General features: G+C 41.8%; 4 protein-coding genes across 5 annotated transcripts; 3 read left to right on the forward strand and 1 right to left on the reverse strand.

The window, feature by feature from the left end:
* The first annotated feature begins 16,218 nt into the window (after positions 1-16,218).
* On the forward strand, positions 16,219-19,647 carry LOC311489925 (cAMP-dependent protein kinase inhibitor alpha-like). Its single transcript, XM_084547235.1, has 2 exons — positions 16,219-16,529; positions 18,737-19,647. Exons 1-2 carry the CDS (start codon positions 16,367-16,369, stop codon positions 18,805-18,807), a joined length of 234 nt encoding a protein of 77 aa, XP_084403361.1. The 5' UTR covers positions 16,219-16,366; the 3' UTR covers positions 18,808-19,647.
* Positions 19,648-21,870: 2,223 nt separating this feature from the next.
* Positions 21,871-40,116, forward strand: lyn (LYN proto-oncogene, Src family tyrosine kinase). 2 transcript variants are annotated; one of them, XM_084546855.1, is made up of 13 exons: positions 21,871-22,767; positions 29,321-29,463; positions 29,819-29,861; positions 30,619-30,724; positions 31,093-31,191; positions 31,367-31,470; positions 31,560-31,709; positions 31,886-32,038; positions 35,215-35,397; positions 35,497-35,573; positions 36,151-36,304; positions 37,963-38,094; positions 38,910-40,116. In XM_084546855.1, exons 2-13 carry the CDS (start codon positions 29,326-29,328, stop codon positions 39,110-39,112), a joined length of 1,542 nt encoding a protein of 513 aa, XP_084402981.1. In that variant the 5' UTR covers positions 21,871-22,767; positions 29,321-29,325; the 3' UTR covers positions 39,113-40,116. The 2 variants fall into 2 exon arrangements, with proteins under 2 accessions (XP_084402981.1, XP_084402982.1); XM_084546856.1 differs by lacking the exon at positions 21,871-22,767 and having other exon boundaries at positions 29,084-29,463.
* Positions 40,117-40,612: 496 nt separating this feature from the next.
* urod (uroporphyrinogen decarboxylase) lies at positions 40,613-49,641 on the forward strand. The gene is made up of 10 exons (XM_084546342.1): positions 40,613-40,881; positions 42,325-42,437; positions 42,664-42,743; positions 42,935-42,997; positions 44,241-44,438; positions 44,541-44,702; positions 46,086-46,220; positions 46,605-46,705; positions 47,210-47,276; positions 48,986-49,641. The coding sequence occupies exons 1-10, from the start codon at positions 40,859-40,861 to the stop codon at positions 49,148-49,150; spliced, it is 1,107 nt and encodes a 368-aa protein (XP_084402468.1). The 5' UTR covers positions 40,613-40,858; the 3' UTR covers positions 49,151-49,641.
* A 10,119-nt stretch (positions 49,642-59,760) lies between these two features.
* zswim5 (zinc finger, SWIM-type containing 5) lies at positions 59,761-119,448 on the reverse strand. The gene is made up of 16 exons (XM_084546343.1): positions 118,834-119,448; positions 76,548-76,735; positions 75,790-75,958; positions 74,252-74,400; positions 73,221-73,371; positions 72,060-72,236; positions 71,735-71,911; positions 71,040-71,186; positions 70,815-70,952; positions 68,694-68,845; positions 67,618-67,720; positions 67,136-67,271; positions 66,651-66,808; positions 66,374-66,537; positions 65,644-65,725; positions 59,761-64,930 (listed from the first exon to the last, which is right to left on the reverse strand). Exons 1-16 carry the CDS (start codon positions 119,360-119,362, stop codon positions 64,068-64,070), a joined length of 3,483 nt encoding a protein of 1,160 aa, XP_084402469.1. The 5' UTR covers positions 119,363-119,448; the 3' UTR covers positions 59,761-64,067.
* Positions 119,449-144,179: the final 24,731 nt, after the last annotated feature.

The following is a 144,179-nucleotide window of genomic DNA, read 5'->3' on the forward strand; positions in this document are numbered from 1 at the left end:
TCCAGAGGAGCTGTATGGAATAATTTATTTGCGAAAATCAGTTGGAATTAATCTTTTCAGTGTTCATTTGCCAGCATAGCATAGAACGTTTGTATTGGACCTCAACAATAAAAGAAACCTCACCATAAGGGGGCAGAAAATGCCCTATGTTAAAACACAGATTTCACACCCAGATGAAAACTCTCTCCCTGCCTATAGCTGTGAAAAGTCTGCATAATTTTTTTTCTTTTGCCAGTTCCAAAGAACACAGGTGGTGAAATAAAGCAGAGTGAGAATTGTTCTCATCAAGGTGATAAGTGATGGCCACAGAGTATCTTTTTATTTTATTTTTTTACTTCTACTGCTCCAAGGGCTCCACGGGATATAATGGCTTTCTCTCTGCAGCATTATGGACAGGAAGCTCATTTGTAATTATGTAAGGCCCACTTCCACGTAAGAGTGAGAACAAAGAGTGGCTGTCACGCTGCGGACGACAGTCCTCCAACACCCACCAAGTCAAAAAATCACCCATGCAAAGAAACAAGGACACACAGATCTAAAACTAAATCACACGTGGGCATACACAATACAAGAAGTATTTCTTTTGTCAGGACAACAGAGTGAGCAGGTAGTTATGTTTAAAAAACTCTGGCATTGCCTGTGTTCGACTATGCAGTCCTCTGAAATCACGAAGCATAAACAAAGGACAGAAAATTAGAACGCAAGAATTTATAAACCCCAAAATGACCAAATATTGAGTGAGCAGGTGTGTTCATTTCTCTTGTTTTGGGTTTAAAACCTTAATGCCGGATACTTAAGAAATACAATAAGGCTAAACAAAGTGGGGAAATTGCATTTCTTTTAAAATGAGGTATTCATGGTTAATTAAACAATTGCACATTCTGTAATACTTACAGTCAGTCAGTTTAAATAGTTAATCGCAAATTAATTGCATTCTTTTATGTCTTCAAGCATATCTTAAAGATATATTGTTTTTAACACTATATATGCTACTTATGCTTGTTTTATCAACAGAATTAAAATATAATTTAATTTATACTGCATTGATCCCACATGGGGAAATTATTTTCTGCATTGAGACAGCCATAAGTACACACAGAACAGTGGGCTGCCAGCTGTGCAGTGCAGCGCCTGGAGGGAACAGTTTGGGGATTAGATGCTTGCTCAAGACACCTCAGCTATGGATATGCTGGGGTCCAAAGGTGGTATAGGTGCCTCTCTAACCACAACTATACAGCTCTATGTCAAATACTGTTCATAGTAATCTCCCAAAAAAAAAAAACATCAAAGATAACAGCTAGTACACCAGATTAACTTCCCAGCCCACAGTTGTTTTTTATGGTGGAAAGTTGATCTGGAGTAGCTCCGTTGGGAACTGATTATGCTCCGACAAAGACCTGCCAGACCAATCAAAATGCTTGGGTAGTGTTATGTAGATGGACTAACAGCAGCGTAGTCGTACGTCATCTGAGCACCAGAGATATTTTTTTTTCTGTTAAACTAACAATTTTTATTATTATTCTATTGTTGAATTATTTATGAACAATGAGCAGTAACCAGTTTTTATCTGTCTCCTCTTTAAAAATAACCGTTTCAGTTGTTTCCTGATAGGTCAAATCTGCTACACAAGTTTTGCAGAAAAGCAAAATAGTCTACACGCAAACACACGTAAACACACCTGAAGACGAAAACTCTCCTTTTCCTCTACCACCCACCCACCCACTCACTGTCTCCCTCACACACTCCAAGCTAATTGAGAGTCGCCCCTCGCTGACCTCCCCTCATACACAAAAAGAGTCATCGCCATGACAGCAGAGTCTTGCTCATTATCCCCAACAAGGGTCGGCCTTGTTAGAGTCCAAACTGCCAGACCGCACCTGGCTGACATCACAGAATACCCAAGTCTGTGTTGCCACAGCAACCACAATTTGGCGACCGCAACTTGGCAACGTTCCACTCTATGGGGGATTGATTGGGTGAGCAATGCAGTGAGAGGTGGATTAGGAGGAGTATTATTGTCTCCCTCGGTGCAGAGGGACAAGCAAAGTCTGAGCTTTGCCAGACACTGGGAGGATGGCGAACTCACTGAAACAATGATGACAGCCGTGGCCCGAACTTGGCTTAACAGTGAGATGAAAGATGTCTCTCATTTATCCATTACTCATTAATTTGCTAATGTGCTGCAGTGATTAAAAATGGTGTGCTGGTGTGCTGGCCTTCTGGCTGAGCAGGCTGAGGCTTGTTCCATGTGGTTACTATATTGAACTAAGTGCCACTGTTTAAGTGGGCACAGTGCGACAGATATTGTTGCATTTTCACTCAACTGTCTGTTTAATTCACAACCAGATGGGAGACACAGTAAATATAGGTGCAAAGCAATTTTGCAAAGAGGGTTTTTCCAGGTGGAAAGCGCACACTCAACCATCAAGTGAAATGAACAAAACTCAAGTGACAAAACGATGTGTCCGACAAACAACCATTACCCTCTCCATACAGCTGGCACTGAGCTCCTCTCTCCTCTTAAGGCAAAGCAGAAGAGGGGAAACCACTCAGTGCCTGAGACAGGGAAGCAAAGTGCAGCTGTTATTTGCTGTCATCCATTAGTGAACCAGCCCGGCAGTGAAAGCTGCCGAGAGAGGATATGGTCACCTGAATTCGTGCCTGGCCATTGGAGGTGTTCATATAGTGTGCAAACAGCAAAGGTCAACAGCAGCACAGTGAGATTTCCATCAGTGGCTCCATTTACATGCAGCCAGAATTTAGTACTTCAGCTGGTTGCTCAGGTATCCTGGCTTCTCTCCATTGTCAGAAAAGAAATTGCAGTGCTCTTTATGTAGCCAGAAAGGAACTAAGTGAGTGGAGGGTTGAGTTTGATTTGGGAGGTTGAAGTTTGCATCTTGTTACACAACTCTACTGCACATTTACCTTGACCGAACCTCACTTCTGCTTCTCCTACTATTAAACTGTTGGATTATTAGACTACTTGAAAAAAAATGTTTGCAAAACATGAAATGAAGACATCACTTCGAGACATGAAGAAGCACAAAAAATACCATTCAATAACCCTTTGAATGATAATAAGTTTTGTGTTGTTTGCACACTGCATGCCTACTGGTGCTGCAGTGTTGCATTGCCACTTATTCATTGCTTTATGTTGCGTTATTGTTCCTGGATAGTCTCCTGAATTATTGCCACTTACTAGACAGGACTGGAGCAGTTTATTGTAGTTGTGCACAGATATGAAGCATATAGAAAAGACCTACTGTTTTTTCACTCGTCAGGAGACTCATTTGTGTTTCTCTCTCTATCTTTGTCTTGGTCTTAAGGAAGCAGTTGGAACACAGGCAAAGAAAATGATTTGAAAGAGGCTTTCTGCTCATTAAAAAAAGAGGTTTCTTAACGTTCAAGGTTCTTGAGTTTGAAAAGCAGCCCGCTCAAGTGCAGCTAATTTCTCCTTTTTAAATTCTGTTTGATTTTGCCACTTAATTTGCTAGCATTTCAACTTTCATTTGATCAACTTTTACTGGTATATGATCCATGTCAGCACCTTGTCCTGCTTTTTTTTTTTTTTTTTTTAACATCTCCTACTGTGTTTCTGCTCTCCTCTCAATGGTTCACAAAAAGGCTGTTGACCAGGACACCTATCTCCCCATCTACTCACTGATAGAGGGAGGGGGTGCCCGCTGCGATGTGAATCAGACGCTGCCATGATTGGAATACAACAACGACCTGGCAACACGCAGTGTCTCTCTCTTTCTTTCTCTCTCTCTGCCTCTCTTTCTCTGCGTCTTTCTTTCTGAACAAGGTTATCAACGGAGATTATCAGGTTAGGACAAAGGACGGCTGGTTCACATACGTAGGTATGAATGGTTTCACTACAAAAAGTATCTCAGTTGTCCTTGATCGCCTTTTAATGTCAAATTAGACCATGGCCACTTTGAAAAAATAAGAACGTTATTATTATTATTATTATGACTTGTTACAGAAATAGTAAAAGGAAGAGAAAGATTTTGCATGATGGAAAAGAAATACTGTACAATAATATTACATCGTTAGCTATCTTAAGCATTACAGCTGTTTCATATATAGCATCCTACATGAAGTCTATAGGGAAAGACTAAATAGCATAGGCACATTAACTTTGAAGTTCTCAAAACATGCTAATGCTGCTACCAAAGTAGGCCAAAGGATGTTTTTATTTGATGATTCTCTATATGCTGTATATAGGCTACCTGTAATGTCCCTGATGGGTTTCTCTCAACCAGAGGGGGCCGGAATTCTGCGCTCAGAGGTTTGCTCTTGAATTTTTGCTCTTATCTAACTAAAGTTTTAGTTAAAAAAAAAAAAAAAAAAAAAAAAGAGTATTAGAAATATTGATTAGTTTGACAGAAAATTTAGGCATTTTAATGGCATCTGCTCTTAAAATGCTGATTGTCACCTTAATAATCACTGACATTTTAAATGATTACTATAATTAGGTTACAACGATGTTAAATTATTCTTTATTTCAAGTTGTATTTCTTTGCGGTTTTACTCAGCCTTTCTACGGCTGATGAATATACTGTAAACACCACTTTCATTGGCTGAGATGTGGAAATATGGTGATATAGTGTTTTAAATAAGTTTTAACTCTGAATAAGTTTGAAAATACTTTTCTGATTAAGCTGTATATTAATCTGTTAAAAGAATACCCAAGCCTATAAAAATGAGACCGAAGTCGTTATAACTTCTCATTATCCTTTAAGTCTTTTTGATTTAACCGTTAAGTGCTTTGCATGTGTCTGAATGCGCCCTCCTTATAGTATATTCATTTGTCTAGATCTTGAGATCAATAAGGGAAACAATATTTTCAATCAGGGTCTTGTGCAAGAAGCTGTAACGCTGGATGTGCTGGATCAGTCACTGAGGGGTCATTAAAAGTTTGTCCACATCACATGTATCACCGTCTGAATATAAAAACATAATGAAGTCAGTAGAGGATGCAGCAGCCGAGATGAAGCTTTGGAGAAGAATGATAACACTCTCTTTACACTTCTGTGAACCGTAACAGAGTGCATCTCTTCAGACTTTTCACCAGGGATGTAGCTATGGGGGTCACTCCACCATCCACTATGAATCTTTGACAATTAAGCAGACAAATGGGGGGTGGGGGGTTGAAAGAAATTGGTGGTGGGGTGCTATTATATCCCAGATAAGTAGGTGAATGTACTGTGTTGCTGCACAGCGCATTACAGGAACGTAACATTTGGGAAAAGGAGCACTTTGATCCGTTAAATGTTGTGCGACGGGAACATCGGCTGGCAGTGTCACCTGTATGTGTTTTAGATCTCCGCTTTGAGATGCCGCAAATTTAACTTGTAGCAGTCGGTAAACACAAGCTGTTTGTGTGTACACCCTGGCAGACCAAATGAATACCGGAGACAAGGAGCTGAAACGGTGATCATGTTCATGCCAGACATAAAAAAAAAAGTGCTTACATTAAAAGGCTGTAAATGATTTCTATGTCGCATTGTGCCATTAATCAGTGGTGAGTCAGTGCTTCCAGATCTCTGGGTCGCAAGATCAGTGTCAGGGGTTGTAAGGCGTTTGTAAATGAACCTCTTATTCTCATGTCTGTCGGCTAAATATGAAGTGGTCATCAGCTTGAGGTTGCTAGGCAACGGACACCAGGAGGACAGCCTTCAGTCTTCCAGGATACTATCTGACCGTAATGCAAATTGTTTCCCTCCACCTTCACTTTTTATGCTAAGCTATGCTAACACACATACAACACCCCCATTAAACCCACAACTTTTTGCACTTTGGTTTTTCTATTCTGTGTAGTTGGAGAACTTCAGAGGCGGATGAAGGCAAGTTGTGTCACCTTCAGATAACGCATCTAGCTGTTTCCTCCTTCCTTTAGTCTTTTTGCTACGCTAAATTAAGCTAATCTACTGCCGGCTGTGGATTCCTGTTTCGTAGGCTATACAATCACAAGGGTGGTGTCAATCTTTTCATGTCACTGTCTGCAATAAACCAAATCGAACTGTCATTAAACTGTTAAACTAGTCCTAGACCTCACATGGGATCCACAAGCTAAAAAGATTGGGAACTACATAGTAAATCCACCACTTTGATAAAGAGTAAGTCAGAACTGTTTGACTCATGCCTTGCCTAGTATTGATTGTTTTCTTGCGTTATGCAGGGGCTGAGAGACCCTCCAGTTCTTTGGCAGGCTGCATATTTGACCAGCAGGAAACATAATTGTCCCTAATGGATGATTAACTAATATGAACTAAGCAGCATGTAGAAAACCAACTTAGTCAGACATTTCACTGTTCAACATAATCTCCTCAGTTGATCATTAACCCCACCAGAGCCCATTGCATTAAACTTCTTATTTGGGCTGGGTGGCTCCTCCATTTCAGGAGTGATGTGCGATCTACGGAGCTGCGGTGCACAAGCTAAGACACAGGGATGAACTTTAAATGAGGCATCATAAACTGCCACTGCATCCACAGGGGCTGGAGATGTACGGTGAGGCTATGAGAAGGCCAATTCAGTGGGCAGGAGGAAGAGGAGGAGGCTCCGATTTCTGCCAGGTCACAGAGCAGAAATGCACAGACAATTAACAGGAGCAAGCATCATGATGCTCTGTGTTGAAACGCGGCAATCTTGGCAACGTGATGAATGAGATTAATTACTCCACAGTGGAGAGGAGAAACAGCCCGGAGGTGATCAGAAACACACACACAGTGGTGGTGAGTGGTGGTGGTGGTGTTTTCAGTGATCAACATGGAGCAGGCAGGCCAGAGCTGGAGCACACAGGCAGCAAGGTGCTCTTCATCCCTTCACATGTCTGGCGATGGCGAGGGAAACTAATACTGAGAACGTCCAAGCGTCTCTCCGCAAAGGCAGCACAAAGACGGTGCAGCCGGTGCACGACGAGCCACTGTCACCCGTGACTGTTTTACGAATATCGCTCCAATTTAGGTCAGTCTGAAAGTAATACCGTTTTCGCATCAGCCATCTCCCCCCCCCCCCCCCCCCTCCTTCACGCTCTCCCTCCTCCTCCTCCTCCGACCCCCACACACCCCGGCCTCGGATGGATGGATGGACGGCGAGTTAAGCTGAAATGGGGAGGGGGGGGGGGCAAGCGCACCACAGCCCTTTAGCGCATCATCATCATCATCATCATCATAATAATAATAATAATAATAAACACAATCCACACCACGCCTCGGACTGAACTGACATAGAACAGCAAAAACATCTGGAACACACTTCGACCAAAACACCACAACATCCATCCATATTGCTCGCAGGTTGTCATATTCTAGCTTTTATCTCCCCCCCCCCCTATCAAGCATTTGCACAGATGGGAGGTGTGAGACGAGAGGAATGAGGAAACTGGGAATGACATTGCGCCTGCTTACTGTAAAATAAATTCCCTCGGGGGATGGAGAGCCTCCGTTTTTTCCCTCTTGACTCCCCTCCTTTCCGACGTGCGAATTTCCCGAAATTCAGACCATGCAGAGCAGGTAGTCAGTCATTCCACCCCTGCGAAGTATTTGGTCCAGAGCGGCCGTGTGAAGGGAGAAGAATGCAAGCCAGCATCCGAGAGAGGAGAGAGCCAGCTGTGGGGAGGAAATGAGGAAGGAAGGAAGGAGCGGCCGGGCCGGAGCACTGCGCACAAGAGAGGAGGCAAGGAGAGCGGCAGAGGTGCACTCTCGCTCTCTCTCTCTCCCTCTCTCTCTCCCTCTCCCCCTCTCTCTCTCCTACTTCACAATACAACATCCCCCCATCCTTGCCAGATAGACTGACAGACGGCCTGCGTACCAGTGTCGGCAGCGACACCCACCGGTGATGAGAGGAACTGCCGTATAAAGGGTGATGAATGCCACAGAGCCGGCAGCAGCAGCTGGAGGGTATGGGGAGGGGAGAGGGGGGAAGGAGGGGCCATGTGGCTGATATTTCACTGCAGGTTCTCCAGGACAACATTTAGCTTCAAAACGCATTAGTCACAGTTAGGTGGATCTGAGAAATTATCCTTGTTACAGATGCTCAACACAGAAAGGTTGATTGCAAAACAAATTTCCATAATCAAGCTCTTCTATCAACAAGACTAACAGAACAGACGCTACAGTGGGTGACGTAAAGTAACATTGCATGGCTTAAAACCCCAGTGGCTGCAAATACACCTGGCAGCAGCAACCTGTAAGAAAATTTTGAACAAATCTGATTGATTCAGTCATTGATTCAGTCATTCATTCATTCATTCATCTTCTATACCCGCTTAGTCCTGTTAATGCTCACGGGGGTCTGCTGGAGCCTATCCCAGCTGTCATTGGGCGAGAGGCGGGGGTACACCCTGGACAGGTCGCCAGTCTATCACAGGGCCAACACAGAGAGACAGACAACCATTCACACTCACATGTACACCTACGGCCAATTTAGAATCACCAATTAACCTAATGAGCATGTCTTTGGACGGTGGGAGGAAGCCGGAGTACCCGGAAAGAACCCACGCAGACACAGGGAGAACATGCAAACTCCACACAGAAAGGCCCAGCCGGCCCATGGATTCGAACCTTCTCGCTGTGAGGCATCAGTGCTAACCACCTCGCCACTGTGCCGCCCCCAAATCTGATTGATACCTTCTTTAACACATCTCAGGCCACTCTGCATCCCTACCAGCTAAAATCGACCCCGGGCCCTTTGTTAAATTAGCTGGAATGAGTATAGTACACACACACAGACATAATGCCAAATCAGGACAAAGCCTTTACTAGAGGGAGTTACAGCACAGAAACAGACTGGAAAAAGTTTGTAACCCAGATGAACTGAGCCCACTACATCCTCTTGACTCTTTTCTAACTCTGGCTCCGTCTATATTTGTCTCCCCCTCGTTCAGTCTTTCTCCCCTCTCTCTGTTCCTCTTTGTCTAACATTTCTTTGTTCAGTCAACTGTAAGCTATTTCCAAATGCCACAGTCAGTGGCATCCGTGGCAAACTAAATCTCGCACACATTGTTCTCGTATGCGCCGTTCGCTTGATTGAACAAGAAATGGCTCTGGATGTTCAGATTATCTGCACGTCACGGGCAAAATGTCATACCGTGACGCTTGAGGAGGCATCTAGTTTAATTTAGACCAAATCATAAAATATCTCTAAATATAATCCTTCATGTGGCAAGATATGCACATTAGCTTATAAATCTCTTAACCTCTTGTTTGTTCATTTGCTCCTTGCGGTATTTCTTGCAGTATACTCCATTTGAGCTATTCTTATCTATAGCCTATCCTCTGCTGCTCTAATGACCTGACATCTCCACGGGCATCATTAAACTTTCATCTGACCTAATCTAAAAATTGAAGTCCCCTTAAGCAAGGCACTTGTCTGCTCCAGTGAAGCTGCTCAGTGTCCATCAGCAGAAGAATGAGGTTGCACGAAGAAGCTGCACGCAGGTGTCAGGACAAGTGCGTATGTGTGGCTGAAGCATGACCCTACAGTATTATCTCTGGCTTTTGAGTCCAGCACTCAAAGCACAACAATGCAATGTGAGTGAGAGCGCTTGACACAGATCCACTTGTCCTTCATCTATTAATTAAATATAAATAATAGCTAGCAATATGACTAATCCTGACTTTAAGTTTTTATTTAAGGATCCAACCTGTAATTTTGTACGATATAAATTGCAAAAGCGCACACATACGCGATTTTGCCATTTGAGTCTGGTTTTGATGAGTCATTCACATTGCTGTTAGATGCCAGTACGCACATGAGGTAAGCAGTGGACTGGTGAGCTGGTGGACAGGTCAAGGTGGAGATTCTGATGCGTGGTGCAGCATGCATCTGTCAGCAGCTTTGATCCAAACTAAAATCTCTCAGTAACTACTAGATCAGGCCCAATGTAACGTTCATCAACGTCTCCAGATGATGAATCTCACTCTCCTTTCCCCTAGTGCCGTCATGAGGTTAACATATGTGTTTCTGAATGAAATATCTTAACAGCTATTGGTTTGATTCCAATGAACACTGACTCAGTATGATATGTGTTTGTCATTCCCACCGACCTCTACCTCATTTATGGTAACATGCGAAAAGATGTCATTATGACTATGATGCACATTGTGCTTTTCTCACAGTATGCTGGAACAGATGTGCATGCACGTAGTTAAAAGTTTGGGAGTCCAAAGTCCAAAAGATATGGCATACTCTTTGTCTAATAGTTATTTGTTCCATCAACTTAATATGCTATCCCATCTGCAATGTTTATTACAAGGAAATATGTAAACTGCCTCAAGTCATTTTCATCAATATAAATTTATAGATTTTCAATGAAATGTTATGTGATACTTGTCTGTATGTTCACTATAAGGCCCCAAATGCCACGGATCCGGTGGTACTGTATGACTTCAACTGTCAACATTAACGTTAACCTTTACCTTCAGACAAACTAACACAGCAGCGGCAAACACTAGATCACATTTAATATTTCCAGCTTGTTGGCACAAAATACATTGTGGGAGCAGGTAGCACCAACGCTTACAGTCATTTAGATTATACTTGGCAGGATGTGGTACACAAAGGTGTCAAAGATTCACAAGTCCATAAAAAGCTTATTATAATGTCTTACATTGTTAGAACAGTAACAGCTGATCATATTGTCTGTAAAGTTGAAGATTATTTAATCACCTGTCAGTCAGTTTGAAAGTGACTCAATTCTCAGATGAACTGCTGCATTGTATTTGATACTGATACTGTTTTGAAGGATGTCTTTCACCAGCTTAATGCACAGTCACTGATCTTTAGAAGGTGTGCTGCTATATTCTTTTCTGCAGAAGACATGAAATAATTAGTTTTTATATTATATTTTCCCATAATGTTAATCTGTTATTGAAGTGCAGCTCATAACTTGCTGCCTATATCAAAACTTCGCAGGTGTTTTATAACCTTTGTCAGGCTGCTTTGCATCAGACACACTTAATCTCCACCCTTCCTGCTGAACAGCAGCAGCCCTATAACTCCGCAGTATCTCCCACAATAAAGAAGACAAATAGTGTCAGCAATACGAGCTGACAGAAGAATGTACAGCATTCTTTACAACAGAGTGCATAAATATACAAACATATATAAATACAGGGGTTTAGAAGTATCAATAACTCAACTGTAGCTTTACAATGAAGTGATATATTTCATTTGGACCTGTGATTATATTAAACCTGCTCCAACTGGATCATTCAAAATTCAGAGAAAACTAACATGCTATAAAAAAAAAAAAAAAGTACAGGTCTTGGTCTTAATTAAAACTTAATAGACAAAGACGGGGAGATTAATAGTTAGATTTATTTTTATCTCCCAAGCAGCTCCTCCTCTGATAAATTCCTGTGCAGACTCAGGTCTGCTCAGATTACAGCTAACCATGTCTCCTGTAGTGAATAAAACATGGCACTGCTGTCACTGAGGTCTGAATCGTGTCCTTTCCTGTGGAAGCAGCTTGTAAAAAAATTCTCCTTCTGAAGGTTAACCTTCATGTAAAAATCGAAGTGACAGGACTGGGCTCTAGGCAGAGAGACACTTTGTCAGCTGGAGAGTGAGAAGTGCAATGTTTATTCAAGATACAATAGAAGACACTGCCGTTGCTTCATTGATCCACTCCAAGCTGCCACAAACCATACACACATTAAATGAGACATACAAGCATAGGAATTAGAGACCCTTTATGCCAGAATGTTAAACCACCTCATACAAAGACAGCCCTTTTTTTTGTTACTGTAAGATGGACAGTATACTTCAGTATCAGTATTTGCATCTCTAAAAGTTGTGCTTTTCAGAAATACTTGATTTCTCAAGATTATATAAGCATTATACAGGATTTCACCACATAATTTTATTTATCAAATTTTCATTTATTTCTTTTTTAATATATAGTCCGTCCTTTTTTGCTATATAAGCCTGATTTGGGCCTTTTACATTTGTTTTTGTAGCAGCTTGATTTGTTTCATGAATTGTTAGCCTGTTTGGTGCCTTGCTGTATGTGGAGGTTTACATGATAAATAAATGTTTTTGAGATGATCACGTTGCACCATTTATTTGACAAGGTTTTAGCTTGTTAAGTGGATTTGGAGTGAGATCAATCAAACTAATACTGCATTAATATTTGAATGGGCCCTAGGCCACATTGTACTCTAAAAGTTTGGCAAAAAGATTAAGAATCCCTGATATAGAATACTTAACCAGAAGTACAGACTTTAAGCTTGTACAAACTGCACATTAAATGATTTTAGAAGAAAAACAGTGTTTTTTTAGTAGCAGCGCTCTTTGTAGGTAAGGTTGGTAAAGGTATCCCGCACGGCACTATTCCAGGTCCACATTTAGTCACTGTTCGCTAAAATAATCTCAACTATTAGACATTGTAATTTACACTCCTAGCTACTGTTGAATTTGCACTACCTAGTGCATGTCACCTCTTCACTGTATTTCATAATTGCAAATTAAGCTGTGCTTTTTATACATTTGAGGTTACGTACTGATACAAAAACCACGTGAATGTGTTAAGAAGAGAATTCTGCCTAGTGTTTTATTCACGTTACTGTTCTTAAATTAATACAACTGGATACAAACTAAGGTTTCTGGTTAAAAATATATTCAGTTTTTATCATCAGCAAATTGTAGAATTGTGTATTTCTTCTACTAATTGAGAGACCATGGTTGAAGTTGTCGGGTTTTCTGTGCTCGTCGATCTGGCAAGAAGACTGTGACCAAGCAACCTTCTATAAAGGGTTTACAAGATGGAATAAATTGATTCACTTATGGTTAATAATGCTCTAGAAAGTCATAAGTCCATAATAAAAATAACATTTGGGTGGCCAGATCATGCAAAGCTTTCTCCAGCATTGCTTGTCTTTCAGGTTAGCTTTTTATTTATTTAGAGAGATTTCTCTGATGGACTATATGAACACTTATTTTTTTGGGAAAGTGTTACGGATACAAGCTGCTTGTTAACTCATATAATTGGTGACTTATGATATAACCATTCTTAAATGAAACATTATTAAATAAAGGAATTATAGCTTTACATAAAGAGGTTGTTATCAGATATGCAATGACAGTGTACATCTCCACACATCTCCACCCTAAAAGGTTTTGGGGAGTTATATAAAGGGAGATTACATAATACAGCTACACAAAATACTATTTATCACTGAAACGCTGCTGGAAAAAACAAAAACAAAAAAAACAGCAGTACAATGCATACATAAGTTATCACAGGAACAAGCTTGAAATGTCTCTTTTCTTGTGAGGATTTTAAAACATACTTTGATTTTTTTTGCAATAGCCTCTGCTCTGTGTATGTTAACTGTGTCTCTGTGTCCTCCAGTTAAAACATGAAAGTGACCATAAAAAACTTATAACCGAGGTAATATGATTTCAGCTCTGAGCTGTACATTAACAAAGATTAGTTTAGAATATGCTCTTCTGACAATTGGTTCTCAAGCTGGAAACACCTGATGTAAGACTGAGTGAAGTGAAGTGAAGTGAAGTGAGGCACAGCAGTACAGTGCAGTGAGTGAATAAGCGAGCTGAGCCTCTGTGGATCCTGTCACCAGCACACATCTACAAGAAAAAAGGAACTGCACAGCTTGTGAAGCTGGTGGGAGTGATCTGATCTCGGCTCTTTGCCACTGATCAGATTCCTTTTCAAAACTTCCTAAATGTGTCCCGCTGAAAGCTTCTGCCGCAAGTACAAAGAGCAGGAGGTGTTTCCACAGCAACACCGTCTAAGATGCCGGTCAGAGCTGGACTCATGGGTGTTTAAATGCCAGCACATAACATTTTGAGCTGTATTGATTCATGGGAAGCACCCTGAAATGATCCATCTTTTGTTAGATTGAACTATTGCAAATAAAAGATGACTGGTTATACAAGGTATGACTGTATGGTGACAGCATATGAAAACCATCAACGGAGGAGCTGTCTCGTAGTTTAAAATATAATAGCGTTTAAATCATTACGGTGTTTAAATAGTTCACTACCTAAGTTATATGGTAATGATCTTTCATTCCCGAGATCCACTGTCACAATATTAATAACAATATAATAGAGCTGTATTTGTTGATTCCTGGGCACAGGTGCTGTAGATGTAGTATTTTGCTGACACTAGAGCCACCCTGTGGTTTGTATCAGTATTGCTCACTATAAATTCCCGTCATTCAGTTGTTAAAAAGAGAATTTCTGTCTATCATTGTAAAATTGGTAGTGTATCTCTGTAGCATCCATCCAACCATGGTGCTTATACTGAAATCTCCCTGTTCTTGTTTTTCTTCTTCCCACTTCCACAGACTCCAGGATAAAGCCTGTCTGGCAGCAGAAGTCTAACAAACTGCTGCTTGTTATACACCCACAAAATTCAACAATAATTGCAGCTTACTGGCATATTTCAACTGGTACAGAGAACAAGCAACTTCTTCAGATGCATTTTGTAGTAAACAAATTCAACTCCACGGCTCTCAAGTGACATGTACATTGCTTTTACTTGTCCATCACCACAAAAAGCCAGCACAAGTTCTGTAGGTGAGGAAGTTGGTCTGGCTTCCAGGTCAGATAACTCACACTTCAATGGTAAAACTCCCCTTTAAATCTAAATTCACATTCCGAAGGAAGATATCTCCAGTATCCCCCATACTAATGCATGAAATGACGCTATGATTTTTTAGCATCTCTTCTTATCTAAACATTCATTTCACAGTTATTAATAGATATATTAAGGGCTTTTTCACAGCATATCTCTAAATGTATTTCCCACCCTAAGTGAGTGCAACAAAGCTGTAGAAAGACAGTTTAAAAAGGACTGTACATAAAGTTGCATTTTGCAAAGTGAACTGTGTTTGTGATGGTAAACTCTCCACGGCAACACATGTAAACACTGACACTGACTGATATACTGTAAGTGCTGCCTTCGGGGGCTGTAGGGCAAATAATTTAAACCGTTTGGAGCGCATGGACAATGTCATGTCATTCGTGTTATTATATCCATTTCTGCTCATTTTATCATTTCAGTCTCTCATTTTACCTGTATGTTTATTTATATTTTTACTTTATTTGTAACCTCTATGGAAAAGGAAATCACGTTGCATGTCCTATGTTAGGCCCATTTATTAAACGCTTCTCTTGTTTGTCAGCTAACCCATGATTAGGGCTGTAGTTAATTATTATTATTCTTATCCTTTATTCATACGCTAGTTCTCTTATTTAATACATTGTTTGCACTTCCTAGTGCACTTCCTATTTATTGTCTGCAAAACAATAACTAAATGAATGTCGTGTTTTGTTTAACCAATAGGCTGAAGGATATTTAGGTCTTTGAAAATGAAGCAGTTAATGGCGGGCATTTTTGTATGAAAACTGTTTATTATCAAAGTGGCTGCCAACTAGTTGGCTGTAACAGACATTTCAGTCGTTCTGCTTCCATCTTTACGATGTGACTGTGAACGCCTCACATGCCTCGGTGCTGCTCTGAGCTCTCTCCTCTCATCCTTTTGTGTCTCCCGTCCAATCAGGACTCAGATGTAGGTTGCGGGTTGCTCATTGGTCGCAAAGGAGGAAGATGCGACGGCCATGGAGAATAGATTGAGTTTTCTTACAGATGTGACTGATATTCCAAAATTTCATGCATTGACAGGTCGCGGTATGTAGTGTAGTGTTATAAGATAGATAGCTACAAGACTCGGCTGCTCTTGTTGATTTTTTATTATTATTATTTTCCTTCTTTCTTTGGTTTTGTATTGTTTGTTCTCTGGGATCGTTTTATGTGATGTCGGGCCCGTTCCCTGCTTTAGATGAAGTCACTCCCTACAAAATGTAGCTAGCTTCGGGTCGTTACGCCAGAAGAGTCGTCACTGAAGGTAAGGACGTAAACCCAATGAAAAAAAAAAATCACGCAGTGAGTTACTGTGATATTCGGATTTGACTTGTGGTCCCGGTTTTATTCCCGGTCTCTGACTTCTAGGCCTAATTGTGGCCGGGCTGCCCCGTTACTTTAGCTAGTAAAATAAAGGAGGCACAGCGGTTCAGGCTTCAGCTATGAGAGTAGAGGGAAACATTTAACTGTGTGCAGGTTTAAATTAATAATTCAAATAAAAAATATGCCATTGCTGCGTTTTCGTGATGTTTAACATTAAATGTGTTATCTGTAGAGTTACATGTATCATAATAAATATGTAAAAGTCATGTGAGCACAGTGCTTCTCAAGTAACTCAACCTTAATGTTAGGCCTGTGCCATCCATCCAGCAGTATAGACTGTGATAAGTGCAGATCATCCTCTGAAGCTGCAGATCCCACTCATCTTCTTGTAGGTGTTGCTGTGTGAACGATGCTCGAGCGATGGCTGATGTTGAGGCCACATACGCAGACTTCATCGCCTCTGGCAGGACGGGACGCAGGAACGCCCTGCATGACATCCTGCAGAGCCCCACTGACCCCGAGGGACGAGAGATGTCCCTCACCCTGTCACTTTCCCAGCTGCACATCAATGCAGGAGGAGGAGGTAGGCTATTGGGTTTGCCAGAGCTAACAGTAAACAGTTGTTTTAGATTGTGTACATCTCGTATCCAAAAATAGCTGACACGGGGTCAACTGGGCTTTTAGAGTTTCTCGAAGATGTTTCACCATTCATCAGTTCTGAACCTGTCTCATTCTTTCATTGAACAGCTGTGTTTGGACTTTCTGGAAGATTTCTTCCAATCTGTAGCTCTTCACTATGGAGCCTAGGCGTAGGCTGGTAGGAATTACAGTATCTTGTGTTGCCTGCATCAAACCAGAGTTTCCTGTAATCTGAAATCTTCCTTGATGTCCTCTCATACTCCTGCACTAGTCAAAAGGTGCATGTCCCAATATGTCTGTGAAGGTTCTCAGTCATCCAGGTCATGGTATATACAAAAGAGAAAAAGCTGAGACACAGGCAACTGGACTTGTAGAGTTTCTTGAATAAGTTTCACTACTCATCCAAGTAGCTTATTGCAGTAGTATGAGAGGACATCAAGGAAACTCGCAGATTACAGGAACCACCTGCGTATCAACAGAAGATACAGGCAATACAAGATTATTCCCACCAGCCTACGCCAAGGCTCCACAGTAATGGGCCACAGAGCTGAAGAATTCCTCCAAAAAGCCCAAACACAGCTGCTCAATGAGAGAATGAGACACATTCACTTTACCATCCATGCTCTTAAATCAAAAGCCAGAAGCCAAACTGCTGAACCAAAATTCTGTACAAACTGACATCACATCACTTCCATTTTGGAAGTTTCCAAATTTGTGGAAAAGGTGCAAATCTCACTATATACAGTATCTTGTAGGTAGTGTACGATGGACTGGCAACCTGTCCGGGGTGTACCCCCTTTCTCACCCAATGACAGCTGGGATAGGCTGCAGCCTCCCTGTGGCCCTCCAGAGGACAAGCGGCTACAGAAAACGAATGAATGATTACTTATGTTAGACCCGATTGACCTGGGAGGAGTTTGAGGTGATCATAAACGCTTACTCTGATGTTCACATCGGGGTTCTTCAAAAGATTAGAGTGTTTTCGGGCGTTATACTGCACATACGTATGTGATAGTTATTGTGAAAGCACCCTTCACCCTTTAATTCTGAGAGGTAAAAGGGGAAGTTGTGTGATGTCATTTTCGATGCACAAAGTCTGCCCTGTGAGAAGGTCAACTTAGATCGATGGGTTTACAAAACTTTGGACTTTAGCATGGGAGACCACCATGCAAATAATCCTGATCCAGAGACTACATTTGACTGGTGAGCCTCTGTAACGAATCCCACGGTGCATTTCTTTCACACTAGTATAAATGAGCATTGAACAAAAAATTTGTTAAAAAACTGTTGTCAGGAACTGTTGTCAGGAAATTAGACCGTGTGGTTTGTGGTTGTTTACCCTGAGCCTGACAACAGCAAATTCTAACCACAAATGAGGACACCAGGGCAGTCGCTTGTTTTGTTGTCTGACTATCGTAGGGTTTTGATATTTCACATGTGTTGTGACTTTCTAGCTAATGTTTATACTAGATTTTAAAGTAAACTCAACAGATCCTAATAATTCATCACGCTGGACCCGTAGCTTTTTCAAAAGGAGGGTTACCAGATTCAGGTCCCAAGGGATGAGAGGAAGGCACACAATTAACACAAAATGGTTGGCCAAAAAAGCTGCTTTAGACGGTGAAGTCACTTTTCGTTCATGTGAGAATAGCTCCATCTTCTCTGATAATGCGCGCGGAGTGATTCCAAAGTAACCTTGAATTTATGAGCAGCAAACATAGGAAAAGAAAGAACAAAAAAAAGTTCCTTTTCCCAACACTTGAATATTTGACCAGTGGCTCTTTTATGACTTTTAAATCTCTGCCCGTAGGGCTCTGGCACAAGCTCATATCTCAAAATGAACCCCTTAAGCACATCATATTGTAAGCTTTCCTTTAGAGAAAGAAACAACACAACCTCCTGTGCTTCTATGGTTTACCTACTGGCTTTCACCCTAGTGCAAATGCATGCCTTGAAACTTAGTGTGTAGATATATGCTGGGAATCGGGGTGTAGTTTTTCAGGAACAGTTACAAAGCTGATGGATGTAACAATTCTGCATTCTGAAAAACAGAAACCAGTGGCTTCAGGGCTGATCATGTATTCCGTTGCATAAAATGTGAGCTGTTGTTTGGCAGTGCAAAATATTTTACTGTTCCTCTTTCTTCTACAGATGGAGATGACACAGAGGACAGCCAGAGTTCCTCCTCGGCCCAGAGGGAGGCAGAGCAGAGGAATAGTTAACCTGCCACTCTCTCATGTCAGCCGACAGAGAGCTGCAGGGTGGATTCCAGCTGCCATCATGATGAGTCTGTTTGTCCAAAGTGGGCTGGTAGTTGGAGGGTAGTGCCATCGATGCTGATTTGCCCCTAAGCGGGGCACTGAACCCCAAAATCCACTGGAGAGGTGCTGCTATGTGATCACTCAGAGCACTGCTGTGCACTAGAATAACAGATTGATTGCAGGGTGCTTTTCGGAGTTGCAGAGAGACACATTCGTAGCTGTTATAAAATCCGATTTTATTTTCAGTCTTAGTTACTAAAAACCTGGATGACTGAAATAAAAAGACAGAGCTCCAATGTGAGTTTTATAGTAGTTGAAGCAATTTGTAAGACCACTGAGACGTGCTGATGTAATGGGTCACAGTGGGAGTAGCATGTTAGTAAAGGTAGTGATGCTGATAGAGATTGTATTGCCAGTTAATGGCTTGTGCTTCCTTTAAATTGACAATGCTGCAGAAGGAAATGGACTCAGTTTTAGTGAAGCTGGAACAAACTGGGGCTTGACTACTTGTGTATATGCTGAGGAGTTTGTTCACTGATTCTATACCTTAGAAAGCAGCAGGCTGTAGCAGAGCAGTAGTGGTGTACAATTCACAGTCAGTGTGGAGGACATATTCCAGTGTCTCAGTGGATACAAAAATAAGTGATGATGGTGTACTATATTTTAAAATGTTTATAATTTTTTTTAAACTTTTCTAACAATCTCATTGTAACCACCACATTATAGGTATAGTTTGACATTTTCAGTGAACACGTTTATTCACTTTCTGCTGAGAGTTAGTTGAGAGGGTATGCTACTGCTAAACTCTATGCAGCTAGAGTTAGCCTAGCATAAACTGTGCAGAACCTAGCTATGGTGTGTCCAGAGGTAACAAAACAATGTTTTATTGGCTTCAAAAACATTGTGTTCAGAGTTCACTAGTTGTGACACATTTGCTGACCTTGTAATGTATTTAATAATAGGTCTGAAGTGGATGTCAGCTAATCAGTTCCCAATTTCAATATTAATTTGCATCTGCAAGTTATCCACCTGTGGTGAAGTGTTACCTGCAGCGCCTTTTAGACGGCAACAGTTGTGTAGCAGTATGTGTTCCAATTACGTATAACTAATGTTACCACTTGAATGCCAAGCATTTTGTGTACATGACTTCCCATGTCCATAAAACAACAATTAATGGTATTGCAGAGAGTTATTGTTGCCTTCAAATGGACCTTCAAATATTTACAACATGGTAGCCTGGCATAGCCGGACTCAGTTCTTATCAGTATATCATAATATAACGTGCATGATTTTTTATGGGGTATGTTTCAACTGACACGGGGGAAAAAATGCTTAAGCATGCAACTGGATAGTCCTCCAACCAATCAGAACCCTTTTGTTGTAAACAAATCCAACTCTACAGCACTTAGATGATGTGTTTGACTATGTTTCTGTGACTCTTCTGTCCATGATCACATAAAGTCCATCCAGATGATTTGATTGGCCTGGCAGATCTTTGCTGGACCATAATCCGTTCTCAATGGAGTGACTCCTGACCAGCATTCCACCGCAAAAAAATTGTGTACAGGGATCTGGCTTCCTTGCTGTATGTCGTGTAGACAAAATGCTTGGCGTCGTTCATAAGTTGTGAGAACACCGCTGCTAGGCAACTGTTGGCAACTAGAAGCCTATGCGGTTAACAGCAAGCTGATCAGGACGATCGGATAGCCTAATGAAGGAAATGTAAATGTTCCAAGCCATTGGGAATATAAGTAGTTTGAAACAAAACTGCAAAACAAACGTCCAACACATAAATTGCAATAAAAGAACTTGTTCATTTTCTTCACTTCTTAAAACATCATCAAACATGTCATAACTCGCGAGTTCCGCCGTTATCATAAACTTCCCTTTGTCAGGCTGTGAATATGACAAGGCAGGGTCTTTCATATGGACCCTTCTCATGAACACGGAAAATACAACCCAACCCAACTTCAACCCAGTTGAACCAATGCAAACAATGGCTTGGTTGGAAGCATTTTCCTGGCTACTTGTTATGACTGCAGAAATGAATTGTTTCTGCAATTCACGCAGTCGGCATAGAGCATATTAATTAGAAACCTTTAGATGTGCTAATAGATGGACACGTTTGCCTCTGGACAGCAAGCCAGGCTAGCCTATCTCCTTCCGTCCAGTCTTAATGCTAAGCTACAAAAGCTAAAATCTAGAGGAACTTAAGCACCCGTCTCCAGTTTTGTCTTCATAATTGCTACCACTTGTGTCAAAAGTTTTTATTCTGATTGGTTCACAGTTTACCAGTAATTTATCAAAGCTGCAAATCAATCAAATTTACAAAAATTACGTCTGCAGTGTTACCTACAATGCTAACTAGCTTTCAGCTCGCTGGCTCTGTTGTAGTAAAGCCAAGGACCACTGATGTTTAATTTATCAGTACAATGACGCAGGTTTTATGTTATTGCCCATAGATTAGCATCAATGATAGACAGTAAATCCATGTCATAGTAAAATATGACAAGAAATAAAACACAATGAGCAACACATTCTGACCAGTCAACACAGAGATCTAGTGGTTGTAGGTGTAGATCTCTCACCCAAGTTAACACAGTAGTAATAACTTTGAGCACTTTCCTGTTGCTATAAAGCACAAGGCCAATAAAAGTGTGTTTGTTTTTCCTGACCTTTGTCCTGGAACCTATAACCTCTTCTGTTTTGAGCATTGGCCTAACTGTAATTAAGTTTACTGTCCATTTATGACTTTATTATTTTTTGTTTATTGATCCCCGCATTACAGGCACATGAAAGAGAGCGGCATCAAAACCCTCGTCTAACTCTCACCAGTGAACTCAATAAGTGTGTACCCCAAAATGTCAAACTTTTCCTTAAATGTAGATATGCAATACTCAGTGGAGCTTCCAGTAACTGTAACATTTGTTTTTAAGTGTGAAAGTTTCTATATGTGAGGCTGAACTAAATTCCTGTTACTTTGTGAAATAGATCTGGAAATAGAAATAGATCTGATCATCTGTACAGACCATCATGCATGCACATGTGTATTCTTTCCCGTTTCTCCTAAGTTTTACTGACTACAGTATAACCTTCCTGTAACCCTGCAGCTTCACTGTGACACATTCATGCCGGTAATAATATAGGGCAATCAGGTGTCCCGAGTTGTAAACTGCCATGTGACTGTTTAGTGATTCACTCCAGCTCCCAGAAGTATGTATAAACTCAGCTGTGCATTATTCGGCATGGAAAAGTATGGCAGGTGCATGATTCTGCTAAACGTGTATCTGTTTGTCTGAATGTCTATAACCATATTTTCTACTCTTGGTGTCAAACAAAGTGAAATAAATAACGGATAAGAGTGAAGTGTCCTCTGCAGCTTGGCCAACAGGTAGCACCGTGGGAAAATGTATGGAAATTGGCTCTAAAATACCAAGCACATGACACTCACATGTAAGTGTATAGATAATGTTTAACACTTGAGAGGGGGTATTTACCTTACATTCACTGTGATAGGTCACTACAGTGTCAGCACATAATGTCATAATTCTCCGAAGGGATTCTATGACATATAGTGAAACTCTGCTCTACAAATACAACGTTTCCGTATGTGTAGGGCTGAAAGACCATCTGTCTGCTGTGCGCTTCGCGTGTGTGTGTGCACGAGTGTGTTGCTGATTATGCAAATAATCATTAGACAATTGTACCAGGAAGTTTTAGCAAGAAAAAAAAAATCCCCCAGCCAGTTCCTCATTCTGGTATAACAGTCCTTGTCGACTGGCTGACCCGCTTGTCAAGTCAAACACAGTCAGAGCGTGCGTGTGTTTCAGGATCTTTGATGAAAAACGCAAAGAAGATATCTGAAAGACTTCTGCGCACTGGATTAGCTGTTTCTTTAACCAGAGATACACACTAAGAGAGGTAAGCACTAAAGAATGAATCCTGTGCATTACTGATACAGGCAAACACATTCTCAGAGTTGAAAACATTGGATTTTATTTGTGGGGAAAAGGGTCTGTGTTACAGAGAAAAGTTAATTTAATGAGACTGTACGGTTTGGTTTGTAACATGGCTCTAGATTTAATGACGTAAAATAAGTCATTTATTAGTATTTGAAATTAGTATATGTTTGTTCTGCATAGGTTTAAACAACACTTTGACTTCCATCAGACTGCCATTGAATATTTGTTTCAGTTTATAAATGCCATCAGATTTGTCATTTGTTTGCATTTAAATTCCACTGTGCGCTATCTCCGCTCTACCTCCTTTCATTTCACCTCTACAGTCTCTGGCTCAATCCATTGCCAAAGGAGGAAGTGTGCGTTTTTTTGTCACAGAGTGGCAGACATCTAAGTGCGTGCGCTCCTGATCTGTTTAGACCCTCGGTTTCCAGCTGTTTGCTCACTGTCAAGTTAAAAATATAGCAGGCACTGCAGGCACTGAACCACAAAGCGCAAAACAAGCCTGTGCAAAACTGACAAAACAGCTGCGTATCACACTTTGATTCTTGAACTTTTTCGTACTGTTTAGTCTCATTCCTTGACTCACCCACTGTCATTTAGACACACAAACCTTAGAAAATGTATGCTGGCTTTCAAGTGTGGCCCTTTTTGGTTAATTGTGCCTGACCACAACCCCCCACCAACTCTTGTCCTAGCAACCCACTCCACGTCAGCCAGGTCCACTTGTGCAACCTTCCTCCTGAATCTTCTTAAGGGTCATTAAATTGCTGGTTTTATTTCTTTAGGGGCACTGTGGTAAACAAAGACAAGAGTACATCCTGCTGTTGGAGACCTAAAAACAACAGAAATGACTTTTACTTAGACTAGGCTTTATTGATCCACAAGAGAAACTGTTTGGTCACAGTAGCTCAGTTGGCCATAAAAAAACACTCTTGAGAACCACTAGTGAAAAGAAAAACAGGTGTAAGATAGTTTAAAAAAATACTATAAAATAATGTACCAGATACAAGAAATAGAGACAGAAGTAAATATACGCTATATACATAGGAATAAGGAGCAACAATACAGATGAAAGAGCACTGACATGAATAACATGGAATTATCTGTTACAGAAAGGTGAGTTGTTGTACAGCTGGATTGAGTAGGGTTTGAATGATGTCCTGAAGTGTTCACTGTGGGAGTGGACCTGGATAAGTCCACAAGTTTACCTTGCTTTTATGTGGCTAGTGATTGCTACTGGTCTGCCAGACCAACACTGTGGCTCGGGCAGCACTGTCTCAGCAGACAACCGTGCTCCCCTCAAGATGGGACCGCTGATATCTTGTGTAGTGTCAACAGCAGTTCAGAGATGTCAGCCTACTCATCCAGTGAAATAACCTCCAGACGGACTGGTGTGAAATTTCATTTGGACATTTTCCATTTTTGAGTCCAGCTACGGGACGCACTGTCACTGTCATGTGGTACATGTATTCATGTTCCTCTTGGGATGAACTGTAGTGATGGTGAGATGAAGCCTCATGAGGCATCGAACCACTTGAGCCAATTGGTTCGAGAAAGGGTTCATCTCTCGAAGCTTCATGTGCACACGAAACCACCTTCTGGCCAGGTGTATAATCACAGGCAGCTGTAGCTCTTAACCACATAATGTGTGATGCATTGAATTGTTGTGTCTGTAATGGCTCTTGGGAATGACTATGAATTACAAAAAAAAATAAAAAATGTATGGCCAAATAATTTCTCTACTTAAATTATCACATGTGTATGATAAAATATTTTTTTAAATGTATTCTGTGTGTAACTTTTCCCGAAATGGTAGTATCATATGATATGGCAGGTTGTGTAATGTTTTTCTGTCACTTTAGGCAAATGGCATGGGCTTAAGCAGGAAGAGGAAAGTGAAAGTGCTTGTGGAACTAGGAAGAGGACACTGAATATGTCTCTTCCTAGCTGGCTCCATCCTCTTACCTATCTGTCTCTCCTAAATCTTCAAACCATATGTCTCTCTCTAAACTCTCCAAACTATCTCCAAATTATATAAACGCTATCCAAACACTGAACTGACCGCAACTCTCTATCAAAAACCCCGAGGGGTTTATAGTGCCGTCAAACCTCGCGGCAAAATCCGAACCGCGTTCTGAAGCAGTCACGTGGTACATCCGGGCAGCGAGGCGCCGCTTCGGACGTCATTATTTTCGGCCCCTCCCCTAAATGAAGCAAGCCTCGATACGCGCTTCGCGGAAACGCCCCCTCCATTAGGCCTACTCGACACCTGCTCGACACACGCTTCGAAGCGTCAGCACGTCTCGTAACCTAACATCACTAATGAATTGTAATCCCCCTGACCCCCTGATACCATCTTCAGCTCTACATTGACTTTTATCCAGAGCTTTGGTTTCTGAACAAAAAACAGGCAATGTAATGACATTCCCATCGGCCTCAGCTGTACTTTGTGTTTGATGCTAACTAGCGCTGATAGCATGTTGAGATAGTGATAGTGAATTTCCCTTTGAAAACATGTTAGCGTGTTTACACTCATCTAACATGAGGCACACGGTAAATATTAAATCTGCTAGCATTTTATCATTGCCACTGTGCTGCCGTGCTAGCCTATCTGGAGTTTTACTTCTCCTTTGTTTTTAGCATTTCAAGTCACCTTAAAGGGGAACTCCGTCCGCTAGAGGTGTGAGATACCGCTAGATTTGGTATCGATCCGATACCAAGTAAATACTGGGCCAGTATCGCCCAGTAAAAATTAAGGTGGACGCACCATCAGTCTGAATCAATCTAAATCTGAATTAATTCTCATGACATTTTAAGTGTTTTCGTGATTTGCCTTTTGGATTATTAATCAATTAAAGTTCAGTACAGAATTTGGTTTATAAGTAAATAGAAAATACTTTATCACAATAAAAGTTTTTGTTCAGAAACAACACAAAATGATCACTTGAGGACAAATAAAAACAAATTATTTTTCAGGCAGTGTTCAGAAACTACAATAAAAACTAAATCTCTCCCTTCATTTAACTTCTTTCTGGATTTTTTTTTCTTAAATAAACAAAGTGTAGAAAATTATAACTCCACAACAAATATTATAAATAATGTAAGGAAGTGTTTAGGAAGTACAATACAATACAAAAATAAGACAACATTTCTCCCCTTTCGTGCACTTTTTTTCGTCGTAGCCTATCAGCGATCTGTAGGGGCCAAGTGGGCGGCAATTTTAAAAATTTCTATATGCTTTTACAAGTTTGTTGTGTTACCACTGTATCTTACCACCTTTTTACATATAACACAACTTGCTATCGTTTCATTTTCGGCCCGAAAATATAACCAAACAGCTCCATTCTTTCTCTCGTTGTGTGTAATGCCTTGCTGCTGGCCGAGCCTGGCTGGTAGCGGTGGGCGGTGTTCGGTCACCTGGCGCTGCAGAGTCACATGACAGTACAACAAACACACGCGAGGGGGAAGGGGAGCAAAATGAGCCTGATCTGCTCTGACAGCAGCGGCATCTAGACAAACAGAGTCAGGTCGCTTCTTTAATGAAACGAGAGAAACTGAAACTTAAGTATCGATATCATTACATTGGTATCGATCAATCTCGATACCAACGTTGGTATCGATATTATCGATATTTGGATCGATCCGCCCACCTCTACCGTCCGCGTCCGGCTCGCATATCCAGACGGGCGCCATCTTGGGGAAACTGAACTGTCTGTTGCCGGAAGAAAGCACTGAGAGCATAGGAAAAGCGTCCCCAAGATGGCGCCCGCCTGGATATGCGAGCCGGACGCGGACGGTACTGTATTCCTTTTTTAATAAATTGCCTGTATACTTGCAAAGTTCTCAATGCTTCGGTTTACATGTAGAGACCCTAGTTATGCTACCGTGTAAGTGTGGTGATATTGTGAGCCTTGTTAGTGGTATAGAAATAGCGATTTCTTTTTATGTGTCGGTGTGCCCCGAAGGCTATCGTTATACGCTAAATAGCGGTTTGCAAGAAAACTGGTCACATTTGACTAACAAAACAAATACATGAAAACAAATACCAGAGAACGGTCGAACTCGGTACACATGTGTTATTAACCCCAGGTTCATTTTGCGCCGGAGTTCCCCTTTAAGGTGACAGACCAGTTTTTTTAGTCCTCATTAATGCAATCTGAGTCTTTTTAATGACTTAAAACTATTGGAAAAATGTACAGACAGTTTTGGAAGCAAACAAACACACAAAAAACATTTATATTAATTACATTTGTATGTAGTTGGTTGTTTTTATGGGGGATTCCTTTTAGCTGTTGACTTGTGGCCTACTTTATGTACTGCTTGGTCAGACATCAATGAATATTGTATATATTGTCTGTTTTAGGTGTCAGCGATATTAAAAGAGTCCTCACTGACGTACAGAAATAGTTCAGTGTGTTCCTTTTTTCTCTTTCGTTCAGCTGTCTACTTTTGTTTCCTGGAGAATGGCGGAAGTGTTTTTCCTGTTTTAGAGAGCGTGTATGATGAACTTGCACATCTGCTGCTGCAACGCTTAATTTTTCCCTTTATGGATTAATAAATCTTCTATATTTAAATGGGGACATCACTGAAGTTAAAGTATTTGGCCCTGAAGACCTCAGAAACATTGTCTAACCATACGATTACTCTGGATGGCATTGCTTTGGCTCTCTGTGCTTGTAGTTTATGGAGTTTCCAAAAGCAGAATGGGAGGCTCCTCTTAGGAATAACTACTGCACTTACAGTTTGGATTTGTGAGGTGGACACACTCTCTGCCTTTACTATTAGGCCCAGGACTTTCTTTTTTAATAAAGTTTACAGTTAAGACTGGCTGGGGTGACCCTAGACCAGGGGTGTCAAACATATGGCCCGCAGCCCAAAACCGCCCCCATCTGGCCTGCAGCATGAAAAGAAAAGACTTTAATTGCAATTTTTCCAATAAAAAGTAACCTTCCTAATTTTTCCAGTTTTAGTAGGAGTAGCGGACAGAATGCAACATCCAGAACTAAACAACATACAGTGATGTGCCAGAATTTCAGGTTGTTCATAAAATTAGGAGTTGTCATTATTTTTAGGTTAGTAGGCTAATATGTTACTGGTCTGGACCCCTTGAGATCAAACTGGTATGAACTAAAAATAGTTTGACACCCCTGCCTTAGACTATTTGTTTGTCATGGACTATGGTCATAATCTCTGTGTAAACTGTATTTTATACTGTTAACAATAAATGCTGCTGTTCTACTAGATGTGAACTTTGAATAAGAGGATCAGTATCACATTTCTTTATGACATACACAGAAGATATTCGCTGTTATGAAAGTCACGTGGCATGTAGGAAATTACACGTTTTTCCTCGAACACAGCTGCTCACATTAGGATGTGTAATAGCATTGCACTATTATAGCAACATCTATTTTCATCTTGTATGCCTACTGAAAGGTTCTGCATACTGCTAAGAAAGAAATCACAGTGAGCACGTAGACACAAAACTGATACATGTGAGTGTGAGAGTTTACAACAAAGCTTTCACATTTTACTCATCGTCATCTCTGGTCTTTGCTCCTTTTTTTTTTTAGTTTAAAAAGGCTTTGTGGTTTTAACACGTGTAAATATCAGGATGTAATGGCATGGCTTGACAGTGGCATTTTGTGGGCTTCAGGCTGAAATACAGCCCAGCCAAAGCCACAGTAGCAGGCCACAAAACAGATAACTGCAGCAGTAACTCTTCTTTTATTGTACTGCATGGACAGAGTATGACATGGCCAGACAGAGCCAATGCTTTCTTTATGTTGAGTGCAACCAAATCAGTGTATAGAGCTTTATTTTCTTTACCAATTTGCTGGTATAGTCGTTCATTATTCAGCGTTCTAGTCATGATGGTGTCATGAACATGAACATTGGCCAATGCGAGAGAGGCCTTTATTTGCTTAGACGTTAGCCTTGTGACCTCTCTGGCGTTACTATGCATCTTGTTTTTGGAGTCAGTAAAGATCTTTGTTGGTAGACCACTCCCCTGGAGGGTAGGTCACAATCTGTCTGACTGTGGTTATGGAACCTTTTTCCACCGCAGCAACTTTCCATGTCAGCATAAACTTCCACAAATGTGCAAATATGAAACTGTGGCTCACGTTACATTGATTAGAAACACTTCTGAACAGATGGAGCCCTGAAGCTAACTTTGCACCTCGCAGATATGTAATGTTCATTTTCCTGAAAAGTCTAACATTTTTGTTTAATTTGATTGGATTCTTCCTTCAAGGACTTAAGCAAAACTTTTAAGCCGCACTGCATGTATCCGTTTCCGCCTTTCCACTCTTGTGACGCACTTAGTAACTAATATAGAAAAAAGTACATGTCATTGGTTTGGTTTACTGTTATTTTTACATGCAAGAACTGAAACGTTGCAGGTGTTTGGTACAAATTGTTTTTTTTTTAGTGGTGTTTGTTTCAGCAGCTGTAAATGTAAGTGGGTAACAATCCACTTCACTCTTCCTTTTTCTCACTTCCTTCTGCAGGCAGAATGGGCTGCGCGAAGTCCACAGTGAGTGAGGGTCTGAGTGGTGGAGGTGTGGAGGGAGGGAAAATCGACCAGCAGGCTGCACGTCCCGACCAAATGCACTATGTCAGAGACCCCACCTTCAAAGCAAAAAACGACATAGTAAGTAGTCCGCTGGGCTGAGCAAAAGTGGAATTTTGGTGGCCTGGTGTCAAAAATGTAATGACCATGAAAAAAAAGGAAGATGAAACTGCCTATAATCATCACTGGATTTCTTGGACACATGTTTTGACTAAAGCAAACAGAAAATTGACATTATTCAGTCTTCAAAAAAGACATCATTTCCTGTTGATATGGAAAAAAAAGGTGACTCAAATATTTCCTAAAAACAGAACCCCCCTGTTTCAACATGAAATGAGCAGATTGTGTCTAGAAGTCTAGAAGTGACATAGATATTAAAATAACGGAAATAACTGAGATAAAAATTATTTAACATTTATATTGTTTGTCTTTGCAGGGTAACTCCCTCCTACCTGGTCAGGTGTTCCAAAAAATGGAAGGTATTCTTTCTTTCTTTCTTTCTTTCTTTCTTTCTTTCTTTCTTTCTTTTTTTCTTTACTGGATTAGTGAAGACTGTTTCCATTGCATTAGAAGCCTGTGTATTGGTATCAATCCTTTTCAGGCGTTAGTCACCAGAAAAAAAAATTAGCTTAGGCTAGTAAAAAGTATTTTGCTTGCAATATGCACAAACATATAAATAAAGGGTCTTATCATTATTATTATTATTTTCCTCTGGAAAGTCACTATTGTATAAGTTGGCGGCCTCTCATTACCAAAGTCTTGTCCCCTGCGTGCAAATGTGACACATTCATGCAGATGTCTATTTTTACTGTAGATGATTCAGCAGTTTAAGTCATCCAAACTAGGTGACATTCTAGCAAAGTTCCAGTCATTTTAGATTCTTGTTTTGTGTTGCTGTTACACAGTCGGAAAACAAAGAGTGACCTTGCTCTTAACAGACAGTAAGTGTAGGTGCAAGTTTAATATTAAACCCAATAAATCCTTTAAGATACATCTAGGCATGTGTAGGCAAGGTTTAGGAGAATGCTAGACTCTGGGTTAGCACCGGCTTCATTATATTAACATTAACGCTTATTAATACTTATATTAATATTAACACTTCTAAACTGATACTCACACTCGTACTTACCAATATGACACATTGCGGTGTTAATGAATAAATAAGCTTTGGTCTTTATAATGTGGTTGATTCATTTCCTCATCTGGTGTTTTACATTTTTCTGTTTCTTCTCTTAGAGGAACAAGGGGCTGATAAAATAGTGATCAGCCTTTACCCCTATGAAGCTGTGCACCGAGACGACTTAGGATTCAAGAAGGGAGAAAAACTGAAAATCTTAGAGGAGTGAGTGTCGGACTGATCCCAATTCAGGAAATGTTATTCATCAGTTATTGTGTGTTGAATCATGTAGGGCAAGAAGCAATGATGAACGCTAACAACCTCTCAGAGCATGTTTTTGGGATCTAAGTGAGATCCACTATATTTCATATTATTGCCTAACTTTGAAGAAATGCAGAAATAAGATCTCTATTAAGTGCATCTTAGAAAGAATATTTCTATCACTGTACGCATCAAAGTGCTGAGGTAAAATAAAATTCCAATATGTTGTGTGTTTTTTTTTAGCAGGAAACATTACTTTTTTTTTACACTAACAAAACATGATTTTTTTAAAAATGTTACCTAAAAATAGTTACCTGTATGTTCATTTGCAGACGTGGTGAATGGTGGAAAGCAAAGTCTCTGGTAACCAACAGAGAGGGATTCGTACCATCCAACTATGTTGCCCAAGTTGACACCATGGAAACAGAGGAGTACATACATTTTTAATAATTTACCTTCTTCTGTTCTTCTAAACGGCTCAGTTATACGCTGATGATCTCAGTTTTAAGAAGAAAGAAAAACCCCTTTACCCCTTTCTTAATGCAAAATGCACTGTTTGCTTGTGTATTAAGATATAGTATTGTATCTATTTCTTGTCGGTTGCAGGTGGTATTTCAAAGACATCACAAGGAAGGATGCAGAGAGGCAGCTGTTGGCTCCAGCAAATAAACCAGGCTCTTATCTGATCAGGGAAAGTGAAACATCAAAAGGTATGGACGCTATGGAAATCACAACAGCTCAGAGACAAAGATGCATTCATAATCCCCCATCCTGTCTGTTTTACATTATTTTTGCACAGGGAGTTATTCACTGTCCATCAGAGACGTCGACCACCAGGGGATAGAATCAGTCAAACATTATAAGATCAGGATGCTGGATAACGGTGGCTGTTACATCTCTCCTAAAATCTCTTTCAACGACATCGGCAGCATGATCAAACACTACCGCAGTGAGTATGGCTTTCGAAGTGAAGAGAAAATCCTGTAGTCACATGCAGCAAGGATGCCATGGTATAAGTGACACCTGTGAGTAGACTTGTAGGTGTAGTAGGCCCAGCAACTTTACCAATTAATATTATGTCCCCTTTGATTGTGTATACTAAGTGTATACGTGTGCCCCTTGCAGACAAAGCTGATGGCCTGTGTCGTAAACTGGACCGTCCATGTGTTAAACCCAAAGCTCAAAAGCCGTGGGATAAAGACGCCTGGGAGATTTCAAAAGACTCCATTAAGATGGTGAAGAAGCTGGGAGCGGGGCAGTTTGGAGAAGTCTGGATGGGTGAGTAAAAGGAAAAACAAATCTCTGCATTTATTCGGTAGCATTCAATGGGAACAGCTTTCATGCCCAAGAGTTGACAGAGGGAGTTGTTGCAAAAGGGAGAGCATATATTCATCTCCTTCCACCCACTATGCCTCATGGCTGATTCATGGTCCAGCATTAGTGTCTGGTAGCCTAACGTAATACTGAAACTGAGCTAGTGCAGAGCATACACAGATGCACATGACTGCAGTTGTTCATCAAGCCGACGGGTCAGCTGCTGATTAGTTGAAAGTTCAGTTTGAATCAGAAAGTCCACAGTTCAAAGGCAATATATTATATACCTGTTTCAGTCCACTATGAGAAGTTCTCTGTGCAATATGTTTCTCAGCAAGCGCAAGGCTAAAGACCCAAAAACAGCACAAACATGAACAAGAGTTGCATACATTTGTGGTTTTTGACAGCTATTCGCATGCAAAAGTGCAAAGGTCTGTCAACCAGTACCGTGCTAGAGCAACAGCCACACACCACAACTATTCAAGTGTATCAACTATGAAGCCATTTGATGACGTTACGTGGTCCACTAATTGGCAGATAGGGGGCCTCCACTCTTTAGAAAGAAGCACAATGTTTGTGCTCATACAATCATAGTCTATACTGTCTTGAGAAGACTACATGCACCTTGGTTTTGTTTCAAATCAGCATTAAAAAGTAATTAGAAAAATTGCCCAAATGATCCCAAACTCCAAACCAACTGAAGGTGAAACCGCCTGATCCAGTAATACTGGAATACTGTGGTCTATATTTCATTATTAATCTAATTATTACTGCTGCAAATTTCTTGGACTTTTACATTATATCTGATTTCAGAACTGTCTTAACTTAAACATGGAAAAGACAGAAGCTTTTAAATGTTCTCACGCTGCAGATGGCAAAAGTTCATCAACACAATACATAACATTTAGCCAAAAAGGCATATATCCTGTATGGGTTTGTTAAGAAGAACAGAAACATCTTTGATGTGATGCAGAGACTTGTCAACAATTTCACCAACCCTGCCTCAGTTCATTTGTTTATGCCTTTAAATACTACACAAATGGCCCCATGTCGCTGGTGGTTGAGTAGCGAAGTGTATCTTGTTGAGGCAATAGAGTCTGTAAACATTTTTAGTCCATTCAATGTAAATTCAGAGCTGCAGAAGTCAACTCCACGGGGAAGTTCCATTTCCCCGTAAGTAAAATAAAATTTACTTCCTGCTCCTTTAACTTATGAGATGAACAACCGACTGTATGTTTGGATTGCTTTCTCTGAAAATATGCTCAAATGCATCCATGCCTGCCTCTGGGCCTGAAAATATCATGTGTAGATCAGTGTTATCATCTAGGGAGGAAATGTTTTAGTTAGTTCGACTGGTGATTTGCATGGGAGGTTTGTTAGTTGCCATGACACACACTTACGAGGGAGACCTACACAATATTAGGAAGGTGGTCATAATGTTATGCCTGATCAGTGTACATATATATTGTATATTTTCATGACTTTAGGACTTACACAAATTCCATTGCAGTTCCTTGAAACATAAGGGAAGTATGTGGCAACACAACTGAGAACTGGTTTGAGGGTTGTGCTGTGCGTGTGAGTGGGTAGTACTGGGGAAGTTCCAGGATTGTTCTAAACTTTTGACAATGAAAAGAACATAATGATATGAGGCAATGCAGAGAGGAACTGCTGAATAAGTTCAAAACACTGTACATAATAGCAGCAATTCATTCAGGATACTTTTAATCTTAAAAAGCTACGACATGTTAATATCGCAAGGGTGTTTTCATAATAGTGTAGTAATACATTTGGATGCTTTGCATTTAGAACCAGGATATAAAACAAATGATGTCAAAGCAGCACATTTTAATTCAACTGTTAAGTCCGGCTCAAACACATTAAAGCACTGTATATTTATAGGTCAGTTTCCTCTTTGACAAGGGTGTGATGTGTCACTCTCCTGTTGCTGCTGCTGGTCTAGTTAGCTGACTTGCAGCCGCATGTTGGCCGCTGACCTCTGCCTTTCCTGCATCTCTCTCTCTCATGCTGCAGCAGCAGGCTTAATGTGCTCGAAAGTAAAGTTTTCCAGTTGGATGGGTCTAATAAAAGATTGTGGCTGACAATACATTTGATTAAATGCAGCGCTGCACAACGCTGATCCAACATCATGCTTACTGAGTTATAGGTTAGAAAAATTAAAGTTTGGCCTGCACTGCACAACATCAGCACTGTGCTGCATGACTTGAAAAAAGAATTGGAGCAACTTTCACTGAAGTGTGGCAATTGCTGTGGTTGGCCCATGGGTTAACACCAATAAGGGTGGGTAGCTGTGTTTGGTTAGCCTGTGTTTTGCCAATATATTTTGTAGTAAGTAAAAAGTGTGTTAATGCTTTTCTGAAAACTTTCTGAAATGTAGTACTGAATGTAAGACTAGGGTTTAAAGAACCTGCTGCAGAGAGACAAAGGTGTTGCCATATCGCTTCATCCTATATTTGTGAAAAACTAATTTGTTTTTATAAAAACTATTCTAGTCTGAGCATTGGTCAGAACTGGGAACAATTCTAAAAGCATAAACAGGGCAATAACATTATGTGAATAACATCATACTACCCATTTACGCTTCATTTAAGCAATTTAAGTTAATAATCTGCATGCAAAAAAGAAAAACTACTACTAATTTTTTATTATTATTAATGGTCTTTATTACTGGTATGACACTTTGGTTGATTTAAACTTGCATTTAAAAAAAAAAAAAAAGCATATTTGTCCTTCACATCGTGTAATGTTTCAGCTTCAGGTTTACAACATGCATTTATTTAACTGTTGCACTCAAACACCCTTTAGCGTCATGCACAGCCGAACAGGTTGTGCTGTGTGATATTTTTCTCAGCGACCACTGAACCTGAAACAGTTTTACTTCCTGTTATGGGCATTTTTTTTTTACTTGTCACAACAGTTTTCACAACAATGGACAACTGTTGAGACCGATTAAAGAATCAAAAATCAAGAATCCAGATACACAGGGGAATGAAAACTGTGTGTCTGATTCACATTTTCCAGTAGTCATGATATGACACAAGACCATGAAGCCATGACAAAGCTTTCATTGAAATGTACTGATGTTCCCCATGACTTCCTTTTACGTTCTGTGCACTCAGCGTACTACAACAACTCAACCAAAGTAGCAGTGAAGACGCTGAAGCCAGGCACCATGACGGTTGAAGCCTTCTTGGATGAAGCCAATGTCATGAAGACGCTGCAGCACGACAGGCTGGTGCGGCTCTACGCTGTTGTCACCAAGACACAACCCATCTACATCATCACTGAATTCATGGCAAATGGTAGCTAAGCTCTGTATTCAACACATGGCTCATGAGACTTTTAATACCGTGCAAGACCCTGACCCTAACCTCGATTTGCACACTCTGTCTTGTCTTTAGGGAGCCTTTTAGACTTCTTAAAGAGTGACGCAGGATGCAGACTGCAGCTGCCCAAGCTCATTGATTTCTCAGCGCAGGTCAGTTTCACAATTTGTTCCTTCGTGACCTCACCGCTCAGTCACCACACTGTTGTGAAACAGTCACTTCTTCCAATGAGCGGAAAAAGAGGAACAAAAACCAAAAGCACAAAAATCACAGACACGTTCAAAATTAGAGAGAAAGGGCATAAGAACACGGTTCAGTGCTGCTTATGTGTCAAAGCAGCTATTTACATAGAATAGATTCACGTTGAAGTCGAATTATGGACACAGTTTTCTGCTCACAATACTTACACAGTACTAAGATTTATTGTAATGATGATCTCCATATGTGATTTCTTTAATTAAGATTGTTAGTATTATGAAAATAGAGTATATAGAATCACAAATGTGGTATTTTTCAGTATTTAGTAGCACTAGATTTAGTATATGCACTATAATTATTACCATTATTACTATGTTCCTCATAATAACATACTGTAGATTAGCGTTTACAGAGTTAGAACAAGTGATAAATTGTTTAGTTTTCCTTGTGCCTCATGTTGCCTTTTCCTTTCCTGCAAATGCTTTTAGCTCTCACTATACACTACACACTCCTCTTCTCTTTCTGTTGCAGATAGCGGAGGGCATGGCGTACATAGAGAAGAAGAATTATATTCACAGAGACCTGAGGGCTGCTAACGTCCTGGTGTCCGAGAGCCTGCTCTGTAAAATAGCTGATTTTGGCCTGGCGAGAGTCATAGAGGACGACGAGTACTCCGCCAGAGAGGGTAAACGTTACGAGTGGATGAGATTATGAGTGTGTCTCTCCATTACTGTCTTAAGGAGGAGTTTTTTTTTCCCCCACCAACACAAATGAGCCACTCCCCTGACACACCGAAATAAAATCCCCTTTTTGAGATCGTACAGAAAGGTTATTGCGCTGGGTGACAAGCCGGACACTTTTTGTTTGGTTTGATTTTCTCTGACACAAATCATGCAGACCAGTACCGCTATGACCAATAACTCTCATGGTTTTAAGATGCTCGAAATATGAATATCCTATAAGATGGACTAGGACAGTTAGTATTTTATGGTATATTAAGGATAAAAAAAAATGTGATTCTCTCATCAGTCTTCACCAAATAACCCATAATGAGAAAGTCTTTGAAAATGTATTAAAGGTCAAAAACTTCTGTGCGGCCAGGTGTAGCCAGGTAGAGCTAGGTTTTCTTAGATTACTTGAAATGTTTCCATAAGAAGAAATGCCTGACCATCATGCAGGAGGCCCCGTGTCATTGTTACAGTAGTGATGTACTGGAATGTCCTGATGAAATTAAGCATAAAAATGAGAAGAACCTTGAGGGTGTGCCCTTTTGACTTGGTTAGTGGTTTTTAGTGGTTTTGATCATTACCATTTCCCTTCAGAGCGCAAGGACTGTGAAATAAAAACAAAAACTCGAGAACTAGAACTGGCCACCTGGTCGAAGGCAGCAGGAACCACAAACAAGTAACAGAGCTTTAAAATGGCTATCACCTCAGAAGCATTTCAGCAGTCACGGCTCTGTCATAAGAAGAAAAGAAAATAATCATGTGACGTGAGAATAAGTGGTGATCTGGATAATAACACTGGTGAAGCATGCTAATGGTAGCATTATGCTATAGGGGTGCTTCTCACAGTAGGAAAAACCTGCTCCAGAGTACAGCATCTAATTGTCCTTGAATGGCCCAGCCAGAGTCCAGCAGACTTAAACTTTACAGAAGATTCAGTTCAATTCAGTTTTATTTATATAGGGTCAATAAGAATACAAATTGTCTCAAGCCACGCTTTACAGAATGAAACCCCAGAGCAAGCACTAAGGTTACAGGGGTATGAAAAAGTCCCTTTTAAACAGGTAGAAACCTTAAGCAGAACCCAGCTCATATGGAGGGGCCCATCTGCTTGAGGCTGGCCAGGTGGAGAGAAGAAGAGAGGGGAAAGAGCAGCAGGGGAACGAGATAAACATACATCTGACAAAAGCGTACATGTAGAATCTAATCAGATACAAGCAAAAGTACAAGATATACCTGATGTAAAGACTTACCAAAGAAGACCTGGAGCTGTAACGGGTAACAGGTTCTTTAGGGTTAGGGTTAGGTTGATGGGGAGAATACATCTTTTTCTGATTTAGATAAGAATACAAAACACAAGCAAACAAAAAAAAATGTCTTATGTATATTACTGTTTCAAGAGGTGAAACCTGAGAGATCAGTGATCTGGAACCAGTGGGCAGTAGGCACAGCAATAGGCAATTTATTTTAAGTAAATGAAAGTACATAAATAGAATGTAAACCTTTCGTTAGATATCACACAAGGAGACAGATGAGACATGTTGGAGGATGGGTTATTTTTACAGGTTATTTACACATTTTACTAATTAAATATTCAATATGTGTGTGTCCTCCTTAGGAGCCAAATTCCCCATCAAGTGGACCGCCCCCGAGGCCATTAACTACGGCACCTTCACCATCAAATCAGACATGTGGTCCTTCGGAGTCCTGCTCTACGAAATTACAACCTTTGGGAAAATCCCCTACCCAGGTGAAGACCACGTTATGAGTTATCCCAGTGTGTCATCATTACAAACAATACTGCTGATCACATTCGTTTTACTGTGTGTGACTGATCCAGATGTGTAAATGGTGGCATTTCAGTTGGTACAAAGAGTGTATTAGTGTTCTCTTTAGTGTATTTACATGTAAACATTGTACATGCTGTTCTGAGGCTCTTTACTTAACGTGACGATATCCACTGGATTCTTATTATACGCTTACTCCCATTCTGCTTCTTTTCATTCAAGTGAGATACATTAGTTACAGATTCAGCTTTCCATACAGTAAACGTGTTTAAAATGTGGTGCATTGTTATGGATTAAACCATTTTGACGGACTATATTAAAATAATTATAATAATAATAATCTAATATGCTCAAAACAGCCAATCTTCTTTAAGCAAAATCTACCTTCAGACACAAGGTTGATCGGACCTTTCTTTGCTTACGTAAAGGGATCACTTCTGCAAACATTAGGTTTTAGCAGCGATTTAGTTGTTTGATCAAAGTTCATATGATTTACAGCAGATTTTGTTATTATATTATTATTATTGTTATTATTATGACCTAAATGAAATTACATTCCTGAGCTCTTATGGTGTTGTAATGCATTATATTAATATTCACTGCCCCCTACTGGTGAATTCTATTTCCTGCTTGAAAAAAGTTATTTTCGTCCACTGGCACTTTTACTGTACCACTGCCCTTTGTTTCAACTTCTATCACCCCTGCCCATCTGCTACTTATTCATTTATTTATTTATTTTGCTTGTTGCATTCACTCTGCGCGTCTGGGTTGTCTCTAGGCATGACTAAAGGAGAGGTGATGTCCTCGGTGCAGCGCGGCTACAGGATGCCCCGGCCTGACAACTGTCCCACCGAGCTGTACGATATCATGATGTCCTGCTGGAAACACAGACCAGAGGACAGGCCCACCTTTGACTACTTGCAGAGTGTCCTGGATGACTTCTACACTGCCACAGAGGGACAGTACCAGCAACAACCATAGGTGGACAAAGCCAGAAAGACATTTCACATTCTCATCTTTTATATCTCATGCTTTAGATTATTTCATTTTTTCCCCCTCTTTGTACTTTTTTGTATATATGACATATTCTACAGTATGCTGTATTTTTATTCATATATTTTGCTTTTAAGAAAATACAGTTTGAAGTCTTTAATAATTTGTTGTGACCACCTAAACACACCTAAACAAAGTCAAGTTGGAGGCATATAGGAGATTCATTATGTACAACTATAGACGAGCTATGTATAAGGGTTATTATAGTTTGACTTCTGAGTCTTGTGAAAAGGGATTTAAATATCTGAGTCAAAAAGACTGCACATTTCAATATTTTTGTGTGAGTGAATGAACAAAAAGACATTATTCCGGGAGTTTACAGAGGTAGGTGAGGATATACTGTAATATCAGAGCAAATATTTAACAATGGTATATTGGATTCCAAATAATAATCAAGGTCTTGTTATTTTAATGACTGTGTTGTTATTAGTCAGATTTAAGCCCTTTTCAAGCAGAAGTTTCCTCTCCTTGCATATTGTTTCATTACCACGTGGAAAGTACAGACACAAATCACTGTTTGCAAGATTACTAATAATGTATAATGTATTTCATATTTCAGACAGTTTTATAATCCTCCCTCACAACAAGAGCCTTTACTTGTGTTGGTCGTCTCCTTTTTCTTTTTTTTTTTAAGCCAGACAATGGTGGATTCCTGTACACCTGTAAATTCCGCTTCATATTGAAGTGCTGCTCTTGCTTGCTTTATTGTTTCATGGGTTGAACTCTGTATGGGGAGCATTTTATTTCATCATAACATCATTTCAGATATGGTCCCTTGAAATAATATCTGGGGCAAGCTGCACTGGCTTTGTGTTTGTATTGCTTCAATTTCATATAATATTATTCAGGCTACTTCACTGTCTGTGAAGGGTACCATATGGACTGTTTTATTTGATTAAAACCATGCATTGTCTGTCATTAAATTCTGATTATGTTAAATGAACTAAGGTTATATGCCGTAAGTTTCACTGTACTGTGCTTAAGAGTTAATGCAATTATATAAGGTGTGTATTCATTTAATCAATTTATAATAATAATAATAATAATTCAACATGGTACCAAACAAACATTTGCTTGGCAAAGGTAAGCAGCTCATTACTTGTTTATTTTTTTATATATAATAACTCTCAGGCAAAAGTATTTAAATTTACGTGTTTATTTAGTAGAACCTTGAGACACCAGCCCTATAATATAGGAACAAATACATTTTATATATATATATATACATATATACATACACACACACACACACACACACACACACACACACGCACACACTGCAATAAGTGTGCAATAAGACACTGAATTGAATAATTTTCAGTAAAAAGCTGGAAAAAGTGTGTGTGTGTATATATATATATATATATATATATATATATATATATATAATGAAAAAATATATATATACTTGGCTTATTTAGCATTTCTAAGTAAAGATAAGGAGGAAAAGGAGGAAAACAAAAGAAAGACCATTATTTTGAAGATCCCATTCGTTTCCTGGTCTGGTCACGTGGTCTTCCAAGATGGCCGCGCCCTGGTGCGTAACGGCCGTCAGAGTTGGTCCAGGCGAGCAGGTTTAAATGACTGTTGAGGAGCCGCGGGTCGTAAGTGACATCTCCAGAGAGAGGCAGTGGAGTTTCTGAGTAAGCCTGTTACCTGCTTACCCCTGCAGACATGAGCAATAACGATTTAATCCTGTAAGTACCTCCGTATTAGTCCTCCTAAACGTTCAGTCTGTACATTTGGGTTAACTTTAGCATTGTGAATGCTAGCTGTCAAAACAGAGTCATCTTATGAAACCCGCCTGTGTCATTCTTACGAAATTTTTTTTTTAACATAACTTGATTGAGTCAAGCGTCATGTTCGGCGTTTATAATTATGTCTTCACAAGAGAAATGTACTTCAAACTATTGCTACGCATTAACCTGCTTAAGCTCTTCTGTGTCGAACACTCACTCACAAAGTCATTAGTTTAATGTTTTCTTTCCCACATGTAAAATAAAGCTATTCTGGTGAATTCAGTCATTAACCCTAGGGCAATTTTGTAGAACTGATGAATTCGGCTTATTCATATTCAAGACCAGTTCATTTTTTAATCATTTATTTGGTTTTGTTGACAGGGTCTTAAGCTTTTTTTTTTTAGTGCGAAAACTGCTGAATGCGCACTTCTAAGTCGTGTTCCCTATTTTCCATCTTTTGAAGTTAAAAGAAGGTTAACATTTTTTTTCCTGTGGAGTTTTTGATGGAGGAAGAGTAAGATTTATGTCAAAGTTTGAATTTCACCCAGACATCCCAGGTCCATCCAGAGCCTTTCATTCAACCGTTTCTCTGCTGGTGTGTGAAGATAAGAGAGCAGAGGAGCTATCTCTAGTAATCACTCTGTCATTGACACCTCTGCAGCTGGATGTCTCACACGATTGCAGAGGAAAGGGAGGGGTGCACATATTCTGTTGATAACATAAGCAAGCTACTGTATTGTATAATAGTATATTGTATTACCACACTGCCAGCAAACCCCCATTATCAATATCTGAATTTTAAATTTTAAATTTGGTCTGTTAAAAGGGGCCCTTTGCAAACATTTAAAAGCCCAAATCTGTATGCACTCACTCGTCAGTTCATCAGTTGCACGAGTGAAAAACAAATGAACATCCTGCGCTAAATCTTAGCTTCATGAAAGTTGGTGGTGTTTGCTTTTGTTTCAAATGCTAACTACAAGCTGTGGTTTGTGGTACGGCTGTGTTGTACCGGCACATGTTTCTATTATTTTGACAGCCCCATTTTAGCCAATGAGCTAGGCTAATAGAAACACTTCAGATTTAAATTCAGTATAGTTTAACATCATCATAAACTACATCCACCAACAGGATCATCCAGTTGAATCACCATCTTTCTGATGCTGTTTCAATATAAATTGAACGTTATTACTAACAGCCGTGAAAGAGGATTCAGAGCTGGACTAGTGTCCCTAATGAACTGGCAAGTGAGTGTATGTTTGCATCAGTTGTGCAGTAAAGCTTAACATAATTAGTATGATTAATAAAATACTATGAGTTCAGTGGGGGCAATGAACATTACTTCGCTGTAGCAGCAGTATCTTCTTTGTGTTTGATTGGCTGCTTTTTTTCCCCTCTACTCAGCCCCAAAGACTTTCCTCAACTGAAGAATGATACATTCCTGCGAGCGGCGCGAGGAGAAGAAACTGAGCATGTCCCAGTTTGGTGTATGAGACAGGCTGGAAGATACCTCCCAGGTGGACCTCTGATCCCTCTCTCTGTCTTTCTGTTAGACATTAATACAAATGCCTTTCTGGAAACCTTCAATATGTGGGATCACATCTTTTCATATTGTATGTAGTGTTACATTTTCTGCAAGACAATATGTTCTTGCTTTCCCGGCTTGCCCCTGGTTGTTATTTATTCCCCATTAAACAGAATCCCCACAGTGACCGCTCGTCATTTGTTGATTCTTATGTGCAGAGTTCCGCGAGTCCAGAGCAGGGAAGGACTTCTTTGAGACATGCCGGTCACCGGAGGCCTGCTGTGAGCTCACTCTGCAGGTATAGCCTGGATTCATGGAGAAAAAGTTCACACTGTTAACAAGCATGCCAGCAACCCAGTGTTTCATAATTATGGCTATTTTGTGTTCATATATCTTCAGGACATGACCACAAGCCAACAAAAAGCCAGAGCCAGTTATCCTGTTTTCTTTTCCTGTTTATAAAATGTTCTCTTTTTGTTCTGTTTACAGCCTCTGAGACGTTTCCCCTTCGATGCTGCCATCATCTTCTCTGACATCTTGGTTGTCCCGCAGGTACGGCCATCAAGACCAGACTCAGGCATTAACACGTTAACATGGCAGCCACATGCATTTACTGTGATATTTTTGGGCAAAGTGTACATAAATTTGCATACCTTTAATCTGCATTAATCAGTATTTTTGCAGGAATAAACACTTGTTTTTATGTACGACAGTTTACACAGTTTGTGTGTGTTCGTGGCTGTTTAATGGGTATTCTGAATGTTTGGCAGTCCCTGTGTTTGGGATTTGGTGACAGCTGATAGCTAAACGGACTGATTACTTTGGATGGAAAATCCATCATATTGTTTGCTTATAATTTTTCAGAGAAAAGAAATTAAACTGGTGTGCAGAATGTCTTTCTGATCCTGTGTGACTGATCAACAATAATAATAATTCATTCATGTATTGACACAGTATGTTAGGAGTGAAGCTCTGTCTGTTAACACTGCAGTCATGTCTGATATGAGTTTTTCCTCCTTATTAATAATTAATGAACATCTGGTCTATATCTAATTGCTGTCATATTTTGGGGCACGTTAATGTTTCATGTCAGTATCACTAATATATAACCAAATATGTTGTTCTTGTATTGGGCAGCAGGTTAATTGTCTGGGAGGGCTTTTAACCCATGCTGTCAGTTAATGTTTTTGGTGGTCTAAACTGAGACACCCGTCTGTTAGCTGATGATACAGACATATAGCTGTCGTCTTGATTTGATGGAGTTCTGCCACCTGGTTACCAGAAGTGTATTAATGCACCTTTAAAGAGCGTTTTCCTGCCTATTCTGAGCATGTAAGCAGCCACAAATGAGATCTCGACTTCATGCCATAAGTGTTCGTTTCTGTGTTTCCATCCGTACTGTGACTGTGAGTCATTTGGTTGGGAGTATCTTGATGATGAAATCTCTAGATGACTCATCTCGTATTCAGAGGAGGTTAAATACATTTTCATTCGAACTAATATGATTTGGTGTAGATCCCACACCACAGAACCTTGAGACCTCGTAACCTTTCTGTGTAAACGACTAATGTCAAAATCATCCATATGAAAACTTGTGCAATCCTAAAATGTTTCTGTAATTTCTAGTAATAACCAAAAAAAATCACAGTTATTAGTGGCTGGTGAATTCCCATAAATAAATCAGCTATAGAGAGTCGCATATTTCTTAGAATCATTGACAAAACCCCAGCCCCACTGTCTGATTGGTCATTATCATGATGCCATTTCTTTCTTGCTTTCTTCACCTTCCCTCCAGGCCTTGGGTATGGATGTCCAGATGGTGCCAGGTAAAGGTCCTACATTCCCAGATCCTCTGAAGGAGCCAGAGGACTTGCAGCGGCTGCGCGTCAAAGTGGACGTAGACAAGGAGCTGGGTTACGTCTTCAGAGCCATCACCCTGACCAGACACAAGATCGAGGGCAAAGTGCCTCTCATAGGATTCACCGGCGCTCCGGTTAGAGAAGGACACAGACACCTTCAGAGACGTGTAGAAAAGCACGCACAGCTGTTCTGAACGCTTTCATGGGATTTCAGATTTTTCTTCTTCTCCCCACAGTGGACGCTCATGTCCTACATGATAGAAGGCGGCGGCTCCAACACCCACTCTAAGGCGAAGCGTTGGCTGTATCGGCACCCTGAGGCCAGCCACATGCTGCTGAGGATGCTGACAGATGTGATCGTGGAGTATCTGCTGGGGCAGGTGGCTGCTGGAGCTCAGGTCAGACTCCCAGCCTTCCAGTTCTGATGTCACTTGTTTCAGTTTCATGAACTGGCACCATCATCATGACGCATGCAATTTCTGCAAGTCATGATCGTACATCGTTGATATAAACTAACTTATTGTGCAGGAAGTATATCAGGTTTCCTTCCTCTGTGGACAGCTGATGAAACCAACGTCAATAGGATTCAATAAGGTTTCAAATCTGATCAGACTGAGATGTTCAGCAATACCAATAAGTGTAGGTTATGGATATAAATAGTGATACTGATTGTGGCAGCTACTGCACACCTTCTGTGTCTGTGCATTTTTTTTAATCTCACAGCTGAGAGCTCTAACCTGAAGTCTAGACAATGTGCTACCAGCTGTGTGGTTTTATTGCTGTTTTTAGTATTTGGAGCAGCAGGGTGGCTCAGTGGTACCGAACATCCATTGTGCTTCACCTTTGAAATTACATACTTCTCTGCTGTGATTTTCTCAGACAATTAGACACTTTCCTAGGCATGCAACACACCTTGCATGCCTAGGAAAGTTTTACCACATTGTAAAGCAAAAGCAAACAAAATTGGATCAGAAGAACCTGCAGTATAAACCGATCATGCATAACATTATGACCACCTTCCTAATGTAATATTGTGATAGGGAAGATAGTGGACTAGCCCCACCCCTCTGCAGCTTTCCACCCTTACAGGGTTCCCCACAGTGACCTGGATCCATTCAGTATACACTATCATGGAAATAGCAGACATAATATACACTGATCATGCATACCATTATGGCCACCTTTCTAATATTGTGTAACAGTTGTGACTCATCAGAGGATGGACATGGGCGTTCTGAGGGTGTCCTGTGGTGTCTGGAAACAGGATGTTGTTAGTGGGGACCTTTGGGTGCTATGGGTTGAGGGGAGGGGCCACACAACAAATGTCAAACAGGTTTAATGAGAAATTAAAGTCACATATCTACACACATGCTGTAGGTCTCATTGTACATATCATGTAACCACACCACAAATATACAGTGCATGCACATCACATTTAGTGAGATGTACATCACAAATGCAACAACTGATTTCTGGAGTTTAAGAATCATGGTTGGATCATTCAAAGAATTATGTGATTAATTATATATATTTTTTACACATGCATGCCAAATATTTCCTAGAAATCAATTTAAAAATTACTAAATTATTACACAGAAATACAATCATTAAGACGGGGCTTGGACTACTTTGGACTACTACTACAAATTTTTAAGGATTTATCAGATGTTCAGTATAGAATTAAAAAAAAAACAGCTTAAGCAACTCAATCCAGTACATTGGAAAGCTTGAGTGTTTTGATAAATACTGAGCTCTCTTTTCTCTCATTATGTTCAAATCAGGCTCTGCAGGTGTTTGAGTCCCACGCTGGCATTCTGGGACCCGTAGAGTTTAAAGAGTTCTCCCTGCCTTACCTCCGAGACATCGCCCGCCGCGTCAAAGATAAACTGAAGGAGGCCGGACAGGATGTTCCCATGGTGAGAAAGGCAGAAGTATCAATCTCAACAAATCAGTATTTGTATAGATTTATACACTAACACATTTAAGCATTCACTTGTACCTGGCATGCCCGTCAGTGTTGGCATGGTGACAGTAACACCTGCATCTGTTTATTTAGCTGTTTCATCATTCAGGTTTTTTTTTTAGTTATCAGTAGCTGCTATATTTGTCTCAGTACTTACCATCCTTGTGTTGCCTCCCTGGAGAGATCATTAGTTCTCTTTTAACAAGTCACTGTTTTACTTTAACCTGCAGGTGGCAGCATTTCCCCAAAAATGATTCACTATGAGGTTGCTTTTGGAATCGGTTCATTTTCTTTCCTGTTTTTTGTGTGTGTGTATGTGTTTGTGTGTGTATTTCAGATTGCATTTGCAAAAGATGCTCACTACGGTCTAGAAGATCTATCGCAGTCTCATTATGAGGTGGTTGGGCTGGACTGGACCATTGACCCTCGATCAGCACGGTAACACACACATTCCGTTTCGCCTGTACATCTTTCTACTCCAGTGTTGTGTAGTTCATCTCAGCTGTGCTCCAAATTCTGTAGAAAAAAAAAAATTCAAATACTTGAAATTGGTGTAAATTTCCACCGTTACGGACTCATTCTGTTGTAGACTGTGGGATCTGAATCACTGAATCTAGGATGTAAGCATGAAAAGAAAAGAATCAGTACAGTCAAAACCAGAAACAGTTACAGCCTCAAAACCCATGATCACACCGCAAAAAAACAATACAAAAAATGAGCTTGAGCTTGAAGCTAATGAAGCAGTTGAACCATACTGTGGCATTTCCTGAGCAGCAGGTTAACCATTTCTGACCTCTCCCTCATCCCCTGTTTGTCACTGGGTGCAGGATTTATGTCAACAAGCGTCTGTGTTTCCTGCTCCACTCATCAAATACTTAACCTGCTGGTTAAAGGATTAACGTGTGTGTGCGCTGTGATTTGTGTGCGTCTGTGTGTACTCAGGGAGCGCACAGGAGGGAAGGTCAGCCTGCAGGGAAACATGGACCCTTGTGCTCTGTACGCTCCAAAGGTAACCTCCACTCCTACTTTTGTTTAGCCTTGCACAAAGACAGGAGTGTAACACTGATATATGAAACACTTTTTTACCACAAAGCTGGTTTTTCACTTCACCATCAACCCGTCCTCAGGAAGCCTTTGTAAAAGTATGTCATGTAATAAAAATATATATCAAGAGATTAAAAGAAAGCCTGTTTAGCATTACTATGTAAGAATACAGACATTGTTGGTATCATTCCAATTATAAAATAAAAAATATACATTTATATTATAGTTGAAACTGACTAAAGATATTGCCATCCACTGCTTTTTGTTCCAAATTAAACAGAATGGACAGTAGACAGTAGAGATAACGCAACAAATGAAAATGACACAGGTTAAACATTAGGGAATTTAAACCTAATGTTTTTGAGACAATCATTGCCATCAAGATCTTTTTTTTTTTTTTTTGTCTTGGTTCTTCCATGGAGCCTTGGTTCTTTTTCTATCACTCGTGACCTATCCTTTTGTTGAGTGTGGTTTCCAGAGAGGTTGGCTATGGTCCCATGCTCTTTAAACTCCTGTGTCCACGGGAACATTAACTCGCTTGGAGATATTCTAATGGCTTTTAACTCAAATTCTGTTCCTCATCTCCTCAGGCGATCCTTCCCATTCTACTCAGTGTGCACACGATGATATCAAACAGCACAACGAGCACTTCTCTCATTGAAATAGGCTGAATGGCTGATTGTGATAGAGAAGACTGCTGTGTTAGTAATTGAAGACAATAATTTGCATGAAATTTCACAACAATCCACTTGTTGATCACCACTTCTAATAATCTGTGGTGATTTCAGGAGATCTTTGTAGAATTAGGCAGGAATTTAACTGTATTCAAATCTGCTCTGTTTCGTTCCAAACCAAAGGCACGCAGGTCTGCATGACAAAGAATCTTTAATTATAATATAATAAAACACTTACGTAGAGTGTTGCTTCAGTCATGCAATCAGGAACCTTGATCATAAAAACTAAACATTTATTTTGAGCTCATTTAAGTATCAGGTTTATACTCCAGATGTGCTTAAATTATTACAGTTTTTCTTAATTGTTGTGTTTGTGTCTCATAATAGGATTGTTAGAAACCTGAGAAAAAAAATGTTGTACCTTTTCCCTCTTGGTACAATTCATTTCTGCCTTGTCTGATAACAGGAATCTAGTCAGACGAGACATGAAATGTTAGAAATATGTTTAGGTATAATTATAAAAAACACAGCTTTACCTTTTTGCCACCTACTCAAAGGAAAGAGTAGAATTAATCTTTGACTGTCCTTCCTTTTTTAACACAATTACACAATTGTTCTGTAACTAGGGTTGGGGTTTTTCATTGCATTCGGTGTTTTCAGGAATATTAGAATTAAAAGGCTGTCATTTAACTTGTGTTATGAATGAGAATTCATTTGTACTGTGACACCTGTGATCAGTATGAATGTTCTGGGTTTGGGCCAGAAGGTTTTTCCGGGTCTCTTCATAGAGGTCCATCTGAAGAGAATTCATCCATGCAGACAGGTCATAAAATATTTACCAGTGACCTCTGTCAGCTAAATGTTTAGCATGAGTTATTTAGTGTTATATTCAGCAGACTCCATGGTGTCCATCCTATTTTCATTCTACTTTAATTAAGTTTCTACATTTCTACTTAGAACCATGAAGAGATGTTAATTGTTACCTTTTCCTCTCATTCAGGAACGCATTTCGGATATCGTGAAGAAGATGCTGGAGGGTTTTGGTGTCAGGGGTTACATCGCCAACCTCGGCCACGGCCTTTACCCCGACATGGACCCGGAGAACGTGGGCGCCTTCGTCGAAGCTGTGCACAAACACTCTAAACAGATGATCAAGCAAATGTGAAGAAAAATGTGTCTTATGAGCAAGTGTATGTCAAGCAAAAAAGCCTGTGATGGAAAAAAAAAAGTACAATAATGCATTATTTTATTAAAAATAGTTCAACATAATAAGTATTGGTGGTGTTTGTTTTAATACAGTATTGTTACATCTTTGTCTTCAGAAGCTGAATAATGAATTCCCTGAAATTAATGAATTAATTAATTTTCATTATGAGCTTCTGCAAGAGGCTGATGATGAATGCTAGCCAGAGAGACAACACGATTAAAAAATAAATAAATAAAAATCCTCAAAATCCTCATGTGCTCCACAGAGATTCAGCACATACTCATCCGCTGCAGCTTTTTAGGAAAAACAAGATTTTCTCTTCATCTATAATGTTTATCTGACCAGGAGTGGATTATGTGTTCGGATTGAAAAGGGATGACATTTTTCCAAATACATGTACATTACACACATTAGGCAGTATGGGATCACATCTGTATTAATATTTGATCTATTTGAAAAAGAGCTAAACAGCTTTGACTTGTAGTATGTATTAAGTATTTAGATATTTTTTAACCAATCAGCGCATAAATGATTACTCTAGCACTTACAGTACTAATGCAAGCAAGACACGTAAACATCTTCAAACTATGCTCTTCACAAGTATGAGGGTTTTTTTCCCCTTAAAGGCTGTCAAAGTAAGATATCACGTGAAGGATCGAAAGAGTCCTGGTAGCAAAAGATGATGATTTGGAAAAAGGGTTTCAGTGAGGGACACTGCTGCAGTTGCAAAATCAATTTTTTAAGGAAAAATGTCAGAGCACAGCGGTTGATCATTCCACCATCTAACGTCTTAACTGAGGACAAATCCCCTGCTGGATCTCAGCATGAAGAGTTTTATTTTTACTCCCGCTGATGGAAAATCTTTTAAGAAATGCACATTGTACAAGAAGATGCCTTATGCCGTTTTTGTCTGCTTTCATCCTCGATTTGATGCTCTTTTTCATTTCATAAACTCAAACTAGTAGAAAAAAGTGGCTTATAAATATTCATCCTGACTCAGAGGTTTCATGTGATTTATGTTTTCCATGATGCCTAACCAACATAATTCTATATGTTTGCTTTTTCTCTGTCCTTTTACATAAAGTTGGACTTTTTCAGTAATTTTATTTTTTTTTTGTTTTTTGTGAAGTTATTATTTTTACTTTACTTAGCAGAAAATCTGGCTCATGCTTTGGTCAGGCATCTGTTACAGGCTTTTTGCAGGCTGTTAAATCTTTAACAGCATAGATCAGGTTCTACAAAATCATCACTTATTCTGTCTCTACTCTGGTCTTTTGTATTTTTGTCTATTTTAGAAGTTTGGCAGTGTCCAACAATTGCGTGAACTGCCATGAAATGTGAGTTTAATGGTTGTTTGCCTCTCTGTGTTTGCACAAGTGATAAACTGGTGACCTTTCCAGGTGTACCCCATCTCTTGCACAATGCCAGATGGGTTAGGCCACAGCCCCCTCTAACCCTCTACAAGGGGTTATAGATAATGGATAAATGCATGGGAAATTGCAACTTGTGCTATAGGCCAGTGTTACTTCTCTTTTTGACCCACCATATAACTAAATACATTTCTAATAAACCTCAGAACCTCTATTTTTTTAGTGCTAATTAACACATGTTAGCATGCTAACACACCAAAGTGAAATGGGAAATGAAAACAATCACAATTTATTGAGTTTTCTGCCAATTTTTCAGCTGTTTGGTTTGTTACAAATACCAGATACTGTATTTATTAGTGACACTTGAGCGATGGATTGTCTCTACCCGGGCCAGGCTCAAGCAGATGGGTCCTCCCACATGACTGGACTTTCCTCCTGTTAAATGTTTTTCTTGCTATGGTCTCCTCAGTTCGCCTCAGTCCCTGGGTTCTCTAAAGACCCGGTTTAGACTGTTATTTTACCTATATGAATAAAACTGAACTGAAATTGAATTTATCCATTCATTATTCATTGTCTGTTGTCATTCATTATTCATAATCTGTTGTCCTCCAGAGGGTCACGGGGGAGCTGGAGCTTACCCCAGTTACTGTTGGGCAAGAGGAGGGGTATACCTTGGACAGGTCAATTCTCAAAAAAAAAAAAAAAAAAAGAATTTAAAAAAAGTAAATAAATAATGGCTAGGCTTTCAAGCCAAAATACTTTCTTTCTGTTGTAATATTTATATAATGATCATTACCACCTGCATTGTGTAAACGGCCATTGAGTATAACATTTTGGTTGTATTTTTTGAAGGCATCGCCGCTTTGATTTTAAACTACATTAATATTAAATTATTTCACTCATTTCCATGTTAAGTCACACAAAGAAAATGTACAAAGAAATGTGTAAGTGAAACTCCAAGAATATGACTTATTAGTGACTCTTTTTGCTTCAGCTGATAGTTAGCCTGTTTTTCCTGTTAGCTTAGCCAGTCGCTTTATGCTAGTTTAGCAGGATTATGCACTGGGATATTGAATTTTTAATTTCTCCCCTGTTTCTTGGTTTTGACTTTCCTAACAACAAAAAAGTTTTAATTTTCTACTTTTAATATTAAGATGGTGGCTATGGCTACACTTGCTGTACATGAACTTGCTGGCACTGTCATTGTTAGTATGTTAGCATACATATATTAGCATTTAGCTCAAGAGACTACTGTGGCTAACTGGAGCCTTACAGAGCTGCTAGCAAGGCTATGGTAAACTTTTCTGACAGGTTCGGACTATAAAGCAACTTTATAAGTCACTTTCAATGGAAGCTGGCAAAGTAACGGCCCTTAAAAAGGACCAGACCTTTGAGACTGTGTGATGTACTACAAATAAAAGCCAAGCTGGCTTCAACTGAAGGCCAGTGAGTTGAAATGCCAATCTATCAAATGTGTTTGATAGTTAATTTTTAAATGGATGACAACATAACAAGTCAAGGAGATCCTGAGCAATGGCAACTCTGCAACATTGTAGTTGTAAGAACTAAAAGAAGAATGTTTCCAGCACTTTTCGCACAGTTGGACTCTTTATTCTTATTAATGCACCACAAATCATTTTAGAATTTTAGCTTTTACTGCCGTAAAAAGTATTAACCCTCCACTTTTATGCCTTAATACTGTGGTGAATATTGAAAACCTGTAGGCCTACCTCTTCTATACTTTCTGTTGGTTTTTCTGGAGACTGTGCAGACTGTGAATAGAGGCTGAGGCCTGGCCCAGAAAATGGGACAGAGACGTGACAGTGACTGTGGCTGTAAGTGGGACAGAAGTGAGACAGTGTCCTGCCTGAAGGTGTGGGAGCGTGTTTTTTAGGAGCCAGCCTGAAGTCCTTTGAGGAATGAGATGTAATGAAGGTCTATATAAATAAACAGCTCAGACTGTACAGCACAGCGTGGCCTCTTAAACAATGTAAACTGAAGAGTTTTTCCTGAATCATGAATGAATCACTTTGTCTTTTTTTCTTTTTTTTTTCAAGAGGGCGGCAAAGAGAAGCTTATGATGCACATTACAGACACTGATTTACACCTGCTCAGAGAAGTTTGCAGTGTCTGGCAACATCTTATATGGTTTGTCTGTACTTCAGACTCAGCTACGTCCTTCAGAGTTAAAAAACAACAACAGCACTTAAAGTGCTGCCGCCGCTTGTAAAATTAAATCCTACTGATAACCACTGAGTGTCAGAGTAGTTTCTGTAATGACCCCAGACAAGTCAAGCTGAAGTCAGTAGCAAAAGGCCTTGGAGGGTCGCCACAGCAGTATTCATGTGATTCATGTTTCTTCGTTCATCATATCAGACTGAAGCAAATAAATAGAAGTCCCAAATGTATTGTTGTATAGTGACAATGCTTCTTCCTGTATGGCATCTTGTTTTCAAAGTTCTTGTTTCATTATGAATATACCACTGACTGTGAGCACAGGGGAATACGCAGAGGTTTCAGCTATGTCATATTCAGTTTGCAGTATGCAGACCTTTAGTTGGGTCCTTTTAACTTGTCACCAAACCAGAGAGTTGGCAGTTTGATCCCTGGTACATGCACCTCATGTTGAAGTGTCCTCGAGCAAGACACAGAACCCAGAGGTTCTCCCAGTGCTTGGCACTGATGTGTAAATATGTGTGTGCTTGTGTTAAGGAGTTGGTAGATGTGTCATTGGGACTGTAAAAGGCTTTGTACCAATAGACAGAAAATGCAAAACCATTTACCAATACAAGCAATCAGCCTTATGGGATGTGGGATCCCAAAAAAGTGCCAACCATTACGGATAACAGCAACAACAAAACAAACAAAGTGAAGAGACTTTTGAATTTTATTTGTATACAACTAACCTCAGTTCATGGAAGTGTTCTCCAAGTTGTTATTTTCCACCTCCAGGTCTGAAAAATTAAGCTTAGGCACAAGTGCCAGAAACTGCAGTTCTTTAAATGGCCCCCTGAGCCTTGCTCCAAAAGTGAGTTAATCCCCACAGACCTTCGTGTTAAAATGTGCAACTCTATAGCAGCCTGGTACAAAGAAGTTTTGTCTCGGTCTCTACGGCTAATGTATCTGTTCACGACACCTCTATGCTAGTAGAGTAAGGAGCTTGGCTTAAAATGTCTTTACTTGCCTAATGTTGATCACATCTCTTAACAGCTTGGAAGCACTTGTAAGGTTTAAAGGTCACATGGGGACAGGCAGAGGTGTTAAAGTCAAGCATCATCACATTGTCTCTGGTATAGGCTCAAGTGACATGCTAAAAACAAATCTAAGCAGGCTGCAGAATCCAATCACAAAGTTTAAGGTCTTTTTTTGTCCAGATTATTATGACAATTTAGTAAATGGTGGTAAATACAAAGCTAGATTTCATTACACAGAAATCATCTGCATCATTACTGTAATCAGGAGCTCAAGCAAGAGATCAGTTAATCCAAAATTGTGTTTTTCTCTGGGAGGCAGCTCAGAGCGTCAGATAAGCAGATCTAGTAAATCCGTTTGTTGTTGCTGCTGATGTTGTTGTGTAGGATTCCAGCAAACATCATGTGACCACTCGGAGGGCAAGGGGAGGTGACTTCTGGAGTGTCACCCTCACCATCGCCGGATTACAGGATGGACACTGGGTTGTTGTGCGGGGTTCAGAACATTTTGACACATTTTGTTTCTAAATGGACCCCTTCTCTTTTCGCCAATGTTGAGTTAGTAAATGTTTGAGCTTCCTCCACGGGTGGAATCTGTCATTTGAAGCCGGGCTCACTGTCAAGAAAAAAAACAAAAGGGGGACATTCGTGTCTAAATGTGAATCAGTTGGTGGAATTTCGTGACTATTTCATGGCTGCCTTTCAAATAAATGGTGCAGACCAAAAGACTCAATTGAAATACATTAGTTTCAAGGTCTGTTCTTTGTCACAGAAAAATGGACATGGAGTACGATGATTTAAACATTTAGGATTAGAAACTCTCTACCTCATCTTGTAATTTAGTCTGATATCCCAGAGTCTTAATGTAGGTCATAAATTGAAATTTCAGGGATGAATTTCATCATGAGATTTTAAACGTCTCGAAAATGTTTGCGACTGTACAGACAATAGCTTTACAATGTTTAATAGATACTGACGTAGTCATTTGGACTGCACCTGAGTAGCACCTTAATCTGCCTTTAGATTAAGGTACTTTTTGTTTATCACCCAAAACTGAACCTGCGTGGTTGATGAATAAAAAAACATGCAAAGCCTTTTAAAGTTTACAACCCATTAATGGGTATTTAGTCAGGGTATTTTACATCCTAAACGTAATATTCAGACCCCCTTTATTAACTAATGCAGCCTTGATAATTGACTGTTGCCCATGAAGTTAGAATAACTTTACTTTCAGACACATTCCTCATTTTATTCCTGTTTATACTCATGAGTTATGTGTTTGGAAAGAGATTGATCAAAAAAAGTTTAGAGAAGATAATCAAGAATATCTATCAAGAATAAATCACATTGTCACAATCATTTCATGAGAAGAGGTAAAAAATTAAAAAAAAATTTTACCCCAACTTTTTGGGCAACAGTGTATTTCAAAATGAACTAAAATCAAATGGGAAAGTCTGGAAAGTTCTGTGAATAGATATCCTTTCAGCCTCGGTGGCATTCAGCTTGTGAGCGTCCAAGGCAGCACGATGGTGGATGAGTCGGGGTCAAAACATACTGCTGTGTAAATGTGTGTGTGTGTGTGTGTGTGTGTGTGTGTGTGTGTGTGTGTGTGTGTGTGTGTGTGTGTGTGTGTGTGTGTGTGTGTTCATTGCAATAAAGAAACATGTCCAGCAGCAGCGTGGCCGTTCAGCGGTGCTGTAGATCTTTTGTTGGTCAGCCCGCTGAGCGCACTTCAGCTTCAAATGAAAGGTAGATTAAATGTAGAAATCAAGCCTTGAAATAATTAAGACAGCACAACACTGAGTGTTTTTAATACATACAAAAATGCATAAAGCTCAAAGCAGCTGATGAGGGTGGTGGTGGTGGTGGTGGGGGTGCGTGCAAGCAGCGGGCTTTCATTCATCTCTGTCCTTTGTGTTGTTGTAGTACCATAAATGCACACACACTCACACCACACACACACACACGCTTTTGTTGTGGCCCCCATATTGCGTAAATAGCGAAGACAAATGAACAAAAAACGCCGCTGATTGGCGACAGGTAAGACTGAAGAGGCTGGGACTGTGTGTCAGTGGGCCATCTGGGAATAAAGTGACAGGTGAGAGTGAGAGAGAGAGAGAGAGAGGGAGAGAGAGAGAGAGAGAGAGAGAGAGAGAGAGAGAGAGAAAGGGAGAAGGTAACAATGAATCTGTGCTCTTTAGAAATGGAGATCAATTTCCACATGGTTGCCTTTAAAGGCTTTGGCAGGAAAATAAGTGTGTGTGTGTGTTTTCGTCCGAGTTTGTGTGTCTGTGTACGTGTTGGTGTGTATGAGTGTGCGCGTGTGGGCTTTTATGTGCTTATGTTGTGCACGAAGACTGAACAGGTGGATGAGTGTTTGTGGGTTTCTGTCCGTGTGTGTGTTTATGTGTGTGTGTGTCTGTGTGTGGGTGCCTTTGAAGGAGGTCCAGGCTCCATCTCTCAGCAAATCAGCAGGCCTGAAAATCCAATCTGCCTGGAGAGACAGCAGGCTGTACATCATCTGCCATGGATGGACACTATCAGTGCTTTATCAGTGACCGGCCCCCACCAGCACAAATGCGCACTCACACACACACACACACACACACACAATATATTTTTCAATGACCACATGCATGAATGAACAGACACAGCCCACTGTGACAGAGACTGATAGGCATTATTACCATAGTGGCAGAGCGGAGGGAGGGGGACGGGGAGGCAGAGAGTGAAACTCAGGCTTCGGTCTGAGGTCCTTGAGATGCTTCACACTAATGCAGATGCTGACAGCTCTGACCATCTCTCTTTGCCGATGATACCTTCCTGTTCCAACACGTCGGACATGCTCACCCACGCGCTTGTACAGTTGTGCAGAAAGCTGAAGTTGCAACTTGGAGATGTGTGTTTTAAAATCGATTAATTTGTTCGTTCCTTCTCTGCATTCTAGTGGCTAGAGGAGGTATTACACTGTCTACAACGTCTAAAAGCATTGGTCCTCATTTTACTAGACCACAAAGCATAGCTACCATGCCATGCCATGCCACTAGGAGATGTAGAGTAGGCTACAACTCCTAAATAATGACCACATGTCACTGAAAGGCAGTCCTTCCTTCACCAGAGTTGGGTAGCTGCACATTTCTCTCACTGGAACCGGCCGTATGATTCTGTCAGCTTAATACAGACACTGACTATAGTGATGCCTCACTCTTCAACCGATCTCTTCCTGTTGGTTATCCTACACGTTTGCTTTATTTTGTGCTTAATGATTTTGTTATTTAACTTTGCATTTGATAGCAATAAAGGGGCTGATTATAGCAAGCAGACAAACATTGGCTGCTGTCCTGGAGAAACATTTGTGTTCCTCTCTTGCACTCCAGCTCCCCTCTCTCACAATGTATTCATCACCCTTATTCGTGTCCCTGTTTTGTTAATATGACTCAGCAAGCAGCTAAAAAAGACCACCTTCCTAATATAGTTCTCCCTTGTGCCTCCAAAACAGTTGTGACTCATCAGAGAATGGACATGGGCCTTTTGAGGGTGTCCTGTGGTGTCTGGCAACAGAATGTTGTTAGTGGGGGCCTTTGGATCCTTTGAGGGGAGGGGCCTCTGTGGATCATCCCACAGATACTTGATCAGTTTGGGATCTAGTGAATCTGGAGGCCAGGTCAACACCTTGTGCTGTTCTTCATGTTTTTTGGAGTTGTTCCTAAACCGTTTTTGTGTGTGTGTCTGTGTCAGGCTGCATCCTGCTGGGGATGGCTGCTGCCATCAAGGAGTGTCACTGGTATGGGGTGGGGGTGTCTGGTCTGGTCTAGGTGGGTGGTACATGTCTAAGTAACATCCACATGAATGCCAGGTCCAAAAGTTTCCCAGCAGAACATTGAATTGTCACAAGATGGTCAATGTTATTTACTTCTCCTGTCAGTAGTTTTAATATTGTGGCTGTAAAATAACAAGCCAGGCCTGTGTCATGTTCGGGACAGGGAGGAAACTTGGTCCAATCACCTAAGAAAATGAAAAGTGTGGAGAGTAACCTGCTGGCAGGAGAACAGGGTGCTCGGTGAAAACACGTCCCTAGACAGTAGAGAGGGAGGGGTAGGCAGAGGGAGACAGATTGAGGGACGCGGTGCAAACCGAGGAGAAAAAGATTGAGCATATAGCAATCACTCCTCCATCTATCCGTCTGGATAATTAATATAAATCTGCTCATTTATCATCAGCCAATCAATCTAGATTTACCGTCTCTCTCTCTCACACACACACATACACACACACACAGGCGCACTTCTTGATGGCCTGATTGTCTGATAATATGGCTGCGCCGAAATCTGTAATGAATGAGAATGAAGTGGTGAAGGAGGGATAGAAGAAAAATATTCTGATTAGACACAAACGAGTGAAAGATTGATGGAACTGTATCGGCCTCCGTGTGCTTCATTTAACACTAACGCAGACAGGTTGGATGGGAGAAAATGCAAGGACAGGGCCACCCCACAGGCTGGTGGCAATATGGGCTTTTGAGGCATTTTGTTTTTAAACCTCGTGCCTCGTGAAGTTGAGGATTTTAGAGAAGCAGACCACTCTGGAAAATCATAATATGAAGGAATTGTTCTCCGTTTCCTGACGGGTTGTTACTGCTCACAAAGCTGTGACATCATATGAAAAAAATAGGTACACGCCACTTGACTTTTTCAGCATGTTTAAACAAGCGAGTTTTAAAATAACCTGTTCAACAAAACTATCAGTAGATGTAATATTCTTCTGCATAAGAGTAGGTGCCCCCATGGCATCAGATGATAGTAACTTCTGGTAGGTGTTTGGATTGTTGTCATTCTTCTCTCATGGTGCCTTGCTGAGCTTTTTGACCACTCTTCCACGCAAAATTCTGTAAATTGTAAGACTGTTTGCATGCGTACCGACTATTTCCAATCCACACAACATTTCAGTGGGATTCAAATCTTGGCTCTGACCTGACCTGCCCATAACCCTCAATTGCTTCATATAAATCTGCCATTCCTTGGCAGATTTGCTTGTGTGCTTAAGATCATTATCATGTGGCAAGATCTGGTTCATCTTCAGCGTTCAGACAGAGGACCTCAAATGACCTCCAAGCAGCCTCCGGTATGGTGTAGGATTCATAGTTGAATCAGTGACTGCAAGCTGTCCCCAAACAGAACATCTCTGACCCAGTACTTTACATGTGAAGCTCTTCTGGAAAGCTGTTCCGAACGTGTCTACTGTTTCTGTGGCCAGACAACTCTGTCTGCGATTCATTTGTGAGGAGCACATTATTCCAAAAGGCCTGCTCTTTGCTTGCAGTGATCTTAGGAAAGGCCTTAGAGAGCTCTTTAGCTCAGTGCTCCCTAAACATTCTGGTATTCCAAACTTCATAAGCCAAAAACATTAATACCTCACACGCACATCTGTTTAACCACTAATAAGATGGGCTCTAAAGACTCTTATGTTTGTCTCCCTGCACAAATAGACACACATATATAAGTGCAACTGCGCTCCTCTGTGACCTCAGTGTAAGAACTACTGCCTTGGGTCTTGGTACGTTGGCAACACACACATTAATGATGGTCAGGTTTAAATAGGTTCTAATGAGGACCAAAACTTATCCTCATTTTATGGAAGTGAAGGTATGATAAATGTAGGGGTGTACTTCCTTGTCCATGTGACTGAATAAATTAATTAATTAATTCATCTTCTGTAACCGCTTGTTCCTGTGAAGGGTTGCGGGCGAGAGGCAGGGTTCACCCTGGACAGGTCTCCAGTCTATCACAGGGCTAACACAGAGAGACAGACAACCATTCACACTCACATTCACACCTACGGCCAATTTAGAATCACCAGTTAACCTAATGAGCATGTCTATTGACGGTGGGATGATGGGTAATAATTTGTAATTCAGGTTTTTCTAAGAGGATCAAGTGTATGCTTGTTCAAATGTGTTTCCATGAGATTGACTTATTTTTCCAGATGATTGTGTCTCTATATTATCCATCATACTTATCATAAGTGAGGTGCATAAGCAGGAAGTTTAGCTGATGACGTAGATTGTTCCACGACACTTGTCAAGTGTGTTGTTGTTGTAATGTAGTTCATTGCAATTTGAGTTTCGGACTTTATTTATGTCAGATATAATAGTGTATTTATGACCACTGTATGAACGTACTTAACTGTGCTAGTGTACAGACAAACCAATTCGTCTTTGTTGAACTTAAATATAAGAAAAGATGCCCCCCGCAACGTGTTTCACACTTTATTCATAGAAAAGCACTGAGATTCCAACACAAATCAATATAAAATGGTAGTAGCGTTACATAAATAGTAATAAATTCTCGCTTTATAGACAGTAGCTCAAGAAGTCGCACAAAAAAATTACAAAAAAAAAGTGTTGATGATAAGCTATGATACTTCTGTGGCAACAAATACTGGAAATACCTTTTCATAATCAGTAGCACAAAGAGGCAACAAACACTTTCAATTTTCCCTTAAGTTAGAAAGAATCCAAAACAAAAACAAACCGGGAAACAGTAGGTGAACTAGATCTCTACCAGCAAAGCGTACTCTCCTACGAACAAAAGAAAGACAGGGAGAACTAAGAAAAAGCTCAGGGCCTGGCTGATACGGTTAACACAGAGGGAGGAACCTCTCTGCTGTAATGCTGTCAGTGAATGCATCACATCACAAACGCTTCTGAGTGAAAGCCACAGCAAGGAACACGCTTTCAACCCTCACTGCGAGGAAACCTCGCAGCTTTTTTTTTGCACCGATGTCACCGCGCTTAAGGACGACAAAGGAAGCGGCTGCACTGAAACACAACCGGACGCATCGCTTCAAATACAAAATCCTCCGCGTGTGAGAGGGAGCGATGAGTCGATAAGCAACTGGGAAAAGAATCTATGGCAATGAGATAGAGGAGATGAACTCGGCCAGTTCTGAAGGTCAGTGGGAGCTGAGAAAGCAGTAAGAAAAATAAAGAGTTACAATGAGGAATGAACACAAGGTCATCCGCAGGCCGCCTCATTTGTTCATACGTTTGCCGTTTCTGACTAACATGTGTGTATTGTTCTGTCTCACTGCGGTGTCCTCTGAGAAGACACTAAAGGCTTGAGTCCTGATTAAATAAAACCGACAAAGAAGTAAAGCAAAAATAAACTTTGTACATTGATCGGTCATAAAGGCATTTTCCACCGTATTTCTTTTCTTTTTTTTTTTCTCCCGTCTCCTCTAAATGTTGCAGCGGATACAGGCCGGCGACATTGTCCACACACAAAGCATGCTGGGGTTCATCTTTGCCCACCCCCCTCCTTTCAATAGTGGTTCGGTCCACTGTGTCTCTCTCCCGCCTTCCTCCTCTCTCCAAAGTTTATAAGTGGGTGTCTTTAAGAGGCGACAAGACCAATGAAGTGGTTCTGCATAGTCAAGTTTAGTACGAATCAGTTCACAAATGAATGCCTTCCTCATTTTCCTCAACTCCAAATGACATGCTTTCTTTTGGAAAACTGTTTTTTTTTTCTTTGCAAATCTAAAAACGCAAAATAAAAATATACAAATAATAGTAGTTAATATAGCAAACAAAAAAAATTAAAACTAACATAAAGAAATGTACACAGGAGCACCTGAGAAATGCCTTTAAGCCTTTGCTCTTACAAAATCTGTCAAATTTCCCCCATCCAAAACAATTCAAGTACACCCCGCCAAAAAAAAAAACATAAAAATAAGGAAAAACAAACACATAACATACTTATCATAAATAATTATAACTTTACAATTTTTCTGAATTGACACTTTCATATTTACAATATCTTAAATGCTTAATGCTACTACTTTTTTGTTTTGTTTCTTTAAGTGATGTCCCTGAGAACTGAGTTAAGCCTCTTCTCTTTCTTTTGCTCAGTTTTCCTTTTTATTTTTTCTTCTTCTCCATTCTTCTATCTGCATTTCTTCAGATCAAAAAAAAAAAGGCCCAGAGTTGTGACTGAATACCCAGGTAAGTGGGTGAAGGTAGCTCTCGTGGAATGTAAAAGCAGACGAGAAAATGTCCCTCCGTTCAATAACCCTTCTCTTTTGTTCTCCTCTACATTCTCTGCTGCGTCTCGTTTTTAAATTTAAATATCGTCTGGTTTGCGTCTGCGATTCCCACTCAGAGTCAGAGAAAGATACTAAGCAATCAGTCAATAAATAAACGCTGAAGCAGGCAGGAACGTACTGAAGAGGTATCTGTGTGAAGTGCTTGTATGATGACATTTAGTCAGACCAGTAAGGGTTCAAGCTCCTGCTGTGCTCCATACTGCCATCAACAACAACACTTTACCGCTGGGTAAGACGAGGGCGCTTGGACATCCCTCGTCGGGAGAATAGAGCTTCCTGCGACAAGGCATGTGGTCTCAAGTACATACAACAATGGAGTTGTCAAGTAAATACACAGCGCGTGTTGTGTGTTTGCACTGTGTATCTGTTTGAGAGCGACAAGGCCACTCATCTTCACAGTCCAGAGTGGTCGCAGCCATTAGCCTTCACAGGTAACCGTGCACCCTTTTCCATCACGGAAGACCAAGAACCTGGAGGGATTCCAAATGAAATAGAATTTTTGCTTTGTACATGCTGGGAGTGATTACTGCAATGAATGGAGTGTCTGTGTTCACTGGGAGTTTAAAATATGTTTCCATTTTTGTTTCAAACAACTTAAATCATCTTTTAGTGCCGTTTGGTTGCCACGGAACAAGCTAAAAGCCCAACGCTGACATACAAGTTTGGTTTCGAATTCACAAAACTGACATACTGTTATCTTGGGGTTAGGTCGGTTTAGGCTAATTTGTGCATCTAGCTGAGATGGAGCAACATTAACATTCAGCTTTTTCTGTAAATGTCTCAATTGAAAATAATTGTCTTTTAGGCAGCTATACCCTCTACAAGCCCGTTTTAGCTTGGTGTCATTTCACATAACTCACAGATGTTTAATCCACTACAAACTGTTATTTGTTCAGCTCAGCATGAGAGTGACAAGCTGTGGAGTTTTGGACACTATGAACACAGATTTCTCTTTTATGTTTTTACGATAAAAAGAAATTAAAAGAATTGCAGAAAACTTCCTTCCTTAGTGACGCTATGTCTAAATTCTGGGTCCCGTGATGAAAAAAGGGACAGGCAGAACAGAATCAACACTTATCAGTCACTGAACTCAAAAAGGTCCCAACAGGTTCCAAAGCTTCCAAAGCAAAAAAATAAAGAAGGTGAACATAATGCCGCGAAGTAATAAAACGATGCAGGGGCTTGATTTATATTGCTTGTTGACTAAGAATTAAGCTAGCAGGTGGAAAGTGGCCGCTGGAGTCTTGCACGTTTTAAAGAGTTTGGCCACTAATAGCTGGACAGCAGTGCAGTGGTAGTCTGGAGAGGGGAATAGTGTGACCCCCACCGTTTATCACAGTTTCATTTAGTCACTGTTAACAGGCTTACAGGAGGACGTAAGAGATATGCTGTATATACTGTATGTGCACGTGGAGGCTCAACTACTCTACCTTTGCTAGAGCAGCCTGAATAATGTCACGCTCAGGCTTTTGGATTTGAAAACATGCACTCTGTGAAGCATCACGGGTCTTCCTCTTAAGGTATTCATGGGAAACCAGCATGTGGAGGTTTTTAAATCTGCTGGACGCTTCAACAAAGAGACCACACACAAGTACTCTGCCCCCTCTTTAAGATGTCCTGACTGGAACAAGAGGCCATTTCTGATAGAGAAGTTAAAGCTGACAAATAATACAGTCGAGGTATGACAGTAACACTACGTGTGTTTTTGACCTCAGAGTTTGTTTTGTGTTTTTTTTTTTTTTTGGAATGACATGTTTCTTTCACTTTGAAGATCACTTCTTCATCTTCTTTACCCCAGCTGAGAGCATATTCTGGCTCTAAGTACATACCCCATCCAACAAAATCATTTGGTTTTCATATCGTCGTGTGCCACTGAAAAACAAAAGAACCTTTTGCTTTTGTCATCACAATCTTTTGACATACTGGGTTTAAGATTAGCTGTAGGGGAAAACGCTTTGTTTTTATTGTTGCTTCTTTGACATGTCAAGCCATTTCCCCCTTTTGCAGTCTCAGCGAAGTAGAGCAATGTACTGCCAACACTTCCTGGTTCACATTCTAGAAACAAAACAACGAAACCGGACAAAAACGTAAGACTTAGTCAACAAATGGCTCAACATAAGAAGTAAAAATACAAAGAATCCAAAAAACCATAAATAGAAACAAATAAGTTGAACTACTTCCCAAGAAGAGGGTCTCTGTGAGAGAGTGATGGGGTCAGCCGAAGCGCTCTCTGACCAACATCATCAGTTTCTTCTTGCCCTTGTAGATCTGTTTCAGGTTGTCTATGAACTGGGCGAACTGAATGTGGCCGTCCTGTGCCAGCAGGAAAGTCTCCCGTGCTTTACTCAGGAACTCTATGAACTCTCCGTAGTGCCTTGGACTGATGTGCGTCAGTCGAGAGTGCGTGGTGTTGATGTATGCCGAGATCGTGGCGTCCAGGAGCTGCCGCAACGGCGCCTTGTCCGTTGACATTAGCTTTCCAGAGTTCCTTCTCCCGGGAATGCCAGCGAGACCCGGCGCAGTCATGGTGCACCGCCGCAGGATGTCAGAAAGCACCGTGGCGCAGTGCACACTCTTTACCACCAAGGGGATAATAGCCGCAAGCTCATTTTTACCCAAAGAGTGGCTGAGCGCACAGGCCCAGAGCACGTCATTAATAGCTGGGTGCGTGTCCTGGTTGTAGGCCAGGTTAAGGTGTGTCATGGCGAGGGAGGCCAACTTGAACGACCGCAGAGGGTATCCTCTGTGTTCCATGTACCTTGCAATGGTAAACAGCTGCGAGTAGGTCATACCCGTTGACGCCGCATCGATAACAATTTGGTAGGCCGTCTCAAAGGCGATGTGGTCCTTCTCGCAGAGCGTCAGAGCCGACAGGGCGCAGTTCTGGGGGTCCTTCATGGCGCACTGCAGGGCCAGGGTCCGCGCACAGCTGGCCAGCTCCTCCCGCTGGGGGTAGTCGAGGCTGAGGCGCAGGATGGTGTTGTGGGACATGACAGTGGCTGCCACGATGCTGGTGGCCTCAGTCGGCGTGAACAGCGTGTACCAGCTCTGTAAGATGCTCACCAAAGCCCGCAGACCTAAAGAGAGAGAAAGACCAGATTTAACATTCACTGATGTCACAATGTAAAAGGTTTGATTAATGAGATAAAAACGCTAATCTGAAAGAGCAGAAAAAAAACACATTCTCTACATTTTTCTACAAAAGAACTCCAGTGAACTATTGTAATTATCCTTATTCATCATTTCCTTTCCCAGAAATTCACTTTTGGCCATATCGTGAATTTTGGTCAGCATAAATACTTCCTGTTTCATCCAGTTATGGAACACTTACAACTGAGGGGTCATCTATCTCAAACTGAGGTCATCCCATTCATTTACTTTAAGACAAAGTAATCTCTGTACCATCTACAGCCTGCTGCAGTAATGCTGCTCGGTTGCTTAAATCTCAGCCATCCTCTACACCACTTTGTGTCTCTTGTTTCCTTTTGAATGTCAGTTTGTTTTCATTTAAAGTTTGCCATACTCTTGAAGCTCTCGAAAAGTTACGCACACATAAATTTGACCTCTCTCTTAACTGATGGAACGACGTGTTAAAACAGCTCGTGGGAAAATGGTGCTTATCACTCCTTGTTTTTTTTTCATTTGATTCAAAGTCACTCTTAAGAGTGAGTTAAGATACATGGCAGGACACCAAAGAGAAGACGCTAACGCGCCGTGGTGGCGGTAATTAGAGCATGAATCCTGCTTTGCTGGCTGGATCTCGCTGGTATGTGTAAGATGTGCCACATACCGACTTCAGTAGCACAGGTTACCAGCCAGCGAACCATCTCTCTCCTCCTCCAGTTCAGAGTGGACAGAGTCATCCTCATCACCTGCAAAACACACAACAAGATGTTTTCTGATCCTGCTACATTGTGCAATGAAAATAAGATAATTTGACACATAAAATTTTAAGATCTTCTTGGTGGTTTTTACAGGATGTTTGCATTTGAAAAGCATACTGTAGTCATGTTATGCCTGGTTTTCATGATTTAGCTGTTAGCACAGAACCACATGTCTCCTATGATGACAGATGTATCCAGAATGCGTTTGTAATTGCACAGACCCTTCCATTCTGAGCACTTTATTAACAGTTTTGCTGACAGGAATTCAGGCGATACTCTAAATACCAGGAGAAAAAGGCTGGTAAAGCCACAGCTGCTGCCCGATAATCTGAGGAGTTTTTCTGTGTTTACAGTGTAACCCATAAGGCTTAATTATGTGGTTTCCAGTCATCAACAACGTCAAGGCCCTGTGTGATGTTTTTTCTGTTAATTTGTAGTGGGGCTGTGGAGGCCTGCAGAAATTACAAGTTGAATGAAAATGTTGCATGTTTTGACTGGTGACCAGTGTTCAGATTTCTGCGGTGAAATGATTTGTGAAAATTACTGACTCGCTCTCATACTTGGCCCTCTCACTCTGTCTTTCTCTCTCACACAGACGCAGGCAGAGAGACAGACACACACACACACACACTGTACCTGCAGCCCTAGCTCCAGTGCCACGTTGAGCAAGGTAATATCGGGCGGGTTGTCTGCGGGTGTGGCTATCTTAAAGGCGTCTTGTGCCAGTTTGAAGATTAAGGAAGAGGAGTGGATGTTTTTCTGGATGGCCTCCAGCACCGTCCGCAATCTCAGCATGTCACCTGCAGACAAAATGAGAAAGCGAACTAAGATCCACGTGCACAAGTAAGCTTTCACTGTTCAAGTGACTTCTGAAGGTGACACTGTTGGTGACATCTGGATGCGCTTGTTGTACCTTTAGCAGCAGTGAGCATGGTTGAGGCCAGCTCACACTGCTGGGACTCCAGATGTCCCAGCGTGAACCAGCGAGGGTATCTGCTTGGAACTATGGAGATGCCATGATGAGGGTGGCTGACATCCCCAGAGCCGGCTGATGACTCCAGCACCGGCAGCCTGGCGGACACACAGGGTACAAGATCTGTTTTAGTCACTGGCAGTGTGTCTTTATGTTTCATTTATTTCCACTGCAAGTTAGAACTAAATCCAAGATGAATTTCAAGAAAGAAAAATGCAAAGAAATCGAGACTGTTCATGTGAAATGGTAGAACTAATAACACTATGTCATGGGATATAGTAGGGGGTGATATTATTTTGCCTGTGGTCTTATTTGCATAAAGTAATGGTATCATAAATCATAGAGCAACTGTATGTATTAATGTTTAAACATGCAACATTAAGGACTATCAATCAATAGCGGCGTGATGCTGGAGTTAATCTAACCTCATGGCGCGGAGAGCCACTTTATAAGCCAGGTCTGCGTCGTGTGGCAGCAGGGCGGAGAAGAGGTACTTGGCAAAGGTGTGCATGGGGACGCTTTCCCTGTGGATGACCTCGCCCAGACCGCTGAACGGACCAGCTGGAGGAAAGACACAATAATCTTTTTATTATCTGTCCTCGCAAAACAAACACACTGTGTGAGGCCTGGCCTTGTTTCCTCTGCCTGGTTGTGACACACTGATTCACCAAAATGAATATTATAGGTTGAGTTTGATTAGCCTTAAATTATGGATGGAATTAGATACATGATGCAAGAAAATGAAACTTCAACTTTCAAATTCTGTCATCTATAGTATTTGAAATAATCTGAAAAATTAACAGCAACAGGAAGGACTGGCTCATCAAAATATGGAGTCCTAAAGTGAAATGTGCACATTTCGTCAAAGAGTAATGTAGTCTGGATGCTCCATCAGTGGCAGTCGTACCTTCTAGTAGCTGTATGGCCTGTTTCCGAAGTGTCTCAACCAGAAGGTCGTCCAGCTCCAGTTCCTGCAGCCTTGCAACAATCTGCTCCTCATTACGACACACCTAGAACATGGAGAAAACACAAATTATTAGTGTAAGTACATATTTCCAAATCTAATCATAATAAGACAAAACACTACGCCATCCTCAAACATCTAACCTTTTTTATTTGGACACAATGAGACACTTTTGTCCCCTTCTTCTTGTTTCCTACAGATTATAACTAAATTCAGGAATTCATGTCAAGACTGTTGATAAAAGGACACCACTGGTCTTAGAATGGCACATTTTGTTGAAGAATACACTTGCAGTGGGTTAGACTCATTACGTGAGAGAAAAAGATTGTGAACTCTTTGAAGTTGTAATACCTTTTTAAGAAGATTTTTGAGTGTGAGGTATTAAAGGACCAACAGGGTACTTAAATACCTCACACTTTTCCATCTGTGCATACTGTTACAGTACACACAACAATAATGTATTCGATTCCCAGCTAAAGATCTTGTACGCGGGCCCTTCGCTCATGTGACTGGTTTTAAATGCAATTCTTGCTTAAAACATTAATATTGCTGCTTATTCCAGTGACATTAAGAAAGGTCTGCGGCGGCCGTGTTAAGCCCCCAAAGCAGATTACCATTCACACAAAGAAATGTTCCATGGATTTATTCTAATTCGCAGTGAACTTGGGTACTGTGACTTTCTGCTTGTTTTTCAGGAAAAACAAAAAATTCAACGACTTTCTCTCTCTCTCTCTTTTTACATGCCATTTACTTCAAACAGACATTAAATTACAGGGATTTTCTGCCACGGCGACATCGTCTGCAAATGGCAAATTCACACCGCCTTTTTGGAATATGCAGTGAGCCATAAGTGTATTTTAGTTACCCACTGGTAGCATTAATTAGCAAGCCAAGCAGCCTAGCATTACTGTATTCTCTTTGTGGGCGTGAAATTACTGAGAACTTTACTGATTATGATAAAATGCATATGATTACTACAAATGCTCTACGTGACAGTATATATTTCAAGACTCTCATACCTTATCCTGGGCGTACAGGCCCTCAGGCATTATTCTCTGCTGGCCCATCCCCATCAGAGCCACTTCTAAAGCCAGAGTTAGGTAGGAATCATCCCCAAGTGGATTGCCCCACACTGGCACATGGTGGTAGACTGGAGGTCTGGGGTCACCTTCTGGGTAGAAAGGAGGAAAGAAAACCACTTAGTGTTATAGTCTCTGTGGATTCTGCTACGCTTGTTTAATTCATTTATGCCTCTATTGCTTGTATAGGGACTGAGCCAGACAACGTGGGCCAGACTACGACTCACATCCTGCCATTGTTCAGGCCAATCAGCTTCCAGTCTTTGAGTCTTCAAGATATGACCGTGTTATGATTGACATGGGAAAAAGCTTTCAGAGTAGCTTTTAATGAACTTAAAGGACAACACCTTTATGCAACAGTGTTTTATGAGTTTTTATCAGGTATCAGTCATGATGTGTTGTGCAATCTTAAGCTAAGGAACTCGTGCAGGAACAACACAGCCTATATAATTTTTACCCAGACAATACTTTAATGAAGAACGACACCGGAACATATAAAATATAAAATAAAATACAAGGTCTTTGGAAAAATGGAATCTGAGTTTTCATGTTAAATAAAAATTGTGTTTTAAGTAATATCAGTGGGATTCACATGGTAGATTGTATTCACAAATCTAAGATGGCTGCTTACCCTACAATGCAGCTATAACTATGAACAGATGCCACAAGAGCCTCAGCTGTTGATTGGTGCCCATTTGTTCTGTCCCGCTCCCCCGCCCCGCCGTTCTGCTTAAATCCCCTCTGAGCAATAGATCCCCCTAAATCCTGTTGAATCCAGGGATATGTGTGTGGAAGGGCGTGTATGCATGTGGAAAAGTGCAATATGTAGACCTAACTCTATCGGTGACTCGCTCTTGATATTTTGTTGATTCAGTTCAGCTGATTGATTGGTCGATTTGAAAAGATCAGAGAGAAAAGTGCGTTCGGATTGGGTGACATGTAGTCTAGGTCCGCCCACCCACTAACAGATGTTCCCAGCTGTCTTCCACAGGGAGCGAAAGCATGGGGACCAAGTTATGCTCACGAGCACACAAAATGATCACACCACTCTCCTAAAATCCCCCAAACAACGCAAGACAATCATTCACTCATTGTATCCAACACACACACACACACTGATGAGTGTGCCAGTGGTCAACATTGTGTGAACTGACAATAGTTCCCTGTGGCCTGCAAACAATGAGAAAACCCAACCCCTATTCTGTTCTGGTGCAATGGCCTCTGGTGGAAAAAATAAATCCCAGGGTAGGGGGAGATATGCAAATGGATGGATTCTATACATTACATACCACACACACACACACAACGGGAGTGTGGTCTAAATGAGCAGGGTGTTCCAGCTCGATCTATTCAGGCTCTGCTAGTTTATGGCTGTCTGCAGCACAATAGCGCCTGGTCCTTGTATAAGAACATGGAGTCTGTTGTGTGATGAGTCACTGCTGGTGAGCCTGTTCACCTCTTCTCAGGATTACACTGCATCAGCTGGTGAAGTGTGCCAGGAATTATACCTTGTGTTTAGCAAATAAGCTCTTTAACTAATGTATTGTTACGTAAGAAGCCAGGGAACAGACTCGTGGTTCTATGTATTTTGTTGATGTGCATGTGACGACTTTAGTTTGATGTGCACATTTAGCAGACAAACGGTTAGCTTGGCAATGGCTGCAGACGAAACTCTGCACGTAATAATTCAGACCCTAATATATGCATTAGTGTGGCTGCAAATAAGGATTTATTCACGATGAAACCTGGCCATAAGAACCCAAGATGATATCTTCAAATGCAGTTAAAACCAACGAATATTTTACATTTTTGGTTCATGGTGAAATGCTGTCATTTTAGTCGGCCTCTGCTGTATTTAGAATTTGAAGCCAGACTAAGAAGGTGAACACGATAAACATGCTGGATATTGGCATAGCCCGTTAACGTGGCATCAGCATTTAGCTCTAAGCACTTCTGTGCCTCTAGTCTGTAGTCCCAATAACTGATCAATAACTTGAATAATGAATTGATAATCATAACTGTATATCATTTATTTTCAGAATTTTGTCTTTGTTTCTGTACCTCCGGTGTCCATGGTGTTGTCATCATCCACGCGGCACGTTTCTGTGAGCGTGATGAACAGACAGCCGATTGGGTCTAAGGGATGGCCCACCCAGCCTTCCAGGTTGGTGGTGGAGGTAACGCCTCTCTGGAGAAGCTCTAAGAGCAGCAAGGGAGGGAGAGAGTCTGAAGTTAAACTGACAACTCCAGAACACCATAGTATTCATAAATGTGTGTGAGTGTTACCTTTCTTTTGGTGCTTGTAGATGTCCATTTGTCTCTGCTGTTGCAGGCGGAGAGTGTTAATGATGGCGACGGCCAATCGCAGGGCTTCCCTGGAGTAACCATGAGAGCGCAGGGCGTCAACGCGTGCACACGCTGTTGGGACGTGATCTGTAGGGTGGACAGAGAGATGAGGTGGGGTGTATTCAGTCACATGTACATTTTTTTTTCCATTTTTTTGCACTCACGCCCTCTTAGACAAACAACACACATACACAGTCTTAGATAGTAATGGCAAACACACACACGTGTGTGCGCGCACACAACACACACACACACACACACACACACACTGCAGTCTCAGCAGAAAGCCAGTGTGTGTCTGATAGCTGGCTTAAGTTGCAAAATCTGACAGATCTTAGCTGGAAGCTGCTTACTGCAGATACTGGCCTCAATATCAGCAGAATTACTATCTGTGTGTGTGTGTGTGTGTGTGTGTGTGTGTGTGTGTGTTGGCTCAGCTTTCAGTGGAATTACGGATGGTGTGTGGAACTGTCACACAAACACTGTCATTCTTCCTGAAAATAAAGTTTTTCTATTCTTTTTTTAATGCAGGTTTAAAGCCTAAATAAATTATTGTAAATGAGTGCACTCACACATTGTAGACTACATATGATGCAATAGTAAATACAGTTATTTTCTTGGAAATGAAATTCTACCTAGCCAAAGAGGCAGGCCCTGTGGGTTGAACAGCAGGCTCTCTCCTTCTCTCTGGTAGGACGGAGACATGTAGAAGTCGCTGCTGATGATCCTCTGGAGGTGGCTGTCCTGCCAGTGGAGGTCGCAAGCCTCGACGGCGCGACTGAACACCGTCCTCCTCGGCCTGGATAGAGAGTCTGACACAAATCAAACCGCATGGAGAGTTAGTGATTATCACTAAAAATAGGGCAAATGGGTTATTAGTGAATATAATATTGCTGAATAGTTGCTGCTTGCATTTACAGTATGTTCCGGTTATGTTTGTGTGTGTGTTCTGATGCTGACCCTGTGCGAGGTTGCTCTGCGGCAAAGCGTTGGTGATGTTTGGAAGCTCGCTGCCGTAGTTGCCGTCCTCTAGGGGGCAAACGTCCATGTCCCCCCACTTCTTCAGCTGCTTCAGCCAGGCAGTCTTCTCTTCGCTCTTACAGTGGGGGTTCAGCACCACGCACACCCACAGCGCACCTGGAGACAGGATGGCGATCAGCGGTCAGGACGCAAAGGCAGCAAAGTGCATTGAGCTTGGGCTGATTACGAGCCACCATTAGAGAGGGTTAAATATTGAAACGCTACAGAAAGACGGTGCAGTGCTTACTTTTCTTCTTTCCTACTGCATCAGAAACACAACACCTTTATGCAACAGTCTTTATGAAGGGAAAGGAAATACTGCAATCCCATAGTTTTCTGATCAGATTATTAATTGATTAACAAACTAATCAAGAAAATAAATGTCAGACTTAACAGGCTGAGCGAGGTTGAGTCCTAAATCTAAGTCCTAAGTCCTAAAATAAAATAACTTTGAACTTTGTTGTGTTTTCATGTCTGAGAAATTGAAGAATGCACTCATCTTTGCCTCTAAACCTGCACTTAAATCCATCACAACTCTTCTGATTGTTTCACAAAATCATACGTCCATACAAAATATTTTAAATCATCAACACTGCAAATGACTATTCTGAATTTTAAAAATGGACTGGTTCCAACATACATACACGTCTATCTGTGTCAACTGTCAGACGTTTGCATCTGAGAAAAATGATCAGGCAGCAAATCCGACTGTCTGGCTGTTATTTCTGTCTGTGTCATGATCTCCCTCACTCACCCGGGAAGTGTTCTTATTGACCTCCTAAATGCTGAGATTGATTGCAGAGAAGCTGAGCAGCCGTATTGATCGGCAGCCTTTATCATTCACTGTGTGCAGGGAGTGAGAGAGGAGAGGCCTGGGCAGGAGGAGCAGCAGCTGACTGGATAACCTAATAGCTTACTGACTGGATGAACGTTTACCCGACAAGGAGACTAGATATTTGTATGAGGAAGTGATCACCATTCTTTGGGCCTGGCTGTCTGACCAGCAGTGACTGACAGATCAACTATCTAGCCGTCTGGACAATTTGGAAATTTCAAAAACTGCATTCTGTTTTCACAAGACATATCTCTAACTGTTCTTACCCAGCTCATCCCAGAGCTGCCGACACTTGTCCGTCATGCCGGTGCCTTGCTGTCTCCATAGCGACAGCCGAGGGTCTGCCATAAATTGTTCCGTTATGAGAGTTAGCATCCGGGCCCCATTGGAGTCTCGCATTCGTAGCATCTCCCGCACCTGGAGAGAGTACAGTTGTTAGTCTAAACCATGAGTGAAATCAAAGAGTCAGAACTGCTCTCAAGTGACAGCAATGTGTGCTAATGCTCATCAGAGAAAAAAAAAAGATTATTCTATGCATAACTGTATCTTAATTTAAACAGCTTGTTTCCGAGATGCTCATTTTCCCAAAAATGGTTCCTTTATCCTTTATCAAGATAATAGAATGCAGTGTTTAAAATCCAGATATGATGAGTGAATTCTCTCAAAGATAGGACAATATGGTTTTCATGCAATATGCATACAGTTGCATTCAAAACTTATAGAAAACCTTCTGAATGCAACTATAAGCTAAATAAAAGAAGCGGTTTGGCCCTGAAATGGAGAGCTCAGGCTTATCAGAATGTGTTAAGTGGGCTTGTTTCATCCAGACAAAGAGCACAAAGAAAGATTTGAAAAATTTGCAAAGCAATAATTAACTATATTGAAGACCTGACAATGCCTTTAGAAAAATGTAAAAAGTCAAAAAAGTTTAAAATATTCTCAAACAACTGTTTCTCAAGACCATCAGGTGCATGTTGTTGAGTCCTTGATGAGGCATGGTTTAGCTAGGTTATGGCAAATGTTGGATGATTTGTCTCTGGAGCTTTACCTAGTACTAGCCTGCATTATTAGTCTGCTAGTCTGCACTGATTGAGAGTTGAGATTCTATAAAATGTTGGAAAATTCTTGATCACTTTTATATTAGAAACAACATATTAGAGAGTAGTTTCAAACTGATCACTGATATGGTGAAGTGGGTTATTTTGGTAGTTATTTTATTTACATAGTTAACTTTCTGACCATCCTGACAAAATGAATGAAACATAATGGTGCAGAAGTAAGAAGTGATGATGTGAACCTTAGCGAACATGGAGTTGAGCTGCTTCCCAGAGCCATAGTATCCTCCCTGGGACAGGAACTGCTTGACTTGCTCCCGGACTTGATCTTCGTCCAGATGCCAGCAGTTGTCATCGTCAATGCTGGCGCCTGCAGTCGGGTCTGGGGCACCTGAGAATACGCACACACATACCATATATGTATAACAGACGTAAACAACACGAGGGCACACATATTCTAACCATAACATCCTTCTGTTCGCATCAAAGCTGGTGTAAATAGAATAAAGTCTGTATATTCACTTGGGCACCCCATTCCTTCCTGTTCTCAATTCACACCCTAAGAAAAAAATAAACAGATGGTGACCATGGGAAATGAAGTTTACTTGATGACAGCCTCACTCCCAAAAACACTACACCCATTTCCTATGTTTTTTTTTTCCCAATACCGACATTTCATGTAGGATTTATTCCCTCACTGCTGACCAAAAAAATGAATTCATTTATAACTTTATAATCATGGTACTGATCCTCATTGCTTTCATACCCATTTGTTTTACATTCACCTTATACAGCACCGACATGACACTTAAGAAATGCTCTTCCAAATAGGTTAATCATGCACTGAGGGAATATAAGGCTAACTTTATTTTTCTTCTATTTGGCTGTGTGTGTCTGGCTAATACTACAGGGAAATGCAGATATGCTCCGAAGGGGGACGCTGCTTTGATCTAACAGGAAGCAAGCGGAGGAAAGCCCAGAGATGTGTTTCCAACTGGCTGGGAGAACGCTGCAGCAAGCAGCAACACCCCTCCATCAAAGGCAGCCTCGCTCCTGGATCAACTGAACTTCAACCCCCATGATCCCCCTTGTCAAACACAGACAGGAAGCACAATGCAGCGTTTCCTGGACGGCAGAGCTGGAGAATGTCAACATTTAGCGAGGAGGATGAAACAGGGTAAGAGATAAAGAATTTTGTTTGGTGAAAGGATGTGTCTAGTTTGCCGTGTCCCCGATGTAGGGTGTTGTGGTTCCCCTCCTCTATTTCATCTCAATACTTTCTCCGGCCCTTTCATCTTTCCTCTCCTTTCCGTCTCATCGCCCCCATTTCTCCCGCCGCGTCCTCTCAGCGTTCCTTTCCTCTCTGCACGTCTCTCCCTATGCTTTTTCCTGCATATGTTTCATCACTCAACTCCTTTTTCCTCTGCTTTCTTCAACCTACCCCTGCCAGTGGGACGGGGTATCGACTGGAGTGTGGGAACTGAAGAAAATCAAACGAACCATTTGAAGCCTGGTTTGCTGCTTCGCCGGAGTAATCAGGGGTTCTGACGTATGACAGCCTGTAGGCTAGTATGCAGCATGTTTTAAGTCTGGGGGCTTTTAAGTCTGGCCTGTCCCTGTGAAGATATCACTGCAGAGGGGATGGACGGCACCTCCACAGAGCACCAAGTGTTGAAGAACGAAGAGAAGCACTGTGCTTCCCCGTGACTGCCACACATTCATAGAATTAAAGACTGGTTCTAATCAATCAGAGCGTGAAATGAAGAAGTTGCGGCCTCACCATGGACCTGGTTGATTTCAGAGTTGGAGGAGAGGATCTCGTCTGCCAGTTTCTGGGCGGTGGGCAGCACCTCGGTGTGGTGGGCCGTGATCAGATACTGAACCAGCTTCTGCAGCTGATCTCTGTTCATCTGGAACAATGTCTCCGAGATAGGCAACCGTAGCTTCACCTGCGTCAGACACACATAACAGTTAGTGAACACCATTGTCAACTACATACATTTCAATGCTGTTAACTAGTGGTTTACACCTGGAAGGTTATATATTATAATAAAAAGTCCCAGCTGGGATTCTTTTTTAGTCAAGGACATCACTTATGTTCCTCATAATTTATAAGCTACTATCCAGTGATACTGTATATGATCAAGGACAGCTTCATTGTGAAAGTTTGTTTATTTCTGTACGCCAAAATGTTTTTAGCACAGAAAATATTTTGTATTTTTTTACCTAAATCCAAAAAGTATACTGATGTGTGTTACTAAATTGCCCCTGCTGTGTCATTTCTTTCTTTCAACTTGGGATGGATATTTTTAATTTAAGCACTACAGTTTCTATCATGTTAGGGTGACATATACAGAAAATGGAATGATAGCAAGGGGAAGAGGCATAGTGTTATGTTTCATCGACATCAAACTTTTTTCCCCACAATTTTCTGCATTAGAGGCCGGATCTGAAGTAATAAGGAGACACTGGATGGACAAGTGAGTGGTCAAAGAGTTAATGCTTAAATAAAAGAAGCGCCAATGCTGTGACTATTACCTGCTCAGGCTTGCGGATTCGATAAAGAGAGAGCGCCACCACATGAGCGCAGTAGAAAATGTCTCGGTTCCCACAGCCGCAGGTGACTGAAGTGATCTTGCAGCGGTCGAAGCTGATGGCCACCTTGTGGGTGACCTCTGGCTCTGACGATGTGGCAGGTTCGGTTACTGTGCCACTGAGGTGAAATCCTGGGATGACACAGGGGGAAAGGGAGGCGTTAGATGATTCCTCGCCGCGATCGAATGAAATCACGTGCATACATTGCTTTATTAAAGGTTCCGTTTTTATAGGTCATTCGGCTGTTTCCTTCATTTAGACTTTAGCTTCTAACATGTGGACTGTTAAGATGAAGAAGAGCAAGAGGGGAGTAAAAAAGAAGCAGGAGCGTCTGTAATCTGAGCCTCTGCAAACATACAGAGTGAACCTTCAGTACAAAACAAACACATCTTAATGAGACTTCCCCAACAGGGCACTATGCCATCTGATACTCCCTCTACCTCCCTTTAAGTCTCAATGCATTTGTGTGTGCAATGAAAAAGGGGTTGCTAGGGTGGGATCATTTCCTGCCCACACACGCATGCATACTGCCCCGAGGATACTAAGGCTGGTTGGCTAAATAAAACTTTAACTTTGCATAGTTAATCTTTATAGCACCAGACTGACCGTTGACTGTTGGCCTCTGTTGGGCTTGTTTAGCATCTGCAGACAAACATTTCTTATACTTTTGTAGCACATCAGGCATTGCCTGCAGTTGACCCTTACAAGGAGCCTTTTGGCCAGTTTCACACACACACACACACACACACACACACCGTATTGGCTCGATGGATTCTAAACACAGACTGCTGAGCTGCTATTCCCTCTCAAGCTTGTGCATGTCGCCCATCGTCTTTGCGGTGCCCAAAGGCAGCTTTTGACTAAGTATTAAAACTGAACTGACTGGCCTTTATTGGGACAACTTTGGGAAATTTATCCAGTCTTGGCAATGACACCAAAGCCAAGTCCCATCCTCAAAGAATTTAACTAACCAAGACTCCCGTGACATAAATCGGAAACATATTGTCTTGTTGCATTTGACACAGAACGGATAAAACAGTTTTTTCTTTTTTTTTCTTTTTTTAAAAAAGAGTGTTTGTTGGGTTTCTTAAAAGATTAAGTTTAACAGTGGGAAACATACTGTGTCTAGATGTTAACGAAATGCAGAATAGAGTAGCTCAATGTTCTAGTTCTCCTTGCTTCTTTAATTTAAGGGTTAGGATTAGCAATAAGAAAACAGCCATGCTTAGCCATAGCTTTAATTATTTAATTAATTAGAACAAGACAAAATAAAGCACTTTCTACCACACACCTTCAACTGTGGAGATCTTGTACGGCTCTCGTAATAAAAGGAATAACGTGATAAGAACAGAAGAACTCAGGCATAGACGAGGTAAAGGTGGAACAAAAACAGGCCGAGAAAAAGAATGGTGAATGAGGAATAAAGGGGACGAGATAGGAGAAATGTGAGAGCAGAAAAGAGAATAGAGGAGGGGAGAGTGTATCTGGTCTGTCATGTCGTCTCACTGTGACAGGTCAATTATTTATGAGGTGAGAGGTGTGTGTGTGCGCGTGTGTGCACACATTGGATTACTGTATCTCACCAAACCATAGCAACCCCACAGCCGCTTTCACAGCTAGAGAGACAGGGGAGAGACAGAGACATAAAGGAAGGACGTGAAAGCTAACAGCAAAGCAATGATAGGGCTATTTTGGGTCTGGATGGGAAAAAATGTACATATCTAAACCTCTGACAAACCAAAACCCATTCAACCAGACATGAACACTTAAATTCTGGGGTATGGGCCAACGTGGTTGAGCAGACTAATAAGGGTGTTTTAAGCCATCTTCCTGGCAGAATCCCACAAAAAGGCTTTTCCAAACCAAATGTTTTGAGCGCACAGACAAAAGAATCGCAAATAAACACACGGCGACATCCACTGAACTGCAAACTGCGTTCAACAAGACAAAGAACGATAAAGAGCTGCGGGAGAGTAAGGGAGGATACTGATGACATAGACCGCCGCTGAAGACACAGATTGTCACACCAACTGACTAAAGTACATTCTGAACCAAGACCAAACTTGGCAGCTCGACACATCTCGCCAACATACAAGATCCCTGCATTCTCTTCAGGCCCACATCTCAACATAGTGGCCAGATTACTGACAAAGGACTAGGAAAGCACAGATGCAAAGGCGCAACAACGAAGACTGCTTCTTTTGTCCAAACTGAGGTTGTGAATTTATTCAGCTTCTAGTACAGACTGCTGTGCAATGTCATGATGTCACACGTTTGCTGAATTGGCTTTCTTTCTCTCAACCGCTACCTGCAACTACATGCAACACTGGTCTATTTTCAAGCTGCACATGGTCAGACCACAGGAACCACTCCCCAACAGACAAACATATCCAAGTACCAACTGACCCAGTAACCATCAGAACCACATGCACACCACCAACTGATATAATGGCTGACATGCTGAACTAACCTAGCTGGCTGCACGGCAGCCAACACATTCACCTATTAACATACCTACGCATGCCTAGTGATCAGCTTCACTATTGATTGTTAATGGATGACATACCAATCGACTAACAGAAGCACATGACTGACCGAGACAAACTGTCAACTGAGCCAAACAGGGCATCTGACTATGACAGGAAGGATGAGCAAGACACTGTGAGAGAACAGACTGCGGAGGGAGAGAGACAGGCTGATGCATCTGTCGGTGATAGACATAAAGAGTCCTCCAAATTGTTGAAATCTCTCCCTCCCACTGAGTCCGCCTGCCCAGCCAATCTTTGTGCCTCGCAGCGTGGTAATATTGTAAATGTCAAAAATGGCTTTCCATTCCTCCCCATCGTCTCTATAATGGATATACCTGTAAAGCCAATTTGCACAAATAACAGCTTAGTGTAAGGGAGTACAAATTTGATCTTCCAGCTGAAATCATCACAGCGGAGAGACAAAGATCAAGTCCAAAAAAAATAAAAAATCCAGGGAGTGCATTTCTTAAAAGCATCGGGGGGACATTTGAGAGCGATCTGCACTCCAAGCTGTCTAAATAATGTCTTGTCAGTCATCAGTCATCGCTGTCTCCAAAACTCCATAGCATTTTGTATTAGGGTAGAAGTTTTGATGGCAAATTACATTCAGTATTAAGTCTATACCACAGCTGCGAGTGCTGCTCTCTCTTTCTCTGTTGGGTTCAGACCTATCCCCCACCCTCTTCTCTCTGTGTGTCTGTTAAGTTAAAACCTATTGTTGTTTAGGCCACAGGGATGAATGTGATGGTGACACCGCTGCTCTTTTCACTTTCAATCAAGTCTAAAATGGCTCACACCCAGCTCACAGTCTGTCCGTCTGGCTCCCCTCCCCTTACCTTTTGCCAGTTTTGCACATAAAACCTACATCAGTGCTGAGTTTAATTAAACGGGCTAGTTCTCAGTTTTTGGCATTCTCACCTCAATAAAGGCTTTTGCTACACATCGTGGTTATTCTGAACAGATTGGGCAACACTCATGAGCCAATGAGTCTCTTGAGAGAAGCACTATCAAAGTAATAGTTTGACATTTTGCTTTTGGACTTGCTTTCTGTCTAGCGGCTTAGCTTAGCAATATAACAACAGGAAATAGCTTGAGAGAATAAAGCAATTCCATGCTTCCAGACAAGTAACGGACTTATTAAATAAACAAGATACAATGACCATTATGTTGCTGTAGGCAGGTAATGATGAAGCTAAAATGATTGTGCCTAATGATTCAACTATTACGAAGATAATGGAGCATTCATCCACTATATATTCCAAAGTAATATTTATCACAAACAGAAGGGGACCTACAGCAGAACCTTGCGGTGCTCCATTGCTTGTTATAAAAACTACACTCCTTCTTTTCTTTTCTGCCGCATCACGTACAGAATGCTTCTGTGTGTCTGTCAAGGCTGAGGGAGACAGTGTGTCTTCAGCAGATGGGGATGCAATGACACTTGATAATAACACGCTGTATTGGACGGTTTGCAGGAACACAGAAACACACACACACACACATGTAAACACAGTGAACAAAACAACCTTTTCAGAGCCCGTCTGCTTTTGTTCTTAATGCCACAGCAAGCATAAAGACGAAACGGTGCAAACTAGTCAGTGATATTCACAGTAGATATCACTAATCTCTCTCTCTCTGTCACACACACACTTGCATCCTAGCTACGGGTCTGGTTCAGCAAAACAGATGAATTTCTAACAAAGGTGAATCAGGAGTGTGATGTGTGTAAACTGGGCGTGTTGCCAAGTACAATGATCTGGCCTAATCCTTGGGGAAAATCATATGGCCCTGAGTGTGTGTGTGTATGTGTGTGTGTGTGTGTGTGTGCATTTATGTATTTTTCATGTTTTTCTGTTCTGATGCAGGTAACTATGTTTGCCCTGAGAACCTACACACACTACCACTGACATATTTTACGGTGAACTAAGTTTGTGTGCATGCGCGTGTGGGTGTGGTATTTGTGGTTATTAACACTTTCATTGTGCGGGCAACACATCACGCCTTGCATATAGAGCTGTGTGCAATCAAACCCCAGACATAAACCTCAATCTGATACTGAACAGCAGCAGTTTCGCCACCTCTCTTGTCAAATAAGAGAATTCTGATTTTCATTTCAATGAAAATGTATAATAATGCGTGTGGGTAGTACAATAAAATGTTGGTATAGTTATAGATGTGTGAGTGGGTGCAATCTCGCTGCACAGTTGTATAGATGTGTGTGAGAAAACCCACAAAAAGTGTGGAGAGACTGGAGAGAGACCACCATTGTACATCCTTCTATTGTAATTAGAGACCCCCCCCATCTTTGCTTCTATGTATATATCCACGCATAGACACTCCACTCTGCCTCCTTCCCTGTTGTACACCATCTGTCACTCGATGGCAACCCCGCCCACACAGAAGCCAGCCAGCCTATCAGGAGACGGAGGACTCCCCACGCTCATAGGCCATTAACCCCTAATCAGCTGGGGAGATGGAGCTGGGCGGTGAGCCAAAGTATCCATGTACACTCACACAAATAAACCTCAGTCTTATTCCACCAAAGACTCAATACAGGCACACAGGCTAAATCCCTCCCACCTCTCCCACTGGACTTTAAAGTTGTGGAGGAGACCATCTTTGATTCCATTCATCTACTTTCCCCACAGCGCTGTGCCTACACCTCACACGCTTTGCCAAAAGCCACTCCTTCACTTTGATGCCCACAAAGGATCACTGCAACCCCATTTGGTAAAGCAATATAGTAGATGGGTAGTGTATTAAAGGAGAAACCAACACAACATGTCTTAGTTAGGTGTCGATTCACAGCGAGCATCCTCTCTCATTTGCCGTTTTGATGAAAGTGCTGGAGTTCTGTCTAATGTTGAGCCAAAACCTCCCACAGCTATTCAGTTGGTGAGGTCCGTATGGCGAAGAACACAAAATAGTATCTATGCGGTCCCACAAGCATAAGGCTAGCAAGCTTGGTGCAAGCTCAGCCCTACAACTGATGACTCTCTTCATAATGATTGGACACTTTCAACACCCCCAGCACCTGCTCCTTATGCTTTGACCACTTAAAACTGAAATTTGCCTGCTTCAAGCTTATGACCAAGAGCTTGCAAAATGAATGAGATTCCAATCAGTTTCAGGTCATACAAATTAGGGCTGATTAGCATTTGCATGCTAACACACCAAAAGAAGATCATGAAGAGGATAAAAATGATATCTGCTAAACACCAGCATGTTATCACTGTTGCCCCGCTGTGCCCAATCACAGCCTCACAGATCTGATAGTGTGGCTTCATACTTTTAGCTACGCTTTTTAGATTTGGATCTTTAATTTTTTTTAGATTTAGATGTGTGTATGTTCCAGATGCAGTTACATTTTCAGCATCATCTTCCAACTTTGTCAGTGCAATATGTAAAGTGACCTCCATACAAAGGCTGTATTCAATGACAGTCATATGCCCTGGCCTCCAAAGTCTCAAAAGTGAACTTTTGAGCCAGTCGCACACACATAGGGAGGGTCAAGCTCACACTTGTGGCAGCCCTATATGCTCATGGGACTGCATTGTGTGCCAAGTGTGGCCTTCCTTCCAAAGTAAAATTTCATAAATTGAGCCTTTTCACCAGGTCACACTGATATGGCCTGAGATGGTAATTAGTCTATGGAAGCTGGCAAAAAAGAGAAAAATGTCATCTTGAAATGATCGCTCTATCCACTAATTATAGCGTTTCACAGACATATACTGTACTTGAGTATACGTCACCTCGTCAGTAACAAGGAACATCACTACAAAAATACCAGACATAGAAGTCATTTATGCATGACTTACACTTTACTTGTTCAACATCATTACACAACATGTAAACTCTCCCACCCACAAATCTAATAAGAATATGAACCCAAAAAGACCAGTATTAGTCGGCATTTAATTTGCCATTGATCTCAGACTACTTTAATGGATTCTAATTTCCCTAGACACGCATATACAGAGTCTAGTAAAACTGTAATAGAATAAAGCATTCAAAATAAATCCTCCTCTGACACGCACAAACTCTGTCTCTTCACGCCAACTGTCCTTTGCTGTCTGAAAGTTTCTCACTCCGCTTCCTCGTTCAGTCTGTGATGACACATTGCCGTTTTATCAAGAAACTGCATCTCAGCAGAAATGCGTTCGGCAGCAAAAAAATGTTGCCGCCACCTTATTCCCTCCACAATCTCACTTCCCCCTTTTTCCAAAAGTAGCAGAGAATTCATCCCTCACAGCCTGTGGCCCTTCCCATCTCCCATCTGTTCTGACAGCTCCAAGGTTAACACAGCACCCCCGCCTGCCCGCTCCCATTCACACACAGAGACACCCACTTGGCCCTGTATTCAATCAGCCATCTATCTCTGCACAGCAGACGTGCATATGAGCGAACACACATACACATTGGGTACACCGAATCTTCCCCTCCCCTCTGCTTATCCATCCATCCATCCATCCATCCATCATTCACCCATCCATCCTTCCATCTCTCCCTCCTGCAGTGTTTGCTGATGCGATAACAGCTGATTGATTCATTTGTGATTTCCCAGCAGCCCTGTCCCTAACCCACACCCGCACAAAAAAAAAATCCTTGCTAACCGCCGGGACTCATTTGTCATGATTACACTGAATTGATTCTCTGATTCGGTCCATTCTGTTTCAGCGGGGTAGGAGAGAAGCGGCAGACAGGGAAGAGAGGGGGAGAAAGAGGACGAAAGAGAAAGAGGCAGGAGAGAAAGGTTTAATCATGTCCCTTTCAGCTGATGTGTCACTGTGAAAACAACAAGAAGGGTGAAAATCTGCAGATCTGACGAAGCTGACGCGAGTGGAAATCAGCTGACACGTCGGCCCCGAGTCCCCAACCCGACTGAGCAAAGGGCGACAAAAAAAAGAGAAGGAAATGGTGAAAATAAATTCAGAGGGAAGCAAGGCAACACTTGATATAAGAACACGTCAGCGAAATGCTTGCCAAGAGATAAAGACGAACAAAACCAATCAAAGCCATCAGAATGAGGAAGAACACACAAGATAGTGCATGCCAGCTCTGCAGTTGATGCACACACAGGTACCCTTTTTTAAGATAAAAGTCTTTGGATGGGTGGCTGGCATCCTTTGCCCAACGTGTCTGAAATTCAACCCAAGGACGTCATCTGTCTCATCTGAAAGCAAGCTGAAGTGGTCCAATTCAAAACTTGCCCACATTCTACTGTTAATGGAGAGTCACTTGGTCGATTCATACCTTTGTGAGCTTTTGCAACTCCAGAATGAAGGTTACTTGGAGAGGAGAAAAGCCAAAAATGCTGCTTTTTAACTTTGCAGCAGAATATAGGACCAGAAACCTGAGAGAGCAGGGAGCAGAAATGCTCACTCACAAACACAAGAAATACATTGTGTGGAACATAAAGCTGAAGCCGAGTTGTGGTGAGGGAGAGCTGAAGGGCCTTGGTACGTGTGTCATACACAGGAGCTGTCCTTTCTCCTGTGTGTGAGCCCTGTTCACTCAAGGCTAATTTAGAGATAAGAACTGCATGTTTTTCCATTGATTGCTGTAAAGGCATTACTGTGCTTCGGCCTTGCCTGACCACACTTAACAAAGAAACGAGCAAAAGGCAATTTATCATGCTGCAAAACACTCAGAGACAATAACGTGGCTCCACTTCAGGTGACAAAGCATGTGTACATTGTCCAGCAGAAAAACTTGGACTTCCAGTCGTGACTTTTTGTATGCTCTCTGAGGAGGTAGGACTTGAAGCAGCAAATGTAATGCTGAATCCATAATGTATACACAAAATGGAAAACTGGAAGTATGCCTATAGGCTATATCCATTATAATATATTGACAGGATGCTACATTGTTGTTTTGTTTACCATGATAAGTTAGGGTTAGGGGAAGTGCCAATTGTGTACAGGTTGCATACAGGTTAAGGTTAACTGTTGAATACATGCAAGCACTAGCGCTCATAGTAACATTGTGTCGGTTGCGTTGTGCATCTGTTTAGCCCAAAAATGACAGTGTATATGCACAAAAGGCCATATGGCAGCGCATCATAAGAACTAGCTTTCATTAGCTTGAGATGACCACTTAGCTTCTTGTTTTATTTTAGAAATATACACGCTGTTGTGCTATCGTCTACCTTCTAGATAACCAAAAAAATGTAGTGACCTCTAAAAATGCTTCAAGTTACATGATGCTAACCAGCTAGCAATTAAATAACAAGATGATGAACAGACATATCACTGCCTGGTTAACAAACACATCAGACAGAACTAGTTGATAGAAACTAGCTAGAAAGCCTCTTGAGAAAATAGAAGCTCTAAACATGGAGAGAAATGTTGAAATGAAGATGTACAAAATGACATGTTTCACTGAACCCACTACCACAGCAGCAACCACAAATTTGATCTTACCATGAAAAAGAGAGGGTTAAACCTCACAATTAAGCTAAACACTGCTACTTCATGTATGTCTGTGGAGGTTCTCAGACATCCAGATTAAGGACTTCCCAATAAAAAGCTGAAACAAAGGCAGCTGGACTTGTTGGGATGTATGGTGAAACATCACATCCAAATAGCTTCCCCAGTTCCAAACTGAATTTTGAATTTACGTCATGTAGTCTCACATTTGGCACTGATTTTCTACTATTTCTGTCAAACTTTAATAAAGATCAATTACACAGATACTGTGGGAGCTGGAAGAATAACTTGGATCAAAAGTAGGGCAAGTACTGACAACAAACTGAAAATAACCCCCAAATGTCAGTGTATTGTTACATTTCCTATTTGCAGCAGAAGACAAGAACATAGCTTAATAAGGACACGCAAACACTAACAAGACAAGCTATCATTTAAGCTAAAAAAGGAGCCGGCAACTGTAAAAGGTCACCGCACTGGATTTACCCTCCAATTACCAATACACCAGCTTACCAAAGGCATGCACACATATACATTTATTTACATATGCAACACCATTTATTTTGCAAATGATATTGGCTAAATGTATAGATCCTTCCCTGCAGCAAACTGCTCATCCGGAATGTATGTGTGTCCCGGTTATTTCTGTGTTAATTCATGAAAATGTGTGTCCCAATGCATCTGTGTAAGCTATGCATGCAGTGTTAATGCGGTTATGCACACACATGTGCACATTTACACACATGGATTTCCTGCTTGTGTTTACGTATGCCAAGCCTGTTGTCTCCGTCTCCCCCTCTGTTGCTCTTTTGTCTCGTCTGTTTCTGTCCCTCTCGCACTTTGCCCTTTTCCTAAACCAGCCGTGGCCTTAGCCATGGTTTTTGTTTAATATGGCGGCATGCAAAGCAAAGACGAAACCATCTGCCATGTGCATGAAGCCGCCGTCTTAGGAACAACAAGGGCTGGCATCACAATGCCTCTTTAGTTGGTGAGTGTGTGTGTGTGTGTGTGTGCGTGCAAGCATCCGTGTGTGTGTGTGTTTGTTCTTCAAGCACAGTCTGCAGGGCAAGATAAGTATGCATTTAAGAGGCTTATATTTCATTTCAGGAACTGAAGGAGACAAAATGGCTCCATTCTGAGTTGGCGGACACAACACAAGGAATGGCAAGGTAGCAACAAAAACAGAAAGGAAAGAAAAAGCTCGCTGTGATGGTGTTTGTGTACACATACACACACGCACACACAGAGGAAGGAGGCACAAAGCCGAGCATTTGTAGTTTGTGCACAAACACAAGTGAGCGCAAAGCTGAACAATTGAAACACAAATCCAGCTTTATTCATCTGTGATTTTTGTTTACTGTACAGCTAAAAGCCAATATCTGATGAAAGCTGCCAGATCCCTGTCTGAGGACTGAACAAAAGCAACTTTCAGAAGAAGTGAATATTGACCCAGGCCTGTCAAGCACATGATGCACTCTTCATAAAGCTTCTGAAACAAAATGTCTTTCACAAGGGCATAAAATTAGCGAAAAGAACGTAGAAGGAATAATTGAATAACTTTCTGATGTTTTTGCAGTGCTGCAGTGGCGGCATCCACAATATTTCTCAGAAGGAGCAGGTACATTTCAGCTTTATTTCTGACAAACCGAGGTGCAGAAACACTTTCTGACTTGCACTTGTTCACAATATTAACACCAACCTCAGTTTATTTTAGATGTTAGGATTTACAGAACGTAATGATTAGGATTCTCAGCGAGCCCAGGTTAAAGAAAGTAAGCACTGTTGGTTTACTAGTTAATATGGTTGCCCATTTACCACAGTAACAGCTAGCCCTGCTGAGGTACATACTGAACAAAATAAATCTCAGACATGGACCGAGTTCAATCCTGGCTGGTGCTGTAAGTCTTTGAAAGTTTGAAAATAGTAGTTTATGTGTGATGTTTTGTTTCCACTCCTGATTTTTTCTTCTGTTCTTTCTGGGAAAGATTTTGTCGACTGCAAAGGTCATGACATTTGTGGCTTTGTTGGACAGTCTGCATGTCTGAGTTTGGAAACCTTTCCACCCCCTGATTAGCCTCCACCCCTACAGAGCTGATCACTGCTCGCCTTGCACAATCATGCATGAAACATGAATAATGAAATATAATGAAAACAGCTTGCAAGCCAATATACAAGCTGACGACTCACACGCACACAATGGCTCTGCAAGGGTGAAACTCTCATTTATCCATTAGCTGAAAAGCAATCACAGATTTGCACACATACACACACACACACACACACTCACAGAGGGGTGGGGGACTTCTGGTTGACTTCATCAAGCTCTCATCAAGCCAAGCCACCATATGGGGATGGGGCCCAAAACAGAGGGGGACTGGATTGTGTATGTGCATGTGTGTGTATTACAGAGACCACCCCCCATCCCCAAATGCAACACCAACACAAAGGAAGCATGCATCACCAAATCAGCTTTGTCTTGCATGCATTATGACGCTACTGCTGCCCCATTAAGAAGATCCCCCCCGCCTCCAAACACACACACACACACACATCCCCCGAAGGTGTGTAGAGCTAAAACAGCTGAAGCAAGGCAAAGGAAGAGGGGCCAGTCACCCTGATTACTACCTCCTCATTTTCCTATCCACAGATGCACACACACATACACACACACACACACACACATCTCCTCCCTTCCCCATTCCCCTTATCTTAGCTTCTCTCACCAACTTAACTGGTGCGGTAGCATCGCACCCTGAAAATCTCAAGAATCCCCACTCCCTGGTCCCCTGGCCCGCCTCCTCACAGACACACCAAGGCCAGCTTGCTGACGTAGGCAGACAGTCACATACACTGAATCTTAATCTGGGCGTGACCTGCTTTTTCTAGGCTTCCCTCCCCTACTGGCTGCCCCCTTAGAATCAGCTTTTCACAGGCAAGCACACCCCTTCTCCCAAAGTACCGCCCACCCCGAAACCCCCTCTAAGGCCCAGGCTGCAGGCCTTGAGGCTGGGGCCTCGCCTGCCATTGTTAACCCACAATGGGTGAGAGGCAGCAGGCAGGCAGGCAGGCAGGCAGCAGCCAAGAGGCCTTGCGGAGGAAGCCAGGAGAGAGAGAGGAGAACAGTTATTGAAGGGGGAGGGCAGAGGAAGAGAGATGGCTTCACCACACAAGCACATACATATGATAAACCTAATCACTGAAAAAAAGATCGGAAAAGATTAATCATCATAAACAGAATTCACCACATCAGAAACAGCGTAACTGAGAAAAGAGGGCACAGCTTAACAAACTCAAAAGGGCTGCATGAATGCTGCAAGCTCTGTTCACAAAGCCACTACAGCATTACGCTGGACACAGGCTGTCTACTCCATTGAATCTGCCATAAAGCGGGGATCAAACTTAACAAAGTCAGCTTTATTCTCCAGTGGAGGTTCATTTATTTATTTCAAACAGAAGCATCTGTCACTGCAGCCAGGCTGATGAATTTCAGAAGTTTACAGTAAGGCCGTGTTCAGACCGACATTAGGACTGGGCTAAAAAGCAGCCCCGGTTTTGATTTCAAATCACTCCACAGCCTGTACTGAAAAAAAAAAAACATAGTTCCCAACACCGTGCTGTCTGACAAAACAACAACAACAACAACAACAAAAAAACAACTACACACAGATCAAGTTTTGCTGCAGTGAACTCTGGCATGGCCAATCAGATTGGTCTGTACTATCTGTATCTCACAGTCGTCATAATGTGGGATAACAAAATTAGTTCCAAGAAGTTCCAAGATGTTGTAAAATCATGTCTGACAGAATTATGATGTTTTAGGAATATCACTCAACTTTGTATATGTTACTGCATTTTTTTGCGGTGCTACCGTTGGTCTAGAGTACAACGTGAACGTTCAGACAGAAAATCAACTATGCAGATACAGTATGTACCAAGCACTTCCACTAGAAACTATTTAACCCTTAGCACCTAGTGTACTTTAAGTAACTCTATAGTTATTAAAATTATTTTCATATACTGTATGTTTTATCATGTTATTGTTCCCAATTGAATCTGTACCATGTGCTGACTACAAACCTGTCTGCAACATTAGTATGGGATCTTCACTGCAACTTAAGTACTTAGTAGTACTTTGAATCCAAACCACGTTTGGCTGCACAACTTAATCTTTTAATCATTTTTGGCCCGACTTGTCATCTATGTGAACTGAAAGAGCAATGGCAGTCAAGCAACAACAACCATGATCGACTAAAGCTCGCGCAGAGGTTTTGACAAGCGTCTGTATAACTAAAACCAATTCATCAGCAGTATGAGAACCTGCTAACAAGGGTTTGTTCAGCTCAGTCAATGACACGTTGAATAAAGAAGCGACGCACAAGGTAACTATTACAAGTGACACAGCAACGCCGGTTTAGAACGTCTTGTTGTCAAACCACACGCCGTGTTTGAATGGAAAATAAGTGCACCCACACACACGCACACGCACCCAAGCAGCCGTCCAATAATGTCAACTGTCACACACAGGCACGCAGCAGTACGTGGACACACACACACACACACATAATGGTGGCAATCCAATAATGTCCGCTGTCATGTTCATAACCGCACACTGGCATGCGTGTACGTGAACACACGCGGAGATGAGTCGTGGGAGCAATCATCTGATAATGTCAACTGTCACACAAGGATGCACATAATGCATGCACACACACACACATACACACACAGAAGCAGAACAAAGGAGGGGAGGCTGGTAAACAATGCTCCACAATGCTCTCTGGCAGAGACTTCAGTTTACAAAAGAAAATGTTTCCAATCGCTAGACGATCATTCACTCACACGTTCATAAACATACAGACGGTCGGCTGAGACGAGAGAGAGACGGAGAGAGACCTTTACGACATGCACTGGGGGACACACAATGCCAGTCAGACCATTCTCTCACTTACTCTATTCAGTCATTCAATTGCTCCTCCTCCTCCTCCTCCTCTTCTTCTTCTTGCCCCTCTTCTCCACTAGTGAACTTTGAAACCAACTGTTTTCCTGACGACATTTGTCTCCCTGTCCTCTGCTTTCTTCAACATGAGGATCTTTTTTCCTCATTTTTCACTGACTTGGTAATATAGGACAGATAAGAGGGATTGGGCTGCACTCGTTGGCCCGGCTCAGTGTGGCACCGCACACACACAAACTCACACACAGCCCATCACAATAGCCTGGATTCACACAGTGCAGGGACGGCTTAAGATTGAACCAACAGTGATGCAAGCCTTCCAATCCTCTCTGTATGGACAATGAAGGGCTAGTAACAACAACCCTGGGGGCTAGTGTGTGTGCGTCAGTGCACTGTACGTATATACAGTATATATGTGATCATGTGCGCTATTAGTATGCTGGGGTTTTCATTCACATACCAGATCTCAAAGCTAAATGTAATACTAAAGGACAGAGAACAATCAGCTAACTCTACAGGAGTGTTTTAGTTGGCTTAAAACTTTTATAAGCTACACTAAAAAAAATAAATACAAAGAAGGACAAAATGTAACACATATCCTCAAACTTATCATTTGACCTCGAACCAACCACCTTTGTTCAGGTTGTTCAGTTGTCAAGAGAATCAAACACTAGTATTTGTAAGCCATTCCCTTCTTCCTGGTATTTCCCCCCCTGGCACTGAAAACTCCTATTGTGAAACTTCTTAAAAGAAAAGCAACCTGAGCCCACATTCTTTTATGCTTCAGTGATTTCTTTGAGCAAAATTGCAGAAAAAGTAGCCTTTGAACAACTAGGACCAAACTTATCTAGGCTTTGCTACAAGTGAATGTAAAAATGACTTTATGTTTACCACAGCCCTTGGTTGAAAACTTTAATGACCTTGTACTGTAAACCGATCAGCCACACCATTAAACCACTGACAGGAGAAATAAATAACATTGACCATGTTGTGACAATCCAATGTTCTGCTGGGAAACTTTTGGACCTGGCATTCATGTGGATGTTACTTAGACATGTAGCACCCACCTAGACCAGACCAGACACCCCCACCCCATAGCAATGACACTCCTTGGTGGCAGCAACCATCCCCAGCAGGATGCAGTCTGACACAGACACACACACATAAACGGTTTAGGAACAACTAAAAAAACATGAAGAACAGGACAAGGTGTTGACCTGGCCTCCAAATTCACTAGATCCCAAACTGATCAAGTATCTGTGGGATGATCCACAGAGGCCCCTCCCCTCAACCCATAGGACCCAAAGGCCCCCACTAACAACGTTCTGTTTCCAGACACCACAGGACACCCTCAGAAGGACCATGTCCATTCTCTGATGAGTCACAACTGTTTTGGAGGCACAAGGGAGACCTACAATCTCCATCTGGGATTCATGGAGACATACATACTTTAAAGATCACACAAACTGCACAGTTTACTTCTTTGAACATGGAGTTCACATAGATTGTGACTACAGAAAAATCCCAGAAAGACAAGCTAAGTGCCAACATGAAATCGTTCACTCAAAGCTTGTCACTTAGTTGTGATTGATGATCTGGATATGAATTCTGTGTTGGCTCATGAGTCTCCACATTCTTAATCTTGATTACATAAAATGCACAAAGATAAGAAAGTGTGTCTTACTTTCATGCACCTCGTTCTGTTTGCTACTCTGGATTTACAGCTACCTTGGTGGAGAAAACAGTGAACAGGAAAAAACTGTTGTTCATGATTCTTCCTTCTAGCAAGGAAAGAGAAGGCCCAAACCTGTGTGTATAGTGACTCATTTAATGCCAGATGGCGCATTCTCATTGAGCCAGTGTTAAATGCGTAGAAATGCAAATGGTAGTGCTAATGATGTTCCACTCTGGCAAAGCGTATAGGCCAAAAGACGTGAAAAATAGATGGTAGGCGAATTGTAAGAGACAAAATGTCTCCTGCTTCCCCAGCATTTCCTCTTCCACTCATGATGAAACACTCCAACACGTCTTCCTCTACTTTTAATTGGATGGATATGAATGAAATGGTCTTGTTTTCTAAAACCACTGTGGCAGTCTGCTGTTGTGGCTGACCAACATCTCACTGTGCCAGCTGGTTTTGCTTTTTTTGGTAAGCCACAATGTGAATGCAGAATGACTTCTCATCTCGTTTCGTCTGTTTCTTTTCTCACACACGCTACCTCAGCGTGACTTTCTCTCTCCCAAATTTGCTTTCGTTTAACCTCCAGTCTCGTCTCTACTGTGGGTTTTCCTCTGCAGTAGTCTGCCTCCATCACACACTTACGCAAGCATTATCCCACACACAATGAGACCCTGATTAATAAGTGTCTCTCCCTTGTTTCCGGAAAGTGTTACAACAGGGAAGGCCATCTGAAAGGCACTTCAACCCAAATTATGTAGATTTAAAAACAGCTTTGGACACATGAGGCAGCAGGGGGTGGGAGGGTAGAGGGGGTCGTGGGGTGGCACTCTACCCATGAATATTGATGAAAAGACACTTTAAACATATCCTCTCATGGGTCGCCACATGGGGAGAACCAGCCAATCAACTCCTTTTAAGACATTCTCTTTCTACCACAAGTCTGTCGAGCCATGTCTGCGTTTTTGGCATGAATGCTCAAACGGTGCTGCCAAAGCACTTAAACATAATTGAAAAGAATTTCAGAGTATGACTCTTGCATAACAGTAAGGATCTACCGGTCATCACAAACAAAAGTTACAAAAGGACCGGTTTCTTTTCATATATCTGCCACGGGTGACAGCAGCTTCATATGTAACTACAAAAGTTGACAAAGTTTGGAAATCTGATCAAACTAGCATTTAAATAGAAATGGTAAAAAACAGCTTCTCCGCAATTATCTGCCAACAGTTGTGGGGCAAAACATTTTTTTTCAATAAACATTTTTGTTAGCAACAAAACTCCAAGTCGGCAAATTAGCTTAGAGAGCTTGTTCCACTTAACAGCTTGTTTCTGTTGGTAACAGCGCTGGTGAGCCGTCAGTATGCTTCAGAGTGAAAAGAGATCACATCACACTAGTTCTGAAAGGTTAAACAAGAAGGCAGGGCTAAGGCACGGCTGTCGCAAAAGAGAAGGGGAGTACTGCAATATCCACTGAAAACGTGCCAGTTTGGAAAGGTCAGATGACGACTTGTAGCTTTCAAACTACAAGCACCAGACTGAACGACCCGCAGTCAGTGGCCTGCATCTTACCAACGATGTGCAGTACCCATTAAAAGTGGGCTTGTTCAGATGAGAAGATTTGAAAACTGTCAACTGTGGTCAATTATGAAGGCCTGTGTACTATAGACATAGTGCAGACACATTCAAACAGCTTAAGTTGGTTGTTGACACACACACGCTTTATTAGTGAGATGGGGATAACGACAAAGGCTCTGCAATTTATCCTTGAATGCATTTATCTGATGTACTGTGCAATACTTGCAAAACATTCAAAACTGGCACATAGTTGTCTTGCATGTTGAATAGTCACTTTCATAAATTAGGAAAAGGTTGGATGCAGCCACCTCAATTCTGAAATAGTTATGGAGCTTTAGACACTGTTTGACAATCTGACAAGCACCTCATCTGAAGCATAGCGTCATATTTACAACTGCATTCAGTAGCATCAAGTTATTTACAAGAGTGCACTTGGCCGCTGAAATAGAATGCTGTTAGCTGATCATTCCAGCCGCAGAGTATTTCCATCTCCTTTATGTATTACTACAGAGCACAGAGTGGAGACTCGCATATGAGATGGCAGACAACAGCAGCCAAGGTCTGTCTGCAGCAGCACCCCTTCAACTCCTGGTGAAGGGGTGCTGCTGCAGGTCCACATGAGAGTTACTGTACGCTCAAAGTCAAACAACTTTGACTATGAAGTACATAATGACATGCAGCAGTGTTTAATTTCTAATTCTATCTATTGGCCCACTCATGTTTCTGTTTTTCTTGCCACATCAAGGTCAGTGCCATAAAAGACACAAACACACACACACAGACATACATGGACACAAAGGGGATAAGGGAGGGAGAGCGAGTGAAAGGCTCTTCACAACAATGTGTGTCGTGGGCTGAATACAGAGCATAGGACAAAACAAAAGCATGAGCGACAGCCAGCTGGCTTGGCACCACTTGGCACGGGACAAGCCCGTTTGTCCTTGGCATGACAATGAAACACACACACACACACACACACAGTTTCTCCTTCTCTTCGCAGGTAGAAAGAAAACTAGAGCTACAGAGAGGCTTGACTGTTAAAACAAGTTGTGTTCATCAGACTGGAGGAAAAGAGACAGGGCTACAAAACAGAAACAAAAGCGGGACAAGATACACAAGACTCAGCCGCCAGCTTTGGATGGGGCTGGACCAATATTTGGGACAAGCTTTTTACTTCAAGTGTAAAATGGCCTATCAAAATGGCCAGAGGATTTGTGTCAGTATTAATTGCTGGAGCAACTTAAGCAGCTTGCTTGCTTGCTTGGTAGATAGATGGATAGATGGCATGATCAGAGTGACTGACCCTGAGCGAAACAACATTCTCTCCACACAGATCTGCAGCCAATCATCAGCAACGAGGCATGGACAATCCACTTGACGTTAGAGCACAATGGCTCAGAGGAGGTCCCAGTTCTGTGAAGCATCTCCAATTTTGAGGTTGTGATGATTTGGACCTTTGCTTCAAAGAGATCGCACCCAGTGCCTAACACAGGTATCCTCTCTAGTCTTTCAATGTGACATATTCAGTGGTAAATGTAAAGGACAGTACCAAATGCAGAGGACAAACCAAAACCAGAATCAGGCATAAAAACACTATACAACCACGTTTGGCCTCCATGCTTGCAGTAACAGTTTGCTTAAGAGTCATGTGGCACTAAAAAAAAGACATGGTTTGTATGGCTTGTCATCCTACCACGACAAAAATAAGTGGCTATACAAACAGCCACAGTAAAAGATGGCTGTCAACAGAAAAGGGGGCAAGAATGATATCATTTAAAAATAGATATAAAAGCAGTCTTTCCTGCGAGGCACTCGTATAGTTGTTCATATGAGAAATGAAAGAGATGCTTTGATTATCCAGAAAAGAAAGCAAACTATTTCTTACGTAGTTATGTCACCATAGGAAATGATATATGCTGCATATTTGACCAAGGATCAGTACGGGAAAGGACCAGACACGCTCCAATTTATATCAATGCTCAGAACACCTTTATTTAAGCATCTGAAAGCAACACTGGACTGAGCAATTAGCAATTAGCATTTCAACAGATAAGCGTCCTGTAGCAGGACTGTGAAGCCTTACTAGTCCAAAAAGGTTTTCTTCATGGATAACACAAACATGAAAGTATAAATTAAAGCCTATATTATGAAGTCCTTCCTTCTTTTGCAGTTCCAACAAAAAAAAGAAGAAGAATGAGCCGAGGGGAGTTTTGACCATACTTCATACCTGTACCATGCTCTCAGAAGAAAAGCCTCCTCTCTGCCATTATTTTCACTTGACTTAAACACAGTTATTATCTATATGGCTTACCTAACAGTAGTCATTGTATGTCAAACAATGACTACATTGTATGGCAAACACATGAGTCACTTGTCCCAGTGACTCATGTGTCATTCAGTATACATATCTCCTTATCAACAGCTTGGCATGTGGTGATGCTACAACGCAAATGTTCTTGAGCAAGAGTCCCTACGTATTGGGGGCGTCCATCTAAAGCTCTACTCTTGTTTTTGCAGCAACTTGTGTTGATAATTGATATCTGAGTCAGTATGAGTGGCTTGGGTAAACCTGGCCATACACTACTTGCCATTGTGAAACATAGGCTGCAGCTTAAGGCTAAATGTAGCTGCCTGGATCAAGACGTCCCACCTCTAATTCTTATTTGTTGAGACATTACTGCCAGGAGGAGAATAAAGCCATGACTAATGGCCAAAGCTAAATCTTTGCAGCCAGTTACGACGTGTCAATTCAAAAGCATGTGGTGGGGCTTACCGGTGCTGAAACACGGCTGACGGCAAAACCCTTTCAAAGACTTGATAGAACGGGGTCTAGCATCAGGAAAAATGGGATACATGGGAGTGCCTTAGGTTTACTCATTCTCTGTGGGTTGAAGGCGTGTTAAATATGTAGGAAGAGATGAACGGAGACTACTGTGTGGACATAAAGGGAAGGAGTGAAGGCTGGTCTGAAAAGGAGCTAGAGGTACTACAAAAAGAGAGCAAGCAAGTGAGAGAGAAAGAGAGAGGGAGCAAGGGCCTCCTTACTCAGCAGGAGCTGTCTGCCAAGGCGAGAGTCAGGCAGGGGGCGAGTGTGTATGTGCGAGCGTGTGGTGTGTAAGTGTGTGTGCGCGCAACATAGGGGAGATAGTGGCCACGTGCCAAATACAATGACCCGCAAAGCTGGCAGGGCATCGTGTGGTTGTGGGAGTGTGTGTGTGTGTGCGGAGGAATGTGGTGCACGCTCGCATTCCCAGGACGCATGCTGCCAGCTTCTCCACAGCAACATTCAGTGGAGGCAATAGGGTCCATCTCAATATAGAGAGGGAGGGAGGGGCAGGATGGAACGGAGGACAAGTACGAAGCGGGTAAAGCGCTGTCGTAGCGAGAAAGAACAAATGGAACAGCAGACCTGGACACAGCCTAAGATGTGGCTTTCATTAATGACCTGCTCTTTTACAGCATTCTTTTAAAGATGCAGCATCATAACATTTCTGAGATATGTAATCATCATTAACCATCCACCTTCACTATCAAATAAATACTGGATCTCACTCCTAGCCATCTGCTAGATGCGCAACTGATAAGCTACATTAAGAATGTTCCTGGTTCCTGATTTAACTAGTCAGGTTAGAGCGGAGAAAGCAGAGGCCTTATCACAACATTCAACAACTCTATATTATATGCATCACAAACTGAGCAATGAGAGACTCCAAACCAAATACAAACAGCTGACGTGCACAAGGTCCTGTTTATTCTGGTTATACTACCTCAGCAAAATGTTCACACATTCACAGGGGAGTATGTTCAGTTTTGACCTTCACGTGCACCCTTTTGAACCCAGATAACTCAACGGATACATGTAATGCTCTGCAAAAACACAGACTGAATTGGCAAAGAATAAAGACATTGCCTTACATGAATATGGTACACCTCTGAAATGGCCCTGTATGGCAATGAATTTGAGCAATAGAAGTTGCTAAGCCAACCCACTAGTTTCAGAATATGTTTTCTCCATTGAGAACGTTAAAGTCGGAGTGGATGATTGTGTGCCTCTGATTAAACTGTATCTTGGGAGTCATAATTGGAGGGGCTTCATGTTTTTTTCTTCTTCACAGAACCAGATATTTCATACTGATGATTCAACCCATAGCATCCCCATTATAGCCTTGGAAGTACTCAACTGTCAGTCACTTTGCAACTCTATTTTCGGCGAGTGCTGTGTGTTAATAGGTGGATTTATCAGCGTTGCTTTACTGGAACACATGACTGGAAGCTAAAGCTTGATCACACAACAATTTAATTCTAACATTATTATATAAACCAACCTGTAATAAAAGTATATCTTTGGATATCCTAGTAACTTTAGGTATTAGGTCAAAATCACTATGATATTTGGATTTTTAGAGAGCCTTACAGGAAGCTTCCAGACAGTAGACAGAAGTGAACGACTGGACACAAACCAAGAGAAGGAAGATGAGAGCTAGAGAATGTAGTGTGCATGTCACTGTGGGTTTCTATGTACTGTATGTGCTGCTGATTTCATAGTTGATGGCAGTAGATGGCACTGGTCCCATCTGGCAAGGACACAGACACGCACCCACACGATCACAAAGTCACACAATCATGCACGGCCACATGCGCACACACACAGCCATTGTCTGCAGGAGGGAGGAGGGTTAAAGGGTCCCCCCCTCCCTCCCTGCTGACTCCTGGATGCTTGGAGCACTAATCCTGTTATCTCCGTCCCAATAAGAAATGAATTAATGACTAGAGCTGGGAAAGAGAGTGCAGAGTGCTCGGCGACGGGCCTGCATGGGAGCCAGTGAGCTCTCAGGTCTCTCCCTGCTCTCGCTTAAATTAGCAGAGAACACTGAGCGGATTCTCCCACAAGAGATATGTAGTTGTCTCTCCGCGTTTCAAACTGAAATAAGATCACGGAGGAGCTGAAACTGAAAAAACACGATTCTTCATCTGGATAAAAGCCTCAACTAAATGCTAAATGTAATGTAATGTAGGGTAAATGTAAATCTGTGATCAGACCAACTTTCTCTAGGGGCCATTAAAATTTCATTTTTTCAGACCCCCAGTGGATATTACGGAAAGCTTGCAGAAAGTGCACATATAAGTAATCTTTTAGAGAAAAGAGTTCTTTGTTCGTACTTTTGCATTCGGCATTTTATTCATTTCCTTTAGGATGAATCGACTGGTTCCAGGAACTACCCACATTGTTTTACTTCTGGTTAATTTTGTCAGGCTGTGTTTGGACCATTTTTAGCATTATGCTTTTCTACAGTTTCACCAGAACTGTTGCATTGGTACAGCAATGCTTTGCCAGTGCGGAAACAGACTTGTGTAGTTTCACAGTAAACTGTAAACAATCCCCAATACGCACATACAGATTTAAGAAAGCCTATAAGTATATAAACACATGGACACACTTCTACACGTGTGTTGACAGACAAAGACTGACAACCATCAATAAAATACACTAGTGATGGGTCGACCCAAGCAAACACCTTTCAGGATTTGCAGGCGTGTTAACTGCTAAAAAGAAGATGAGGATGGTGAAAGCAACCCCTTGGCTACCACTGCAGCTATTAAAAGAACGATCTGATGATGGGGTGGATTTTTCCTTTCTTCTACAACCATCAAAGGGGATGTGCACACATGCTTACACAGCGGCCAGATTTTAGTGTTGAGTGTTCATGCATAGATGTGCATATAAATGATCTAAACCTGCCACTGAATGAATGAAAATGCCTTTCCTTTGACACAAAACTAGCCTGGTCTCACTTTCAACCTAGAGGGAAAACTGTCTGATCAGTGCTAAGAATATATACTGTATTCAAAACTAGGCCTGTTTGCAGCTCATATATCTTCCGTTGTATTTTCTATAGAGAAAAAAAAAATCCCACTGACTGTGTTTCTATAATAGGAAGTTGGTGTGGTAATCATTAGCAAGGAATGAAATACAATACAATGCAGTGGCACAAAATGGGCCACAAAAGGCAAGATCTAAGTTTTCAAGCTTCAGGGTGAGGCAGGTTCACTGTGTGTGTGTGTGTTAAAATGTGATAGATTCAGACACCGAGATCTTAAAGTTGCTTTCTTGTGTCATAAACACTCCCCCTCTCTGCTTTGAACTCAACAGAAAGAAGTTTCACAGCAGTCTGTCCTCGGGTGCGCGTGCACACACAGACAATTTATGACAAAAGAAGAGGTCCTTTCAGTGTGAGGACCTGAGGGAGAAGAGACAGACGAACAGGGGAGCTCCCCCCTTAAGTTAGCAGACAGCCATGACACAATCCTGCAGGGAGCAGGCGGAGACATGACTAAGATGTCAAAGGGGGCCAGAAAGGAGAGAAAAAAAAGGATCTATTACACTGCTTTTATCATTCTGGAGGAAATTTTACGCAGATGCTCTGTTGATGTGCTTTAACTATGGATAACTCAATTAAGGTAACAGTTTGATCTCACAAACTTGTCCACTAGCTATAATGCAATTTGTTGATATGAACACCACTTTGTCCAAATCCATTACATAGTCCAAAGCCGCAGAAGACAAAAAGTGCAGACAATGGATGAGTTTTAGTCTCCAAAGCCAGCCCAAAGTTCTCCTGGCCACGATATTTTAGGGTTTTGATCTGGAGTCACTCCATTTGATGATACACATCATCAGAGTGACACTTTTTGGACAGTGAAATAACTAAAATACGAAGTTACCAGCCATTAAAGCATTTGAAAGAAGCATACGCGACATAACTTGTTGCTCTAAAGGATTGTAGAACAATCCAATTGCGTGCAGTTTTCCCCCTCTGTATCACTTGAAAGATGCCCCTTAGTCTTCTGATAAATATTGAGGCTATTCTCCACCAACTCCTGGGGAAAATATCCAGCTATTTAGCTGCTAAATGTTTGCCAGCTAGTTGCTAATTGCAAATTGCATTTTGGTGCTGGACAGGTAGCTTAGCAGCTTGTTACACACAGGAAACTAGGCACAGCACTGAAACTGAACCAAAGTTCAGCAAAACAACAAGCATAAAGAAGCTAAGGAGAACCACGATGGGTTAATAATTCTCTGTGGGTTTATCACAAGAGATAATAATTTTAAGAAACCCAGCCGATCACAGAAGATTAAACTGCAGTTGTTGTTATCTCACATTGTTTGATATCTGTCAGGAGAAAATGTGAATGGTAATTAGTAAGCAAACATTTAGGTGTGTTAATTGGGTTATGTTAAAGCAGATCAAGATCTTATACAGTTGAGCCAATCCAACCAAGGCTTAGACAAAACAGTTTCTACAGTCAATGCTGTATTAATCTGATCACACAGTAATTACTGAAGTGCTTTTAAATACGCTGTAATGCAATTGAAGCTTTCTATTTGACAGTCCTTTCTACAACAATCAAACATACAAGCATTCTCACACAAGACCAGTATTTTAAATTGGGATTATTTCAGCTTCAGCTCCTCTCACAAGATGATATCATCCTTTGGGCTTCAGTCAAGACGGCCAGGAGGGCTGCACTTCTGGATTTCAAAATATTGTACATCATTTACCGGATTTATCTCTGTATCTTGTTGCCATGGGAAATGTAGCGCCCTATAATAAAGTAACAGGTTTTCGCTGAGTGCCGGCAGCATTTAGAGCTGGTCCTGGCAGGCCCTGCGTGGCCTTTCTTGCCTTTTGGAAAAATGACTCTTTCCTGGCTTTGTGGTATTTCATATCAAAAGCATTCTTCAGCCTTCTGCTCACCGGTCACCTACCATTGCTCTGCCATCCATTGAGCCTGTTGAATCAGTCACCTGGCAACACAGTAAAAACTAGTGCCTGGTTTCAGCTATGAGATTCAATTCACCAAGCCAGACTACCAAAGGACCTACTAAATAGCATGCATAGCAACTCTATTTAAAACAGTGGGTTGCTTTCATTTCATTTTATTTTCTGTATCACATAATTGTTTAGGCAACAGTAAACCCTCAGCTTTAAGGGAGACAAGCTCAGCACGGCAATGCTCTGAGAGCTCCACCTACTCTATGCAACCATGAGGTCACCAACCAACATATTTTTCTTCACTTTTGACCTGTACTAGTTTAATGTAGGTTGAACAGAAAGATGGAGAAGAAAGAAAACATAATAAATAAAAAGGCAGGGACTGGACAGTTGAGAAGGTTCTGATCATAGTGTTTGGGTTTTCCCACCAAGACACACACACAAAGCGCTCCCAGGCCTCAGTAACCACTGGCTTCCAATGAAACAGTCTTTGTAAGTTAAAAGGTGTGCCAAGCTGGGCTACAGACCCCTGCAACAAAAGCAGTGGTTAAATAGCATGGGAACCCCCTTAGGGGTGTAAGCCAGGGTCATTTAGTGTATGCACAATGTGCAAGTGTGTGTGTGCAGTTGAATACTGTCAGTTTAGTGTGTATGGGCACAAAATTGGGAGTGTATCAACTCCACAATGCAGTGGGTGTTTGAAAGTGTGTGCGTGTGCAGTGTGTGTGTGTGGTGTGCTAGGCGAGCCGATATGTGGACTGCATGGTAGCCACAGGGGAAGCAGCTAATAGTAATGAATGAGAACACGCATCTGTTTCACCAAAAGCCCATCAGCTGCAGATCAGCCGGGTCAGGTCAGTGAAACACAGTGTGCATGGCTCTGGGAGATGTTTTAACTGCAAAACTGTTTGTGCTGAAAACAGCCTGCAATCAGCTGCTGGATGCAGACAGCCACTCTGCTATACGTAAGCTTAGTCATCACATTCAGTTGGGTGACAAATTCTCTCTGAAACACAATCCAATATATCTATGACTACTTCCACCAATTAAAAACATACCCCAAATATTCCTAGATGTAATCTTAACCTTAGTTAATAGTAACAAAAGAAATCTTTCAAGTTCTGCCTCGATGGATGGAGATTGCAAAAGAAACGAGGGAAGGATACCGCAGAGGACATGAGGCTAAGTCAAGTCTAAGTAGCAGCTCTGATGCTCACCATGAACCCGAGAGGAGACCGAGACGCCAATCAGAGAGAATTATCCTGACAAAACCTCTTCAATCACAGGGCCATTGCCCCCCACCAGTACATCACTGCTGTTCTCTCATCCATCTTCTTCTCCTTCCTACCATTCAAAATGAAGAGATGAAAGATGATTAAGTGTAATACCCGTGAGTACACCTTGTCAGTGTCTTTTTTCAGGGAGGAGGAGAGGATGTGAGAAGGAACATGGTGAGGAGTACTGTCCGTTCATTGTAGGTGACAAAAATGAATAATAGAGGTTTTAAACAGCTAATTTGTTACCTCGCCAAGAAAATACATCTTGTAACGGATATAATCACATGGCAGCGTGTGGTAACATTAAGACAGAAACAATGTAAACTTGTCAAAGTAATTTAAGAGTCGGTATCCTTTAGGCTTTGTGTCTGCAATAAATGTTATAGAATTCTCATTTAAATCAAACCCTGGCTTGAATTCTACTTTTAAAGATTTTCTTTTTTATTATAATGATGAATTTATAAAAGTATTATTAGGATTTCTATTTCAAATTATGATGCATAATTAATCAAATGGAAGTGACATATTATAAAATGGTAAACTTCCAATTGTTTGATACTTGAGCCTCAATAATCAGTCTATTAAACCATTATAAGGCAAATAATTGACTCCAGCATCGCAAACATGTGTTTGGTGGAAGTCCTCAGATTTCTTCACTGTAAAGTGACATTACTGGGTTTAGGTCTGTTTGTCTGAAGAAATAAAGATACTTCAAGAGTCATTTTTGAGAATTTTGGGACATGTTGACAAGCTGATCACCTGAAGAACCAACTGATTGAGTGGATGTCCTATTTGATTCAATCCTAGCTTGACATGAGCTAACGTTTAGAATTTATTTCTTTATGTACAAGCTGTTCACTCAAATATGTAGCTTTGTTATTGCACAACGAGCAAGAACACCTAGTAGAATCCGTTTCATAAGCGGGCTGCAAGTTGAACTATCTTTACATTTGGTTACGTGAGAAAGTGGTTATTATGTTTAATAACGGCAAAAAAAGTGCATGGTACGCCGTTATTTAACTTCTTTAAATATCCAATTAGATGAATGAGCAGCTTTCCTATTCACCAACCAGCGGTGGTTGCTGGGAACCTGCGTACGCCTCCAGAAGAAGCAGCAGGAGGACAAAACTTTAAAAATATAAAAGTCCTTTTCTGAGTTAGAAGCAGATGAGATAAGGTAGCATTTAATTGCTTCTTTTATAAGCGCAGCTTTAATCCCATTGTTACAGCAGTGGTGTTTCATCCCACTGATAACACACAACACTTTGAACACTGATTTACACACACACACGCACACACACACGCTGTATAATATATACATACAGTATATACACACACACATACACACACACACACACAAGGAAGCCCTTTCTGCTGCCATGGCAGAAAAAGTGCTTAGCGTGCCACATGCTCCGTTTTTGGGGGCAAAATTTAACTAGGTGAAAATTAGACTTTAAAATGAAAAAGGAAAAGGAATCTACACATCGTGCTCGGTGTGTGAGTTGAGAGAGGAACAAAGGCTTAAAGAAGGGGAAGGCAAAGGGGAGGAGAATTCCAGATAGGATGTGGGATCCTTTCTTGCATTCCACACTATTCCTGTCAAGGTCGAGAAACAAAATAAAACCCAAAACAAACAAAAATCCAATAACAGGAAGTTTAAAACAAACTTTGTCCCATAAAATACGCATTCACTTCCAGCAAACGAGATTTGAAAGAGTGATATTCTTAACAACTGATTTCTGCAATAAAGACGGGCACTGCACACACACACAGCCCGTCCCCTGGGTTTACAGGACAGCAAGACCTCCAGAGACAAAACTCCACCAATGGACCTGAGTGCACACACACACACACACACACACACACACACAGTACAATGATGATGTAGTGTAAGGGAGAGGAGAAGGCATATAATCCTGTTACACCATGACTACTACTAGAAACCCTGCGTTCAATGATAAATGCCCGCATTTGGACACACACATGGGTGTGCACACTCACACACGGGTGCACATACACGGGTGCACACACGCACACACAAAAGCATGCAGCAAAGGAACAGGAAATCATTCACAGGCTTAAAGTGGACATTTAGTAACCTTTTATATGCTCCCACTGTGATGGACAGTTTAAGTGGTCTGGGTTCAAACATCTTCGGGCCATCTTACAAAGGTAATGTTTCAAACAGTTGCATTAGCAAGAGGGGTTTTTACTCAGGGTCCATTTGTTCATTATGTTATTAGCAGAAATTTATTTACAGCTGCTAACGGCTGGTGCGTTTAAGTAGCGCCCAAGAAGCAACTGCCGGCTGATTGGTTTTGGTCAGCTAACAGAACGGGAATCAGCACCAATTCAGGCTCATTGTTCAAGACAATAAATTACAATTAGAGTCCACAACTCTGTTATTCTCTACACCGAGGTCTGCAAATGGACATGACAACAGATTATAGTATGAACCTAAATTACAAAATTCTGACATTAAAATCTACAGTTCCTACCAGGCTTTATGGCTTTAATAGAAGCTTATAGTGGTCTAGTATAAGGCTGGACAGAAAAAAACATGCACTGCCCATCTCCTCCATCTTTGTTTGGGTGAGAGGGGTCTGGATGCAGCAGGTTGGAGTGAGCAGGGTGTGTGAATAGAAGAGCCAGAAGAGAGCATTTTGTGTGTGTGTGCGTGCATGTAAGAGGGTGAGAGGTCTCAACCAGACTGATCCCCACGGCTGTTGACCACATTAATCATGTTGCACAGTGTGTTTGTATGTGGTGGGAGCTAGTCCCTTCTGTCCCCTCAGTGTGTGTGTGTGTGTGTGTGTGTGTGTTGCTGCACTTGACTGCTCCTATCAATTCAATTTCATTTCTCCCTCTGCTCCCTCCTTTTCTCCGGGCAACCCCATCCCCCCTCACCACAGAGCTCTGTAGTCTCTCTCCCTCTCTCTCACCCTGTGAGTGTGTGATGGACTGCTGAGAGCCTAATGAGGTCCCTCCCTCCTCTTTGGCTTTTTGTGACTGTGGAGTGTGTGTGATTGTGTGAGCAGGGGGAAGGGAGAGCCCGAGGTGACAGGTTGGTTATGTACTTCTTACATTTGCCTTTCAGCTCCCCTCTTCCTCCCTCCTGTCGCTTCTTCCTTGCTTCACACCTCCTCTCACCCCCCATTTCCCTCCATTTCTCCTTCCTTCACACCCTCTTCTCCCTCTCTTCCCTCTCTTCCCTCTCTCCTGCCTTCATCTCTTTTCTCACTCATCCTATCTTTGCCTTGGCCCGTTTTCCATCCTTGCCTCCTATCCTCCTCCTCCTCCTCCTCCTCCTCCTCCTCCTCCTCCTCTCTGCAGTCATCTTACCATTCATTTGTCGGTGAGACGGCGGCCTAATGGGCCATAGCAGGCCTTCCACTAAAGAAACCCACACAGAGTGCTGTTATTATCAGGCAGGGAGAGGCAGAGAGGAGGGAGGCGGGCGGACAGGCAGAGAAAGAGGGAGGAAAATTGTGCAAAATACAGCAGAACAATGTCCACAAAAAGGCAAACCGGGGTGATTCATTTTAATGCTCGGCTCAATTAACAAATGCTGAGGAGGCATCTTACAGTCTCCAGCCTGATATTATTGTGTATCTGTTCGCTCTACCAGTCAGGAGCCCGGCTAGCCCACAGAAGAAGAGGCCATCAACGGAGCAATATGACCTAACAGCCTAACAGAATGGATACAGTAGATGAGTCAGACCGAGGGGCTGAGGCGGTACGGTGACCTGGTATGCTCACACATGTAAGATTGAATTCCACTTGCGTCATCTGAAAAGCTAGCTAGGTAGAGCATTTAGCAGCGAAAGAGACAGATATTTCTCTCAGTAGTTGGTGGAGAGCAAAACAGAGCTAAAAGGAGTGTAATAAATAAGAGACGCATATTGGTCAGATCATCAGAAACAAGAGTCAAATAAATGACACTGTTGTACCACATCTTCTACTTGTGTAAGTTAACAACTGTTTGCTAACCATAACCACTTGTAGGGCCTGTCCTAATAGGCCCCAAAGTCCCCAAGCTATACACTGCCTTTTTTTAGCAACAAGAATATCAAAATTAGAAAATCAACACTGTCAATAAATTGGAAAATGATAGCAGATTTCAATATTTACACTGATTTAATAGATTTAGTTTAGGTGTAAACCTTTGCTTCTTTGTTCACCCTCCAGAAACCATGGCGATGCATGACGGAATTCATTGGTTGGCACATTTTTGCTACAGGAGATTCCAGTAATTGTCATTTTCTCATAAAATATGTCATCGTTAGTGACATTTCCCAGCAGCCGTACGTAAACATGGTCATAGAGACTGACTGGCAAAGCAGGAATGACTATTTCCTCTAAGGAAAAAGGGAGTGGTGCAGACTTTTTAGGACCTTCGGGGTGGAGGGGTGGAGGGGTCGGGAATAAAAGAGTGGTGGGCTGGTCACATTTTACATGCGCACGTCGAACGGCTCAAAGTAATTCAGCCACACAAGAGGCTAAGGCCCATTTACTAATGCACACTGACAGTCTGAATCACCATAATAGGCAACGTAGTCTCCAAGTGATATAATTATTCGTAGTTTTAGCGCTAAGTGCTTCCTTTAAACCCTTATCCACACATCTGGAGAAAGGAAACAAAGGAAAGGAAAGAGAGAATGATCAAAAGCGTAACATGACCAGAGACAGACAAGCCATTGCAAATTTAGAAGGCTCAAAACATTTGAGGTCAAATGAATTACAGATTAACTGTTAAATAAAACTGGCAGAGAGGTGTTTTCTACAGGGAATATGACAGAGCTATGGAGAAAATATCACATCTGTCATCTGTGAAAAACACAGAGCAGATCACTAGCAAAAAGAAAGGAAGATATTGAGCATGGTTGCTGATTCCAATTTGCAGAGATCAAAGTCAGCCAAATGTATGGAAATAGTTTCTAATCCAACTATAATGGATGTCTCACACACACACACTCACAGCAGACTCCTATGGGCCCCCGTCTGTATTGCTGGCAGTAATAGCACTGTTGTGAAGGGCTTTGAGTGCTGCTGAGATTGTGAAAGCAGACACTCGCTGCAATACACAAGCATGGGTGTATTCAAAAGAAGGGCACAAAAAAAAGAGGAGATGACTATCTGTGACTGAAATCTATGATCTACGACTGCCCATTCCAAGAGGAGATGGGCAACACAATAAAGCACCAAATTCACTGCATTCAAAGATGGAAAGCATTAGCATAGAGATCAAGAAACGGTCAGGACTAGCTAACACAAAGGGAGACATTATAGGAAGAGAAAGACCTTTCATTAGGAGCGAAAGCAAGTGAAGCGCTGTGTTCGAAATGCAGCATATGTGGAACTCAAAAAGGTGACGACTTCACTTAAAGTTGTCTCTTTCAAAACTGTTGCCACACATAATATAGCATTTTATATAAATGCTGTGTGCATTTGTAATGCGTACTGTGCTCTGGGACACGGGTTGAACCAAGTGGCCACAGCTGGAGATGCAGCACCGTGCAAAAGGTCAAATATAATCTAATTGGCTCTGAGAACCCCTGATCTTTTCAGTGTTATGATTCAGTCTCTACTTTCAGCACACAAAGAGAGAGTCAAAGAAGGCATCAAATAAATTAACTCCTAACATATATGATAAGGAGTAATTGTTGAAATGTTCAGTTTTGTTCTGTCATATATATATATATATATATATATATATATATATATATATAGCTACGTCCAGCAGTCTGTTAGCTTACCATAAAGACTGGAAACAGGAAACCAGCAAGCCTGTGAGTTGGCACAGCATGCGGTTTGTTACAAAAGGGCAGCTAAAACTACAAACCATCTATCATTGTCTATCACTGACTAAACAGAAGAAGCTGCTGAGTTTGAAAGGTAGCAAGCAACGCAGTTTGCTCTGGAGTTACCACGTTGGTGGACAATTCTTGCTATCTTTGTAAGAAAAGCGTGCAAGCGTGCATGTAGCTTACAGTATTTCCTCATGGGATGCTGATTGGTGGAATCACTATGGTACAACAACGAGAACTTAGCTTAAAGTCTGCAGCCTCAAAAGGTGAGCAAGCCTGGCATTATGTAATTTATTATTTATTTTTATTTATTTTTTTAAATATGATTAACAAATTTGAACGTATTTGTTTGCTCCATATTTGTTCTATATTTAGAAGTGGCAAAAGCCAAACTTTGTTACAGCACCACATGTCCATGCCTTTATGCTCATCATCGACTGGATGGAGCTTCATTCTTAGTGGTATTAATCTTTTCATCTAAATCTAAACAAACAATTAATCATCTTTAGCATGTAACAAGTTTAACAATGTGACAAGAATTACATGTAGTAAACAATGAGAGGTAGGAAGTTTCTGTTGGGGGAGCGCAAGCTTGCTTTGCAGGACTGCAGGATTTTGATTACTGTTTTAATAGAAAGGATTTGCACATTCAATACAATTATTTTTCTTTAGCTTCTGTCTAAAAAGCTGAAAACTTGCAGGTTAGTCTCCACAGGATCCATGAGTGCAACCAGGTTGTACTATCTCATGCCAAAAATTCTGAACTATTCCAGTAGTTCCTGCAGCTAATAAAAAGCAGAAAAACCACACACACACACACACACACATTTAGACACAACCTGAATGAGAGTTCTGCTTGGCTGAGTTCTATCCAACCATCAAGCAATCAATGGCAGGGCATTGGCGTACAGGATAACGCTGCTTTTTCACCTCATAAAGTTTAAAAAAGAGAAAGGAAAAGGCTTTGAGGTCCATACCATCTTGGCAGGTTTTAATCTTAGGGTAAATGACTCTATTCATAAAACAGTTCAGGCCTAAACTTATTTCATGTGTATTTAAACCCAAGAGATTTACCTCTGTGTCTTTTTAAAACAAAGCTACCTCATTGCTGTCCTCCCCCACTTAAGTCATCCTGGATTTCCCCTCCTGTTGTGTTCCATGCCACAGGCATTGCTTTTTTTTTTAAATGGAAATGTGTGTCATTTAATCTCATGTGGGAAGACTTAGGGAGATTATATTACATGAAGTAATAGCAAGTAGAATGCAGTATTTCTGGTGAGGGGTACTACCTTATTAGACGAGGTTTGATTTGGGTCTACTTTGCATTTCAAATGACCCCTTCCCCTCCATGTCAGTCCATCTCTCTCTTTTTATCCCCAACATTTGTTAGGCAATTTAAACCAAACGAGGACATAATAGTGCAGTGTGCAAGACCAAGTCGCCCCTTTCAAGATCGTCCTCTCTTTGAGACGTGGACGGTGGCCAAATGTGCACAACGACCACAGTAAACACACTCGTACACATACGGAAGGCCAATAAAAGACAGGTGTGAATGCAATAACTGAATACAGCAGGCTGTCGGCTTCAAGAGCTAAAAAGACAAGGCCACCATTGATCTCGGCTGATAACAGCACCGCCACCATCCATGCTAAAAGCACTAAAGGTAGGTAGGAGGAAAACATACACTAGGATAGGGATGAGGGGGCATGAGAACAGGACGGGAGCAGTAAAAATGTGTTTGCTCTGTGTTTTATATCAGACACACATACACAACGTTCACACACACACACACACACACACACACACACACACACACACACACACAACACTACAGTGAGAAAGGAGCTGTTGTTGAGGGATGTCGCTGAGCAAACAATACTAACGGCAAAGAATGCCAATTTTGCTTGCTACTACAAACAGAGTCAGAGTGGAAATGGAAAAGCTGGAAATTGCAACGAAAAGGTGTCAGAAACACCTGAGGCCAGGTTAAAACGGGAAGGACATCAAGGGGGGAAAAAAACGAGGAACAATGCTGGAAAAAGTGAAGCATACAGCAAGAAAAGTGGTAGGAATCAGGTTGAGTAGTTTATGAAAGCATTTCCGTGTGTTTTTTTTTTTTAAACGTCTATTTCAAAGCAGACAACTCTTGCGAAGATCGGAGTAGAAGCTTCAGAAAACATGGACCAAGAGAGACTTAATATGCCTGAAACTAAATAGTTTGCACAAAGTGTCCTTCAGCCACTTAGCAAGTGTTTAAAGCGAGAACGTTTCCTCAGAGGAATTCATGGAATTGAACCGGGCTGTTCACACAAAATGTGGCTGAAGTAATTGCCTTCAAATGAGAAAAAGAGTCTTGAAAGAAGTTTTCCTTGCCGTGTGGAGTTGAAAGTTGAAAAATTGACCAATGTTGGAAAAGAGCAGCAGAGAGGGTTTTCAAACTATTCAACAAGCACAAGTAAAAAAAAAACACCCCCAAACACCCCTTCTCTGAAGCGTTGAAAACAAGAAGAACCAGGAAGCAAGAATAAGAAAACCACAACACAAGTGCTAAGATGATCTCAAAGTTCTGACAAAAAGCTTTTACTGCCTGCATTGAGTGCAAGAGCAGCCTTCCTGTCTGTTTGATCTAAATATGTGGTGCCCACTACAGCTTCTGCAAGGAGTATGTACAAATTAGCTGTTGTTGACAATGAGCACACAGCCATGGAGTTTATGTGCCCTTTAACAGGTACAGAAATACTCCTTTAAAGACTGCTTTAAGAGGAAAATGTCCAGGTGAGGCAAAGCAGTTTGTTGCTTTTTGCTGATGCCTTAAGTGCTGTTGATAGAAAGTTGCACATGTCTGACCTTTTACAAACTGCTTCTAACATCCGTTACTTTTCTGTACTTACTCGCCAGTTCTCATGCGGTGCCTTGGCGATGGATCATGTGCGAACAGCATGGGCGGCTTGACACGTAAAACGCCAGAACTGGGTGTTAAATCAAGAAAAACCTCCAATAAAGATAACAGCATGGACCCATTGTTTAACTGACAAGAGTGGCGCACTTAGCAACAACGCTGAGACAAAAGGCGACCATCATGCTTTATGTGTCTCGAACGTGACGTCCAGATAGAGGAGGAAGCCCTCAAACAACAAGCTTTGATTAATGATTTTATTTAATCAAGACTCATGCACTCTCACTCTCCCACGCGCGTGCGTACAGGTGCCTCTTGCTTTGATGAGCACGACATCCAAGCATCCTCCTAATGGCCTCATCTTTCACGAGCCTCTCAGAGAGCTAATAAGAGCGCGAGGACTATTTGTTTTACCGATTTTTTCTTTCTGAGTGCGACGGGCGTGGAATTAATTACACTGATTAAATATTGTCTGTTTTGTGTACGGGGGATGGGCTGAAGACAGGCTGTGACAGTGCGTGAATACCAGTCTGAGTGCTAGATTTGGCCTACAAATGTTATGAATGTACATGGATAATTAGATATAAAAGAACAAATGCACTTTAGGAGGAAAAAAAACATGTGCTTTTTCAAATGAACGCTCCAGCACCAGTTACAATTACCACTCCAGTGAAGGTTAAAGCACTTACAAGTTCAAAATGTACTACTTCTACGTATGTAATGATGAACATTTAAGTAATAATAGCTTTTTACTTTTCTAAACAAAATTATAAAAGGGCACAAGAAAGAATACTGATATACATAATAAAAAATACTTAGGACACTAAAACAGGCAACAAACCCCACTGGCAAATCATGTGCAAGTTTAGCTAATGTGAGCAAAAGGTACAATTCCAGAAGGCAGAGGGAATTACTTCAGCATTCATTTGTAATTGTGTATCTGGCCACAAGACAAGTAGAGCGTCAATGCCCTGTAAAGCGTAATACGTAGTATTGGGGGTAGAAATGTAACTACACGTTGCGGCGACAATGCATTTCCAGGTTCATGTGACTTAGTCGCCAAGCAGCACAAAAAGCTCTCCTTTATTCAGGCTCTTGGACGTCATCTACTCAGATGTCTTCTCAATGTTCTGTGCCGCGGTGATTTTAGTAACTAACTGATGATCCACATTTATTAACTTATACTCCCACATGAGCTGCTGTGTTCCACAGAGTACAGAGTGAAACTCAACACATCTGGCCAGTGACCGCCTAGTGTTTCAGTGGCATAACTACATAACAATAAGGACACAACGGCGCACTGGTATAAATGCTTTCAACGCTGTAACCCCCCCATGTCGTCGACATGCCGTGGTACAATAAATTACGCTTAAGGCCTTTATACGTTCAAGAGGGTTTATGGCTGTCATTGAAAAATATGCCAAAGGTTAACCACCTAGGGGCCCACTTTCTCATTCTTTTCACGAGGTCTCATACAGTTGCTTGGTTTACCCTCCTTGTCGCTGCACCCCTGACTACACTAACCAGTTAGTCACTTACACCGATCAGGTATAACATTATGACCACCTTCCTAACATTGTGTAGGTCTCCCTTGTGTCTCCAAAACAGTTGTGACTCATCAGAGAATGGACATGGGCCTTCTGAGGGTGTCCTGTGGTGTCTGGCAACAGAATGTTGTTAGTGGGGGGCCTTTGGGTCCTATGGGTTGAGGGCAGGGGCCTCTGTGGATCATCCCACAGATACTTGATCAGTTTGGGATCTAGTGAATTTGGAGGCCAGGTCAACACCTTGCGCTGTTCTTCATGTTTTATGAGTTGTTCCTAAAAGGTGTTTGTGTGTGTGTCTGTGTCAGGCTGCATCCTGCTGGGGATGGCTGCTGCCATCAATGACCGTCATTGCTATGGGGTGGGGGTGTCTGGTCTGGTCTGGTCTAGATGGGTACATGCCTAAGTAACATCCAAGATCCTAAGTAACAAGGCTGGAAATTAAGCTGATCAGAGGGGTGACAGTTAATCCCTCGCATGGCTGAGCAGGCACCTAACCTGCCCGCGTGCCCACCCCCCCCCCCAAAAAAAACTGCTCCCGGTACGCTGCATGTGTGGCTGTACTTGGTCCTGTGTGCAATAATGGATAGGCTAAATGCAGAGAAAGAGTTTCCCCATGACGGATTAATATAGAATAGCAAATAAAATCCACATCTCTAAACCAAAACGATGAGCTTTGAGAAGGAACACCACAGAGCTGCTGTGTCTAGTTTGAGTGTTTGTCACCGTGATATCAAACATACAAATTTTATCCAGTTTACATATAAATATTGATGAGAGCAGCTTTAAAACTAAATCTAAACAAGAATAATGAATAAACATCATCTTATTTCTAGCCTGAGGGTGGACCCAAGATCAAACAGCGTAACACACACCATCAGCTAACTTACACCAGGGTCTAACATCTGGGAAGTTACTCTCGATAACTCAGAAGAACACGAGCCAACATCCCAACAGAGTGGAAACTCTGCTGAGTCGCACGCCCAGAGCATCGCCATCGACCGTCTGACCTCTTTCCCACTCAACAGGCATGACTGAGTCCTTCCAGTTTCCCCCAGTCCCCCTGTCAAAAACGCTAACACTTCCTTAGCTGCAGCCTCGCACATGGACTGGGGAAGACACGAGGGGGTAGACGGAAAGCGAAGGAAAAACCTTAAGATCTTGTTTTGGCATGACTAACAGCCTTTAACTGGGAGGGGGCTTACCGACAGAATATGATTAAAGTGCAAGTCATCTCTCACTGATCTAAGTTCCAGAGGCCGAGAGGGTGTGCGCACAGAACATAAAAGAGGTTGATAGAAAACACATTGACTTGCACGTAGGTTGATGACTGAGGGAATTAAAGGAATATGAAACAAGAGAGGGACGAGAAAAAGACAGGAAAAGGCAGGATGGAAATAGAGGTGTGGAAGGAAAGATGCGGTGCCAGTGGATTCAAGAGTCAGTCCAGGAAGAAAGATGGGAGGTGAGGCAAGCGAGGATGATCTCACCGCCCACCCCCCCACTCCTGTCTTTTATCGCAACGTGCTCTGGAGAAGCTAAAGAACAGACTGACACCAGAGGCTTGCAAGCTTTTCCACAACAAGGAAGCCCCACGGCCATTCTGCCAGGAAGTCACATCTGAGGAAATACTGGCAAGTCAGACCAACATCCACACAAGGACCGAGCAAATGAAAATCAGGAGCTGACACTGAGTAAATACAGTGATGAACACAACCTCCCGAAGGAACGACAAAAGATATTTGTGGTGACGGGGAACACAAAGTAACACAGGCTTTTACAAACTTCATCACAATAATAGATTTCCTAATTAACCGATAGTTCAGTTGCAATCAGAAATCCTATCAAAGTACAACACAAACATTGCCCACTTATTTGACTATTCTCTAACTTAAGTACCAGTTTTAAGATATTCCAAAGTTTCCACTGACTGACCGTCAGTGCCGAGTAATCCTGTTCAACTTTGCTGCCTCGCTTTGTCAGAGTCACCGGTGCTTCAAAAGGCGCCGGGGACCCGTTACAGCTTTATGTAACGTCAGAGGGAGCGACATGCACTACACCCCCCACCCCCTCCTCGTGAACAAGGATTTTTTTTTATTTTTTTTTCCTTTTACAGCTGGGTAACAAAGCATGACCCAATAATCCCAAAACTTGACTCAAAGCTAAAGAAACCCCCCGTTCCCTCCCTCCACTTGTATCCCTTCCTCCCGCTCTCTGAGGACTTTATAAAGGCTCTGGCAAGGGGGCTTCTGGGTGAGCTTGTGTGTGTGTGTGTGTGTGTGCAGTGTATGAAGGGGGACGTGAGGGGGGTTATAAAAACAAGCACGCTTTGCTTTGATTATTCTAATTATGACTTGGAGCGAGGGCTAGATTATTATGAACACATGGGCCGATGAGCTGTTGATGAGCTCACGTCCCTTCAATCCGGGAGTATTAGCGTTAAAAGAGGCTGACACACAAAGGCCTTCACTCGTAATGCCCAGGGGTGACGGAGGGCATCTGAGGGACATACCAGTCATATACACAGATGTCTTCAATGGTAAATGATCCCTTTTATGGAAAATAAATATCAGTGGCTAAAGGCAGGCAAGCGGCGAAACATCAGGTCCAGTGTATATAACCTGACACCAGATCCCATTAGAATTTACCTGAAAAAATAAGAGCGACTCCAGATCTCAGTTTAGGCACACCGATTCCGGGAAATCAAGTCAAACAACGCGTACGGGTTTATAGGAACAGGAGCTCCTGCAGTGCCTCTGATAGCAGTGATGAATTATGTGTCATGATCGCCCAGCTTGTGGGCTCACCACGTCTGTGTTTTCAGTGTTCCTGCTTTTGCATCGATACAATACGAAGTGATTACCATAAGGATGCCTGGTTTGCTCAAAATTGGTTAACTCTTAGGATGCCAGGTAAATGGCTGACTCAGCTCCCCTAGAGTTAGTTAGTTAATTAGTTAGCACTGCCTCAGAAACAGTCTTTGTCCACACGAACCCTCATAAAAACACATGTCACATGACGATCCACACACACGGGACGTGCACATGGAGGTGTAAACAGAAAGCAGAGGGTTGGCTGCTCAGTTTTTGGAAACAGGGACAGAACAGCAACAGTGAAAAGCAACTAATGCTTTGCTTAATAAAGACGCGACCAGGAGTTGTGTATTTGTGTCTGTGTCACTGTGTCCAAAAGTCTCCATTTCTGTGTGCCCAGACTACAACACCGCTAGGTGTGCGCTAAGTGCAAAAGCAGCAAAATTGTACCTCGAGACTGATGCAGACAGACAAATACTGAATACATATGTAAATACACAACAGAATGACTTTTTTTGTTGTACTATTGTAGCTAGGACCCCAGTCGAAAACATTAATATGCAAACCATGCCGTTCAAAAGCCAAACACCAGACTGCAATTCATTGGGATTTCCATATTTCAAACCATGCATGATCAACTTGCATGTGTCAGCACGCAACTATTCCTGATCACACTGCAACTGCAGCAAGTTCCCATTACAAAGTGCACAAGCTCTGTCCACCTCGCTTTCCAAAAAACAATTATTGCCACTATTTTAGGTGGCAATTACATTACGCCATGTCAGGTGAAAGCAGCCTCAATGCTGTCATTTACAGCTGCGTAACATGATCCTCAATGGGTGCATGACTGTATGAGCGTGCTTGGTTGCATGTCCTATCTAAATCCCAGTGTGAAGGAACAAAACAAAACAATTGTTCTGCTGTTAAGTCGGTCGGTAAACCTCCCACAGTAACTGGTTCCCATAGTCCACAAAGGGAAGAGCAAGCCAAGTCTTATCTTGATGTCACACACCGCTATTAAGCTGCTGTGTGTGTTTTGTTGACAGAAAGACAAAACTGTGCGCCTGCCTGCTATGAGTGACCTTGGGGGAGACTGGGAACGATTTGCAGGTGAGGCAGGTAAGACTGGAAGTGTTTGCTTATGGGTGTATGCTTTGTTTTGACCGTTTAAATTTCAACTGAAGTTTACATCCAATGGCAAATATGCACATTTGGTGTTATGTGATACATACTTTAAAGTCATCTATAATGCAGCTCTGAAGCTGCAGATTTAAAGACACAATCCCTAGCTCTGCCGGCTTCACCTATGTGGAGGAAAGTTGATGCGCTTGTAATGACAGGAAGCGGTAAAGTAGGTCATCACTTACACCTTTCACACGTATTACGATGTACACAGACAGAGCACGATTTAAAGCTACTTCCACAACTTTACTGATCGTGCTCTAACCTATGAGCTCTCCCACGATGACTCAAACTTGCAAAACTCGACAGAGTGCAAGATTGCAACAAACCTTACCAGGAGCAAATCTCGATTTCATATTCATAAGTCTAAGGTTTCATTTAGTTATGGGGAGGAATCAATGAGCATTTATGAGATGCAATTAGATACAGCAGTCGGGGGAGAAAAGCAGCAGCCACAGTTTGCAGCTTTCCCCCTGATACCTTGAAGAAACATGAAACCCCAGACAAGCTCCAGTGGCTCTCACACCATATGGCCTGAGGAAGAAAAAAAATCCTCCCGGTAGCCATAAAAGACTGCCTTTTTTGACTATCCATCGGTTTCATCCCGTCAATTTCCCTGATGCCTGAGCTCATTTTGCGGCCGTTCAGAGCCGGAGGGGGGGAAGAGAGTGCGAGTGGAGATGGAGCTTTGCGGAATGGCCCTTTGTTTGGAAACAGCCTCTCTGCAGCGCTGGAAATGCGAGACGCTTATCGATCATTTCAACTGGAAACCTTTTGTGTTGCGAGCGACCGAGGGGCTGCGGGCAAACGCGCCAGTAAACGAGGTTTTTAATGTTATATCGCAGCTACTAAGGGGTTAACTTGAAATCATAAACACAACACACATACTCCCAACGTGTATTTTCCACGCTGCTGGTGGCGGCGACTGCGCTCTTTGTCCGGTCCGAGCAGCGGCAGCAGTAGCAGCGGCAGCAAATAAACAAAAAGCTGTGGGGGGATTTTATTCGGATTAACGTTGGATTAATCAAAGTAAGGGACCCAATAACCGCCTTTGTTTCTTGCCTAAGCCGCCCTCAACCGATGTTGAGTTGAGAAAAAACGACTGGTGCGACGAGGAATTTGCACAAACAAAAATAAAGCCCCGACGCTGTAACGTTGGGTCCTTTTGTATCCGCGTCTGTCAGCCCTCCTCCTCCGCCTCCTCCTCCTCCCTCCCCCTGCCTCACTGCCGGGGTTACGGCTTTAGCCAGCTCCGGCCGTCGACGCGGAGCCCCGGAGAGGAGGAAAAGTGCACATACTTGCCGAGACACGACTTCCACGGTTGGCGGAAAAAATGCGAGTTGGGGCTAAAATGTGAAGAAAAAAAAAACTGTGCAAAGACGCAGTAGTCAGCGGTATTGCAACAGAGTCATGAGAAGCCACAATAGGAAGCCCTTTAATTTTTAAACAGCAGCTGGTCGGCTAAGCTAGCAAGAAACCTTATCTTCGCTTCCCCTTTTCACGGAGGTTCAAATGAACTCCGAATTCGACAGCAAACGTCTCCTTGTGACTTTATTAAACTAAAAACACACAGAGAACCACGGGTGGTTTTAAATGAGCCGAAAGTAGACGCTTTGAATACTTTCCGCGATAGCAGGGAAAACTTCCATCAATCATCCCCAGTAAAGATCCAGCAGCAGAGAGGCTCGGAAACATTCCATGGGGTTCCACGGTGCCAAAAAAAAAAAAAAAAAAAAAGCCCTGCTTCGTTTATACAGAAATATTCCACTTACCGACTTGTAAAACGTTTTCCACACAGCCGGTCTCAAGCAGCCTTATACCCCGGCGGAAAGGCAGTCCGTCTCCCGTTCCCACTGCTCCGGGTGCCCCCACAGCAGCCGTAGTGCTGGCGGTAGATCCTCCGCCGCCACCGGCGGTCGTACCTCCAGACCCAGCACCCCCAGCCCCACCGGTAGCCGCGGACGGACCTTCCTCGCCGGCGACTCGGCACTGAAACGAAGAGTACATGCATATCTCCTTTTCGTTGCGGGGAAAGGACCAGTAGACGATGCGGCGCTGGACGGGCTCCGGGATCCGCTCGAAGCGCTCCTCTACTCTTTCAAAGGCCCACTTTTCCGCTACTGCCTTCGCGGCGCAGTCCAAGAGGGACTCCGGGGAACGATACCGGGAGCCGGGCAACCCGCTGCCGTGGCCGGGCCCCGGACCGGGACCTCGGGGTGCAGGGCGAAGGCAGGGTCGCTTGCTGGCCGGTGGTAAGGAGAGGAGAGGATGAGGCGGCTGTTCTCTGCGTCCTTCCGCCATGGCGAGCCGATCAACACTGAGGAGACGGACGGTGTGCGGACACCGAGCAGCAGCAGGAAGCCGACAACACACACATTCAAACACACACACACTGAGCAGCCAGTGTCAAATCAAACAGGATCTCAGGCAACACTTCCGACCGCAACTTTCAAAATAAAACAACACCTAAAAAAGTCTTAAAATAATGGTTTAATTTGAGATCACACAGCATGCCTCATATTTAGAGCTATTTATATAACAGACAACATACAGCACTGTTTGACCACATTAATATTTCGATTTTATTATTGAAATCAATTTCAAATACCATTTGTTAAAATGTGTGCCGATGTTTAAGGGGATGGATGAAACTTAAAAAAAATGCCATTTAGATTAGACTATTGTGTTATTGCACACACATTCATCCTTTGTGATTTAGATATTACACTTTTCATATCCTGCTATGCTACATACCATACCTGTTAGTCGTGTGTTGCATTACTTTATAAAGTTATTTTATGCAAATGTCTTCAAATATCAGCTTTCTATGCTGTCACATTTTTGACCATGGTATTTTTATTCAGAGTAAATTATTTAATTGTTTTTGAGAAAGAGGGACTTGAATCCAAAACTGCATATTCCATCATCCTATATTTTTTTTCTCATTATCACATGCTTTCTGAAAGTAATAAACTTTAACGCTACTTTAAAGTTTAGAGACTGGTCTCTGTATGGCTTTAGAGTGCCACCTTCTGTGGCCTGTCATGGAAATACGTACTTTTTATGTGATGCAGCATGTCGAGAGTGAATCATCATTAACAGATCCGTCCTATTTCTGAATGTACTGTGCCTGCCTGCTGCAAAGTGCTAAACAACACAGTATGGCTCAAAAATAGAGGAAACAACACCCAAAGATGCAAATGTATAATTTCAATTCACTATAGCAAAATGAAATAGTCACATCATATCTTCGAGAAGGGCATTTTGCCAAATCCAACAATGCTGACCCACAATCAGCCTTGTTCCTGTAACTATTAGTCATCCTGGGATTTTCCAAGTTGTGAAATCAACATTTTTCCACTACTCTGGCTCAAAAACCAGTGGTCATCCAGTCACTTCCGACTCGTATCATTCATTAATTCAACTTCAGAATAACTGTCATGTGTCAGTGCATTCTGTGTACAACACAAATAACACAGAGACTAGACCACAACAGTGCAGCTTAATACAGTTTAAAGCAGATAACAGGGTTACGTTTGATTAAAATGTTTATAGATAAAAAATAAGAAATTAATTAAGCTAATGAGCCTGACGGACATAGGAATGAAGCTTTCGATGGCCAACCTGAACCTAAAAGTGACTGACCTGTATCTGTAAAGCGGGTGTGTACTGTGTGTGTGATGTAACAGACTATTTATAGTCATTCTTAGTTTACTAATTTGAATCATTAGTCATCCAACACTATTAATTGTCCGAAAGAGATGCTGACAGCAATCCAACTAGTTCCAGTGTGGGACACGGCAAAAACTAGGGCCACAGACAGACACAGACACAGTCAGTCCCACACTGGCCAATAGCGATCCATGAGCTCCATCCATGTCACCAAGTTTGATATCGTTACTGTTGAACTTGAAGCCAGTTGTATGTCCTTTCTCTAATGTTTTCTCTTTGTATCTGTGTGGTCAAATGTTCTGAATATTGAAAGAATCAAAAGTTGTGGCTCATCCCTTTCTTAACCAACGGCCTGCAAATAATAGCATCTTATTTTTACAAAACTGCAATTATGCATTATAGGAAATTGCAATCTTTCATATTTGTATCATATTTCTAAAAAAAAATTAAAAAAAATTGCAGTAAGCGTTTTGGCTTTTATTTTAAAAGTCAAACATCTTGATTTCCTGTCTCTTTGCCTGTGTGCCTGTGTGACTTGATGCAGCTTAGCAGGCAGAGAGAGCAGCAGAACAGAGAGATGGAGAGAGAGAGAGAGTGAGAGAGAGAGAGATGGAGAGAAGGGGGTCAGTAAATTGATGGGAGGTGGAGAATGCTGCACGTCACTAACCAACTCAATAACAAAACACTCCAGTCTCCCATCAGCATGTTTTGCCAGACACAGTTCCCAGATCGGCCCTCTTATATTCTCAACACTCTTTTTTATTTATGTGAGCAGGGGCGCACCATCAGGCCGGGCAGACCAAGCACGTGTTTAGGGCCCCATCAAAAAAAATAAATGAGAAAAGGGGGCCCCCAATGGCTACGGCATGGCATATTTTGACAACCATAAGTCTGCTCAAACCTATGAAGGCCCTACAGTGCTCAGACAATACTGCACAACCCCCCTGGGGCCCTCATTCTATCTAGCCTATGACAGATTTTGCTAGTTCAGACTGGGAATAGCACACAAACGCCTTTGCCTGGGGCCCCCAGACCTAGATTTACTACTTTATGGCGAAAATAAGGTAAATAATCCATAAAAAATAAAAGGATTCCACACAAGTAATACTCATAGTGACATCTTGCTGTGATTTATCTTAATACTTTCTAATGTGTTGAAGAGTCATTAGCTGTTCTTTAAACCAATACACACTTTGTCTCCTCAGTCTTCCTCTCTTTGAAATGACAGCCAGGTCCTGACATGGGCGCATTTTTCGAAAATGATCCCAGCTTCTCCTCATGAATATCAAAGTTATTGTTTTGCTAATTAAATTCACACCATTATGTGTCCCATAAATATCAATTACCCCAGGTCAGCAAATACACATTCATTTGAATGGATGCGGCACAGACTTCTGAGCCTGTTTCCCACAGCAGGACACAAAGGGTTTAAGTTAATGCTCAGGCTAAGGCTCTGCAACAAAACGGAGCCTGCTGCTCATTTACCTGGGGCTATACCTGAATGTTAAAGACTTCAAGAATTTATGAAGCAAAATGTATTCACAGAGAGGCATACAATGAGTCTAATGGCTTTATTCTAGTACATTATTTTCTCCCTAGAAGCTGAATAAATGACATTCTTACTGCCGTCCAAAGCAGAATTTAGCCTTGTGTGTATGTGTTTGTGGTGGCATGTGTGAATGTATGAATACTGTAGTGCACTGGGGCCAAAAATGTGCCTTAATGTGAGTGAAAATGCACTTGTATTAGGCAGTAAATTCAAAGCTCTGTGATAAGACATAAGAGAAACAGTAGTTGCACTCTAAAGGCCCTGGGCCCCAGTGTTGCTAAATCACACAGTTTCACACCCAGTTGGGCAGCTTTGAATTTTATGTTGCAGGGAAAAATAGAGTTTGGCAGGTGAACAGAACCTTGGCTAGTTTGGTATAATTTTAGTGTTTCTTCTAATTACATTTTTACATTGATTTGAAACAAAATATATATATATATACTGTGTGTGTGTCTGATGTGCGATCCTGGGCCCCATCTGCTTATTAGTTGACTACATCATGCGTTCGTAGTAGCTAGATGCAAGTAGTTGCTACGGTTGGCCTCTCTGCTTCTCCAGTTTGTTGCTATGTGATTTCTACACTTCAACTACATTGTTTTTTTTATGATGAATGTAAGTAATCTGGGCTGTAAACAATACATCACACTAATATTCTGGGTGGTTTTGTGTACATTTTGGTGTTTTTATAACAGCTTTTGGGCTGAAAACCACCATCCGCAACACTGTCAGACCATAGACTGTATAAGGATGGATGACGGAACAATGTATTTATACACAGTCTATGTGCCACACACAAAAAAATGGCATACGACGTCAAAGCCCGTCTGTGACTTGCTTGTCGCTGATTTTGTCTTGACCAAAAAAACTGCACTTGAACACACCACAAAAGACAACAGCCAATGGCCAAACAGCAAACCTATTCTGTGTAAGAAGAAATAACTCTTTATACCAGCACGTGGCAGTAACCTGTATATGTCATTCTAAAGGCGAAACTGCTATGACTTGCCAGGAAGCTGGAAAAAGCTAAAAACCATCAGACAGAGCTGGCCTTTCCTGAACCATGCTGGTCTGTTAACCTTGACATGTGAAAATATTTGCATTTTGGTATGTTCAGATAAGATGAAAATGAGAGACGAGAAGAGCCAGCTGCGTGTCCTCTTGACTTCATCCCTTGTTTAGTTTCTTATGCGCTGGTTTGCACATCTGAACATCCGATCAGGGTGACATCTCTCTTGCTCGCTGATTCAACATGGCCAACTGGCTGAAACACTGGTGACGGCTCATGCAAAAACCTGGGTCACAGACACTCAGCAACGGGAAACGGCTGACTGTTGTCTTGAAGTGTCACAGCTGTAACACCACTACTGATAGGTGATTAGGTTGTAGTATACAATAGGAAGCATGAATAAAAAAACATTTCTAATGAATGGCTGATGGTTTTTGGTACATAAGTATATTTGTGACCATGGTTCATTCAAGAATAGAAGAACACAAGACAACCCAAAGTACAACCAAACCAAAGTTCAACTCAACTCAGCTGAGTCAAACCAAACCAAACTAAACCAAACTGAACTTCAGACACCTACAGATATAGGTTAGCAATCACATCAACCCAGGCCCAGCCATCACTGCTAAAAACACCAACAAATGAAGCCTGAAATTTGACGTCACAGAGATATTTCTTCTCTGGAAAATCATATTCAAGGCTTCATGACATGTATGAATATAATGGCTGAATGGTGAGAAATACTAAACGTAGCACAGAATGATCAGTTTCTCTGGACAATGCAACTGTAATCACAAAGGGAAGAGAACAATCAGCAGGACACACATGGATAATTTTGGTGCTTATGTCAATAGACCAATCATAGCCTCAAAAAGACCGGGTGGAATTTAGTGCTCTTTGGGTGAAAAGGGGGTTCTTTGGTAATTATGTGTGGAAAAAGACAGACCCGAGGCACTTAGAATATGCATTTTCATTAACTTACCATTACGACTTGCTAGATAAAATAAAAACACGTTAATAGATTTTTGGACAGGGCTGGTTCCCATTTGCCCCCAACAAATACATTCACTTTTGTTCTTTGCTGACCTTGCACGGGCAGTTATACTTTCTCATTTACGTAATAACTGAAAATTGCATGGGCTGAGAAGATGTTTCATCAGCCTGGGATGAAGCCAATCCACGCATAATGGCCCATAAAACGTCTGATGAATGGACGCCACGGTTGAAATTAAACAGACTATCTGCTCTGAAGTTGACTCTTTGGAGACGTAGGAGAGACATTAGTCGCTGAACACAGAGACAATATCCAGATCCGTGCCTCTCCGTGTATCCCCTTTCCTCTTCTAAAGACTGGTTTTTGGCATGCAATTATATTGAACAATAGGCCAAAGCCAATGGAGGATGCAACCCGTTACCATGGAAATGATTATGATGGATTTGTGGATAGACAGAGCAGGTAATTGGAAAAAGATTGATGGGTGAGAGGGTGAAAGAGAGAGGTAGAAAGGGATGGAAAGAGAGAGGGATAAATTACCAAAGCAGCAGTGGGAGGAGAGAAAGTCCTATTACACCCTATCTTTCTGGGATTTACAATTATCTAATGATGCATCCTCTCTCATCAAGTCAATAGGCAATCATTCTTTCTTGCTGTTGCAGTCACTCCCTCTCCTCTCTTCCCCCCCGTATTAGCCCCACTTTTCCCCCAATATCCTGTTTTCTCTCCGCCTGCCCTTCTCACTATACTCCCTCCTGACTCCGAAGAGAAAAGTGGAGCCATTGTGTATAATTCCTGTCATTATCACCCAGTACAGGGAAGTGTGCGAGAGATATCCCTGTGTGGAACACGCGTACAGGTCGTCCAGGGAGCGTAAAGATGTGATGTGTCTGTAATGGCTTGGTTTTCAGTTATTGTTGGGGAGCTATGAGGTTAGAAGTTCACCATGGAGGATACAGAGACCGGATAAGAAATTGTAGGCGAGGAGGAAGAAAATATGCTGTCATCCTGCCCTTGAGCAAAGCAGCGACGTTCCAATTGCTGCAGTGGGTCAGCTCAGAGGATTAAAATTTGATGTGTTTGACTTGGGCAGCTAACTAAATGGTGTAGGGAAAAGAAGGGATTTTCAGACGCAAAATGCTAGACCTGCGATGGTTTAAGCTCTAAAGAGATAGATTTTTTAAATTTTATAGATAAATAATAATTGTAAATGACATGATAAAACAGCATATTGACCATGACACGATGTGGTTATTGTTTAATATTATAACTAAGGGTGGTTGTCATGTTAACGTTTCAGTTTTAGTTTCGGCTCCTGGCTTTTATCAGGATCATCAAGAAACACACTGCTAAAGTAAATAACGTGTCATTTTAAATGGAAACAACCAATCATGTACATGCACATATACATATAAACCAATAGGGCACCTGCAAGGTGGGCTTGGTCATGTGACATAATTCCAGCCAATCATATACATCCACACACACACACATATACCAGCCAGGGAGCACCTGTAAGTGTGGGTTGGGCATATAGGGTAGGTTGGGTATGTTAACAAGTGGTTTCAGGCCTGTCATTGGACCAGACAGCCAAGAGGGAGGAATGCCCAGTAGAGGAGAATGGTAACAATAAGATGTTTAAACACAATAAAACAGTATAAATAGGGCACATAAAAGATATAAAAGTGTATATGTATGCAAAATTATTAGAAAATCTAAAAAACCTAGTAAAAGAATTATAAAAACTCATCAATAGGAAAGTCCAGGAGATATGAATCAAGTGTGTTATAATCCATGGGTTTGGTATAGAAAGAAGACATGTTGTTTTTTAGTTACATTTATATTGAGAAAAGCTAATCTGTTCAAGGCTGTGGTTAAGTGTGAATTTGAGGCCTGCAAAATCACTGTTAAAAAACTGTAAAAACTCAAGTAAAAGGGGGATTGTTTCTTTCCAAAATAAAAACACATCATAAACTGGCTGATGCTTGATGACCCTGATGAAGGCCACAGGTCGAAACGCTCTAATAAAGTCGTTCCATTTATTACAGGCGCTGCAGGAGTCTTGACCCTTCTACGATTTCTTTTCCTCCTCCATGCCCCTTGGTAGCAGGTGAAGTCGAGCCAAAAAAAAGTTATACTACCAGATTGAGGCAAAAGATAAGATGGACAGTTTTCCAAAACATACTGGGAAGGCAACCCAGGGGTGCCTGAAGACAGAGAAGTGGAATATTCTATAATGGTGTAGTAAGTCATTTGATTTCGACCCATGTACAAATGGGTATCTGAAGACAGCTGCAGTAACGGCCTGGAAAAACACCTAATCTTTATCAGTGTCCGTGGGTTCAGACATCACACACCCAGCACACATTGCCTCCAAAGGATTTTATTTATGATTATGTTCATTAACCCAATCACAACTGAGCACCTGAAAATGGGCTTACACCTACTGCCCCATCTGCTAAGCTAGGCTAGATAGCTATTAGCACCATGGCTAGATTCAGCTGTATTGTTATGATATAGCAAACTCAATTCCCCACATGTTGGGGTAAGAAAACAACTAAAAGTTGCTTTAGTCAAGACTATCAACCCCAAGTGTAACCAGACAGAGTAGCCACTCCTGTTTGGTTTCTACATGTTATTGTTATCTGGCTTGATTTAAAAAAAAAAATAAAAAAAAAAAAATAAGTAAAAATTAAAAATGTGATCTACGTCTTAACTTCCAAATTGTCTCTCCTTTGTGGTAAGGCAGACCGACATGTTCCCGGACTTTCCAGTTAGCGTTCCACCTCTGCATTTTCCAAGTGCATACAGACATTTAGGTGTCACAGGATGGAGAGACATGAGATTTTACAAGTGAAGTTTCATCCAGCTAATAATTCTTACAACATTTCACTGTGAACCAAAAATGTCAGACTCATGATGGTGCTAGAAGAAAGGTCAGTGAATGAACCCTCTGGGCCATGAATGCCTGAGATGTTTCGCACCAAAGCAGTTGCCTGGCTGAGCGCTCGTTGCCATTTTTAAAATACTGAGGTTAAGCTAAAGGAAACGTCTTGGGGGTGTCTGATTTTCCCACTTCCATCTCAATAATATTCTTGTACGGAAAAGTAGGATACAGTTAATGATATTATTTAAATATTGTAGGAGGCAGCTGCATCTGTTGCATTCTGATCATAACAATGTTCCTGTGTGATTTAATTGCTAAACCAACACCGCTTTTGCAATATACGTAATCTATTAGAGAACTCATTAAACGCTCCCGAGATACAGATTTTAATTTGAACAAATCTGCTGAAAAAAACAATATCTCCTATATGTAACATTTATGCATACTCTGTGCATGCACACAGTCAGCAATCCAACCACAAACACACATATGCAGATGTAATATGTGGGTATACTGTTTGTTATCATACACAGTCTCAGCAGGAATCCATTTCTGTGGGGCCAACGGTATGCAGCTTCCTAGGGGTCCACACACAAATACTCCTACAGACACACAGTCATGTTCTGCTGAAGAGTGAGGGAAAAACAGAAATAGATCTTTGTGTGGCTGGTGGAAGCAGGGAGTATAAACCTACCTTCACCACATCGAGAAGATATCCAACAGACAATTGTGCGTGTGTGGTGTTGGCCTTGACACATGCACACACGCCTTTTGTCTCCATGAAGCTTGCTTACCCAGGGCCTGACAGCTCGGGAACATGCTTTCCTCACCATAAACACTCCACTTGAGTGGTTCATCACTGGGGGACAATAGGGCAAAAATATCCACCTTTCTATCTCTCCCTCAGTCCCTCTTTTCTCCCTCTGTCTGCACCGACAACTATAATCATTTCAATTTATTTTCTACTGCAGTTTTGTCCTTCTGAGCTCCACCGCTCCATTGTACACTGATATAAAGGCTGCAAATTAAGAAGCAGAAGGCAGAATGGATCTGAGTCTGAATGTCACTGTGTTTAGTCACATGCACGCTCTCGTAAACTACTGAGCTGATTTTTAAATTGAAGCTCAGTGAATTGTAGACCACACTGGACTGATTTCAGACCTGTATCAAAACAATGACCAGAGATTGTGAGCTTTCCCAGTATTTGCACAATTTGTTGTGAATGAAGCACATTCTGTACACTTTATATCAGGGTCTAAATGTGAAGGGTCTTTGATGACAGTGCAGGACATCCTGTAATTCTTGGATGATGCGGTGGACGAATCAGTGCACAATGGTGTAATCATACTGCAGACCCAAAGCTGGTTTCACTGTGAAATGTCACCGGTATGTTAACTGAAACTGTAGTCAGACAAAGGATGAAAAACGATGATCAGAACATTTACAGATCGGATCCTTGTCTAAATGTTGTGGTCCCTGTATTTGATTCTATTCCCAAACAATATCATAAAGATTTTTTGGACAGGTTAGGTAATAAACCCATAGCCAGGTTTGATATGTGATAGAGCATCACTTTAAGATTTTTATCCATGCTTTTATCACAACTCATTAAGACTATTGCAGTGCTCTTTATGCCAGGCTTAGCCAGACGTCACTTTCTCGACTGCGGCTGGTTCACATTGCTGCTGCTCGACTTTTAATTGGAACCAAAAAACAAGAACACATTACCAATTCATTCGTTTGCGGATTCATTTTAAAATGATTTTATTTATTTTCAAATGTGTTCATAGCCTCGCTCCACATCATTCGTCCGACCTGGTCCAGCCGTATGCTCCCTCGCGCTCTCTCAGGTCGGCAGATCGGTCATTGTTGGTTGTCTCTAAGACATAGAGGAAGTTGAGAGGTGACCGCGCCTTTCTAGTCGCTGCCCCCAAACTGTGGAACGGCCTGCCTTTGCATTTCAGGCAAAGGCACTTCTTCTTTCTTTCTTCTTCTTTTTAAATCCTCTCTTAAAACACTTTTTTTCTCTCTTAACTTAGTTTGACGTTGGTTCTTATTGTTTTTATTGTTTGATTGTTTTATAATTTTAATCTTGATTCTAATTATGTGTTTTATCTTTTCTCATGGTCAAATGTGTTGATTTTAAAGTGCTTTATAAATAAAGACTGAGTGATTGATTGATTGATACGAAGTACAAAAGAGTAAGTAAGGTGACGTTAAAAACCAAGTCTGCACAAAGTGGCTGGGGTGGCTGGATGGAGCAACACAGAGAAGGCTAATGTTTAATCTCATGGTGTAGAAATGGAAGGAAAATAGAGACAGACCATTTGTCTGTCGGTATGTAGACATATCCTTCTCATACTTGTGTCTAAACTAAAACCATACCACCTGGGGCCCAGATTTCACTTCTGTCAATCACACAGACGCATCTTTTTTATATTTGTGAACTTTTATTTAACACCAAAGCCACAAACTACGTGGCAGGACAGCAAATTCACTTGAAATCTTGCATTATTTTAACACAAACTCAAGCTTAACCTATAAAAGTAACATCCCATTTTCCTCTATTTTCCTCTGGAAATGAATAGTCCTCACTGGATCATCACTCATTCTCACAGGAGCCAGAAGGACTCTGGGGTTATCAGAAGGCTGTAGCCCTGCATTGTTTCCACTGTACCTGAGGGGAATTTTCATTATAAAACAGAACCCAGGGCATACTAAAGCCACATGTGCACCTAAAATAGTGTGCTCCAAAACATAAGAAAATGCATTTATTTTTGTTTGCACGCACACACGCAGGTACTGTATAATCATGGTCCAACTGGAAATGTGCACAAATGAATGAGCCTAATATACATTACATCATTCTACACATCCACATTCAAACATAAATTATCCTGAATTTGGTGCACAGCAGTGAGCGCGCTGCTCGCTTGGTGCTTTATGGTGAGTCACTGCAACAAATAAAGGAGACTGAGTTGAAATGGAGGAAAGAAAGCACGTATCATTTGGTGTCGACGAGCAGAGGGGGTTATATCGCTGGGTTCAAGGTTTGATTCTTCCAACTTGTTCACATGCAGCTAACAGCTGAAAAAAACAATTACTTCTCATCGGAGCTGGAGAGTGAATATAAACATGACTCTAAATGAATTATTGCAGCTTTTTGTCCACAGATTTTTCAATTACAAATCTGGGCGTATGAATTGAATGTATTGTGGGCGAGTGAGTAAAGATGCTCTGTCTTTGCTAACTAGCTCTGCTAGCCAGTCGCTCTGTGCTCCTCCCCAACTTAACAGAAAAGTCTAAGTATATTTCCTGGGGTTCCTAGTGCTGTGGTAGTTTGACACAATATAAGACCAAGAGAGGGCCTGTCTTGACCTTTCATCATTGATGAATAATTCTGAATTATACCAGCAAATTTTTCCGGGAGCTGAATCTTGAGAGAAACTGGATTGTACAGCAAGACAACGAGCAGTTCGACAAAAGTATGGTATGGTGGTCATAATGTTACGCCTTTATACTGGTGTAAATATTATGTATTCATCATGCAAATGTGCAAATGTAAAGAAGTTGAACATTTAAAGGCAAATAATCAGTTTTCTCCAGCAGAAATCAGCTGCTAATCAAGTTCTTTTATTTCCCTGAGCCAGGTTTCTCTCTTCCACAACATCTCAGAAATTAGGTTACTGCCGAAAGCCGAGAATAATCTGATTCCTTGAGTAGATGTAAAGTGTGTGACGGAGCAGATCACAGCGGTAATTTCTGTCAGGCTGGCACAGAGGTGATGATTAAGACTGAGGTGTTAACAGGCTGTGGACTGGCCAGACAGTGTGTGTTTGCGTGTCTGTGTCATGGGGGAAGGGAAGTGTTCAACAGCCTAACCCATGGAGGACTCCCGGGTACGCCGTTTGCGCCTGGAAACGCTTCCTCTCCGAACTGACACACACACACACAAACACATTCAGCTGATGAGATGTTTTCTGAAGAGCTCCTCCTCCAGCAGAGGTGGCACAAGCCTTTTAGTAGCTACTTATGACCCTTCATCTGCTACAATACACACTCACACACAGGCTCTAGGCAACAGACCCTCTCCCTCCCTTTTTTATTCAAAGCTTGATTTCTTTTCATCAAGTCTGTCTCTTCGCCTTTTCTCATCTCCACCTTTCTACTCTGTTGGATACTCTTTTGTGTCAAATCCAATCCCTCTTTCCCTCCCAGCCTCTATACCTCTCTCTCTCTCTCTCTCTCTCGCTGATCTTCTTCACATCTTTGTCTTCTTTCCATTATCCTCTCTCCTGCCTCGTCTCTCCTCCTCTTGTTCTATCTCTTTCACCGCTGACTATCTCTCTTACTCCCCCTTTTATTTGCCTCCTTTTCTCAATATCCTCGGTTTTCTTAAGTCTTCCCCTCGCTCATTCTCTGTCCCCTATTCTCCGTCCTCTTTACAGCTCTCCTCTGCGCTTGCTCTCTTCTTCTCCTTCTCTTCTCCCCAGTGACCTCTCACCCTCTATTTTCTCCTTGCCGTTCTGTCTCCCCTTTTCTCTTTTCGCAGACCTTTTCTCCTTCACTCTGGGTGTCGAGTCTTTGTGGAGGATCAGCCCCCAGTGGGACATCCAGCGGGAGAAAGGCCTGAAAAACAAACTATGGGACGGACGGAGGAGGGAGGGGAGAAGTGGGATTGAAAGGGAGGAAAGGAGCATGGATGAAGAGGTTTGTGTACAGGACACAGGGCACATGCTCATGCAGACATGTTGGTTGTCTTAGTGTTTTCAGCATTATCTTTAAAAGTATATGGTTTGAACTGACTTTAGAGCATGTGTTTATTTGAAGTCTTTTTCAATAGAATTTCTTTGGAAATTTCTCCAAAATTAGCTTAATTTATAAACATAATTAGTTTTAAAAGCACCACTGGTGATTGGCCTAATTTGACCACATGACTATTTTAAACAACAACAACAACTAACTAATGAAGCACTTACTTTTGGGACCCATAAGGCCCACATAGTCAACTATATACCTACATAGCACATTGTTAATCTGTTGCTAGTGGGGGCCTTTGGGTCCTGAGGGGAGGGGCCTCTGTAGATCATCCCACAGATACTTGATCAGTTTGGGATCTAGTGAATTTGGAGGCCAGGTCAACACCTTGTGCTGTTCTTCATGTTTTTTGAGTCGTTCCTAAACTGTTTTTGTGTGTGTGCCTGTGTCAGGCTGCATCAAGGAGTGTCATTGCTTTGGGGTGGGGGTGCCTGGTCTGGTCTAGGTGGGTGGTACATGTCTAAGTAACATCCACATGAATGAATGCCAGGTCCAAAAGTTTCCCAGCAGAACACTGAATTGTCACAAGATGGTCAATGTTATTCACTTCACCTGTCAGTGGTTTTAATGTTGTGGCTGATCGGTGTAGTTTTAGCTCATGCTCCTCTTTTACTCCAACATGATATCTGGGAACATGTGGACACAGTGTGTTTTATCATGCTGTAAAATACGTGTGCTATATATAATACATTCGCAAAAATACACACAAAACAACTCAGAAACAGACAGCAGATATCAGCGAATGGGGTATGTATACAGTATATCTTATATAAGGTGATAAAATAAGTCAGTAAACAATGAATAATTTCAAAACAGTAAGAATCCAGTCAAACTGATCACTATAAGAGAATGATTATTATAACAGTTTTTTCCCTTTATTTGATGTGCAGAGTACTGATCCACTGACATTTCTATATATATATATGACATGAACATACAGTCATGAAACCAACTCACCAAGCGTTCACTCAAAGGGACGTTATGTGAGCAGGCATTTTCCTTCTATTTGGGTCTAGTGAGCTCGTGGTTACGACATAGGAAGTTGTGCACACAAAATACTTGGTGTCCAAGTCGTAAGTTGTGAGAACATCGTTGCTAGGCACTGCTGGGGTCTAGCGACGCCAAGAAGGCATCCTCAACAGACTCCGGAAGGACCTCAACTGTCTCCTGTGACAGCACTCCTCACTCTTTCCAGCCACCCTACAAAAAGAAGCTCATTCTGTGACCGCGATTCCATTCTTTCCAGCAGCGCCCGAATGCATGAGCCAAAACCGAGCGGCTGAGGTGGAAGAAAGGGGACTGTAATTACTCCAGTCATGGAAACACTAATGAAATTGTCACGGCAAGTCAATTGATTTGGGACAAATTTCTTTTGTGGAGACGAAAGGGAAAAGGGGAAACTAAAGCTGAAACAGAACACAAAACACCAAATATGGTTTTTTATATATTTGATGTCAGCCCTGTACTCAGCTCTAGACCCTTGACAATATAGACGCCCACCAAATGACAGAGTTACATTGGAAATTGCAGACATTACTTCAAAGCTGCAGAAATGACTGTTCTTTCTCCCAGCCCCCCCCCCCCCCCCCCCCCCCCCCCAGCTCCCCCTTTTCAGCCCATTTCTGTCTCTGTACAGGCTCATTGGGTCCTGATTGGAGTGTGACTGTGTGTGTGTGTGCTAGGACATTATTTCACACCCAGCAGCCTTATGTTCTCATCATATCGTCCAAATGGCCGGTGTGAGTCGCAGATTTTGTTCATCTTGTGTGTGTTGAGTGAGCGTGTGCAGTGGGGTGCTCACGTTAGGGGTCGTGCGACGTTCGCTTGAACGCGTCCTTCTCTTTGCATGCGTTCGTATATTTCTTCTAGACTTGTGTGTGTGTGTGTGTTGAGACAACGAAGAATGAATGTAAGGAAGATTGGATAATTCTATTTGCCTCTTTGTTGAGGTGCTGAGGAACCTTACGCTGTAGACTTATTGCTGGAGCTGATGAGAATCATCACATTTTCAGACAATTTGTTCACGAGCACACCAACAGTTGTATGTGACTGCCACACATAGTTGCTTAACGAATGAAAAAAGAGCTTGACTTAAACATTCACCCTTTCTAATGTTTGAAAAGAATTGAGGGAGGGGCTAATGCTGTCTGACCATAAAAAGAACATCAATCCAGATTAAAGCCAGAGAGTGCTGAAGACTCAGGCGATAATTCTCTGTAGGTTAATCACGAAGAGCAATACCATACTTCCATACTGTCACATTTTATATTTTCACATTGCTTTTACTAAAGTATCATTCATATGTTTATTAGCCTCCAGAAACACAGTGTATTTTTGTGACAACTATGGTTTCTGTATTTAATTTATAGTCTCTAAACCCATTATGACCCGAAAGGCTTGACAACATCATCCCTGTTTTTCTGTCAGACTCTGGAAAGCTCCCTCCAGAACTGTTTCACAGACTAAAAGGCACTCATTGACATTACACAACTTGGAGTTTATTATCGGCAGAGCGCCCTAATTTCAGTTTAATTAATTTTTAGCCAAGTGGCAGACGACTTCTGGTGGCCTCTTCTTGCAGGTCATTCAGTAAACCACAAACCACAGAGCAATGTGGGCTGTTAAAGACGGGGAAATGAGCACACATAAACAAAGACTAATTTACCAATCAGAGCTGTGAAGTTTATTTTCTCTGTTTGGTCATCTGGCAAATGAAATCTGACAGCCAGTGAAATTATGTGTGCGCTTTTGAGTGCACTGTGTCTAAACTCATACATGGGTAGTTGACTCCGCTTGCATGAGAGGATGTGCAAATGAATGCAAATGGCTCTGTGTTTGTGTGTTTACGTTCGTGGAGTTTTCTCCAGCCCACCTGAGGTGGTGTGTCATCATCACGGTGCCCTGCTGTAAATTAATGACCACGCTCATCACAGAGAATTTGTGAACACAACAAGATATCAGGGTTGTTCTGTTCTGCATGTGCATTCTTCTGCTTTTATCCAGTCAGCTCGGTGGTCTTGAAATGATTTGAATTGGTATTGGTCTGGTGTTAAAAGCCTGCATGAATCCAAAACACTAATTTTCTCTGATCATATAGGATCATATCATCATCTAGGCAGACTTGTTTTGCTCATAAGCATTAAAACATGAATTATACCATTTCCAGGCATCAAGAAGTTAAACACTGTGTAAGATATTGGATGATTAATCCTTTTTATTACCATCTGGGGTCAACGGAACAAGCTATCTACACATCCTCTAACTGTCACAGATGTTGCAAGGAATAGAAGACCCAAGGCGGGATGAACTACACAAGGTGAATTTAGGCCAAACAAAGAAAAGGTGTAATCCAGCTAAAAGAGAGGGAGGAAAAATCCGAGGCACACGGAATCTGGGAAAACAGGCAGGAGCACAACAAGCAGGTAGCACAACAGATGAATTACAAGGGACAAGGAGAAAGTCAAGGCGATATACACCGATCAGGCATAACATTAACATGTCCTAATATTGTGTAGGTCTCTCTTGTTCCTCCAAAACAGTTGTGACTCATCAGAGAATGGACATGAGCCTTCTGAGGGTGTCCTGTGGTGTCTGGCGACAGAATGTTGTTAGTGGGGGCCTTTGGGTCGTGTAGGTTGAAGTGAGAAAGGTGTCTGGTCTGGTCTAGGTGGGTGGTACATGTCTAAGTAACATCCACTCCGGTCAGTGGTCATAATATCATGCCTGATCGGTGTATTCTACACAAGGGCTGATGTATAACAAGAAACAGGTGAACTTAACAAGAGGAGGAGCACACAGACAAATGACAAAGCAAAACAGGTGAGAGCAATCACAAGGGAGGGAAAAATACAGAGACAGGAAGTATGACTAACTAAAAGGTTGAGTATCTTTTCAAAATAAAACAGGAAACACATGCTGAATTACCAAAAATTCCAAACACACTAAATAATCCAACAGAATAGATCAAGATTCCAGGCATCACAACTCTAACATGTTATTGCCTTATAAAATGACATACACTGAACACCATTTACACTCAATGGTTATATATTGTGAAAGAAATATGTGCATCTTTTGCTGGTAAAGCTAGTTTTTCACAGCCTGCTTGCGTGCTTGATGTTATGGTGGCTTTGCAGCATGGGCAGTGGTCAGTGACTGTCACTACTGCAGACAGTTTGGCCTTATGCCTCTAAATATAGTCCAACGAGCATCAGCATGCTCATGGAACATTGCTCTCCCCTCACCTCGTGTATTGGGGGATTTGCAGCCACATTGAAATCACCCACATCATTTTCATAGATTGAGGAAGCTTTTTCTAACTGCGGAGCAATCTGAACGGGCTTTCATCACGATGAGAGCACAGATTTCATGCTTGAAAACCGGAGCAGCTGAGAGATGCTAAACAGCTCTGGTCTGGTGATAACCATGTAGTGTTTGTGACTGCACGTCGTGCCACTCACATTACAAATAGTGGATCAAATTTAATAATGCTTTCTGCTTTCGGCTGTGCCAATTTTTTAGCTAGAATGCAGCACAAGAGTCAGAAACTATGGAAGACACGATAAGGATATAATAGAGAAAATCATCTGCATCTTAACATTGCTCCATGTTCCTCTTCACCTCAACCTCCACTTCCATCTACATTGCCCTGAGCCATCATTTTACTCTCAGTTACCCTCTTCTCCCTGATCATCTCACCACATCACTCTGTCATCCCCACCCTTCATCCTCCCACCCAACCACCCGCACCCCTCATCATCTTGTTAATGCAACTAACTGTCGCACACTCCACGAGGGACCTCACGTTTTCAGAGGAGGGAGCGGTCACAGCGACACACGCGCTCACATGCAAATCCACGACACACTCCGCATGAGTCCGTAGCGCGGCAAATGTAGCACCATATGGAGAACACTGCATACGAGGAGGTGTCTCTGTGAACCTCTCTGTGGGAGTTTGACCTACAGCAGTGTCACCACCGTACAAAAAAAATAAAATGAAATGCGAGTTCATTGGAGTGTGTGTAAGCATTTGAGATTGTTAAAACTGGTGGAAGAAATAGTGGACAGTGTGTTTGCTGAGCAGGAAGGTTGGGGTGCGTTCAGTGAGGATTTCATCGATATAAATGCAACCTGATTTGTCTCTGAGCATTGCGGTTCTAACCTGTTTACGATTTAGAATTTGTTGCCACATTATCCTCATCCATTTGCTAAGTAGCAAATCCTCTGTGTTTGTCCAGTGCCACAGTGAAGTTCTGTCACGCTAGACATACTGACCGCCACAGACATCCATGCTCTATCCATGCATGCATTAGATCAAAGTCTTAACTTATTGCACAAAAGTTTGTCCACACATTCAAGGCTTTTAAAAGATGAATTCCAATGACTATTAATATGAAAAGTTTTCATCCTAAATTGGAAGAAAATCCACTTACAGTTTTGATTCAATTTTAAACAGCAGGTGTTACATTATGGTTAAAAGTATGATATCACATATGCATTTATACCAGCATCTCCATTTATATTAATTTAGTAGATTAAAATATTTAGCATTTGAGGTAGTTTTTAGTGTCAGTTCTCTCTAAGTTCTTCTTAGAGTCGGTTCTTCTAAGATACTCTCCTATGGACATTTACAGTAATGCTATGGTACTGGTACTATTTTTCCTTCTTATATTTGGTTATGTGTCAATCAGACCCTTAAACATTCTTAAGCATTCTTAGCTTGTGCCAAAGAAATGTTTTTCTTCAAGTACAGACAGTAGTTATGCATAACCATGAGCAGTATACACAGGGTATTTCTCTTCTATCTAACTGAAATGAGCAAAATACATTCAATACATCATACAACTAGAAGGTCCCGGGTTTGAATCCATGGGCCGACTGGGCCTTTCTGTGTGGAGTTTGCATGTTCTCCCTGTGTCTGCGTGGGTTCTCTCCGGGTACTTTGGCTTCCTCCCACCGTCCAAAGACATGCTGGTTAGGTTAATTGGTGATTCTAAATTGGCCGTAGGTGTGAATGTGAGTGTGAATGGCTGTCTGTCTCTCTGTGTTACCCCTGAGATAGACTGGAGACCTGTCCAGGGTGTACCCCAACTCTCGCCCAATGACAGCTGGGATAGGCTCCAGCAGACCCCGCAACCCTTAACAGGAATAAGCGGTTACAGAAGATGAATGAATGAATGAATGAATGAACATCACACAACTTTAGAGCGGTTTGCTATTAATTGGAGTTAGACGAAGAATGAATCTGACCCATGTTTATTTTTGTACTGTATTTGGAAATATAACTATGGCCGCACAGTGGCGAGGTGGTTAGCACTGATGCCTTCGAATCCATGGGCCGACTGGGCCTGGGATAGGCTCCAGCAGACCATGCGACCCTTCACAGGAACAAGCGGTTACAAAAGATGAATGAATGAATGAAATATAACTATACCGTCATACTATTCAACACACATACATTGCACATATGTCTTACTTAAAATTCACAACTGGGGACAAAAGGCTTCTTCTCAAATAAGAAAACAGATTATTGTAAATATATTGTTATGCACTCTCACTAATGACTGATAACATGAAACGCTGACGGTGTTATGTGACTGCTTGATGCTATTAGATGATTGAATCACTAAACGCACACTGAAAGCATAGATTTGTGAACGAGAGTGGAAAAGCAAGCACTGACCTATGTTCACATCATTACATGTGTTGCATCTGCATGCACTACTTGGAGAGAGCGTTCGTGCATTGCTGTATTTCAGTCAATTATTTGTTGCTATAGGCAATTTGTATAAGCGTTTAAAAAGTTAACTAAAAAGATATAAAAGACTCTTACTGTATTTTAGGTTCCAGGCCTGGTGTCCACTCACTACATTGTCTTGTTGTTTGTGTTGAAAACTTTTCATGGAATCTTCATTATACCCCACACTCCACTGCACCTGACTGTCTGCTCAGCTCTGCTGGTCTCCGATATTGCGATGTTGCTAGCCTCGTGCAGGCAACAGGACCAGTTCATGACCTGTACACTTCTAATTATTCTGATAATTGGCTAAGGTTGGCTCTCTCACCAGGCCGGAGTTGATAGCTGAAGATTGCAAAGCGCTGCATGCTGCAGTAAAACTTGGGCTCAAAATGTTTACGCTTGATAAATATTGTGTATGAAAGGGGGTCATTTGAAAGGATGAACATATTAGCTTTGCTACCTGGTTAAATTAAGTTAGGCTGGCTACATTCTGGGTTGCCAGATAGGGCCATTTTCTGCCCAGTTGGTTGGGCAGGGTGAAATAATTCGGGCTAGCTTTTGTGCTATTTGTGTAGATTCCACCCATGTAACTTGTGTCACAGTGAAGCTGTACCTCCTCTCGCAGTGTGGTTCATAGAGGATTTCAAAGCCCAACCTCGACAAGAAATGACTGAAAGCTGCTCAGTTAACCTTTCCTCGATGTGTTCCACCGTTATTGACCCAAAACAATCAATTCGAAAACTGCAGAGATGGAGAAGCAGCTGAAAGTATAAAGCAGAAATACGCTACCACCAAGCGGACCAATCACAGCTCAGTCGGCGTGACGCTACGGCATTAGGGTCTGCGTATGCTTTGTAACCGCTGTAACCATAGCTACGGCGTCAAATTGATGCAGATTGATTGAAGTATAAACCGCCTATTAGTCTGTACAGGTTGTACAGGTATTGTTATTTGATCCCTGCCACCTTCCATTAATTTTAAAAATTGAATTTCAGTGTCTTATAGCACAGTTATACCTCAGAGAGACCTTTAATAGAATATCAAATAAATCCATTTACAGGTTATGAGCCGGGATCTATTGATTTTTATTTTTAATTTTTTTTACCTACACAAGATTTTTATTTAGAGATTAGTTAAACGCAAAATCTCCGAAACACACACACACACACACACACACTCCTTGCTAGAACACGATCATACACTTCTGTTTCATTTGATCCTCTCCTCCTTCCAAATCCCTTTACATTATCGAGTGTGTGGATGTCTGGTGTTTGCGCGTGTGCTCACATTTGGCATATATTAAGGAGATGTTTGTTTGTCTATACATGTGCGCTTTCCCATGCTGTTGTTCTAGATATTAGGATGAAATGAAGTGTGAAATAAGCTTCTCTGTCTCTGGAGTGCTGCCGAGGGAAATCCCCCTCCTCGACTCACAGCACTTGTTTACCATCTATCCCTCCATCTATACGGCCTCCCACCTCGCCACTAAAGCTGGTATTTGATAGTGACAACGTGGGCGTATCATGATGGATATACTACTTATGTATGGGCTCGCTGAAGAGGACGTGGGGATATTACATGGGGATACATGCCTGCCTGTTTGGAAAAGTAGTTATTATGGGATTATTTGCATGGATGAGATTATATACATAGGACATTTCTACACATGCAAAGAAAACAGTGTAAATGTGCGATCAGTTAAATGATCATACAGATTTCCTGGCTAAATTCCACCGCTGACTGTTCTGACTGGTCTGGCGAGTAGAAACCGCACACCATGTCCACGCAGAGGGTTTTGTGTTGATAAGCCATTGAAGATGAGAAATAACAAGTTCTCCAGCCCCATTTCCAAGAAAACGTTGGGACACATGCATCATATCGGTTGTCAGTGCAAGTCTATAGGCTACACTTTTTAAAGTAAATGGTACTGATGTGGTTTATCTACATGTCAGTAAACGGCTTTAACGGGTGTACACACATCATATACACACTGTGATATCAAAAGATTTAGAGAATGTAGAGAAAATTCTGTATGAAGGGACACTATTGTGCAACGTTTTAGCAGGATATGGGAGCAGGACACGTACAAGGAGGCACGGTAGGATGAAATAATTCACTTTAATCTGACTCACTGTGATGAACAAAAAGCACTCAAGTCTGGGCAGGTAATCCAAAGTTCAAGCAAAAGGAAAATAAGTCGAAACACAGAGAACCAGGGAACACAAGGACATAACTAGAAACTGTGAGGGAAGAACAATCAAGAGGGAAATATGCAAGCAAAACCTCCGTATGAAAAATGTGAACTTGTGACCTCAGCATTATTGAGGGGGAGAGGGTAAGGCCTTGCTTGATTTTAGGAACCCTCTCCCACATGAGTCCAGACAGTGGTGGTGGTGATGATGAGAAGAAGACAATGCTGGAGATCTGGATGGGATGAGGAGCGGACTGATGATCTCAGCTCTCGGTACGAAATGATAGTTGACAACAGCGGAGGAGAACATATTTAAAGTTTCAATGGTTTTCAATGATTGGCTGATTGAGACTGGGGACGAATCTTAAGAGAAAGGCCAGAACTCCCGGTTTCACAGCTGATTTGAGAATTAGAGAAGCGGGAAGAGAGACGGAGAATCGCAAATGGCCGAGGATAAAGCTGGAGTCTAAACGCGGAATTTCTGTTTGACAGTTGCACTTCAAAACGAGGGCTCACCAGTTTACAGCAGGGAAAGCATTTTGAGAATTGACAGCACTTCAGATTACAATTTCCAGCCTGTCTGTGGTAATGTGTGGAGTGGATTACATTTTTAATCCCCAACCATGCTCCTGAGGGCAGGTCCTCCAAGCCAACACTGGATCTCCATTAGTCGAAGTCTCCAGAGGACCGTTTGGGCCTCACCTTGCCCCAAGGCTCTGCTCCAGTTTTCATTTATTGTCAGAGGCCAGACAAAGACACTTGTCAGCATCCGCATTCACCCAATCTCACACACACAAACAGAGACACACACAAAGCACAGGCTCATTCAAACACACACTCTCAGAAGTAGGTGGGAGGTAGTGATCACTGTGTCTTTAAAAAAACTGCTTTTAAAAAATCCCCAACACCCCCCTCCCCCCAAAAATGCTCGTCTTTTTAATTGCAATGTATTTTTAAGTAATAATAATATCCATGATGCTGCAATCAAAATGTCACCTGCCAACAAGCCCACGCCTGGCACATTTTTCTCAAGCAACTGTAGAATTCGCATGCATGCTAATGAACACACCGTGCAGATGTGAAATGACAAGGCTGCAAATAATTAATTTCCACTGTGATGCACAATTTCTAAAGTCAATCTGCTGCTGATACATTTATGAACATCAGACACAGCAAATTTAAAATCCCAGTGACTCACACTTTTCTCCCATGTCTTTGTTTCCTCACCCCTCGTTCTCTCCTCCTCCTCCTCCTCCTCCTTCTCTCCAGCTGTTAAACCAATTAAATGCTCACAGAGGGTAGACTGCCCACTCTCCTGTTGAGAAAAATACATGCAATAAAAGCCTGCTCTGTGCAGAGCCATTGTGCACCAGCAAGGCCGCCATCTTTAATTATGGCCTACGCCCCCACCCTTCTCCTGGCTGAATAGGAGTGGGCTGTAGGTACAGACAGCCACTGGCACTGGATCAGGTTTATGTGTTTTGTGTTGAGCGAGTGGCTAAAAAGAGGTGAGCTGGTGGATGGTGCTGATCGTGGACCAGCTCAGGGGTCAGGTTGCATCACAGAAGCGTGAAATAGTTTTTGTCGGGTTAGAAACTTGGGTTTTTTAAGTTTTTCAGAGGAAGAGAAAGAGATGGTTAAAGAGAAGAGGCAAAAGTATAATGTAAAGATATAATCTGCCTATATACAGTACATAGCCTGGTTACACCAATAGAACCCACAAAACCGAGTTAAGATGTGTTTTGGAAAGTGATAGTGTGTGTGGGTAAGTGGGAATGAAATAGAGAGAATGGATGTAAGAAATGGAGACTAGGTTTTTAGTTTACAGACCAGCAAGAAAAACGAAAGGGCATCAGCAAAACCTTGGGGCAGGAGAGAGTAGCTTTCAGAAAAAAATGGGAAGACGTGGTGATGGTGGTGGTGGAGTCTAAATGAGCGATAATATCAGAAAGAGAAAGGAAAATGGGGGCGTACAAGGACCCCTGCCCCTCCCGGTGCCCTGTGCCTTGAGGGGGGGACCCAGGCCAGGTCTGGGGAATGCGAGGCATGGAGGGGGGGACAAAGCAGACTACTGTCCCCCAGAGAGAGGCCTTGTTCTGGGCTGGGGCGGTGGGGGGGTTATAAGAAGTCAGACGTTCAGAGTATGAATGGATATGAATGGATGTCTGACTGGCTGTATGGATGGATGCTGGGTCCCTGGCTTGCAGGCTTGCCAGGCTACTTGCCCACAGAGCAGACATGTAAAGGAACCAGGGCAGGTCTGGGGAATGTGAGGCATGATATGGGAACAAAGCCGACTACTGTCCCCCGCTGAGAGGCCCTGTCTTAGGCCACAGGGCACGAGGAGCAAGCTTGTATGGCGGGATGGTTGAGTGACTGGCTGGCTTGCTGGATGACAGTTGTACCATGCACATGCCAACATCTACCTATTTTACAGAATCTAACTGCTGGATGAATTAACAGATGATGTGATGTTCTCAAATCAGAGGCAAGGTGTGATCTAAGCACCGCGTCACCAGAACACTTCTAAATGTGGTCTGAGTGACTGGATCACATTGTGGTTTAACGTGACAATTTAACACCACATTGTCATGTTTTCCCAGTTTATTTTGAAATCACGTACAGCCCGTGTCCATGGTTGTGTTAATCCCACTAGTTTATTGTGTCACATGTGAATCTCCCACTTTCAGATTGTCTTTGTCATTTTAATTCTGTTAGTAGTTATGACCCTTGCAAGTCTAAAGTTTAAAGAAGTTATTATAAGTTCACAAACAAGACCACACCCCATATCATTCTATTTCCCGCACTTACCTATAAAGGTGTGTCTTAACTGTCCCCCTCTCCGTTTGCCTAATTTCTCAACCTCCACCCTCCTCATCCCTCTTTCATCTTTCATTACAGGAACCTGGGGGACAAGATATGGACTCACCTTAAGTCTCACTCCCTGCGCTCCTCTGCGTCTGAAAACCATCATCCTTCTACACATTCCACCCTTCCTCATCCCATCCCTTTGACCCCTCTCATCTCTCGATCCATTTCCCTCACATCCTGTCTACCATTAAACCTCCTAGCATCAATTATGGTGTGGTCTTTGTTAGTGAACTGTTCCTTGTGTAGAAAAAAGTCACTCCTCTCACCGGTATTTTGGTTTTAACTCCTGCTTGCTCCTCATCTCGGGTTTGCTCCATGTATGACTCTGAAGTGGGTGGTTTACAAACCCACTTGCAGCACAAAGAGGAACAGAATCGGTGCAGAGTTTAAC

Source organism: Chelon labrosus (genome assembly GCF_963514085.1).
Source record: "Chelon labrosus genome assembly, chromosome: 6".
Lineage (NCBI taxonomy): Eukaryota > Metazoa > Chordata > Actinopteri > Mugiliformes > Mugilidae > Chelon > Chelon labrosus.

Coding starts and splice junctions, on each gene's coding strand:
- zswim5 (XM_084546343.1), bottom strand. CDS start 119,362: ATGGCGGAAGGACGCAGAGAACAGCCGCCTCATCCTCTCCTCTCCTTA. Junction 74,401..75,789: donor TGAAATCAACCAGGTCCATG/GTGAGGCCGCAA, acceptor GCGTATTCTCAG/GTGCCCCAGACCCGACTGCA. Junction 68,846..70,814: donor CAACACCATGGACACCGGAG/GTACAGAAACAA, acceptor CTTTCTACCCAG/AAGGTGACCCCAGACCTCCA.
- lyn (XM_084546855.1), top strand. CDS start 29,326: ATGGGCTGCGCGAAGTCCACAGTGAGTGAGGGTCTGAGTGGTGGAGGT. Junction 29,464..29,818: donor TCAAAGCAAAAAACGACATA/GTAAGTAGTCCG, acceptor TTGTCTTTGCAG/GGTAACTCCCTCCTACCTGG. Junction 30,725..31,092: donor AAACTGAAAATCTTAGAGGA/GTGAGTGTCGGA, acceptor GTTCATTTGCAG/ACGTGGTGAATGGTGGAAAG.
- urod (XM_084546342.1), top strand. CDS start 40,859: ATGAGCAATAACGATTTAATCCT. Junction 42,998..44,240: donor ACATCTTGGTTGTCCCGCAG/GTACGGCCATCA, acceptor CCTTCCCTCCAG/GCCTTGGGTATGGATGTCCA. Junction 46,221..46,604: donor CCGGACAGGATGTTCCCATG/GTGAGAAAGGCA, acceptor TGTGTATTTCAG/ATTGCATTTGCAAAAGATGC.
- LOC311489925 (XM_084547235.1), top strand. CDS start 16,367: ATGGCTGATGTTGAGGCCACATACGCAGACTTCATCGCCTCTGGCAGG. Junction 16,530..18,736: donor CATCAATGCAGGAGGAGGAG/GTAGGCTATTGG, acceptor TTTCTTCTACAG/ATGGAGATGACACAGAGGAC.